Here is a 141,921-nt window from a genome sequence, read left to right as displayed (position 1 = left end):
CCCCCTGCTCAACCAGGTGACCGTATAGCATTTCACACAGTGACTGTCCAGTCTCTTCTTAAAGACCTCCAGTGTTGAAGCACCCACCACATCTGAAGACAAGCTAGTCCACTGGTTAATTCTTCTCACTTGATTAATTCTTCTCACTTGATTAATTCTTCTTAATTGTTAGGAAGCTTCTCCTTGATTCCAGTTTGCTTCTCTCCTTGATTAGTTTCTATCCATTGTTTCTCGTCCTGCCTTTTGGTGCCAAGCATCTGAATTTTGATTAAGTGACCATAGGGATGGTTGTCAAGTGTGAAAAACAATCACAAATCACTTTTTCAGTGCCATTGTGGGTTTTTCGCCCCGTTCCAACCGGTTTGGCGCACGCATGCGTACTAGTGTCTGTGCGATGCTCCAGCTGCTCCTGGAGGATCGCACAGGTGCTGTATGCGTCCTGCGCATGCATGGAAGCGCAGAACTCGTCAAAACCGGGTAAGGAGCGCGGGCACACGGGTGGGCCCTTTGACGTTCCCGGAAGTTACTTACTTCCGGGTTCGCCGACCAACCGGTTTGCAGGGACCGCCACGAACCGGTTGAAACCCACCTCTACATTGTAACCTCAAACAGTCACTAGACGAACTTGTAAGTTGAACGCTACCTATAAAAAGCATGATGAGGGTTAAGAGCTTGAGGCAAATGGTCAATTGTGTAACTTTTCTGCAGAGGTCATTATGCTCTGGACTTCTTTAACTTCCATCAGTGAACCTTGGGCGGGGAGAGGAGAGACCGTTTAGGTGTATGGGGCAATTTTGCTTTGCTCCCAATCTGGCCATTTGTGGAATTTGCCCTTAGCTGTTCTTTGGCTAATGGTCTTATAGCAGTTTTTGCCTCAGATTATTTGCTTCAGGAAGCCTCTTTTCAAAATAATTCCTCCAGCTGCCACCTTATCATAAGATTAGCTACTGATTTACTTTTTGCTTTTGTGCTTTTTGGCCATTTCCCAAATTGCTATTGCTGCAATTTTTGCAGCGTTCTTGCTAGCCTTTCTTTTGTCCTCCTTCTGCTATTTGGTGACGATCATGGCAGTATCTAAACATCAGGTGTTTGTGGTCCCCCGAACTTTTTATAGTCAGTGTTTCTCATTCTTGGTAACTTTAAGTCATGTGGACTTCGACTCCCGGAATTCCCCAGCCAGTATGCCTTAAAGTTGCCATGCTCCTCAATTTGGTAGCAACAACACTGATTTTTTGTGGCACAATATTCCTTTTTTCTTTTTTTTAATATATATTTTTTATTTATTTATTTATTTTCAAAACAAACATATATTGTAAAAAGTATATCTGCTGGTTACAAAAAGCTTTTGTGCATCTCTTCCACCGTCATCAAATATAATTCATATTAATTCAAATATCTTAACTCAAATATTTACTATATTGACATCATCATACCTCCACTTTTATTTGACTACAGTTATTTAAACATCCTTCATCCTTAAGTATACCAAGATTAAATCCATAACCACATGCTGGCATTTCATTTACTTATTTATAATATCCTCCATTAACATTAAGTCCTCATATCCTGTTTTAGCTAAACATCCATAATATTTAATACCAAAATTTTCTAATCCTCCATGTATATAATTTATTATCATTATCCTTTCTTTATTTAACTATATCCTATATCATAGCATTTTCCCCCATTAGTTAAAATTTAACTGTATATAGTTTTGTTTTTTATTATAATTATTATTGTTATTAATAATATTTATATATAGTCCAAAAATATTTCTAACCTTCCCTTTTCATATCCAATTATTACTTATCATAACAGCTCAACATTGTATATATTACTATCATTATCAATTTTTATTTAACTATACCTATTACCAATGGATTTAACTAAGTTTAGCTAATTTTGAATTATACTCTTCCATCTATCAACCTGTATCTCTCCAATAACAGAACAATCTTATATCTGCTGCCATTTGTGGATCCAATTCTCCGAACATCTTTTTGAACAAGTCCATACGAAGAAATCTTTGCACCTTCTTGTTTGTGGTATCTCTCATATAATGTTGACGCCCTCTTTTTGTTTCCTTTATCAGCTTGTCTTTAATTCTCAGCAGTGGTATCAAATGTTTTACAAATAGTATTTCATAGTCCATAAATTCTTTGATATTTTCTTCTCCTTCTATGCCCTGTCCTTTGAAGTAAATTTTCTCTCCATTTAACTCATCTTCAAATATTCCATTCTTTCCTCCCTCAGAAATAAACCAATTGTCACGAATATCAACAAGCTCAAGTTCTTTATCTCCGTTTTCCATTTCAATTTTTTGAATTTCCATCTTATTTTGTATTTGATCCTCACAATTTGTTGCCAAAAACACCAGATAATCCAATTTTCTCTGAATTCTGTCCTCTGTATCAAACACCCTCTTCAAAGCTGAAAGTATCGCTTGGAGAGACGCTTGAAGAGACGCCATGTTTATACGCAGTTGTATTTTTTCTTAAAAGCTCTGAAACATTCGCAAGTGAAAGCAGACTACAAAGGGAACAGCTGTACAATCTTATCAGATCTTAAGCCAGAACAGCCAAGCAATAAAAGTGTCAAGATGTAAACAGTCAAATTATAGTCAATTAGCTTACAGCCAGTTTACAGAGAGTCAGAAGAAATGTTGGAGTAATCTATCCATTTGAAAAGGTTTACTTAGAATCAATCCATGTGAATAACATTTAAAAAGTAAGAGAACCACTGTCCAAAACCATTAGAAAGATCAAAATCGCCGCTAAGTTCTTCTGTTCTTTAATTTAAATTAGTTTTAAAAAATTTTAGGCAGTCTGTTTTTCTTTAAACAATAAAAGTTTCTTATCAGTTAAAAAACTTTTCCTTCAAATTGCCCTGACTCTGTCATCCTTAAAAGACTGGAATTTTTACTGCCAGACGAAGACTTTAAACCTGCTTTTCTCGGAGATTTTGCAATATCCCCGAGATCAGCAAGATGTAATCTTCCTGTTCACCATCTCTTTGGGATGATTTATGTCCGTTAGAACCCCCCAGCAATAAAAGTATAGAGTACGATTTCAGAGCATGTCGTCTCGTCACGGCATCCAGACTCCGCCCCTCAATATTCCTTTCTTCTCATCCTCCAACCAGCTCCAAAAAAAAAGCTTCCTCTTCACAAAACAAATAGTTGGCATGATGTCTCCTGTGGCATACAAAACCAGAACATTTTTTAAAAAATGAACTTGGTCCTAGTCACCAAAATGTTCACTTGCCCCAACTTATACCATAAACAAAATGTATCGCCTGTCTCTTGTAAGTGTGGGAAGCCAGAGTCACTTAACAACCGTGCTACTAACTTAACAACGGCAGTGATTCACTTAACAACTGTGGCAAGAAAAGTTGTAAAATGGAGCAAAACTCACAACAAATGTCTCATAGAAACATACATTTTGGGCTCAATTGTGATCGTAAGTCGAGGATTACCTATATTGTCTTCACTTGTTGGAAACAGTCTGGAAAGTTCACAAATGGCAATCACATGACCCCGGGACAGTGCAGTTGTCAAAAATGCATGCCAGTTGCCAAGCGCCCAAATTTTATCACATGACCATGGGGATGCTTCCAGAGTTATGTGAAAACTGGTCAGAAGTCACGGCTGTAAATTCAAATGGTGACTGAACATATGGATGTAAGTCAAATACCATCTGTACTTGTGTGCCAAAGCCAAGATGTTGGATGTGACCATATGATATAAATCTTGATTTATATTCATTTATAATAGTTATATAGCTGTCTCTCTCTAATAAAAGTGACTCTGTTTCTCACTTAATTTAAAAATAATAAAATAGTCACAATTAAAAAATAATTATAAACAAGGCACACAAATAGCAAAGGATGATAACCGCAGTGAGAGAAACGCTCTAAGCATCACGTGCAACATGCGTAAAAAAGGAACAGTTTGCAGTTTCTATCTTGACTTTTTTTGGATGGATAACTTCTGCATTTTTTTAAAAAAAAGATAGAATTTTTCAATTCAATAAAGCGAGAAACAGCTAAAGAAAGAAAGGAAATAGAAAATAAGAAAAAAGAAGCACAGAAGGAAAAAAATAGAATTACCCTTCCTTTTATCTGGTAACTGCTGTCTTATTCTATATCCTTGACTGTGTGTGAATTCAGTCCTTTCTTCTGTCCATAAAAGGTTCAGATAAGTCTTTTAGCAGCTTTGCCATTTCTGCCATTTTAGTAGCTTTGTTAATTTTATAATCCAACTCTCTACTCTGAGTACTCTTATTCTTCCATCACCATCTTCACTTTTTATGAACACCCCAGCAGGTGCTCAATTTACAAGCATTCATTAGGGACTATTTGAAGTTGCAACAGCACTAAAAATAGTGGCATAAATTAGTAGTCCACAACCTTTCTGGCTTGGTGGCCCAGCTGGCTGGGGGGGGGGATGATTCTGTTTGAGTGGCAGGCGTGAGCGTGCCCAGCTCCATTTGTGTGATCAGAGCTTCAGGCATGAGTGCAAATGCCCACCCCTCACGCAAGTGGAGCTTTGTGTGTGTGAATTCAAGCGCCAACACTCAAGGGAGGGGAGCTCCATGCACGCATGTTGCATGTTCACTTGCTTACGCAGCCCCTTTCCTAACAGACTTCGGTATGGAGGACCCCTGTTATAACTGATCTCTGCACTTCCAACCATCGCAGCATCCCTAGTCATCTGATGAAAACCTGGGTGCGTTGCAAGTATTTACAATGGCTGTAACATCCCAGTGTCCTATGATACCTATTTGTGACCTCTCCAGCCAACTTCTGATAAGCAAAGTCACTTAATGACCATATGATTCACTTAACAGCTGCTGTGATTCACTTAAATGTAGCAAAAAAAATTGCAAACATGGGTGTGACTCATTTAACAACAGCCTTACTTAGCAGCAGAAATTCTAGTCTAGAAAAGAGTACTGCAAGAGTTCGTTTCTCACTCACAGATAGATCTCAAAAAACTGAGACAGGATTATAGCCGGTTAGTGTAGATCAGACTGGGAACAAATCGGTGGCAAACCACCTCCATGAAAACAATATGAACATATCCATAAAGTAAGGAGGAGGAAACCTCCTTCTTACTTTATCTTACCCAACTAGATTCCCCCCCCCCCATTTGCTAATCTAATTTCCATAAACTGGGGGTAGTTAACAATTTATGGACAAATTTAGTGTGGAATTAGTTTTTAAAAGTGTATTGCCGTTGCCTTGGTTATACATTGAAGAACACATTTTTTTTTCTTATTTTCAAATGTCCATCTTGGTGACAGAATTGTTGGCAGAAGTGCGCCTTAAAAAAAAACTGTGGGTTGGGTGATTCAGAACAATCTATATTCAGTTCCAGATTTTAGAGTTGTGAAGAACAATCTACATTCAGTTCCAGATTTTAGAGTTGTGAAAAGTGATGTGATATTTTCAATTCTGCAAACATCGGAGGTTGATTAGCCAATCAATAGACCTATGTTTATGAAATCACTCTTCAGGAGAATGTAGCTTGTCCTATTACTTTGGTTTTAGATTCTCGTTTGGAGTACAAGCATAACTTTCTTGGAATCAGCAAAAATGTCCCAAAGGTGCTTTTTCAAAAGGCAACTGGACCCTGTTTTCCTTGAAGATGTTTCACTTTTCATCGATGATGCTTCTTCAGTTCTGAAATCAGATCTTTGGGACAACCATGATCTGGATGACTGAGAATCTCCATAGACAATCAGCAAAAATAAACCAAATTTTGCCCTACATCCTGTGAGTTCAATTTCTAACATCTCTCCTTTGGTTTCTTCAGTCAAGTAGTATCAACTGTTAACTGTGTGAATATGGAGAGAATAATCCATTTCACATACGTTATGGCGGATACCATATCCATCAACATGTACAGAGGGGGACCTCATGCTGGTGAGAAAGAATGCTGTTGATGGGACCCAATACTGGGAAAATGTCATTTAGCTTTAATCTTACTTATTTTACATACTTTTAATGTTTTAATGTTATATATATATGTGTATGTGTGTGTTTATGTATGTGTATCTGTATGTGTATGTATATGTATATGTATATGTATGTATGCATGTATGTATATTTGTTTTCGTAGATTTTCACAGGTGTAGGTATGCTGGTCTTGTTGTATTCGGGTAATATTTACCCGAATACAACAATATTTTTTTATTTTTAATGTAGTAATTCCATCTTCAATTAAACAGTGTGTCGTGGGTACAAATATCTTTGTAAAATAATAATCAAATAATCCAGTGTTTACAGCAATGTTCATTACATTAACATTAATTCTGTAATAGTAAAATAATATTATTAAAAATAACAATCTTAATATTTGCTTCTTTTACCATATCTTCTTTATTTCACTAATCTTTTTCTTTCATTTTCCTGTTTCTAACTTCCGTTTTTATTATATAACCGTTGATAAAATAAGTCCCAGGTCAGGTGTGTGCTATATTTTTATGATCTATTTTATATATTTTTACTTGCTCAGCATTGAATGTTATATGTCTATAAATTGAAGATGCTTCTGACACAAATAAACAAAGATCAACTATCAAACATCTATATACCAGATGTGATATTCAGCAGGTTCTGACCAGTTCTGGAGAACCAGTAGTGGAAACTTTGAGTAGTTCAGAGAACCGGTAAATCCCATCTCTGACTGGCCCTGCCCCCATCTATTCTCTGCCTCCTGAGTCCCAGCTGATCGAGAGGGAATGGGAATTTTGCAGTAACCTTCCTCTGGAATGGGGAGGGAATGGAGATTTTACACTAGACTTCCCCTGCCATGCCCACCAAGCCACACTCAACAAGCCATACCATGCCTACCAAGCCATGCCCACAGAACCAGTAGTAAAAAAAAAATGAATCCCACCACTGCCATATACCATCATCAATAAACAGTAAATACTACAGGAATGAAAGAAAGATACACAGACCTAGAAAATTCTGCATTTCCACTCTGAATCTCAGTAGTATTGGTCACATAGTATCATTTGGCCTTGGGCACAAAAAGTAGAGTTGATGGCATTGCTCCAGATAAGGACAAAGGAATGGAGAAAAGAACAGTGAATACCAGCCCAAACTTTGTGATTAGTCAAAATATGAAACCTCAAACCACCTACCAATAAAGCTGGAGTTTCTCTGAAAATGCACTAGGTATGGGGTGTCCAAACTTGGGAACTTTGTGGACTTCAACTCCCAGAAATCCCCAGCTGGGGAATTCTGGGAATTGAAGTCCACAAGTCTTAAAGTTCCCAACTTTGGACATCCCTGCACTAAATCATCAGATGAATGAAAATATACAATTCTTGCTGTGAGATCAGTGAATGGGTGCAATGTCATTTCATCATCAATGATTGTAGGGAATGGAAATTGTTACATTCTAGGAGCTCTGGGGACACAGGGATAGGGGAAACACAACACAACATGGGAAGGAACTGAAACACAACAATCTTCGCCTTATCCACATTCAGTGTATTTGTGCTGACTTGTGAAACACCATGTCATATGTTTGTCATAATAGTTATAATCCCATGTCAATCATACCACATGATACTTGGGGCTTCTGACATGACTAAATATTGCATAGAACATATTATCAAAGCATAAATCTCATCAACTCCACTCACAAACTCACAGCTTTTCTGGGGTTTGATAATTTAGGTGTCTATACAGTCTAATCCATTGGGACGTGGTGGCTCAGTGGCTAAGACACTGAGCTTGTCAATCAGAAGGTCGGCAGTTCAGCAGTTCGAATCCCTAGTCCATGTAACAGAGTGAGCTCCTGTTACTTGTCCCAGCTTCTGCCAACCTAGCAGTTCAAAGGCATGTAAAAATGCAAGTAGAAAAATAGAACCACCTTTGGTGGGAAGGTAACAGAGTTCCATGTGCTTTCGGCATTTAGTCATGCCAGCCACATGACCATGGAGATGTCTTCGGACAGCATGACTAGCACATATGGGCGAGGGGAACCTTTACCTTACAGTCTAATCCAGCAAGATGACTGGAGATTTCAGGCAACTTAAGTCCACTCATGTTAAAATGGCTAAGGTTGAGAAACACTCATCTAAACCTAGAGGAATGGCCTACTCTCTGAAGATGATTCTCCCAATGGCAAACATTCTTGCATCTACATGGGGAAAAGGTGGAGGAACCTGAATGGCAATCCTTTGGTTTCTCACCTGAGCTTGCATATCTGCTACATCCACTACATCTATTCTTGTAACGTCTTGGATCATAGTTAAATCACATTCTTCAAAATGTATTTTCTTAATTTGACAAATAGGCAGCCTAGACGTATCTTTCTCTTAATTTCCTGTTCTGAGTTAGCAAACTTGCACAAGGACCCCAATTGCTATTGGACCACCAGAAATAAAATGAATCAGAATAGAGCTGGAAGAGACCTTGGAGGTCTTCTAGTCCAGCCCCCCCCCCCCTGCTCAAGCAGGAGATCCTACCATTCATGTTCTCTTGGCTCTTCTGTGTTGCTCGAACTCCATGTCCTGAAACCACCAGTAATAGTGGTCAGATGTGGTGTTGTTTGGTTGTGTTGGAAGAAATAGCCATCTAGGTTTCATTTCATTTTTCATTTTTCATTTTATTGAGATTTATAGGCCGCCCTTTTCCCTGAGGGGACTCAGGGCGGCTTACAATCAAAGGGAAGGGGGTGCACGATCAAAGACAAACAATATGTGAGCAAAAGAAAGAAAATAATAAAAACACAACTTGCATTCAACAGTCAACACTCGGGCGGGTAAATTGGGAACCTATCTCCAGACCTGATGGGAGAGCCAGGTCTTGAGGGCTGTGCGGAAGGTCTGGATGGTGGTGAGGGTGCGGATCTCAACGGGGAGGTCGTTCCACAGGGTCGGAGCTGCAACAGAAAAGGCTCTCCTCCGTGTAGTCGCCAGTCGACATTGACTGGCAGATGGAGTGCGGAGGAGGCCCAGTCTGTGCGATCTAATCGGTCGAAGGGAGGTGATCGGCAGAAGGCGGTCTCTCAAGTACCCAGATCCACTACCATGGAGTGCTTTAAAGGTGGTCATCAATACCCTGAAGCGCACCCGGAGATCAACAGGTAGCCAGTGCAGCTCGCGGAGGATGGGTGTAACGTGGGCGAACCGCGGTGCGCCCACTATCACTCGCACGGCTGCATTCTGGACTAACTGCAGTCGCCGGATGCACTTCAAGGGCAACCCCATGTAGAGCCCATTGCAGTATTCCAGCCTAGAGATCACAAGGGCTCGAGTGACTGTTGCGAGGGCCTCCCGGTTTAGGTAGGGCCGCAACTGACGGACCAGGCGAACCTGGGCAAATGCCCCCCTGGTCACAGCCGACAACTGGTGGTCAAACGTCAGCTGTGGGTCCAGGAGGACTCCTAAGTTGCGGACCCTATCTGAGGGGTATAAAATTTGACCCCCCAGCCTAAGTGTTGGAACATTGGCCAAATTCTTGGGAGGGAAACACAACAGCCACTCGGTCTTGTCCGGGTTGAGTACCAGTTTGTTAGCGCTCATCCAGTTCTTAACGGCCTCAAGGCCCTGGTTCATCACGTCCACCGCTTCATTGAGTTCAGTTCCAAGTGGGGGGAAAGACAATGGAAACACGGAAGCTGTTTGGAAAGATGGTTTAATGGTGGACAGGACGACATGGTTTGACATCCTGGGCAACTGAACACATGGGAGAGGAGGTGAGAGAGAGAGATTTATACCCCCTCTTAGGCTTTGAACTTGCTTCCTGTTCTTGTGAAAGAAGTGTGTTCTGATTGGTTGTCAGACTCCCATGGGGCCATGCAGGGATAACTTTGTAGGTTGTCTTGAACCCCAGGCTTGGTTGAATCTTACTGGATGATGTAATGAAGGGGCTTTAGCCAATTCCTATTACGGCTTAATGGCTTTGTCCTAGCAATAGCAATAGCAATAGCAGTTAGACTTATATACCCTTCATAGGGCTTTCAGCCCTCTCTAAGCGGTTTACAGAGTCAGCATATTGCCCCCAACAACAATCCGGGTCCTCATTTTATCCACCTCGGAAGGATGGAAGGCTGAGTCAACCTTGAGCCGGTGAGATTTGAACCGCTGAACTGCAGCTAACAGTCAGCTGAAGTGGCTGCAGTACTGCACTCTAACCACTGCGCCACCTCGGCTCTTGTCCTGGTTTGGATCTTGAGTGAGGGCTAATCCCATCACCCTGGAGCTGAAGGTCTTTGTCTTGTAGATAGGCTGGCACCAAAATATTTGCTGGGGCTAAGTTTTTGTGTCTCTTTAAGATTTCTATTTCTCTTTTAGGCAAAATATTCTGCCTTTGTAATATTTCCTAGAATATTTCATTCTTCTAGGAGAGGGGCGGGTGCTACCTTTCTTCAGTTGTCACCCAGGTTGTCTTCTGGGTTGGGCAAAGTTTATGATATAATGTCCCTTCTCTTTTGCAAAATGACAACTTAGGATCTGTTTCTTTGAAGGCTTGTCTTCTCCCCTCACTTTCCAACTTTCCACTCATCACTCCTCATCATGCCTCTGGCAGCAGGAAACAAGTTTTGAATGGCAAATTCAGGAAAAATAGACATTTGGTACATAATACCTGTGCACTGCAGTCAAGCTAAGGTGTGCTGCAGAGGCTTCTCCTCAGGGTTGATATAGATAGACACATAAAAATGCAGCCCCTGCAGAAAACGCAGTTCATCAGCCTCCCTGTTGCCAGTGTTGTTTTGAGACCAATAACAATTAGAGGATTGATTATTGAATGAATTAAACAGAACGTTGTTTACTAAACCACTCAAGAGAATTCAGTCTGCAGGCAAGTAAGATGCTTTCATTACATGATTTCTCAATACCTCCCCACCTCCCCCATTCAATTTGGAGTCCAAAGACAATTGCCTTGAATTTGAAAACAGCAAGGAATGAACTAAACCCTGGCCTGGATCTTCTAGTGACCAGTGGCTGTTGTTAAGGTCCAGAAAATGAGAATCAGAATAGAGCTGGAAGGGACTTTAGAGATCTTCTAGTCCAGCCCACTGCTCAAACAGGAGACCCATTTCAGACAAGTGGCTTTCCTGTCTCTCCTTAAAAACCTCCAACCTCTGAAGGCAAGCTCTTCCACTGGTTAATGGTCCTCATTGTTAGGAAGTTTCTCCTCAATTCCAATGCTTCTCTGGAATGCATAAATTATCATTTTTAATATATCAAAGGGATGGGGCCAGAGACAAATTAAAGTAGGCTTCCTACTCCTTATACAAAGATGCAGCTTTTTGTTTGTAAAATCTGGAAACCCATTATTCGTACCCATTTCCCGTGTTCATGTCCATGTTTACAGCTATACCTGTTATCTCGTACAAGTTTGACTAAATAAGTAAGTAAGTGATGAAAGAAATGTCCTTCTGGCTTCAGCTCCAAGTGGGGGAAAAGACACTGCAGACATGGAGGCTGCTTGGAAAGATGGTTTATTGTTGGACAGGGCCACATGGCTTGAGCCCTGAACAGAAAAGGTGATCACATGCTTCAATGTTGGTGGAGAAGAAGAGAAGGGCTGAGGGAGGGGCTTGCTAGGCTTTTTATAACCTGTTCAGTCCCACCTCTCTCTTTCCTGTTCCTGTGTAAGAAATGTATTCTGATTGGTTGTCAGACTCCCATAGGGCTATGCAGGGGCTACTCTCTGGGCTGTGTTTTGAATCCAGGTTTAGTTGAGTTCTCAGATGCCATGTGGTCAGTTGAGTAAAGGGCCAATATTATAATGCATTTACTCCCATCCCCCCTGGGGCTGCAGTGGAGAAGTCTTTATTATGTAAAAGGGACTAGCTTGGCCTTCTTAATGGCCCATTAACAGTGGGGATGGGCAGGAAGCTACAGGCAACTATTCTGTCTTTTAAAACATGTTTCTTTCTTTTCACATCCAGAGAAATATTCTGCCTTTTCAATATTTCCTAGAATATTTCATTTTTCTGGGAGAGGGCTGGATGATAACTTCCCAAATAAGCAAGTAAATAAGTAAGTAAATAAGCAAGCCAGCAAGCTTTCAGCTTTCGGTGCCAGCTGGGAAGCAGAAGTACTACTAGCTCTCTTCCCTTGGTAGTCCAGAACTGGATTTTGTGCAGGCACATTTAAGGCTTTCAAAGCCCATTGGAGGGTTTAAGGGAAAGGAGCAACGGTCATCCCAGAAACCTATTGTGAGAATGAAAAGAATCAGATACGGCGGTTATATTTCAACCCCTTTGCAAATCAGCAAATCAACTTGCTCTTCTGCAATCGACTGCTGGTCGTGATTGCAACCCCCCCCCCCCGCCATCAGATAGCAAAATGCAATCAAGCGCCTGGGTGACGGCATCGGCAGCTCCCAACCTTCCCAGAAAACGGGAGGATTTCAAACGGGAGGAAAGGCGCACAAGACCAAAGGGGCCGGCTGAGTCACGAAGAGGAAAAACAGGTTGTCCCGAGCAGGAAAGGGGCGGGCCGAGGCGGGGAGAGTTTAAAGCCCCGCCAAACTGGCCTTGGCGGCCGAGATTTGGGAGCGCTTCGCCATGGGTGGTTGGCTTCTCCTCCTCATCGCGGGCAGCCTCTGGGCGAGCTCCTGCGGGGACAGTAAGAGGCCGACGTGCGGTTATCCGCCGCAACTTTGGTGCAGTTCCAAAGAGATCGCCCGAGCCTGCCAGGTAAGCCGGAGGGTTGGCTCCCGCTGCACGCCGATAACCTGTTTGCAAGGAGGCATGCCGGGCCGGCTTCGAACTGGATGCTTTGCAACCTCCTGCTGCAGAAGGCTGCTTGTTTCCCACCCTCCCCTCTCTTTCTCTGCTAGCCTCCTCTGAACGATCCCCGAAAAGTTGCAGCCCACGCCTCCCGAGAAACACCGGGGAAGGGCTTTGATTTTTCAGCAGGCTTGACTCTGATTTGTGGGGGATGATGAGAGAAAGCGCACGATCCAGGGTCGTCCAGTTGGCATTTGGGTGCCCGAGGGAGGACTGGAACCCAGATCTCTCTGTTCTGAGGCAGGACCTTTAAGGTGCTGGCTCTCCGCATGGTCAAAAAGAACAAGTCCATTCAAAAAAAAAAAAAAAAACCCTTCAAAGAAAGGAAGAACGCAAGCAGCTCAAACGGTCAAGATGGTAGAAAATGATCCCATTTGAAAAGATGGGACGTTTTATTATGGAGAGGGAGTGTCTCTTGGTGCTCTCTGAGCTTGGTTATTTTCTCCCCCCCCCTTTTTTTTAATTTAAAAAAAGTTTTTTATTAGATAAACATTAAAAAACATTGGGCCTAGTGCAACATTTCTGGCATAAACATTTCCATATAGTGTTTGGATCTTAACAATTACATTTTATATCCATTATATAAGTATGTGTAGTCAGTTAGATTACCTTCCCATTGGTCCTTTTGTTGATAGAATTACTAACCATACAAATACATATCCAATTTCTACCTATCACACATTCTTAAGCTTCATTATTTTCTTGCAGGCGTTTCATTCCCCAAACTAGGGAACGTCATCAGTGCACTCCTATATTTCTACCCTGAGCTACAAATATTCTCTTTTATTGGTATGGTTTATTTTCCAGCAGTAAATTAATAGTGAGATGTGGGCTAAAGATTGGTCTGTTTGCATGGTGTGTGTGCAGTATTGATTTTATTATGAATGCCAGAAAAAAGGGGGGAAGGAGGAGAAAAGAAAGAAGGAAGGAAGGAAGGCTGGCTGGCTGGCTGTGAAGTCAAGAAAAGGACATTTGAATTGGTTTTCAAAGAACTCATGCTGTCAATGAAGAATCACCAGACATTACTATGTTTCTCCTTCATTCATGAGTTTCCTGCCGAGGATGATCAGATGGAAGAAATGCATAACAGAAGGTCTGAAGACCCATGACATTCCCGGAAAGCGGGAAGATCTTCATAACTCTCTTACCCCACTCATAGGAGTTGGCCAGATATTTCTTTTAAAATACTTCCCGTAGAGTCCAACAAGGCAAAATTTTGACTAAGTTTCTTAAGCCCTTGCTGATGTTAAGTATCGCTTATTATCTAAGGAGGAGGGTGGATCTATAGCGCAATAATAACCTGCAAATCATTGGGTTTTCCCCCCTTCCTGCTCCTCCTTTAATGCCAGAGGACTTGGGTTTTTAATTCCTTCCAGCTAAGCAATGGGGAGGACAGGGAGTAGGCAGAAATTCCTGGAACCTTTGCATAAGGAATAGTGGGTGGAAACAGCAGGCTTGATCAGGAAATAAAAGGCAATCTATAGTACATATTTAAAAAATGGTCTCACAGAACTCGGCCTAAATTGTGTAGAAACCAGCATCCTCTCCAAAATTTAAAGCAAGGGTATCTAGCATCCTTGGCAACTTTAAAGCTTGTGGACTTTAATTCCCAGAATTCCCCGGCCACCCTCTTTCAAAACATCCCCTTTTGCTTACCTTACTCTCTAGAGATCTGGGCCTCATCTGGCTGTGATGAAAATTGTATTGTGATGCATCTGAATTGTATTCTGGTGCAAAGTGCAGAAAACAGGTGAGCAATAGTCAAAGACATGTTTAAAAGAAGTGAACAAAATACTGCAAAATCATACCAATTATGTACTGTTCCACCCTTATAAATTATCCTTCCTTTCACCATGTTCGTACACTAATACATATTTATCTATCATCTCTCTACCTACCTACCCATCTTCCTACCTCTCTCTCTTTCTTATAGTTTACTTCCATCATAAACTGCTGTTAATGCACTTAGTAACTAACCAACGTTCGGCTCCATATTTGCCATGCAGAATGTTGTGTGTGTGTGTGTGTGTGTGTGTGTGTGTGTGTGTGTGTGTGTGTGCGTGCACGTGTGCCATTTGAGTCAACATTGACTCCTGGAAACTACCTGGACTAGTCCCTGAAATTTTTTGGGCAAGAGTTCAGAAGTGGTTTAATTCAAGCTTCTTCACATTTTGGTACCTTTTGTCTAAATCTACAATCATATACTAAGTTCTCTGTCAGCTGGCTTACAATTGCACTACCTTTCTGTTTGAATAGGGAACAGTAATGGCCTTCCACTAATTACCAGGCATAGATGAAGTCCTAATGCCCAAAGTCAATGGGGAAAATTGGATTTACTTAACATTTTCATGATTCACTTACTGATTGCAGTGATTTGCATAACAAATGCAATAGAAAAGGTTGTGACATCTGGCATGATTCACTTAATGACCACATTGCTTAGTGAGGAAAGTTCCAATCCCAATTGTGGTCATAAGTTGAGGACTACCTGTACTGTCAGCCTGTTTTCCCCCGCAGTTAGAAAGTTGGGAGTCTGCTCCCAGTTCAAAAGCTCCCTTGCAAACAAAGGGAGCTCCCTTTGCAGCTAGGTTGCAATCTAAGAGACTTTGCCCAGCCTCCTTTGGCCCAGCCCATTTTATTAGGGAAAATTCCCGACAGAAAACCCCACGGTTGGTAAAATGAATCAGCCCTGTTTTTGGCAAAGCCTCACACTTTCACTTCTCTTTACAAAGAAAGGAGGAAATGGCTGAATTCTTGGGAGGGGGTGTGAATCAAAGCATTTGAGCTTTTTTTGTTTTTATTGTCACCTTCCTTGGTACAATCGTTCATAATTATCATGTTTCCCTGAAAATAAGACAGGGTCTTATTTTCTTTTGATCCCCGAAATAAGCACTTGGCCTTATTTTCCTGGAGGTCTTATTATTTTTGAAATGCAGGAAGCGGCGAGCGTGGTCACCTCATGCAATATTTTCGGGGAGGGCTTATTTTAGCGCATGCGCTCAAAAGCCCATTTGGGCTTATTATCTGGGGAGGTCTTATTTTGGGGGAAACAGGGTAGATCTGTGTATTGTATAACAATCAGGCTGTGTTCATAACAGTTCATACTGGTTGTGGAAGGAATTTTTTTCCTGGTTGTGGAAGGAATTTTTTTCCTGAAAGAAACATCCTAAGTTTTAAAACTGGGAAGTAGCCTGGGGATACATCGTTATTTATTTAGTGTATGGCATCTATGGAGGTCATGCAATCACTGATAGAATAGAATAGAACAGAATAGAATAGAATTCTTTATTGGCCAAGTGTGATTGGACACACAAGGAATTTGTCATTGGTGCATATGCTCTCATTGTGCATAAAGAAAAATAAAATAGAATACATTCATCAAGAATCATAAGATACAACACTTAGTGATAGTCATAGGTTACTAATAAGCAATCAAATCATACTAGGAAACAAATAAGAATCATAAGATATCATACTAGGAAACAAATAAGAATCATAAGGTACAACACTTAGTGATAGTCATAGGTTACTAATAAGCAATCAAATCATACTAGAAAACAAATAAAACAATATAAATTGAAAGATACAAGCAACATGATTATAGTCATTAGTGGGAAGAGATAGGTACTAGGAAGGATGAGAAGAATAATAGTAATACAGTCTTAGTAAATAATTTGACAGTGTTGTGGGAATAAGTTGTTTAGCAGAGTGATGGCATTCGGGGGGGGAAATGTTCTTGTGTGTAGTTGTGGTGTGCAGTGCCCTATAGCGTCGTTTTGAGGGCAGAAGTTGAAACATTTTATGTCCAGGATGTGAGGGGTCTGTAGATATTTTCAGAGTCCCCTTTTTGACTCGTGCATTATACAGGTCCACAATGGAAGGCAGGTTGGTAGCAATTGTTTTTTCTGCAGTTCTAATTATCCATTGAAGTCAGTGTCTGTCTTGTTTGGTTACAGAGCCATACCAGACTGTTCTGACCCCCCTCGTTCCACACCAAAGCACACTCTGAGCCAAAGATAAGTTATGGCATTTAATTAACAGACAGACAGGTCCTTGGCAGCAAACCGGCACAGACAAGCTTGGGCAGCAATAAACACAGATAAGGCTTGGCAGCAATCCAGCCTGCCAAGCTCACAGTAATGTCCTCCGACATTCAATCATGCGTTGACTTCTGCAAAGAGGGGTGTGTGCACAAGTAGTCTTTTTATAGTCTGGAGAGGAGCCTAATGACCATCAGCTGAGTGCAATTACCTCCTGTAACTGCGCAACTGTTCCTTACGCTTAGTACCTCTTCGATGCCGGGCATCCAGGAACAACTCACTGCTGGACTCAGGCTCACTCTCCCTTGTCTCCTCCTCACTGGTCCAAGGCTCAGGTGCCTCCTGGTGGCTAACCAGTCTCTCTGCGCCCTCCTCGGAGTCGGAACCCTGTCCAGGGTCCTCCAGAGCCGACTCATAGTGCCCCTCGCTGTCGGAGTCTGGTGGCAACGGCTCCTGCTGGGCCACAACACCAGACTATATAATACAACTAGATATATAACCAGATATACATCTTTCCTCTTGTCTGTTAATTTCACATGGCTCCACACTTGAGGGCTGGCCCAAAGGCGTGGGAAAGGAGGAGCAGGGACACCAGCTCTGACAAGGGAATATTTGTAGCTCAGGGATGAATGTTGGAGTCCTTGGTGCTTTCTGAGCTTGGTGGTTTCATCAGACGTTTCATTACCCTATTCAGTAACATTAATCTTCTAGCACTGAAGATCTTACCTAGTTAGATAATGAAACACCCGAAAAGGAAACAATCAGCTCAGAGAGCACCAAAAACTCCATGAGATGGACAAGGTCCTGAAGCCAGACCTTCCCCTTTGTGGCTGCAGAGGTCTTAGCGATGGATGAAGTCCGTGCTGACTGGAGACAGGCTGAAAGCTGTAGGATGAGGGTGGAGATTCGTTCTCCAAGCTTGTGGGTTGGTTTCTGAAGGTCTTGTTACCAGCCTTGGTAACATCTTCAGCAGAATTTAGGGGGATGCTAATGTCAGTGTTCTTCTGCTTATCGGGGCTTTGTGTGGTCAGTAGGTCTTGTGATAGGGAGGTCACATGAGGTGAGGGTCATGTCAGGTGAGGGACCCACCCCAGTCACAAGACCTTCATCTGATGTGACCTCGTCATCATAAGACCTACTGACCACGTGAAGCCCTTAGAAGAATACCGACACTGACATCTCTCTAAATTCCATTGAAGATGTTACCCAGCCTGGTAGCAAAATGTACAGAAACCTCTGCGGCAGGGCTTGCCTCCAGGAGGCTTGTTCCCTCTCCCCCTGCTTGCCTGGCAAAGGTCCTCACTGAGTGACTCCGGTCTCACTCAGTGGCCAGGGCAGCATGCCGCCCCAGGGCGCTTGTGGCAGTCCAGTCTTTGCAGGAGGAGGCTGTGCGCGGTACAGGGAGGCAAAATTCGTCGGGTCCAAATATTTTTTCCTTTTAATTCCTTGCGATTTGCTGGAGATCCAGAATGGGGAACCTTCCAGTGAGTGGATTGAGTCGATAACTGGGTAGTACCTGGTGGCCAGGGGCGTGTCCCAAAGAGCTTATCTGACTCAGTCCAATCAATGAGAGGACAAGGTCAACCCAGTCTGGATACTCCTCCCCACTCACTATGGAGAACAACCCACAACCTCGGAGAAAGAGGTTACCACCCCCATGACAGAATTATCCAGATGCTGGTTTTTCTTTCTTTCCAACCATTTAAAGTTCTTTTGAATGAACCAGCAGAACATATACAGTATTAGCCCATGGTGGCAAATCTATGGCACGCGTGCCAGAAGTGGCACACAGAGCCGTCTCTCCGGGCACGCAAGCCATCACTTGTTGCTTTTCCAGGTTCCAGCAAGCCGGCCAGTTGGTCTTCACGTGTACATGCGCATCGGCCACCTGGTGTTGCGGTTTCTGGCAAGCATGCACTTGTGAAGACCAGCTGGGCGGTGTGCATGCATGTGCCAGAAACCAGAAGATCATCTTTCCAGCACACGTAAGCGCACCGGGCGGCTGCTCTTCCTCTTTCTGGCATGCGCAGCACCAGCTGGTGTTCATGTGTACATGTGCACCAAAAAAAGGAACACCAGGTAGCCGGTGCGCATGTGCGTGCACTCCCATTTCAGCTCTCAGTGCCGAAAAGGTTCGCCAACGCTGGTATAAGCTATGGAAAATAAGTATTTTCTTTGGCCCTATCCAAGGAAGACAACTACCTTTTTAATGTGCTGGCATACCAGGCAGTCAGACCCCGAACACCCCGTCTTGATGCGGACTTTCCTTTCTTGCAGGTGGAGAAGCATTGCACCAGTTTGATCTCCAACACCCCGAAAGCCGACCCTGTCTCTGTCAGCCTCTACTATGAATCCCTCTGTCCTGGTTGCCGTCAGTTTCTTGTGCTGATGCTCTTTCCCACTTGGTTGATGCTAAACGATATCATGAACGTCACTTTGGTCCCCTACGGGAATACAGAGGTAGGAGAATATCCCCGGGTGTAGCAGAATGACTGAAGATGTTATGGAGACGAGTCCTTGCCCAGATTTCTCATCCACTCCGTTTATCATCTTACAGGAGAAGAAAGAGGCTACAAAATGGCACTTTGAATGCCAGCATGGCGAAGAGGAATGCTTGGGGAACACGATAGAGGTTTGTGCTTATAGAGTAACTGATAAAATGAGAATAGTTGAGGGTGAGATGTGGGAATGACCTGTTGGAGCAGATCAACCTTGCCCAGGTTGCAACTTGGAAATGTCTTCCTGCATCTACACCAGGGGTGTCAAATTCAAGGCTCGTGGGTCGTATCCGGCCCACGATGTGGTTAGATTCAGCCTGTGGGGGCCGTCTTTGCATTTCCTCAATGTGAAAAGGAAAGATTGGGCCAGTGTACCCAATACGAAGAAAGATCACGCCAACGTAACTTCGGCCCGGTCTACAAATGCGAAGGGGAAACATGCCAGCAGTTTGGGGAGTGACGTCAAGCTGGCCATGTCCATTAAGTTGGCCATGCCCACCCAGTTGGCCATGCCCGGCCAGCCCTTCCCAAGGTCCACTACAGTCCTGATGTGGCCCTCAATGAAATCGAGTTTGACACCCCTGATCTACACAGCAGCATGCTTTAGAGCACAAACTTGCAAGCTGAAGCTGCGTGTGATGTGTCAAGGCCCCACTCTTCCCTCAGCAAGGGAGGACAAAGGCCCATTTCAGGAGTGGATTTCAGGGTCAATAGCAATAGCAATAGCAGTTAGACTTATATACTGCTTCATAGGGCTTTCAGCCCTCTCTAAGCGGTTTACAGAGTCAGCATATCACCCCCACAGTTTGGGTCCTCATTTCACCCACCTCGGAAGGATGGAAGGCTGAATCAACCCTGAGCCGGTGAGATTTGAACCGCCGAACTGCAGATAGCAGTCAGCTGAAGTGGCTGCAGTACAGCACTCTAACAACTGCGCCACCTCGGCTCTATGAAATGGACACCTTAATTATCTGCCAAGCTTCAGCAGCCATTTTGCATGTTAAACCTCTGCTTGTAGAAACTCACAAAAGATAGGAAAAGAGCCCATATTTCTCCCCCAAGACTACATAGGTACCCCTCGACTTGCGACCACGATTGAACCCCAAATTTCTGCTGCTAAGCGAGGCATTTAGTAAGTGAATTTTGCCCCGTTTTATGACTTTTCTTGCCACAGTTGTTAAGGGAATCACTGCCGTTATTGAGTAAACACGGTTGTTAAGTGAATTGACTTTGTCAGAAGGTCGCAAAAGAGGATCATGTGGCCCTGGGACACTCCAACTGTCATAAATATGAGTCATTTGCCATGACTATGGGGATGCTGCAATGGTCATAAGTGCTGAACAGGGGCTTGGACTTTCACTTGGGTGGGGACAACCTGGAAGTTTTTAGATTCGGGTTTTCCCAGATGTGCCAGTATGACATCTCTAATAAAATGTAACTTTGAGGAAACTCAAGGCTTCTTTCGTTGGGGGTGTTACTAGGAAAGCTGACAGATTACCTTGATGTAGATGTAGGTTTGTAAGCTTGATCTTCTGACCTTATTGTGTGGACAGCCTTGTCCTAACCCTTGTGCTCTGTCTTCCCCAGGCTTGCATCAGCCACCTGTACCCGCTGCTCGATTTTGGGCTCATCTTCTGCATGGAGTCAAGTGTAGATGTCATCGCCAGCTTGCCACTGGTATGCCACGGGCCCTCCTGCAATTCTGATCTGATGGGGGATAACAGGGAGACCTCGGAGGGAGGGATGGTAGAACTAAGGTTGAACACTCGGTTTTTAACTTGGCCAAGGGACTGTGCCATGCCAGGGCATTCATTTTACTCATGAGGATGGCCATCGCCTGCTTAAAAGGACCAACACCAGGAATGCTCACTTCTATAAAGAGAATAAATCAAATTAAAGAGAATAAATAAAAGATGAATACAACTGAGAAAGCTGGGGAAAAAAATCCTAGCAAGCAGGGTGTCTGCACTGTATGTGTGAACTCCACTAGGTAGACCAGTCCAGAAAACCAATTCCTCTGGAAGACCAATACTAGTTTTATTTAGATCATCTATCATAATATGCGAACCTTCTACCTCCCTCTTTTTATACTCCGGTGAATCCGGGAGATAACTGCCTGAGCCTCTTCCAAATATCATCTCATTGATCGGGACCTAAAAATGTTTCATCTCCTTTAACCCAGGAAATACATAAAATGCCTTGCATATTTCTGTCGCGATCATCTTCCTTACTTTCTACAGCAAACTCATTGTCACATGGGTGTCATATGACATATCATGATTCCCCCCCCCTTTGGTAAACTGGGTGTGGGCGTGGCCAGCCTGTGACAGTGGGCAGTTTGACAGCCCTGTTCTACAGTATGGTCAAATAATTTTAGATGGTAGTCTCTGATAGTAAAATTGAATTTACCAGGTTACAACTTCTTTGGGAGCTATATTTCGTCCCATTTCCACTATCAAGAAAAGTTTCCCTTCTTCTCTCCGACTGTTTCAGTTCTGCTAATAATCATTTTAATTGAACTTTAATTTGCTTAATGATGGTAATTGGGAACGGAATTTTTGTTGCTAAGGGATGGAGTTATACAGTGTGATGTCATGTGACCATGCACTTAGCAATGGCAGTCCCAACAGACCCTGGTTAAAGTTGTTAAGTGAATCACTGTGTGGTGTTAAGCAAGCACCTCCCCTGATTCTGACTTCCGATTTCCCGCTGGCTTCCCCATTGATTTTGCTTGGGGGAAGCCGTCAAGAAAGGTTGCAGATTGCAATCGCATGGCCATGGGATGTTGCGATAACTGGGACAAATGGTTGCTGAAGACATGATCATTAACCGAGAACTACCTGAAATATGTTAGATGCCATAAGTCAATGGTCCCAACCTTTCTGGCTCCATGGATTGGCAGCAGCAGGGGGGATGGTTTTATGTGTGCCACCAAATTCCGTGCATGCACAAATGGAGCTTTGTGTGCTCACCTGTGGCTTAGCGGTCCGGTTTCCAATAAACCGTGGACTCTAGCGGACCATGGACTAGGGGTTGGGGACCCCTGCGATAAGTGACCAGCGGATTGAAAGCAAACTCTACATTGCACAAATGTAGTAATAATACATAATTTATTGTTAAATTTTTATGCTTGTATAGTATTTGTATTCCATTTTTTTTGCTCATTTCTATAAGGTGGATGGGTCAGAGAGAGAGAGAGAGCCCAAATAATATATCAGCTTCTACAGCAACAGGATTTACAAAGGCAGTCAAATCCACCTTCGTCTTTTAGTGGTGGTGATGAGAGGATCAGGGATCAATGAAACAGGTTTAATAAAATTGCTCGTTCTGGTTTCAAAGTAATAAGGATTGCTCATTCTGTTTCTGCAGTGCCTGAAATTGTATGCTCCTAATGCCTCCCTAGCAGAAATCAATGCATGTGTGAACGGAGACCTAGGTAACAAGCTTATGCACAGGAATGCTGAACTCACCAGGGCTCTGAAACCACCTCATGAGTATGTGCCATGGATTCTCATCAATGGGGTAAGTGTTAATCAGGGATGGTACTGTGTTTTCCCAAAAATAAGACCAGGTCTTATTTTCTTTCGAACCCCAAAATGAGCATATTTTCAGGGAGGTCTTATTATTTTTGAGGTGCAAGAGGCGGCGAGCATGGTCACCTCATGGCTGTTGCTGTGTTGCAATATTTTCGGGGGAGGGCTTACTTTAGCGCATGCGCTCAAAAGCCCAGGGAGGTCTTATTTTCGGGAAAACAGGGCATTCACTTACCTTCCCTACCAGTTCACAAATGTGAGCACATCCATGCATGGACTCAGCCTTCCACGCATGTGCTTTGGCTTTAAAAAGGGGTCTAAATGGGATGCCATAGAGCCAGGGTGGGTGGGCAGTGCCACCCACGATTTCCACCACCGGTTCGGGTGAACTGTCCCAAACTAGTAGAATACCACCTTTGGTGTTATTGGAGGCAGGAGATAATGTTCCCCTCTCATGTCTTCTTGTATTATCTTAGAAGAGAATAATTGTAGCCCAGGGTTGACCTCTGGCATCCTGGGTGCTCTCTGAGCTTGGTGCTGCAATAGTGATGTTACCTAGCTTGATCATGAAACATCTGCCAGAAAGCTCAGAGAACACCAAGGACCCCGCCGTGTCAATCTTCTAGAAACCCCAGATATATCAAGCCTTGCAAAGAAGATGCTGCTAAACCATGATGTAAAAAAAGATGTTCTTCCAACATTTTCTTCTTCTTTTTAAGACCTTGTAATCTCTTGTTTGGGTTGGATTGTGGGGTGACTGAATGCTGTTTACTGGATGGATGCTCTTCCTGCAAATCAATAGCGCACTTTTAATTACATAGTTCAGATAGTCCTGTTAGGAATATAATCTAACGGTTGGGTTGGCAATATATAAACCATGTAACAATGCTATATCTGTGTTTTTTTAAATCATACTGTAAAATGTGATTGGTTGCTGTTTTCCTCAATCGGCCATAAGAGGGAGCCAGAACGACTGTTAGCTCTCTGTTTGTTAGATGCTGGGCTGATCTGATCTGAGTGTTTTGGAAGCTGGCTGTTAGAAAGTGCCGTGAGCTATTTAAGTTTTGCAACTGCTAGCAAACGTTGAGTACTCAACTGATTATATGATACTGGACTATGTTATTTGGATTATCCCTTAACTGAAATACATTAATGACTGACTGTCTTATCTGTGTATGACTTGATGGACTCTGATACCTCTATTTCCACGAAAGTAAAAGCCTACTTGAACTGCAGTGTCTCTGTATGCTGGTTTGTGTGTTCTCCAACAACACTTCCACAATGCTTCTCTGAATGCACTCGCTCTCCCAACGGGGAGATTACCTAACAATCCTCGACTTATGACTACAATTGAGACCGGAACTTTCATCGCTAATACAATGTGGTTGTATAAGTAAGTTGTCATAGGACTGTGCCCCATTGTACAATCTTTTTTTGCCGTGGTTGTTCAGTGAATCATCCACTCATTAAGTAAACCTGGCTTTCTCTGTTGACTTTGCCTTTTGGAAGTCCCCGGGAAAGCCACAAATGGTGATTGTGTGACATTACGATGCTGCTCTGTCATAAACATATGCTGGTTGTCCAGCTCACGATCATGGATCCACGAGGACAGTGTACCAGTTGTAAGTGCAGGACTTGTCCTAAGTCACTTTTTTCAGTAGTTATCACTTTGGACAGTTGCAAGTTGCTAAATGAAGGGTTATAAAAAGAGGACTATCTACTTAGCAATAGCAATAGCACTTATATACCTCTCCATAGTTCTTTATAGACCTCTCTGAGAAGTTTACAGAGACAGCATATTGCCCCAAACAATCTGGGTCCTCATCTTATCAACCTCGGAAGGCTGAGTCAACCTTGAGCCTGTCAGGATCGAACTCCCGGCAATGAGCAGAGTCAGCCTGCAATTCTGCATTTTAACCACTGCGTCACCATGGCTCTTTTTAGACCAGTGGTATCAAACTAGATTTGAGGGCCAGATCAGCATTGTAGTTCTCCTCCCTGGGAAAACCAGTGGGGCTGGGCATGGTGGGACGGACGTCTTCTGTCTCCTCCACCCACACGTGCCCCACCATGCCCCGTTTTGTCTGCCAGAGGCACCACTTTGCTATTTCCAGATTTAAGCACTCTGTGGGCCACATCCAGCTCGTGGGCCTTGAGTTTGACACCCCTGCTTTAAACCTTTGAGGCCGATACTTAGATTTTTCTGCTTCCTTAACTTTCCCCTTTGAGATGGAAAGTTGGGCCTTCAGTTTGCTCCTGAACGTTGAGCTGATTGTGATAAGAGGGCCCTGATTCGCGCTGCCCCTTCTTAACAGATTTTCCCTTCTACCTTCTTCCTTTTTTGCTTCAGTGTTGAGTTGTAACATCCGGAAGCATTCAGCATTCCTTGATTGTTATTTGGTTAAAGGGGTGAAATACTACATTAATATGAAAGCAGAAAGGATTACCTTTTTTTCCTTTACTGTGCTAAGAGAATAATGTTCAAAGTTCTAAACTTCCCACTCAAATTCAAAGTGTCTCAAGATCGAAACGGGTTGATGTGACAATATTGGGTCCCATCTTGTTGGTGTTATTTTGATCATTTCCAAATAGTTGCCAGGTTAAAAATACCCTTTATGCTCAAAATTGGACTCCTTTGAGCTTGGAGCGTGCTATGAATGACTGTTTTGAGCATTTGAACGCAATTCTTAAACATTTTGCACAGGGATAATACAGGTGGTCCTGGACTTATAGCAGTTCATTTAGTGACCATTCATAGTTACAGTGGCACTGAACAAAAGTGACTTATGAATGTTTCTCACACTTGCAACCATTGGCGCATCTCTACAGTCCTGTGAACAAAATGTGGACACTTGACAACTAGTTCATATTTATGACGGTTGCAGTGTCCGTCATACACTGGGGTCATGTGATCAACTTTTTGCAATCTTGTGACAAGCAAAGTCAGGTTCACTTAACAACTGGGTTACTAACTTAACAGCAGGGGTGGGATTCAGCCGGTTCGTGCCAGTTCAGGTGAAACGGTAGTTCCGGCGATCATTTGGCCCCACCCACCCGCGCCTGCTCTATTCCATCCTATACGTCCTTTGTTTGAAGCCCAGCTGATTGGCGTGGCAGAGCGGTTTTACTCACTGGTGTCTGCAGGAAAAGGTAAGGTTTAGTGCTGATTTCAAAGGCAAAAGCGCAAAAGGAAGCGAACCGGTTGTTGCACCGATTGAATCCTACCCCTGCTTAACATCCTCAGAGATTCACTTAACACCTATGGCAAGAAAGGTCGTAAAAAGGGGCAGAACTTACTTAACAAATGGTTTGCTTAGCAACATACATTTTGGGATCAGTTGTGATCATACCTCAAAGATTCCCTGTATTCACATCTCTTGATGAAATCTAGTTGCAGAGTAGCCAGACTCCCTGGTGTACTGCCATGGTGAAAATGTCTCCCTCCGCTTTGTTTGTTTTCCTCAGGAGCACTCTGAACAACTTCAAACTCAGGCGCAAGAGTCTCTCTTCAACTTGGTTTGCAGCTTGTATAAGGCAAGTATCGCTTTCTTCCGAGGACTATTCCTGGTTGCTTCCCCACTCATCTTGAATGGATAAAAAGAAATTGGGGGAGATGTTCAATTATGAGTTATTCTGGCTTTGCTTATATCGCACTGAGTTAGCATCATATTATTATTTACTAAATAAAAAAAATGAATGTATTAATTTAAATTTATTGGCTGCCAGACTCCAGTAGGCTCTGGGTGGCATAGTAAACTAGGGAAAATATAGAACAATCAAAAATATTCAGTCAAACAGAGAGCCCGTACTAAAATTCAGCCATTTGTCTGAAATGGAATAGGCTCTCCTACTTGAGCAGAGAGTAGGACTAGTTACCCATAGCGATAACACTAAGACTTATATACCGCTTTAGAGTGCTTTGGGGCCCTTTCTAAGTGGTTTTACAGAGACAGCCTATTGCCCCCCAATAATCTGGGTCCTCATTTTACTCACCTCGGAAGGATGGAAGGCAGAGTCAACCTTGAGCCTGGTGAGATTCGATCTGCCAAATTGCAGGCAGCCGGCAATCAGCAGAAGCAGCCTGCAGTACTGCACTCTAACCACTGTGCTATCGTGGCTCAGATCAGGGTTCCCCAACCTTTCCAGCTTTGCGGACCGGCGGAGGGGGGAGGGAGAGGGAATGGTTACATGTGAGCAGTGGGCGAGTGCATGCACAAGCACAGGCCTTATTTGCGTGAGTGGCGGGCTTGCATAATGGAGCTGTGTGTGTGCGTCATGTGCTCACCCCCCACTTCTGTGGCCCAGTTCCGAACGGGCCAATGCCTGGTAGTGGGCTGGGGGTTAGGCACCCTTAGACTACATGACCTCCAAGGTCCCTTCCAATTCTTATTCTATTCTAAAATAATCTAGTAGAAAGCCAAAACCACAACTATTTTAGTTTTTGAACAAATACTAAATGTATGAAACCTGTGTTCTTCTTTTGCCTGTTTCTTTACCAGAAGAAGAAATGCCATAATCCCAAATGATAAAGAATCGGTCCAACCCTTGGTGTATTTTATTTATGTGATATGGCCGAAAGTCACTCTTCTCCTGGGTGATATGGAAATCTAAAGATCTACTAGATCTAAACCCAGAATGTATTTGGTCTATTTATTTAATACTAGTATTAAATGGGCAAACAAATGCATTCAGGGTTTAGATCTAACACTGTCTTTTAACTTGGGAGATACATTTTTTTTTAATCCGCACCAATAAAATTTGTAAGAAGTATTCCAATATGTTGGGTTTTGTCCTTTGCTTCTGTTTACGGTGTTATTAAGTCTTTTGGAGGAAAGAAATTACCTTAATACAGTGTGCAGTGAGACAAAAATGGGAGATCCCTAGTCTCATAAGCTAGATTTGCGTTAACACGGTAAATTAGGTTAAAATGAAGTTGGGCAGCTGGGTTTGAGCCTATTGCAAAAACAGGTTTCTAAACATGCTGTGTAAAATACATGCTTTGGTTAACGAGCTCATGGATAAATAAGTCTTCTATAATGGAAAATGGGGTAGCAAGTGGAGTAGCAAGAAAGAACTTGTTGCTACTCGTTGAAGTCCTTCATGACCTGCTGAGATCCTGAGCTGAAATGCTGCAACCTTTTTGTGATAGATCCCTCTTATGATGTCCAACTTCTTTGCGCTTCCAGAAGTTAAATTACAGCAGAAATTTGTCCAGAGCAGTAAATCGAGTGACAGGAAAAAAAAAATCTGAGTTAAAAAAAGAACATGCACATTACACAGATCCAATAACTAAGTGCTGTGATAACTAAGAGCCTGTATTATGTCGTTGAGATCATCCTTCTTCCTCCTTATAGCTCTGGTTTTTACCTACTTTTGTGTTTGCAGGGAGATCTGCCACCTGCCTGCCAGAGACCAAAGGAACCTTCGTTTCTTCCTTTTTCCCCAAATCACACTTCCTTGAGGAAGTCCGCACCCAACTTGTTCGAGGGAGAGGAGACAGTTTATCAGTCTGCCCAAGGAAAAGCAAAAGAAACCTTTTAGGATTTTAATCCTACATCTATCAAATTTCCCTGCTACAAGGTGGAGCTTGGATCTGGAATATAGTGACGTCAAGGAACTCTTTCAAGGAGGCAGAAGAAGAAAAATCAGGGCCAGATGTTTTGGGAAGAAGAGTGGCATCTTGGTTTTCTTGGTGCTATAAGAATAAACCTCTGGAAAGGTAGTTTCTGTCACTCTTCAGCAAGAATTACCTATTTTAACCTCATAAAAGTTGCTGATTTTACCCTCATTCCTACTTCCTATTGATTGTACCCCTCCCCCAAATAGAAATGTTGTCTTTAGAAAAAAATAATAATGTCTTCTTACCAACATCCAGTCCTGTTGGTGATCTGAGATGCGGGAAGCTCCATTGTAACCTGGAGAAGTGGGAGCAACGTCTTCCTAAGGACCAACCTTGACATCAGCTCTGTTAATATTCCCGAAGAGTCTGTTTTGCTAAATAAAGGTGCATCAAGACAGCCAATATAATGTGGTTTTCTTTCCACGTGGGAGCACAACATTATTTGGTAGCTGGTCTCTATTCCTGCCTTTGTAATGCAGCTGGCGAGTGGTGGTCTTATGACAGAGTGAGTTAAGGAGCAATGGTTGAAACATCTGGTTGTGGGAAAAACATCCTTCAGATGCTGTCCCTGAAGCAGGTTAGGCAGAGGTGGTATTCAGCTGGTTCGTATCGGTTCAGACGACCCGGTAGCGGAGATTTTGAGTAATTCGAAGAACCGGCAAATGCCACCTCTGGCTGGCCCCGCCCTCCCGTCCCTGCCTTTCCCTGTCCTATATTCTCTTGTTTTTTAGTCTAGCTGATTCGCGCGGCAGAGCGGATTGCCACACCTCAACAGAGCTAAAAAGCAGCTCAGCTAATCCGTGCCGACACCAAGGGCAGTCTTTGAGCGTTGCACGTGCAAAGCACGCTCTCATAGAACTGTTAGGAAAAGATTTGGAATCCCACCACTTAGGCTAGGGATGGGGGAGAAGGCGGGTTTCAACAAAAGGTTGGAATGACAGATTTAGCCATCTGTTGAAACCCGATCTGCAAAGTGGGTGGAAGGTTTTCTATTTTGCCCATTCCTTCTGTGGATAAAACCTCAGATGATCACTCTTATGTGGTCTCTTGTTCCATTGCTGTCTTCTATTTGTCTTTTCCAATGATTGTCACCTCTCTTGTGTGGATACATGCAATTGCAATGCATGGGCTATTCAATTTAATACGGCATTACAGATAGTCCTAAAACTTATGACAACAATTGAGCCCAACGCTTTCCTGCCTCTCTCGCACTAATGTGCAGGCTACCATTCTTGGACTCAATGGTCTTTTTCGCTTGATTGTTTTTCACCCTTGTCAATCACTCACATTCACCCATCTGTCTCTTGTTGTTGTTCTCTCATTCACTCACTTTCACTTATTTTGCCCAAAAACAACTGGTGGGAGTCAGGTGACAGATTGAGATGGGAAAATAGTATGCATGAGACACTTTATAAGACCCCAATCTAATGTTTTGCATGGAATCCCTAGGCTCATATAAATAAAGCCCGCTACGTATGTTTTGCTGCACACTCAAATTCCTGATGCCTAATCAAGCCTGCTGCCCAGGTGAGAATGTTCATGGAAGGAAATCGCAAACAAGTGGAGGGGTTGTGTTGCATTGTCAGATTATTTTATCTCTATATATAAAAGCGAAATACCACTTATACATCGTCATGAAATCTCCAGAACCGTAAAGCCTACAAACTTGAAATTTGGCACATATGTTCCTCTTGGCTTCTAGGTGCTCACTAAGAAAGGATTTTTCGAAATCACCATCAGATCATTAGTATTTCTTATATTATTATTAACACGCTCTGATGTTAAGGAGTTATGTAGACATTCTACTCCCTCTCCCCACCTGAAAAGAACTCTGTTCCAACTGCCACTTGGATGTGGGTGTGGCAGTGCATGACTCATCTGGCCTGCGGGTTGGGAGTTTAGACATTCTACTCCCCCTCCCCACCTAAAAAATGCTCTGGTGCTAAGGAGTTAGACCTAGGGAAAGAAGAGGATAAGAGGAGAAGCCTCTGTGGGGCAAGCCTGAGGGGAGAAGGGAGGATCAATGGGGCCAGCCTGAGGGAGAGAAGGGGATAAGATAGGAGAGGCTTCTGTGGGGCAAGCCTGAGGGAGAGAAGAGGACAATTGTAACTACTCATTAATTTTCAAGCTGTAAGTGTCGATTTATCAAGCCCAATTACATAGTTTTGTAGCGGAGCACAGGTATCTAGACCAGGGGTAGTCAACCTTTTTATACCTACCGCCCACTTTTGTATCTGTTAGTAGTAAAATTTTCTAACCGCCCACCGGTTCCACAGTAATAGTGATTTATAAAGTAGGGAAGTAACTTTACTTCATAAAATTTATAAAGCACAGTTACATCAAACCCCTACCGCCCACCATGAAAGCTGGAACGCCCACTAGTGGGCAGTAAGGGACCAGGTTGACTACCACTGATCTAGACTTATTCGCCGCTTCATAGTGCTTTACAACCATCTAAACAGTTTATCATAGTGTTAGCATATTGCACCCAACAATCTGAGTCCTCATTTTACCCACCTCAGTCTGAATGAACTTTGGGCTGAGAACCTTGAGCTGGAAGCCGGCAGTTAGTAGAATTAGCCTGCAGTACTGCATTCTAACCACTGCACCACCATGGCTCTTTTAGTAGCATCTACAGGGGATGGGAATAAAAAAAACAATGTCACAAGTCTCATCCCTTTTAGATTTGCACTTTCCCATTTCATGTGCACCCTGAAGGGGCAATCCTTGCAGGCAGTGCTACAACGCTGCTTTTGTTATGTTGCATCCACATCCCGCAGATGCCCCTGAGTGGTGCAGGGGTGGGTTGCTACCAGAATTACTGCCAGTTTGGCGCACAGTTTTTTTTGTTGCTGTTCGAACCCCTAGCACCGCATAGCAGAGTAAGCTCCCGTTACTTGTCCCAGCTTCTGCCAACCTAGCAGTTTGAAAACATGTAAAAATGCAAGCAGAAAAACAGGGGCCACCTTTGGTGAGAAGGTAACAGCGTTCCATGCACCTTCAGCCACAGAGAGGTCTTTAGACAGCGCTGGCTCTTCGGCTTTGAAACGGAGATGAGCACCGCCACCTAGAGTCGGGAACAACTAGCACATACGTATGTGCGAGGAGAACCTTTACCTTTACCTCAGCTTCTAGATTTTGTGCTTGAGACAGAAAAAAAAATGAAACTCTGATTTTGGGATTTGCTGATTACATACGTTTATTGTTATAGAAATGGCTAGTTTATACTAGGAATGCAAAGATAAAAAGTTGAGGCTGCGATGTTATTAACCTTCATTCGACTGCGCTGAAAATAATTGGAAGTGAATGGGTTTTTTCCCTGCTTTTCCCTTTACCCCACACAGTTCTCTTCCACTTCCCTCCCCACTTTCCCACAATCTTTATTTGCACTTGTATTTTATGTTTTGATAAATTTAACAAAATTACATATATTAAAAAAATGAGTAGAAAAGCCTTCCTTTCAATTTGCCTTATGCAATTCCTTTTGCTACCAGAAAGAGGCAGTCACGGAACGCTTTCAGAAATAAATCTCGATTTCTGAAGCATTGAGAAGTTATGCAGGAGAAAAGGTGAAGGGGCCGGAGAGACTCTGGAAAGAGTGCAGAGAAGAACAAGCTGCAGGAAGATCATTAGGGGATGGGGGCTAAAACATATGAAGAACAGCCGCATGAACTGGGCATGGCTAGTCTAGTGAAGAGAAGGCCTGGAGTTGATATGATAGCCATCTTCCAACATCTAACGGGCTGCCACAAAGAAGAGATAGGTGAACCTATTCTCCAAAACACCTGAAGACAGGACAAGAAGCAATGGATGGAAACTAATCAAGGAGAGAAGCAATCTAGAAATTATGAGAAATGTCATACCATTGTTCATTAATCAGTGGACCTGCTTTGCTTTCAGGAATCATGGATGCTCCAACACTATACGTTTTTGAGAAGAGATTGGACAGCCATTAGAAGACCTCCAAGGTCCCTTCCAACTCTGATATTCTAAATTCTATTGCCTATCTCACTTGCACTTTACAAAATGCTAAAAATCATTCTATTTCAAGGGGTTTTGAGGGCCCGTATATGTGCCTTGAAAGAGACACGATGGCTCAGTGGTTAAGATGCTGAGCTTGTCGATCAAAAAGTTGGCAGTTCGACGGTTCAAATCCCTGTGTCACTGTGTAACGGAGTGAGTTCCCATTATTTGTCCCAGCTTCTGCCAATCTAGCAGTTTGAAAGAATGTAAAAATGCAAGTAGAAAATAGGGACCACCTTTTGTGGGAAGGTAACAGTGTTCCGTGCGCCTTTGGTGTTTAGTCATGCCGGCCACATGACCCCGGAGACATCTTCGGACAGTGCTGGCTCTTTGACTTTGAAACGGAGATGAGCACCACCCCCAACTAGCACATATGAAAAATAGAAAACAAAGAAAAAAGTATAAAGTGGCTTCTGATATTCTTCACAACAGTTATAACTATACAATATTATATATATATATGTTATATTTATGCTGATAAATAAATAAAGGGAGACTAGTATAGATCTATTTCAAGCTATTTAGCTCTCATCAGCTAGCCACACCCTTGTTGGGAATCGAACCTGTGCTCTATTGCCTCTTAGGCAGATGTGTTAACATTGAGCTACAGAGCTCGATTCCTTATCAGCCAGCCAGGGTGAGAGGTATATATTTAAAGTCACAACCCCTGGTATGCCCAAATATGGGAGGAAGGTCACACTTCCACTCTCTGTCTTCGGCTCGTCACAAGAGAGTGTGACGTCACATATGTGTGTGTGTGTGTGTGTGTGTGTATGTATATGTATGTATGTATGTATATGTGTGTGTGTGTGTATGTATGTATGTATGTGTATGTATGTATGTATGTATGTATATATATGTATGTATATGTATGTATGTATGTATGTATGTATGTATGTATGTATGTATGCATGCATTTAGTGTCATAACCCCTGGTATGCCCCAATTATGGGAGGAAGCTAACTCCTTCCATTCTCTGTCCATCGGCTCGTCACAAGAGACCATCACAACAGAAACCCAATATTTTTACTGTTGCCTTTGTTACTACACAAATACTATATATATAGGAGAAATATATATATATATATATATATATATATATATATATATATATATATATATATATATATATATATATATATATATATATATATATATATATATATATATATATATATACTTAAAGTCACAAATATATACTTAAAGTTATTTATCAGCACAAATAAAAACATATATATATATATATATATATATATATATCAGCACAAATATAACATATATATATATACATACATACATACATACATACACATACACATACACATACATACATACACACACACGCACATATACATACACGTATACACACAGACACAGAAACAAATATATATTTCACCTTTCTCTAAAGTTACATTTTATTACTCTGCTTTGTACAAATGATCCTATTTAATCATCAAAACCGTAAATCACAAGTTCTGTTTTCATTTTTCTGCAAAAAGTCTATAAGTGGCTTTTAGCCAGCAAGAAATGTAGACAATATCTTTTCTCAACTCAAAGAAATCAGCATATCCATTTCACCAAAATTTGTCAACTTCACCAACTATTCCTCCATTGTGGATAATGTCAAACCTTTCCATCTCTGTGCAACATGTGTGTGTGTGTGTGTGTGTGTGTGTAAGATGTGCGTTCCTTGAGGTCATATTGTGTGCTGTGACACAATTATTGACACAATTGACACCTAATACAATTATGACACATTATGAAATCCACATTGAGTGGCAAAAAAATGGTATAACATGAAATCAATCAAAGCCAACCATAAACTTCTAGATCAGTATGTCTCAACCTTGGTAACTTGAAGATGTCTGGACTTCAGCTCCCAGAATTCCCCAGCCAATGCTGGCTGGGGAATTCTGGGAGTTGAAGTCCAGACATCTTCAAGTTGCCAAGGTTGAGACACACTGTTCTAGATTCTTCTTGAAGAATCTAATCGCAAACGACCCCAGGCTTGAATAGATTCATATGAAAAACTCAAACTGCTAATCACACTCACCAACACGCAAACCAGAAGCAGGTTGTCTGCAGGAGGTGGACAGCATCAAAAAGATCAAGATCAATATAGAACTGAAATGGAACTAGGAGGTCTTCTAGTCCAATGATGGCCAACCTTTTTGCTATCATGTACCAAAAGCGGGGGGAGCGCGGGGGTTCATAACGTGCCCACACCCATAATTCTACGGTTTGCCCGTAGGGCTGTTTTTCTCCCTCCGGAGGTTTCAGGGAAGCCTCCTGTAGCCTCCGGAGGGAGAAAAATGGCCCAATGTGCAAACCGTTCAAGTCTGTTCCCGAACTTTCGGTTTCCGTGTTGGGTTGTTTTTCGCCCCCCCGGAGGCTTCAGGGAAACCTCGGGAGGACGAAAAACATCCGTAAATGAAGGCTGAAATCAGCTGGCCAGCGCGCACATGCGTGCTGGAGCTGACAGGGCAACGCCTCACGTGCCCTAAGAAATGGCTCTGCGTGGCACGCCTGCCATAGGTTTGCCATCACCAACCGCTGTCTAGGGCAGGAATCCTCAGACCTTCCCAGATGAATGGCCCATCCAACTTCTGCTTGAAATCTTCCAGGGATCTTGCACCCATGACTTCAGGAGGCTGGCTGTTCCACTGTTTAATAATCTTCACCGTCAGAAAATTCCCTCCTATGTTGAGTTTGGATTCCTCTCTGTAAATTTCCCATTCATTGTTTTCATCTTATGCTTGGGAGTCCTGGAGAATAAATCGTTCTCCCCTGGGATAGTCCTTCATGTTTTAGAAGGCGGTCTCATATCTCTCCTTGGGCTTCTTCTCTTTAGGCTAAACACCAAGTTCTTTCAACTAGCCTTCATAGGATTTAACTTCCAAGCCCCTCATCATCTTGGTTGCTCTTCTCTGCCCTCTTTCTAGTTCCTCAGCATTCTGTGTTTATTGTAGCAGCCAGAACTGGACATAGAACTCCAGGAGTGGCCTGACCAGTGAAGTAGAGAGCGATACAATCACTTTCCGTGATCTTGACATTATATCCCGGTGGATGCAGCCCATAGATTGCATGAGGGTTTTGGGGGGGGGACAGCTTCCAAAGTGACATCACATTTCACAATTGAAGTCCTACCTCTTTCATCAAGTGGAGATCTGGGGGAAAAAAGTTGAGCTGCTTTAATGAATGTAAGAGAAGTGCTTGTAGTGGTTTGATGTAGTGGTAAATGAGAGGCGGTGAGTCCTCTTCCCTTAGGCCCGTGATGGAGAACCTATGGAACTCGGGCCAGAGTGGCATAAAGAGTCCTTTCTGTGGGCAGGTGCACCATCCCAGCTGCTCTTCCAGGTTCCGTCGCACACATGCACCAGTTCTGGATCCCGTAGCAACCGGGCGTCCTCATCAGGCATGCATGCTGTGTGATCATGCACATGCCACTATCCAACAACACTCAAACAACACTCAACTGCTCAGCAGAGATTGTGCAGGTGTCACACGCTGTGCACGCATGCACAATTGGCCTGTTTGCATCAAAAAGCAGTAAGGAATGCGGGCAGGCGGGTGGGCCAAACAAGCCACCATTCCGGTATGGTGGCCACTGCTCCCAACTACCACCAGTACGCCCATACCGGACCGGACCACCCAGAACTCACCACTGGAATGCACGCAGCCAGCTGCACTCTTGCAGGTTCTGGAATGTGCATGCACACTGAACTAGCTGGCCGGCGCGCCTGCGCACATTGGAATTCAAAAGAGAGTAGCTGACTAGTGCTCATTAGATGTAGATGTAGATAAATTTATTTATAGGCCGCCCTTTTCCCTGAGGGGACTCAGGGCGGCTTACAACGTATAGGGAAGGGAGTACACACAATGACATATAAAGACAGTACGTAATTAAAAATAGAAGCAACATTCATTCATCATTCGGGAGGGGACGGATTATAATCTTTAACCCCAGGCCTGACGGGATAGCCAGATCTTGAGGGCTGTGCGGAAGGTCTGGAGGGTGGTGAGGGTACGAATCTCCACGGGGAGATCGTTCCAAAGGGTCGGAGCTAGTACTGAAAAGGCTCTCCTCCGCGTAGTTGCCAGTCGACACTGACTGGCGGATGGGACTCAGAGGAGGCCTAATCTGTGTGATCTAATAGGTCGCAAGGAGGTAATTGGCAGGAGGCGGTCTCTCAAGTACCCAGATCCACTACCATGGAAGGCTTTGTGGGTGGTAAGTAGCACCTTGAAGCGCACCCGGAGATCAACAGGTAGCCAGCACAGCTCGCGGAGGATAGGTGTTATGTGGGCTAACCGAGGTGCACCCACAATCACTCGCGCGGCCGCATTCTGTACTAGCTGAAGTCGCCGGATGCTCTTCAAGGGCAGCCCCATGTAGAGCACGTTGCAGTATTCTCACCGGACCAGCTGGTGGCACGCAAGTGTGGGACAAAACCCAGAAGAGCAGCTGGCCGCCGCGGGCTTGTGCACCGGCCAGCTGCTTTCTTCTGGGTTCCTGCACTTCCAGTTCACATGTGCTCGAGTTTCAGCACTCGGTGCCAAAAAGGTTAGGCATCACTGCCTTAACCAGAAAACCAACTGGGTGACCTTGGGCCAGCCACTCTCTCTCAGCCCTCGGAAAGAGATAACGGCAAATCTCTTTTAAAATCTTGCCTAGAAAATGGCAGAGGGTACCCCAGGCAGTTACCAGGAGTCAGAAACAAATTCAAGAGCACACTGACATCAAAGAATTATTGTCCACCTCAGATATTGACCCTATGGGACTATGTAGCATCCCCTAACTTCATGCAACTCCATTCTGGCCCCTGCTTTGCTTCCCTCTGCCACAGCAGTACTAAAGGTCTCTCCTCATCGTATGCCTGGGAACTAAACTCTCAGCAAAGCTTACCCTTCACACTAACTCCCAATTCTGCATTTTTAAACTAATGGAAGCTTATTGGATTACCTCTGCCTCCTTCCTTCCTAAGAGTAAATGCCACTTTTTTTTTTTTAAAGAGATCTGGAAACTTACTCTAAAAATGGTAAACATACCACCGGCTGAGTCGCCAGCGCCAGCCCATTAATGAGCCAGCTCAGCGGCAAAAGATCGAATGGCCCTGGTGAGCATTAGTGCAATGAACCAATTAAAGGCATTTCGAGTCATTATGTGAACATTTCTGCTCCATTCACATAAATAATTTTCAGGTTGTTTATTCTGCCACATGTAAATATATTCTCCCTCTTACCACCCACCTCTTCTTTTTCATCGTATATTTAAAATGCAATTGTAAAACTATTCCAGAAATATGCTTGGTTTACTGTTTCAGCATTTCCTCTTCAAAATTAATGCTCAGGGCATGTTACTTAACAGATTCCTGCTTTTGCTGTGCTTGAATTCTTAGGGAGGAATGAAAGTAGAAGTTCCTTGATTTTACAGGGACACTTCTAATTAACCTCAATATAAAAACCTATAGATCAAGTTTATCCCCTTAAAAAGTGACTCGGAAAGGTCAGATTGTTATCTAATTAGCTTTATTAATTAACATACTTTTGCCAAAGGGAATAAAAAAATCTAATTAAAGACAAACAATACTGGTAGAAACTATGCCTCCTCTGATAAAAGTTTGTACATTTTAGGGAACGAACCTTTAAAAGCAAACAGTCCAAAAATGACACTTTTAAAGTAATAAAAGGTAAAGGTTCCCCTCACACATAGGTGCTAGTCATTTCCAACTCTAGGGGGCGGTGCTCATCTCCGTTTCAAAGCCAAAGAGCCAGCGCTTTCTGAAGACGTCTCTGTGGTCATGTGGCTGGCATGGATTCGACTGTTGTGACTGTTGTCTACTTTTATTATTTGTATTTTGTCTTTTATGTTCCCCCCTTTTTTCCCCTTTGAATTGTTCGCCGCCCTGAGTCCTCCCGGAGAAGGGCGGCATACAAATAATAAAATACCAATACCAATACCAATACCAATGACTAAATGCTGAAGGCACACAGAATTCTGTTACTTTCCCACCAAAGGTGGTTCTCATTTTTCTACCTGCATTTTTACATGCTTTCGAACTGCTAGGTTGGCAGAAGCTGGGACAAGTAATGGGAGCTCACTCCGTTATGCAGTGCTAGGGATTCGAACCTCCCAGTTGCCGACCTTTCTGATCAACAAGCTCAGCATCTTAACCACTGAGCCACCGTGTCCCTGTTTTAAAGTAATAGGTTAGCACAGTACTAAGGAATACTACAGTGTGCAAATTATTATGGTTTGTGAACTACGGTTAGTTTCTTCTTAGGGTAGGTTTGGATCTTACACTATGCTAGAAACAAACAATACTCTGGCTTAACATACACATGAACATGTTGCATTTATTTTGCTGCCTGGTTTTGTTTTTCTTAAAAACCACTTCCTAATATTGTTTCTTGCTCAACTGAAGTTTGGCTCTTCCAAAGCATTGCACAGACCTAAAATAAATCCGGGTTCCTTTTTAAATTGTTTTGTGTCTTAGGAAAAGGTCAGCTACAAAGTCTGTGATTAAGGACCTCGGTTTCCCAAGTCAATCCTACTACTTCCCATTCACTGCACTTACAAATAACGTGTTAGAATTCCCATTGGAATCAGTGGGAACAACAACAGAGAAACTTAATTAAAGGAAACAAGAGCTGCACTGAGGTCATAGTCAAGCAGGGAGGGATTAACAAATGTATAATCCGTTGCCATAAAATGAATAAATCTTTCCCCAGATGAGGCAACATTTCTATCAATACTAACTTGGCAAATTGAAAATAAATCCAGATAAAACGTAAGAATTTTGGGCAGCTGAAAATAAGGATTCGGTCTTTTTTCCAATTCTCCTGGTCCTTTCAATAGCTTTAAATGTCATAAAGCTCTTCTGAGAATTTTTCTGAGCAGGATATCTATCCTTTGAACAATTCCTGACCATGGTTGGTCGATTCCTTCTAGAACAGTGTTTCTCAACCTTGGCAACTTGAAGATGCCCGGACTTCAACTCCCAGAATTCCCCAGCCAGCGTTCGCTGGCTGGGGAATTCTGGGAGTTGAAGTCCGGACATCTTCAAGTTGCCAAGGTTGAGAAACACCGTGACCCGTCAAAAGCGCGAACGTCATAAGCGCGCCGACAACACCGCGGCGCTAAGACCACGATTTCAAAAGCGCGCCGACAACAGCGTGCCGACAACAGCGCGCCGACAACAGCGCGCCGACAGAAGCACGATTTCATTTAAGGTAAGATTTACAGTTAGGTTTAGGGTTAGGTTTAGGGTTAGGTTTAGGGTTAGGTTTAGGGTTAGGTTTAGGGTTAGGTTGAGGGTTAGGTTGAGGGTTAGGTTGAGGGTTAGGTTGAGGGTTAGGTTGAGGGTTACGTTACAGCGCGCTTCTGTCAGCGCGCTTCTGTTGGCGCGCTTTTGTTGGCGCGCTTTAGGGCTAATTAGTCGCTAATTCATCGTGCGGTTTTGTCACCGCGCTTAAGACACCGCGGTTTAGTCAGGCGCGCTTTTGTTGTGCGCGCATTTGTGGTGGAACCGAGAAACACTGTTCTAGAACAATGTTTCTCAACATTATCGACTTCAACTGCCTACCATACTAACTAGAGAATTTGCAGTTTGCTAGCTAGGCAGTTGGGAACAGTGGCTAAGACACTGAGCTTGTTGATCAGAAAGGTCAGCAGTTCAGTGGTTCGAATCCTAGCGCCGCGTAACAGAGAGAGCTCCCATTACTTGTCCCAGCTTCTGCCAACCTAGCAGTTCGAAAGCATGTAAAAAATGCAAGTAGTAAAATAGGGACCACCTTTGGTGGGAAGGTAACAGCGTTCCGTGCGCCTTTGGTGTTTAGTCATGCTGGCCACAAGACATGACAAAGTCTTTGGATAGTGCTGGCTCTTCGGCTTTGAAATGGAGATTAGCACCGTCCCCTAGAGTCAGGAACGACTAGCACATATGTGCAAAGAGAACTTTTACCTTTACGTTAGCCAGCCAGTTGAAGTTCACACATCTTCAAGTTGCCAAGGTTGAAAAACACTGTTCCAGAAGACGGTGATGAGAAAAGTTAAAAAAGTAAAAGAATTAAAAAGAACTGATTGTTTTTACTGATTGCTTTTAGTATTTCCTCTTTCTTTTTATTTTCTTTTGGTAAAAGCATGTGCATTTAGTTTAGGTAATGATAAAAGCAATAGCACTTAGACTTATATACCACTTCACACTGCTTTACAGCTCTCTCTAAGTGGTTTACAGAGCATATTGCCCTCAACAGTCTGGGTCCTCATTTTACTGACTTACGAAGGATGGAAGGCTAAATCAACCTTGAGCCGGTGGAAATCGAACTACTAAGCTGCTGGCAGCCGGCGGTCAGCAGAAGTAGCCTGCAGTACTGCATTCTAACCACTGCACCACCATAAACTACGGTGACCACAATATAAATCATACTACGCTGAGTTTTGCAGTGTTTTATAATGATTTCTCAAGGTGACACTAGGATATTATATTTATTTGTTATGTGATCAATAAAATAATTCTGAAGGTAATGAAACTACCCTGTTTCCCCGAAAATAAGACCCCTCCGGATAATAAGCCCAATCGGGATTTTGAGCGCATGCACTAAAATAAGCCCTTCCTTGAAAATATTGCAACACAACAGCAGCCATGAGGTGACCACGCTCGCTGCCTCCTGTACCTCAAAAATAATAAGACCTCCCCGAAAATAAGGCCAAGCGCTTATTTCAGGGGTCAAAAGAAAATAAGACTTATTTTTGGGGAAACACGATATAAAAGCCCTATTTACAGGTATTTTATTCTCCAGCCACTATGTCTTTTCTTCTTTTATGTAGCAGTATATTTTATTCTTTTATAAGTTTTAAAATACAGCTAATCCTTAACTTACAAGCGCCAGAATTTCTGTTGCTAATAGCAATAGCAATAGCAATAGCAGTAGACTTATATACCGCTTCATAGGGCTTTCAGCCCTCTCTAAGCGGTTTACAGAGAGTCAGCATATTGCCCCCAACAATCTGGGTCCTCATTTTACCCACCTCGGAAGGATGGAAGGCTGAGTCAACCCTGAGCCGGTGGGATTTGAACCGCTGAACTGCTGATCTAGCAGTAGCCTGCAGTGCTGCATTTAACCACTGCGCCACCTTGGCTCTAAACGAGGCGCTTAAGTGTATCATGGGGTTGATAAGTGAATCTGACTTCCCTTGTTAACTTTGCTTATTGGAAACCGGCTGGAAATGTTACAAATGTTGATCACCTGATCCAGGGATAGTGCAACCGTCATAAATACAGGCCAGTTGCACCATTTGTCCGAATTTTGATCACGTGACCTCGGGGGATGCTGCAATGCTCCTAAGTGTGAAAATTGGTCATAAGTCACTTTTTTTCAATGCTGTTGTTGTAACTTCAAACAGATGTCGTTGTAACTTTACTCACCGAACAAATGGTGGCAAGTTGAGGCTAATTGCATTTGCTTTTTTAAAAAAATCGCTTGCAAAATGGCAGAGACCTTTTCTGCATGTGACAGTTATTCCTCTTAAGAAAAAAAAAATCTCTGTTAAACTGGATAATTTAGCACAGCTCTGGTCAAAATGAAAGCAAATTGCACAGTTCTATAGGCAGCCTTGTCTCATTAGGACAGTGTTTCTCAACCTTGGCAACTTGAAGATGTCCGGACTTCAACTCCCAGAATTCCCCAGCCAGCATTCGCTGGCTGGGGAATTCTGGGAGTTAAAGTCCGGACATCTTCAAGTCGCCAAGGTTGAGAAACACTGCATTAGGATATTTGTAAGATTCAGCCGACCCCCAAGCTCTCGGGGGAATTTGGCAACTGTCAGGTCTGTGAAGCCTACAAACTGTACAAATTCGGTGTGACGAGGCACATTCTACCCAATTTCCTTCAAGGTCTCAGGTCAGCCTTCCAACCCCCCCAGCTCCACCTTCCACAGCTGCATTTACTAGCTGCTAATTAAGTGTTTCCATTCTTTTGTAGCCCAACCAGCTGAATTAATCAGCTTTGCCTGCTCAAAGCCAACTTCCTGAATAGAGTAACTATTCCACTGCGTTGCCACTCTTGATTTTAAAGCAAGATCGTTTTACCAAGGAGTGCATTCTCTCCACTGCTTGTGAGGGTTCCACCACAAAACCGCGGACGACAAAATCGCGGTCGACGAAAGCGCGTATGTGACGTCATCACAGTGCGACGAAAAAGATCGAAAAATGTAAAAATAAAGCGAAAACCTTACCCTAACCCCCCCAAACCTAACCCTAAACCTAACCCTTAACTTAACCCTAAACCTAACCCTAAACCTAACCCTTAACCTAACGAAAAACCTAACGCTAACCCTTAACCTAACGCTAAACGTAACGCTACCGCTCTAAACCTAACCCTAACCCTTAACCTAACCCTTACCTTTATGTGAATCGGCTTGCTGTAATTTAATTTTTATTTCAATTTTTCGATCTTTTTCGTCGCGCTGTGATGACATTACATACGCGCTTTCGTCGACCGCGCTTTTGTGGAACGCGGTTTTGACGGGTCACGGCTTGTGAGATCCAATGAATCAGTCTCCATTTACTTCCGAGATTTGTATCTGGTTTAGGATTGAATAGAATAGAATAACAGAGTTGGAAGCGACCTTGGAGATCTTTTATACATGTGATGGCGAACCTATGGCATGCATGCCATAAGTGGCACACAGAGCCATATTTGCTGGCACGCCAGCCGTCAGCTCCGCTCTGCACACTTCTGGAGGGCCGGGGTAGGCCGTTTTCACCCTCTCCCCTCCCCAGGCTTCAGGGAAGCCTCCGGAGGCTGGGGAGATCGAAAAATGGTCCCACTGGCCCAACCGAGGTGGCACAGTAGTTAAATGCAGCACTGCAGGCCACTTCAGCTGACTGCAGTTCTGCAGTTCGGCTGTTCAAATCTCACCGGCTCAAGGTTGACTCAGCCTTCCATCCTTCCATCCTTCCAAGGTGGGTAAAATGAGGACCCGGTTTGTTGGGGGCGATATGCTGACTCTGTAAACCGCTTAGAGAGGGCTGAAAGCCCTATGAAGCGTTATATAAGTCTAACTGCTATTGCTATTGCTAACCGGAAGTTTGGGAACGAACTTCCAGTTGGCCCTTTGGACCAGTTTTCACCCTCCCCAGCCTCCGGAGGCTTTCCTGAAGCCTGGGGAGGGCAAAAAACAGCCCCAACAGGCCAGCCAGAAGTTCAGAAATAATCCATTTCCGGCTTCCAGAGGGCCTCCCAGAGCCCATGGGAGGCCGTTTTCACCCTTCCCAGGCTTCAGGAAAGCCTCCGGAGCCTGGGGAGGGGTTGTGCATGCATGCGCGGGGGAGAAGTTGTGCGTGCATGCTGAGGTGGGCAGGGGAGGATGGTATTGGTATGTGTGCGCACAATTTTGGCATACCATAATAAAAAGGTTCACCATCACTTTTCTAGTCCAACCCTCTTATACCTATACCATTTCAGACAAATGGCTATCCAATCTCTTTTTAAAACTTCCAGTTGTTGGAGCATTTACAACTTCTAGAGGCAGATTGTTCCACTGATTAATTGTTCTGTCAGGAAATTTCTCCTTAGTTCTAGGTTGCTTCTCGGTTTCCATCCGTTGCTTCTTGTCCGTCAGGTGCTTTGGAGTGTAGCTTGACTCCCTCTTCTTTGTGTCAGCCCCTGAGATATTAGAACACTGCTATCATGTCTCCCCTGGTCCTTCTTTTCGTAAGACAAGACATACCTAGTTCCAGCAACCATTCTTTATATGTTTTAGCCTCCAGTCTCCTAATCATCTTTGTTGCTCTTCTCTGCACTCTTTCTAGAGTCTCAACATCTTTTTTTACATCGTGGTGACCAAAACTGAATGCAGTGTTCCAGGTGTGTCTTTACTAAGGCGTTATAAAGTGGTATTAACACTTCAAATTATCAACACAGCCTAGAACTGTGTTGGTTTTTTTGGCAGCAGCTGCACATTGCTGGTTCATATTTAAATGATTGTTCAGTTCCTGTTTGATATATCTAAAGCAGGGCTGTCCCATCTTGACAACTTTAAAACCTGTGAACTTCAACTCCCAGAGTTCCCCAACCAGTCAAACTGGATGGGGAATTCTGAGAGTTGAAGTCTACAAGTCTTAAAATCGTCAAGGTTGGACACCTTTGATCTACAACCAGTTTTCATGTAATGGTTAAGGCACTGGACTAGGAATTGGAAGATGATGAGTTCTAGTTCCACTTTAGGCAGGAAGCCACCTGGGTGACCTTGGTCCAGCCACTCTGCGTCAGCTCCAGGAAGGAGACAATGGCAAATCACTTCCCCAAAAAACCTTCTACAAAGCTGTAGGGATGAAGCCAAGCAATTGCTAGGAATTAACACTGACTTGAAGAGTCAAAAATCTAGCTCCGGGGGAGAAAATAAATGATCGGTCAGCCACAAGGGCCAGCCCCAGAGACATTCATGAGGACAGCAGTGGTAAAATTTAGGATGGTAGCCATCATCATTCATTTGAAATTCCCCGGGTTTTTTACAAGCATTGGGTTACATACTGACAGCCAGTATGGTAGGTTCCACCAAGGTCCTCCGATCTGGCGGGAAAATACTTAAAGCCGATTGGCCGAGCTGTTTGACAGATCCCTATAAAAGGGCTTGCTGTCAAATGGAGCGGGGCTGGATTGTACATAGTTATTCCAATAAAGAGTTGTTGTTTGTCACTGAACTTTGAGTCTGCCTCATCCATTCATTCGATCTAACACATTTACATTGCATGTAAACTTTTGCAATCTGCAAACACAAAACATTTCATACTGGTGTAAAAACCAAGCACACATTTAATGTTGCAGAAATTACTATTGATTCAAAAATTCAAAAAGGGTGGGCTTCAAAAATTTTAGCAATGGGTTCTCTGCCTGGTGACTGGGTGGATGTGGGCGTGGCCATGGTGGGCGTGGCCTAGACAGCCTCTTGCACTATGGGGGGGAGGCGTTTTTGCCCTCCCCAGACTCCGGAGACTTTCCTTGAGCCTCTGGGAGCACAAAAACGGCCTTCCCTGGCCTCTGGAGGCCCTCCGGAGGCTGGAAACAAGCCTGTTTTTGGCCTTCCAGAACTTCTGGGAGGCCCGTTTTTCGCCCTCCCCAAGCCTCCGCACAGGCCATGTACTTACCTGGCATCCCAAATGGGCCACGTAGGGACTCCTGGGATGGGTGGGGCAGGTTGGGATTCGTGTGTTCTCCGAACTCAGCAAATTCTTAGCTAGAGGTTCTCCCAAACCTCTGTGAACACGCAGCAGCCCACCCCTGATTCCGGGCCCATATTTCATTTCATCAGTGCCAACTGTTCTTAGGATCTAGGATCTTAGGCTTTAGTCTATGAAAATCAGAGGAGAGCCATCTAAAAATGGAATAAGACCAGATCGTTTCAAAATCAGTACTCTAGCCCAAGGCATCTCTCTGAAAAATCATGTTTTTCAGCTGAACTTCCAGCCAATTTGCAGAAAAGGGATAACCAAGAAAATAATGTCAAGTTCAGAACAGAGAAACCTACTTACTGTCACAATAAAATGTTCTTTATAGACCACTTTTTTCCTGTGTCATCAAGAAACCACTAAGCCAAAAAAGGCCAATTCAGCCCCAACATGTGAAGATTATGAATGCAAAGAAAATTGAAAAATAAAAGAGAAAGCTAAAAAAGAGAACAGTGGGGAAGGCATTGAATCCTATTGGTGCATGAAAAAAAAATACTTTGAAATTAGTCATTCAAATAGAAGTAAAATTTTAAAAAGTAGATTAAAAATGAAAGAAAGTAGCCGAGGTGGCGCAGTGGTTAGGGTGCAGTACTGCAGGCCACTTCAGCTGACTGTTATCTGCAGTTCAGGGGTTCTAATCTCACCGGCTCAAGGTTGACTCAGCCTTCCATCCTTCCGAGGTGGGTAAAATGAGGACCCGGATTGTTGTTGGGGGCGATATGCTGACTCTGTAAACCGCTTAGAGAGGGCTGAAATCCCTATGAAGCGGTATATAAGTCTAACTGCTATTGCTATTGCTAAAGAAAGGAAAAAAGAGGAGGAACTGGCGAGCTAATTAGAATAATTTACCAGCCCCCATATGTTTGGTTTAATTTTTTTTATAAATAGCTTGCAAAATACAAAAATATAACAGTAACAGATCATCATACAACTAAATTAAAATATACAAAGTATGAAGAATATTTAAAAAATTCTACATGTCTTTAAAATTAGACATAATAAACCAACAAAAAGAATGCCAACAAAATAGCATGAAACCCCCACAAGCAACATTTTTTTAAAAAAATGAAAGTTCTAAAGGAATGAAAAGTATTTTTAAAATGCTTGTGGGGCAGGGATGACTATAAAAAGGAATCCCTTAATATCATATTGAGAGAAAGGTTACTATTTCTCTGTGTATTCATACAGCTAAATGGAGTGGATAAATATTTATTTCTTTTACCAAGTAAAACAAATAGGGCTATAGTAATTACAGAGGAATATGGAGATGGAGAAGACACTGGCAAAGATTTGTGGACTGAAGCAAAAAATTTTCTAAAAGTAGAACTTCACTTTACAGGTAATCCTTAATTTATGACCTCAATAGGGGGTCAGAATTTCTGTTGCTAATCAAGGCAGTTGTTAAGTGAGACACGCCTTTAAAACTTTGCTTACCATTGTTGTTAAGCAAAGCACTCCAGTTGTTAAGCAAATCAAACGCCTGGTAAGTGAATCCAATCACCCCATTTTGCTTTTCTGAAACCATCTGGGAAAGTCACAAATTACGTTCATGTGACCCCCAGGACACTGTAATAGTCGTAAATATGGTTTATTTATTTGTGTTTGTTTACCAAATTTAGAAATTGCCCATCCCCGTTGCAAAGGCACAGTCTTTATTTTTAACAAATAAGATATTAAAAACATAAAAAATGGATTATAAAAATTTAAAGCAGAGGCAAGGATTCTTACCATTTGAAAGAAACGTTAATGGAAAGATTAAGTTAATGAAAAATTTGAAAGGTCATAAATTTATGCCAATTGCCGAGCGTTAAAATATTGATCACATGACTGGGGGGCAAGCTGTGACCGTTGTAAGTGCAAGGGCCAGGTGTAAATCCATTTTTTCAGCACTGATGCAACTTCAGTCACTAAACAAATGATTTTAAGCAGAGGACTAAAAGTCACCATATTTTTCGCACTATAAGACACACCAGAGTATAAGACGCACCAGAGTATAAGACGCACCATGATTTTGAAGAGGTAAATTAAAAAAAAAGTTTTTGCACTCTGCAGGCCTCCCAAACACTTTGCACGGTTCATTTTTTGCACAAAAAAAGTGGGGGGAGCATGCAGAGGCTTTGGGAGGCTTGTAGAGTGCTCCTGCAGGCTGTGGTTTTTTGCCCTCCCCAGCCCCCAGGACCACTTTGCAAGCCTCCCAATCCCTCTGAACGTCCATTTTTACAAAGGGGGCAGGGTTTTGGGAGGCCAAAAATGCTGTATTCAGTGTATAAGATGCACCCAGATTTTCGCCCTCTTTTTGAGGGGAAAAAAAGTGTGTCTTATACTCTTCTACTTAAAATACGGTATAACTTTTCCCCCTGTCTTTACCCATTTTGAAGTTGAAGTGCCCTCCCTATTACTGACCTGGCAGCACATTATAGTGGTGTGATATTTGCCTCCCTGTAACTGAGCGATCTCCTGCCTTGTTTTCAAGTCATGGCGTCCACCTAGCTTGAAGGGAAAGGTTTGACAAAGGCAAACATAAGAAGCATGCCCTTGGATGACATCCAAAACTCCTTTAATATCAATTCAGTTAAGGATGGATTAAGTTTGTGTAACTCATTAGCTGGGGCTGAGCTGAAGGCAAATTCATGGGGACATCTTCCTTACCCCCCCACCCCCAAAATCCTATTAGGACATGTTATCATTGAAAGACATGAAAGACCAGGTTAGAGACAGATTGTCATGGAGAATATTTCCTTCTTGTATGTGGGTTGGTAAGAGTTGACAATTTGATGGCATATTTTTAAAAAAAGCAATTAATCACATGGGGTCAGTAGTGGGTTCCTACCGGTTCGGACCAGTTCGGCCAAACTGGTAGTGGTTTGGCGGCCTGGATCGCTGGAACCGGCAGTGACCCAGGCCTGCCATGCTCCTGAACCAGTTCTCTGGGTGGCACCATAGGCACCGCCATCTTGTTTTTAAGTTGTGTGCATGCGCAGAGCAATTTTAATTACACCGCACATCAAGCACGCGCAGAGTGCACACATGAGCAAACCAGCAGTAGTGCCTGCCGGAACCCACCCCTGCATGGAGGGTCCTTGGTGCTCTCTAAGCTTGGTTGTTTTCTTCCAGACATTTCATTACCCAGTTAGGTAATGTCATTCATGCTAGTTGGGTAATGAAACATTTGGAAGGAAACAACTAAGCATGGACAGCACTGAGAACCCCAGTTAAACCCTGAGCTACAAATATTCTCCTTTAATAGTATCAGATCAGGGTGTCAGCCATCCCAGTTAGATCAGACAGAAAACACAACTAGATGAGCCAATTCTACTTTATTGTAAGGCTACATTAACAGAATCTGCAAATTTTAAAAGTGTAAAACTCCCAATGACTTCTTTACAGCCTGAAAAGTTAGGAAAGTCCCTTCTGAGCCCTTTCCTCTCATGGCACGACAAAACCGCGCTCGACTAAGCCGCGCCTGATTAAACCGCGTCGCTGACGTCATCAACAGGGCGACAACAGCCAGCGCGGAGAAAGAAGGGCGCTTTAAATAGCGCTTTGAAAGCAAGCCGATTCAACTTAAGGTAAGGGTTAGGTTTAGGGTTAGGTTAAGGGTTAGGATTAGGTTTAGGGTTAGGTTAAGGGTTAGGTTTAGGGTTAGGTTTAGGGTTAGGTTAAGGGTTAGGTTTAGGGTTAGGTTTAGGATTAGGTTTAGGGGGGTTAGGTTTAGGTTTAGGGGTTAATTTTAGGTTTAGCGTTTACAGCATGCTTCTGTCTCCGTGCTGTTGTCGCGCTGTTGATGACGTCAGCTACGCGGTTTCGTCGAGCGCGGTTTAGTCGAACACGGTTTTGTGGTGGAACCCTTTCCTCTGTCCATTATGCAGCGATGGGCTCTGCCCTCTCTTATCTAACTTGTCCCTTAGGTAGTAACTCTTTGTCCCATTTCCTATCAAATCTTTCTTACATACCAATGCATAGGGCCGTGATGGTGAACCTACGGCACTGGTGCCAGAAGGGGCACACAGAACCATCTCTCCGGGGACGCTAGACGTTTCCCGTTGCTCTTCTGGGTTCCAGCATGCCCATGTGCACCAGCCAGCTGGTTCCTCACGCATGCGGGAACGCCATAAACTGGAATAGAGCTCCCTGGCATGCATGCACATGCAGGGAAGCTGAGCTTCTGGTTTCTGGCACTCCCCCACATGCGCACGCATGCTCCCATTTCTGCACTCGGTGCCAAAAAGGTTAATCAACACTGGCATAGGGCATCTTTGTCTGGCAACTTAATAGACTACTGTACAACTACATAATTGTAGAGGACTTTGGAAATTAGAGTGAGAACCACACGTTCCCATCTTCTGAATTAAATTCACACCTTCTAATGGAAAGGTGGATCGTTTCCCATCCTCTACAAGGTATTTTTCACTAGAAAGCCAAAAAAGGGAGTTATTTTTAATTTGAAAAGACTCAAGTATGCATTTAATTGCTGCCCTGATTGGAGTAAATAGGTTGGGCATCATCATGGAGGTCCACCAGAAAGGTTCTCCTGGATGTCCTACTTACAGAATTAGAAATTAATTGTACCTAAAAGAAAAAAGAAAACCCCTAGCCACATCAGTGCAGCTAACTGTATGTAAAGGAAAAAGATTTTGAAAAACAGCACAATCAGAATTTGGGGGAGGGGGGAGACAAAGGAAAGACAATGAGTTCTGTACTCTCCCACCCTTTCAAAGAAATTATTTCTATTTCATTAAGCAGAAGAATTGTGGTTTTGTCCGATCAGGGAGTCTGTTGTCTGTTGTCAGCAGAATTAGACACAAAGGCATATTTCATGCCATGCCTAAGAAAGTTACAGAATTTACCAAAACAAGATAATATTTTATTCATTGTTGGAACCTTTGCTTTCCCCAGGATCTGAAACAGGGACAAGTTTTTCACTGGAACTATCTGATATTTGGGGATCTCTTCTTGGAAAATCTCTGATGGTGGCCACTTGAATGGTTTTCTGGCCCCCAATTAAAAGGCCATTTGTTTATATAGAACTTCAAGCAAGTTTAAAATTTCTTGTACCATGGACTACTGAAGCCCTTTGGTGGTTTACAATAAAAATATAAAACCAAAGTCAAAGGTGCTATAATTAATCACCAAGAGTTAAAAGGAGTGCTTTCAGTCTTTTAAAGCTGCTGAAAAACAGATCCATCTCTTTAGTGAGGACATCTCAGGAAATTGACAGAGCTCAGCAAATTGATGGTAACGAACAGGAAGCGAACATCTTCCAATTATTTCAGTTAGATGTGGGAGAGCAGAGGTACCAGTGAAGACGCTGTTCTCTCAAATAACCTGGATCCAAGCAGCAAATGGTTTTATGGGCACAAACATTTTTCTTGGAAACAAATTAACGGACAGAGGGCAATTTCAAGGCAGCGTTTTCAGGAACGTTTCATACCATAGTCATAGTGGAGTCACAGAATTCAGCTGCTCCTGTCTCTTCTGCTCTGGAGGTGGCTTTTTTTAAAAAGGTTTTTATTAGGTAAACATTGAAAACGTTTACGAAATGTCGTTTGTGACATTTCTGGCATAGTCATTTCCATAGAGTTTTTTGGTCTTACAGCAATAACAGTTTATATCCGTTAAGTAGGCATGTATAGTCAGTCAAATTACCTCCACATTAATCCCTTTCATTATATAGTTACTATCAGTACATATGCATATCCAATTCTTACCTATCGTACAATATTAATATCATATTTTTCCAGTTCTTAACTTATCTGTGTTTTTCTGTCCTGGTCTTTTTCCCCTCGTTTGTAACCATCGGTACCATTTGTCCCAGATTTCGTGGTATTCCATCTCACCCTTGTCTTTGAACTGTAGAGTCAGCCTATCCATTTTTGCACACTTGAGTATTTTCTTTATTATTTCTTGTTCCGGGGGAATCTCTTTGTTTTTCCAGTTTTGTGCAAAGTCCAGTCTTGTTGCCATTAAAATATGCAACATTAAATATAATCCACCTTTGCTATGTTTTTCTTTTGTGATCCCTAGTAGAAATAGTTCTGGCCTCAACTTTGTCCCATCTCTTCACTAGAACCTCCAGTGTTTTAAAGAAGAGATTGGGCAACCTTGGGGATTGGAGCCCAGGAGCAACGGACAGCCTTTCTGGTTTGAAGACTCATGGAGGGGGGAAGGGAGATTGCAGGTCCTGATTTATAGCAGAAGAAGCAGGCAGGTGTTCGAAGCACAAACATCTGTCATCTGTCAGAAATGGTGTACGGTTTCCTGATTGGGCAGGGGGGGTTGGACTAGATGACCTACAAGGTCCCTTCCAACTCTGTTATTCTATCTTTTATCCAGTTAGGAAGGGAATATTCAAGGTAGCACAGTTGACTTAGATGTAACCAGGATGAAGTTTAGAATACATTGAGATCTCTGCTCAATGAAAGTATGAAAGAGATCGTTGTGGTGCCTTAAGAGACTCACAATTTATTTATTTATTTATTTATCTATCTATCTATCTATCTATCTATCTATCTATCTATCTATCTATCTATCTATCTATCTATTTATTTATTTGTCTTGTATGCCGCCCACTCCCGGAGGACTCCGGGCGGCTCACAAAAGACAAGGGAAAGGGGGGAACGAGACAAAGACAACATATTAAAAACAAAACCAACATTCACAATTTCTGTGGAGGTAGATGCTTCTCAGCTCCCCCCAGCCTGCTGGAACAGCCAGGACTTGGTGGCTTTGCGGAAGGCCGGGAAGGTAGTAAGGATCCGGATCTCAACAGGGAGCTCGTTCCAATGTATGATAGCAATAAGAAATACAGTATATTCATTGTTAAGGGGCCTATGTTATTTTTACAAAAAAAATAGTTTAATAAGCCTACTCTTTTGGAAACTTTTAATCCGATGGTGTTGCAGAGCTAAATTTTATTGCCCCACCTCAAGTGTTGGGTCATTTAGCAAGTGCAAGTTTTGAAAAAAGCCTTTTGCTTCAAGGACAAAAATGACTTTATTATCTTTATGTGAATCTTATTATGCTTATTCTGTTCCTGGAGCAGGGAGAGGTGAGCCCATCATGTTTACATAGGAACATCAAAGAACTTTTAATGAATGTTAAAGAGTACAAATAACAGAAAAACAAACTCTGGAGTCAATGAAGTTTTTGGAAGCCATGTCGGAAGTTAGCACCCACCCCTCTCCTAGAAAAATGAAATATTTTAGGAAATGTTAAAAAGACAGAATATTATAGTTCCCTGGATAAGAAAAGAAGAAACATGTTTTAAAGACAAAGCATCTCCCTGCAGCTTCACCCCCGCCCCCACCTTTGACAATGGGCCATTAAGGCCTGAACCAATCTATTCTACCTACTTCGGGCAGAGTCATAATAGGAATCCCAAAGCCTTTTCATACATCATCACCCAGCATGGGACTCAAAAGACAGATAGCCTACAAAGTTAACTAAGATCCGCACCCCCAATCAGAGTGCCTTTCTTGCACAGGAATGGGAAGCTCTGGGCAGGGCCCAGAGAAGGGATAAAACCAGGGCATTCTCAGCATCTCTTCCCTTTTTTTACTTCAAGATCTTCAAGGCATGTGATCCCCTTTCCCCCCAGGATCTCAAGCCATGTGGTCCAAGGGTGGGATGTTGCTGGCATTACTGCCGTTTCGGTGCACGTGCATTGATTGGAAAGATGGCTTAATGATGAACCAGTATCACCAAGCACATGGTTCTTTGGTGCAGCTGACCCCATGCAGTTGAGATTGGAGGTTATGTATACCTTCTCTTGGGCTTTGAACTTGAGCTTCCTGTTCCTGTGCAAGAACATATATTCTGTTGGCTGTGGTCAGACTCCCATGGAGCCATGTACAAATCCTAGGAGTTTGTCTGAGCTAAGCATGGTTGAAGTTTGGCTGATGCAATGAAGGGGCTTGTTGGGCAATTCCTATTATGGCTGAAGGCTAACCCTACCTTTGTTCAGAGTTAGATCTTGCTGCAGGAAGTAATGGATCACAAAACCTGCATTTCTAAAGCTGTCCCAGCTCAGTATCTGCTTGGCGGGATGGGGGTGGGGCATGGAGCTGAGGCTCCGAGTTTCTGTCTCCCTTAACATTTTTATTTCTCTTTTAGGGAAATATTTTATTCTTTTTTTTTAATATTTCTCAAAATATTTCATTCCTCTAGAAGAGGGGTAGATGCTAACATTCTACACTAGAGTAATCAAAGCAATGAGGAACGCTTTTGCTCCTACTGTACGTCCCATGTTGTGGCAAGGAAGAACTGGTAATTCAGCTTCCTATACAAAACAGCAATATTCTCAGCTGAGTTGTTCTCACCTTGACAACTTTAAGACCTGTGGACTTCCACTCCCAGAATTCCTCAGCCAACCATGTGAATTCTGGGAGTTGAAGTTCACAAGTTTTAAAGTTATCAAAGGTTGGACGGACCCCCGTGCTAAAAAAAATAATCCAAAAAGAAAAGAACAGAGATAGTTTGTGGTATCGTGGACAGTGTGAGAGAATACCATACCAGCCTGGGCAGGAATTGAGAAGGTGCCCCCTGGGAAATGTAAAGTTGAATAGAGGAAAGTTCTTTGACTTAACTTTCCATCTTTGCATGAAGCTAATTTATATACTCGCAGTTGCCAGGGATCAAGGACGAAAGATGCCTCCCCTCCACATGCTGAAGAGCATCATGCCAGGTATGAATGGGTCAAAGTAACACCCTCTGAAGATTTAAGATGCATTAGGCTGGAAACAACAGTTTTAAACAGTTTTGAACAAGTAAGGTCCTAATACTACTCAATAAAACCTTAGTAAGACCACACTATAAAAAAAGATGTTGAGACTCTAGAAAAAGTGCAGAGAAGAGAAACCAAGATGATTAGGGGACTTGAGGTTTAAACATACAATGAACGGCTGCTGGAACTAGGCATGGCTAGTCTAGTGAAGAGAAGGACCAGGGGAGACATGATAGCAGTCTTCCAGTATTTGAGGGGCTGCCACAAAGAAGAAGGAGTCAAACTATTTTCCAAAGCACCTGAAGGACAGACAAGGAATAATGAATGGAAACTGATTAAGGAGAGATTCAACCTAGAAATAAGGAGAAATTTTCTGACAAAGAGAACCAATGGAACAGCTTGCCTTCAGAAGTTGTGGGAGCTTCATCACTGGAGGCTTTCAAAAAGAGACTGGACTGCCATCTGTCGGAAATGGTGTAGAGTCTGCTTGGAGTGGGGGGGTTGAACTAGATGGCCTACAAGGTTCCTTCCAACTCTGTTAATCTGTGTCTGTATCTGAACTCAAGATGGCAAACATAGAGATAGGGTGAATTTGCAATGGACTTGGAGTGGCAAGAGGATGGTCTATTCCTGCATTTGGGAATGGCTAGTACTGTCCTAGTCAAGATGGAAGTATGGATCTGCCCACTGGGATACAAGTAGTCCTTGGCTTATGACCACAGTTAGGACCAGAATTTCTTTTGCTAAGCAAGGCAGTTGTTAAGTGAGTTGCACCCAATAATAAGACTTTACTGTCCTGATTGTTAAGAATATCACTGCAGGTAAGTGTATCACTTGGTCATTAAACAAATGTGACTTCCCTCATTGGTTTTCCTTGTTGGGAAGGTCACACATGCCAATCACATTATCAGGGGATGCTGCAACCTTCCTAAAATTCATGCTGGTTGCTGCTAAGAACCTGAATTCTACTAATGTGATCATAGGAATGCTGCAATGATCATAAGTGTGAGGACTGGTTGTAAGTCACTTTTTCAGTGTTTTATACATTCGAACAGTTCCTAAACAAACAATTGTAAGTTGAGGACCTATCAGCAAGAATTAATTAAAGGCCACCTTTGATTTTCAGCTCACAAGGAAGAGAAGAAGGTTATCTGGAAGCAGGAGCTAGCAGGAGCCTGCTGGTTTACTGATCAAGTAACAGATGATCTTACTTTAGACATTATAACTTAAATTCCACAGAGCAGTGCTTCTCAACCTTGGTTCACCTGAAGACGCGTGGACTTCAACTCCCAGAATTCCCCAGCCAGCTCTGCTGAAGTCCACGCGTTTTCAGGTGACCACGGTTGAGAAACACTGCCATAAAGAGATCTGTGTGTACCTGTGCAAACAGAACAACAGAGTTGGAAGGGACTTTGGAGGTCTTCTAGTCCAATCCCCTACTCAAGCAGGAGACCCTATACTATTTCAGAAAAATGCCTGTGGAGTCTCTTCTTAAAAGCCTCCAGCGATAGGGCACCCACAACTTCTGAAGGCAAGCTGTTCCACTGGTTAATTGTGACATGCCCAATTCCTGCAACCGTTCTTCATATGTTTTAGCCTCCAGTCCTAATCATCTTGGTTGCTCTTCAACCATCTAGTTGGACTTAACTCCTAGAAACATGGACAAAATGCCCTTCATCTAGACTTGTCAGTGAAAATATTTACAGACCCCTCGCATCCTGGACATAAATTGTTTCAACTCCTACCCTCAAAACGACACTACAGAGCACTGCACACCAAGACAACTAGACACAAGAAGAGTTTTTTCCCGAATGCCAACACTGTGCTAAACAAATAATTCCCTCACCACTGTCAAACTATTCACTAAGGCTGCATTACTATTAGTCTTCTCATCGTTCCTATCACCCACCTCCTCCCACTTATGATTGCAGGACTGTAACTTTGTTGCTTGTATCCTTACGATTTATATTGATATTGTTTCGTGATTGCTTATTTGTACCCTAAGATTATCATTAAGTGTTGTACCTCACAATTCTTGACGAATGTACAGTATCTTGTCTTTTTATGTATACTGAGAGCATATGCACCAAAGACAAATTCCTTGCATGTCCAATCACACTTGGCCAATAAAGAATTGTATTGTATTGTGTTGTATTGTGTTGTATTGTGTTGTATTGTGTTGTATTGTGTTGTATTGTGTTGTATTGTGTTGTATTGTGTTGTGTTGTGTTGTATTGTGTTGTGTTGTATTGTGTTGTATTGTGTTGTATTGTGTTCTATTGTATTCTATTGTATTGTATTCTATGGTATTCTATTCTATGGTATTCTATTGTATTGTATTGTATTGTATTGTATTGTATTGTATTGTATTGTATTCTATTCTATTCTATTCTATTCTATTCTATTCTATTCTATTCTATTCTATTCTAATAATTGACCACTCTGTCAAGGATATTTTAGCTAGCTAACTCAATAGATACACATAGAAAAAGTTGGGTCTCACAACTGAATTTGGGTCCTTGTATTTGTATCAAAGAAAGAAAGAGGTTAGTTTCCTTCTTGATGGACCTTTATGGAAGACCTGGGCCAAGATTAAGGCCACCAAGGAATGCAATGTTCAAGAAACCCATTGCATTCTGGGAAGGGTCTCCACAGCAAACCTTTAGCCCTGAGCAGAGGGTGGGGTGCTTGCTGTAAGCCTCCAGGGACCATGGGTGGAACAGAAAGCCATTTCCGTTCACATTTCAGGTTTTCTCTGGGTGTTTTAATTTACTGGGGTGTAGTTTGTGATTCTATATGAGAGCCATATGCTTCCCTTTCTTCTTTATTGCTGGGTGGGTAAAGTTACACACCAAACATCAGGCCATGCCTGTGAGGTCACCTCCGTAAGGCCAGAACCCAGAGCTGTTAGGGAGCTCATCATGCGTTTTAAACATATACAAGTCCAGAAAGAACTAATATTCTCTCGGAAAGGGGTGGGAGTCCCTATGGGCCCATCAGTTTCTTTTTCCCCTTTTCCTTTCAAAGTTTATTTTGTGGAATCTGTGAAAATATGAACTCAACCCTGAAAGAGGTAACCCCGCTTGCGTCATAGCGGTTCAGAATGGCAAGGCCCGTGAAGGCTGATTTTGAGATTGCCTCACTAAAGCAGAATGCAAATTAGCCCTGCGGCTTGCCTCTATTCCTACCCCATACAAGGTTCAGCTATTAGCCCATAAAGTGTGCAAATTGAATCCAGGCCTTTGCATTTTTTGGGGGTGGGGGGAGAGAGATTCTGAGGATCTTTCCAAATTTGGCCTATTGCCATTTGGGAGAAGGGTGAATTACTCGTTTGGTACTTTCCCCAGTGAGCAATACAAAAAAAAAAAAAAAAAAGGTTTCTTCTCCTTCCATTCTTATGGGGCAAGCCTGTAATCAGTATAAGCTGGATGAGGGTAGATCAGATGGGAAGAGACATGATTTAATTTGCTTTTACATGCAATCTTATCTGGGCATCAGAAAGGGGGATGTCACGAAGGCCAGCAGTTATGAACAGTTATGAACCAAGGCGATTCCCATTTTTATAAACGTCATGCAAAAATGATGATCGCTTTTTGTACTCTTCCTCTGTGAATGTCCCTAAAACTTACTTTAATTTTCATAACTTTAGCCCAGGGGTGTCCAAACTTGGGAACTTTAAGACTTGTAGACTTCAACTCCCAGAATTCATTTCATTTCATATTTCATTTAAATATAAGGAGAAACTTCTTGACAATGAGATCTAGTCAGACAGAGGAACAGTAGTTTATCTATGGAGGTTGTGGGTTCTTCATCTTGGGAGCTATCTGAGAAGATGGATAATCTTCTGACTTGGTGGTTTCGGTGATTTTCTTGCATGTGCCAGAGGACTGGATTAGATCAATTCTTTTCAAACTTGGCAGCTTTAAGATGTGTGGACTTCAACTCCCAGAATTTCCCAGCCAGCATGTTTGGTTTGAAAAATATTGGATTAAATGAACCTCTTGGCCTTCTATGGTTAATGATTCTGTGATCCTCCAGATAATTTCCTCAGCTGGACTGAAGAAAGGTGCTAAGGAAGGAAACAATCTTTCTTTCTTCCTTTCTTCCTTCCTTTCTTTCTCTCTCTCTCTCTCTCTCTCTCTCTCTCTCTCTCTCTCTCTCTCTCTCTCTCTCTCTCTCTCTCTTTCTTTCTTTCTTTCTTTCTTTCTTTCTTTCTTTCTTTCTTGGGGCTGCCTGAGTGCTGCCTATCACCACCAATACATCAATGCTGTGTTTCCCACAAAACAAGGCAGGGTCTTATTTTCTTTTGACCCCTGAAATAAGCGCTTGGCTTTATTTTCGGGGAGGGCTTATTATTTCTGAGGTGCAGGAGGCGGTGAGCATGGTCACCTCATGGCTGCTTCTGTGTTGCAATATTTTCTGGGAGGGTTTATTTTCAGGGGAGGACTTATTTTAGAGCATGCACTCAAAAGCCCGGTTGGGCTTATTATCCAAGGAGGTCTTATTTTCGGGGAAACAGGGTAGTTGTTCAGTGCCGGTTTTGTTGCTTTTCCCTACCTAATTCAAGTTAAGAGTAGCCAAGAAGTGTACTATTGGAGTGTACTGTTTAGAGTAGGGGAAAAAAAACTTTGTCTAAGAGCGCACACTGTTGCCAAAAACTTGGCAATCATTGAAGGTGTTGAAACATAGCTCTAGAGAATGATAGTGCCCTCTCTTTTAATTAAGCCCTGAAAAAAAAAAGATAAAACAAGGGGGAAAACAGCAGGAATTTCCTCTGGCTTACATGTGAACCATTTTTTTTTCATGATCTGGATGAAATGCACTTGATTAACCCTAGAGGGCAAAGGCATCAAAACTTCCAAATTGTGCAGCGGAAACAGGATCCATTCCAATGTTATGCTTCCTTTTACAGAATAGAATAACAGAGGTGGAAGGAACCTTGGAGGTCTTGTAGTCTACCTCCCTGATCAGGCAGGAAACTCCATATCATTTCAGGCAAATGGGTGTCCAATCTCCTCTTAAAAACTTCCAGTCTTGGAGCATTCACAACTTCTGAAGGCAAGTTGTTCCACTGATTAATGGAGTAGATTGTCCAACTCTGTTTTCTATGGGAAGATCTTTGTTGTCTATGAGAGCTTCTGCTAAATTTCTTTCTTTTTTGGCTACGTTTTGTGATTACAGAGGTATGCGGCATGATTCCCATCATCCCCTGACGTTCTGCCTCATCTTTTCTTTTAGATGCTTTTAATAACAGACACTAAATAGAAGCGTTGGCGTGCTGCAGAACAAAACTCCAGGTTCTAGCATTTTTTTAAAAAAAGTATTTATAAGAATATTTCTGATACCCTCTAAATGTCCTTAGAAAATAAAGAGGATGGGTGGGGAGGTAAATGTTGCAGTCTTGTGGTAATTTTGGAAAAATGACTATATGGTATGTCCAGCAGAAAAAATAAGACTGATTGAGAAAATATTGTGCAGGGTGGCTGTTAGGGGGAGGTGGGGGAGGGGGAGGGGAAATCCTCTGGTAAATGGTTTTTTTTTGAGTGTCCATAATATACATAATAGCCAGCTTGTGAACAGAGAAGCCATTTTGGCAAGTGTCCACAACGTTCCTAGAGTTCTAGAAGTGCCTACAAGAGCTAAAATGTGGCTTGACTGATTTACCGTATTTTTCGGAGTATAAGACACACCTTTTTCCCTCAAAAAAAGAGGCTGAAAATCTAGGTGTGTCTTATTCACTGAATACAGCATTTTTGGCCTCTCTTGCAGAGCCTTTAGCAGGCTTATAGAGTGCTCCTGGGGGCTGGGGAGGGCAGAAATGAGTGAAAAATGGGCTATGCATGCCCTTTTTTCACAAAAAATGGCCCCGTTTACATGAAAAAAGGGACATTTTTTGCTCATTTTTTGTCCCCACACACCCAGGAGCACGCTACAAGCCTCCTAAAGGCTATGTATGCCCCTTTTTTGGGGAAAAAAACAGGCCCATTTTCATGAAAAATAGACTGTTTTGAGGAGGTCTGCAGAGTGCAAAAACTTTTTTTCAAGTTTCATCAAAATCTTGGTGCGTCTTATACTCAGGTGCGTCTTATACTCCGAAAAATATGGTAACTTAGATTTTTATCATATTTTTCAGACTATAACACGCACCAGTGTATAAGATGCACCAAGATTTCAAAGAGGTAAGTAAGAAAAAAGATTTTTGTCCTCCCCACCCCCCGGGAGCACTCTGCAGGCTTCAGCAGGACTGGGGAAAGGCAAAAAGGCCCCCATTTTTGCGAAAAACAGAGGCGTTTTTGCCTTTCCCCAGCTCTGCTGAAGCCTGCAGAGTGCTGCTGGGGGCTGGGGGAAGGCAAAAATGCCTTAGTTTTTGCGAAAAATGGCCAGTTTTTTGCCAAAACAGGGGTATTTTTGCTTTCCCACAGCCCTGCTGAAGCCTGCAGAGTGCTACTGGGGATGGGGGAAGGCAAAAATGCCTCTGTTTTTGCAAAAAATGATCCGTTTTTTGCAAAAATGGGATGCAGGGGCGAGGCTTCAGGAGGCCAAAAGTGGCTGTATTCCGTGTATGAGATATATCAAAATTTCCAAGCTCTTTTTTTGGGGGGGGGAGGTGTGTCTTATACTCTGAAAAATACGTTATTTTATTTTATGTATTATTTGTATCCCATTTTTATTATTTTTACATAGAACTAAGTGGCGGTAAATATATTCAACACATCTTCCTCTTCCTTTTTCCCCCACAACAAAAACCCTGTGAGGTGAGTCTGGCTAAGAGAAGGTGACTGACCCTAAGTCACCCCGTTGGCTTTCACGTCTAAGTAGGACTAGAAGTCACAGTCTCCCATTTACTAGCCTGGTGCCTTAACCACTAAAACCAAACTGGCTCTATCTGCGCAGGATGGAACAATTGCCCTTTAGCCTATCATCAATAGTTGTAAGCAGCCTCAGAAGGATGGAAAATGGCCTTTGGTGCACTTTGTGCACAAGGAATCCTCGACGTACAATTGCACAATTGAGCTCAAAATGTCCATTGCTGTAAGACACTTGTTAAGTGAGTTTTGCCCCATTTTACAACCTTTCTTGCCATAGTTGTTAAGTAAAACATTGCAGTTATTAAGTTAGTGTGGGAAGAAATATCTATCTGGTTCAGTTCCAAGCCAGGAGAAAGACACTGGAAACATGGTAGCTGATTGGAAATATGGTTTAATGATGAACAGAACCACCAAGCACATGGTTCTGGGTATTTATGCCTTCTCTTGGGCTTTGCACTTGAACTTCCTGTTTCTGTGCAATAACATGTATTTTATTGGCTGTTGTCAGATTCCCATGGGGCCATGTACAAATCCTAGGAGTTTGTCTGAGCTAAGTTTGGTTGAGGTTTCTGAAGGTAATGCAGTAAAGGGGCGTTGGGCAATTCCTACTGTGGCTGAGGGCTAATCCTACCTTTGTTGGATCTTGGGTGAGAGTATTTGCTTATGAATAGTGCTATCTATCTCTTTGTCTCTTAAGTGCTGACATCTGCTCAGGGCTCTTAAGAAAGGTGGGGGTTATTAAGAGTGAATCTGCTTCCTGCCTCTTAAAAAACATGTTTCTCCATTTCTCATTTAGGGAAATATAGTGTTCTGCCTTTTTTTTAATATTTCTCAAAATAATAAGTCTAAAATATTTTTTTTTAAAATTCTGCCTCTGCTTATCAGCAACCATCAGTATTCATCTGGCTAGCGTCCTTGCAGCAAACAGCAAACACCCTGGTCAGCTTCAGCACATTATCGCAACCTGATTTAGCACAAGCAGCTGATTGGTGGTTGGGTCGGCCTCCCAGAATACCCCCAATCAGCTGTTCTAGGCTGCGGTGATCACCACAGCCCATGGCTGCCATCACGTGTTGCGTTTTTGGTCTCCATATGTTGCATTTTCACCCTCCAGATGTCCCGTTTTAGACCCATTCCAGGCTGTGGGGATCACCACAGCCGCCGATTGCCGCTTCTGCGTGTCAACATGTCGTGTTTTTGGCCTCTGCATGCCACGTTTTTGGTCTCCGTGCATTGCATTTTCAGCTGGTTTGCGCCAATCCCCACCACCTGGAATTGGCCAAAAACACAACACACGAAGGCCAAAAACGGAGCGTGCAGAGGCCAAAAACATGACACACAGAGGTGGCGATCAGCGGCAATGTGCTGTGATGATCCCCATAGCCTGGAATGGATCTTAAGTGCAGAGGCCAAAAACGCAACTCATGGAGGCTGAAAACAGCCGAAGGGTGGGGGCTGGTGAGTGGGGCTTCAGCAACATTCGGTGTATAAGACGCACCACAATTTTTACTCACTTTTAGCGGGGGAGTGCATTTTATACTCAGAAAAATGTTGTAGGTCCCTACAAATCAGTAATCAAAAATCAGCTTCTCAACTTAGCCAAACACTGTGGTTCTGGATAGCTTAGTAGTACCTAGCCAACCTTAGTTGACTTCAAAAATTCAGTTAGTAATTGGAGGGGACACCATCAGGTAATCCCATAGCTCAGGGGTGGGTTGCTGCCGGTGTTACTGCCGGTTCGCAACTGGTGTGCAATATGCACGAGCAGGCACAGCCACTATAATCCAAAATGGTGGTGGGCAAGCGGCAGCAAGGAAACTGGTTTGGGAGCGTGGCAGGCCTGGGTCTCTGCTGGTTCTGTGACCCAGACCTGAATTCTACTACCGGTTTGGCTGAACCGGGCCGAACCGGCGGCAACCCACCTCTGCCATTGCTGTAGGCTAAGTGAATAGTTGGCCAAAAAAAGAGAGAAAAAGTGGACCTAGAAAAAGATAATGGCAAATCAGTTCACAACACTGCTGTAGAAAAATCTGTGTGGAAGGAAGTCATTAGAAGTCAAACTCAATTTGAAGGAGAATTCATTTTTAATTAGTTATTAGAAAGAATATTAGAAAGAATAATTCAATCATGAATACAGAATGACTTTTTGTACATGCATTCCAAGATGGTAGGCAGGATTATTATTTAATTTTTTTTGTTTTTATATACAGTCACTCACACAATAATGCAAATGACCGAATCTCAGATGTTATCCCAAGACTGGAAGATAGGGATGAATGGTTAGCTGGCAATATTTAATATCCAGAAATCATAACAGCCTCTCCAAACATGGGCCAGGCACTCCATTCCCAGAACGGTTTTCAAGTTGTGCTCATTTCTGGTTTGCACAATCTCAGTGAAGAAGAACAAACTATCGCATTACAACCTCCCACAGAGGAAGGGATTATGTGCGAGTATTGTCCACTTCCCTACCCCTATGGAGAGAAAGCGAAGCCTACGCACTTGCAGTCTATCAGGTGACGCTACTCATTCACTCTTCTCCCTTACTCACAACCACCTCCTGTGTACTCCAGTCTACGGACTGCGCATTCCTGCTGCTGCTAATTGCTCAGTCTTCCACTCATGTCTCCTTTTGATCCCCACAGTTGGGTCTCTAAGCAAGCCACCCAACGGGGTACCCAGAATTCTATGTTGTACACAGCAGTGGGATTCACTTACCTTCCCTACCTGTTTGCAAATGTGAGTGTGCGTGTGTTTGCGAATGCGCATCACCTTCTGCGCATGCTCACGCATTACATTGGGCGTGGGTGGACGGAGCCTCCCGCAGCTGCCGCTACAGGTTCGCCCGAACCGGAGGGAACTGGCTGAATACCACCTCTGATTGTGCAGGAAGAATATTCCTGTGAGGCATACAGAACAGGAACAACTTGTTCCTGTGAATAGGCCAACAGTTTCTTTATTGTTGATCACCTATATTACAAGAATCTTGTCAGACTGGCTAATTCTTCCCTTGGGAAGAAGTTGATAAAGCTTCACTAGTGTGCTCTATGATGTTTCCGCCCATGCAGAAATGCTATGTTGCCACATCTCTTTATTTCTCCCTGTCCTCTAGCTGGTGATTCCACGAGATGATGATGATGATGATGATATCCCTTCAGTCATCTCCGACTCTTGACGATTCAATGGGCCATCTCTCTCCCCATCTTCCGATCTTGCACTACTTTTTAAAGAGTTTTTCTACAATCTGGCTAGGGTTCAGCTTTGATGGGGTCCAGCCACTGTGTTTTTTGGTTTCCTTTTGCCACTAACTCTTCCAAACATAATTGTCTTTTTTCCAGTGAATATCCAAAGTGAGATGTAGTTTGTGATTTTGCCTTCTAGTGATAAGTCTGATATTACGTATCCCAGCACTTGCTTGTTAGTCACCTTTACTGTCCAAGGAGATATAACAGAGTTGGAAAGAACCTTGGAGGTCTTCTAGTCGAACCCCCCTGCTCAGGCAGGAAACCCTATATAACTTCAGACAAATGGTTCTCCAACCTCTTCTTAAAAACTTCCAGGGTCAGAACATTCACAACTTCTGAAGGCAAGCTTTATTTTCAACAGTGAAAATAAATAAGATTCGGACTCCCATCTCCCGGAATTCCCGAGTCAGCCAACTTATGCTGACTGGGGAATTCTGGGAGTTGGAGTCCACGCATCTTAAAAGCTACTCAGCTCGGGAAACGCTGCTTATAGAAGCGGAGCTCAGCTCTTTCAGACGCCGGAATCGAGCGAGGCGGGCGCGGGGAAGATGCTTCCGAGGCCCTCTGAGCAAACTTTTCTCTTTCGGGCACAACCGAGCCCAGCGCCCTCCTTCCTGCCTTGGTGCATCAGTCAACCCGTGCAGCTGCCAGCAAACACCGGCCCGAGTCCGGAGTGGCGATCCTCGGCCGCCCCTTCTCTGCCCGCTCCGCTCCCCCTCATCCCAAGCCAAGGAAAGCCGAGGGGCGCGGGGCGGTCGGAGGAGGTGCCGGGGGCGGGGCGGGGGAGGTATTAGGCAGGGCCCCCGGATCGAGGCGGGGCTGCGGAAGAAGCAAGGCACCGGCGGAGCTGCGGGGCCGGGACAGCCAGAGCCGGAGGCTGAGCTAGTGGCTGGGATCTCGCTCTGCTGCTACTGTGGGGAAGAAGCCCGGCGCTGCTCGGACGGGGCGGCTGCTGGCTGCCGAGCTCGGCATCCTTCCCGCTCCATCTTCTGCTCCGGCCGTCCCGAGGGAACAAAGGGCGCCCGGACCCAGCGCGCCATGCCCGGCGGCCGCCTCTGCTGGATTCTTCTGCTCCTGCCCTTGTGCAGCTTCGGCGAGATCGGCGCCCCGAGCCCGCCCAGGCAGTGAGTAGCTACGCGCAGCCCTCGGGATGCCGTTCCCCGAACAAAGCGCACCCAGCAACGGCTCCGTATTCCGCCTCTCTCCTTCTCTTTCCTTTTCAAGCCGAGCCTCCCGCGCCAGGAAGAGTCTTTCTGAGTAGGGCTCTGCTTGCCGGGGTGGTCGCAAGGCATACGCAGAGAGCACCTTGACCGCCTTCCTTTCTGGCAATCTCCGGGCTGCAAAAGACACAGGGACATCCGAAGAGGAAGGCTATAATTTGTGCAATCGCGCGCGTTCACACGCACATGTTTTTAGCGAGCAGATTTTACGCATCTGGGCCGGTCCTATGAGAGATGAGTTGTGGTCCATACAAAGTTGCACGCTGTTTGCGTTGATTCAAAAACGCGTCTTTGCTGTCCTTAACAGTAGGGCTTATCAGTTTAACAAATGTTAAAAGCTGTGTTCCCAGGCTTAGATTTGGGATGGGTTTGATTGTTCGTTTCCAACCAAACAATCCGATTGGGCGGGGGTCTAATTCAGGGATTGGATTGAGAACAATTAATCTGGCTTAATTCTGCCCTTGCCATCTGATGTGGTAGCATCGAAAAGCAAGCAAGGGGAGAGGGGTGGGTTTTGACATCCCACTTCTGGCCTGAATTGTGTAGAATTTGAAAAGTGCTTGTTGTGGTAGGTCACCTAATTCTGTGAGGTTCTCCAGGCTGCCTTCCTTGTTTCCAAATGATCTGCTAACAGAAGCCTGGATATGTACCTAAACTCAGTTCAGAGGAACATTCATTGGCTAGCTAGCTTAAACTTAACAGTAACAGAGTTGGAAGGGACCTTGGAAGTCATCTAGTCCAACCCCCTGCTCACGCAGGAGACCTGTACTAAGGAAGGAGAGAGACATTTCTGGGAGAGGATGCAGAAAGTATGACTTGTGAAACGCCAGATTTCTTTGGTAACTAGCAAGTACTTTTGTTTTTCTGAGATAAATTATGCAAAAATCATTGCCTATGATAAATTATGCAGAAATCATTGCATGCTATTCCCCACTCACCCACCACCTTTCATTACCCTACAATCAAGTTTGTCGCACCAGGTTACTTGGTTGTAACTCCTTCCCAAATGTTAAGTATTAAACAGCCTCTGACACTTCCTTTGTGAGGAGCACATGACATTTTGCTTCTAAGCTGAGTGTATAAGCTTTAAATTCTGAGACCCTCTTTGTACATTATGTTTGTTCCCGGCAACACATCTATTCCCCCACAAGCTGGGGCGCTGGTGAATATTGCCTAATTCTCAAACCAGTTCCCAAAGCAAGGTTAATAAACTTTATGCTTTGTTTTAGGATGTAGCGAAGGCACACCAAGCTGGTAACGATGCAAAGTTAGGTTCTCGAGGTGCCTTTAGCAATTCCTTCTCAGTGACTAAATGCTTCAGCCTGTACGGATTCCAAAGGCAATACCTTTCCTTTTAAGATCTGTCAAAACAGTTAGCAAGTCAGATGCTGTCCTAGGGTTTGTGACTGCATTTCTGTGCAATGTACATTCTTGGTGTGACTCTTTCTAAGCCCTAAGCCAAAAAAAAAAAAAAAGTCAGAAATGCTCGATTTACAAAAAGATGGAACAGTGATGATGTATATTTTTTAAGTGCGGTGACTTTTAGGAGCAGAACAATGCCATTTGCAAGACAATGACAACATATTGGAAGAAGAATTTTAAACGACATGTGTTCCCCATATGGGATCATCGCCCACAGTGGATGTGGCCACTCACAGCTGTTTGCCTAATAGAAGCAGATGTATATTTTTTTTATTCCTCTCTCCATCCCACCCCCTCCTGATACAGAAAACATGGCCAAAGATTTACAATTAGAAAATGAAATATGTATTTTTAGCCTGGTAATATGAGGAAAACATGCTATATCCTACCCTCCCTGGTTCTTAGCATGCCCAACACAATCTGCATGATGCACACCCAGGAGATCTGAACTTTTGCAGTTGTAATGGGATCTCCATGGCAATGCATCCTGCTGAGGAAGAAACACAAGAGTTGGAATTTGAAAAAAGACAGGGTTGGGAGCTATAAAATAGCATGACCCTCAACCCCTGGGGTGCCTATTAATCTCCAGTTAGAGAGACCCAAGGGCTGGGCCAAAACGAAACAACTAGTTAAATATATATTTTAAAGCGTGTGACATGAAGAGCTGTCTTCCGTGAAGGGTCTTCAGAGAGCGGTAGAAGCGGGTGAGGGAAGCTGATGGATATCATGATGTCACACGGAGGGCATAAATAATTCTGCAAGAACCTGAGAATATGGTTCAGCCTTTTGTGAAGCTCTAAAGTATGAGTAGTTAATACACACTATCTTAGCCTTGTAACAGAAGATAGAGAACGCTTCTGGCCTTATGCCAGAAGAATGAAACAATAGACCAAAACTTGATAAGTATGACCATGGCCAGGAGAGCCAACAGGACAATTTAAATAGCAACAGGGGACCTTTAAGATTCCTCCCATAAACACAGAATTATTTTTTACTCGAGGGGGGGGGAATGAGATCAAGGGGGATGCGAGACTTCTTGAGCAATAGCAATAGCAATAGCAGTAGACTTATATACCGCTTCATAGGCCTTTCAGGCCTCTCTAAGCGGTTTACAGAGAGTCAGCATATTGCCCCCAACAATCTGGGTCCTCATTTTACCCACCTCGGAAGGATGGAAGGCTGAGTCAACCCTGAGCCGGTGGGATTTGAACCGCTGACCTGCTGATCTAGCAGTAGCCTGCAGTGCTGCATTTAACCACTGCGCCACCTTGGCTCTAAATCCATTCAGGATTCCTTCATCTTTTAATGCAATCACAAACTTCTCAAATTCCAGCCTTCCAGGATGGATAAATAAATAAATAAATCAGATTTTTTTAAAATCAAATTTATTTTAATAAAATGCTTTTGGAGTAAAAAATCTATCTAAAGATAGTTTCCTATTTAAGATATGTGAATAATTTAGTTTATTCAGCATGAAATGGAGCTTAGTTATGTAGCATGAGGAGGCTATATATTCTGCAATATTGGGACTCTTGGTGAGTCAACCAAGGAAGTCAACAGCAGGTCAGAGGAAGAGCTGCTGCGGGGCAGAGATGACGGTTGCTCTTTAAAAATTATGATTTAAATCGAGTTGATTTAAATCAAGCCTTTTTACTAGTGATTTAAATCATGGTTTAAATCAACTTGATTTAAATCTAATCCATCCGGCAGCCTCCCTCATGAAATATGTTTCAGAGTCCCTATCTATTACCTAATAGTCTTTAGAAGTTCTCTTTAACGGACCTTTTGTAAGTATGGTACTCTGTGTGTCTTTGTGTGTGTGTTTGAGAGGAAGGGAGAAAAATTAAGAAAAGCAGTCATGTCCGTTTTTGAGAGCATCGATCAGGTTTTATCGTTTCTTGCCTTTCCTCCCCAATAGCAAATGAGAAATGTTAGTACTGCCTCGCATCTGTGTTACTGTACAAAATCCTTGGGATAATGGATGGTTATTACAGCCTCTGCTTCCTTTTCACCAAACTTTCTTTTTCCAGATCCCTTGGGTGGAATAATCCTGAAGTCTGTACAATAGTTTCCAAGATAAGCACAACTTTTCATTGCCGTGAAATCTCTCTCTTTTTTTTTTCATCCCTCTCTTCTTTTGCGCATCCCTACAGATGGGAGGAGCAGTTTTACAAAATACACACGATGTTCTTGTGTTGACTTTTGATTTTTTCCCCCTTTTTCCAGGGGCTACTTGATTGCGGTTCCTTCTGTTTTCCGATCTGGTGTGGAAGAATCTATTAGTGTGACTATTTTTAATCCAGTAAGGGAGACAACGGTCCAGATCCAACTCGTTGTCAAAGGAGAGATGGTGGCTCATGCCCATGGAGCAATTCTAGGTAGGCTGCCATTCATGTATACAGTACATAATTGAATGATGCTGTATTTTCCTGAAAACAAGACCTATCCCAAAAATAAGCCCTACCTTGATTTTTACACGTATCCTTCAGGAAAGGCCTCTGGTGGCAAAACGGGGCTTGGGGGGTGTGCTGTACATGTCAATCCAGAGCCTCGTGAAGACCTCTGACAGTAAAACAGAGGGCAGGGCGCTGCGTGCATCAATCTGGAGCCTGCTTCTTGGCTGCAGAGGCCTTTCCTGAAGGCCTCTGCTGGCGAAAGGTCAGCTGGGGGTGCCGTGTGTAAGTGGCAGCAAACGGTTGCAGAAGAAGTGGGCTGGCAGTAGCCACATGAGCTCCTGCTAGGCAGGGCTGTCAGTGCCGCCATTGCGAGATAAGACAGTGGAAGACATTTCCCCAAAAGAAGACCTAAAGCCTCTTTTGGAGGCCAAAAAACAAACAAACACACACACACACAACCCCAAGTCCAGGTTTTATTTTCAGGGAAACATGATAGTAGACTAGAGCAAAGCTATTTGGATCCATCAAGGAAAAACAGTTTTGTGGACTACTATATTGCAATGTTTCTTAACCATGGATCCTTGAAGATGGGTGGACTTCAACTCCCAGAATTCCCCAGCCAACTTTGCTGGTTGGAGAATTCTGGGAGTTGAAGTCCACGTATTGTCAGGGGCCAAGGCTAAGAAACACTGCTTTATTGGATATCTGATACCCAATTTGTTGTGTTCATAACCCAATTCATCCTTTGCCTGAATGCTTCTGTTGTGTACTGCAAGTCCATCACTATAATAACAACAACAGCAGCAGCAGCACAATACTAATGATACAAGCTCAGTATTTCATTTAGTGATACAAATATGTATCACCTAGATTTAAGTGTGAGTTTTCCTGATTGTAAAGGACTAGAGTTTTAGATGTTTTTATAGCTATTTGTACCATTTTGTCAGTTCTATATTTCTTCTAATGTCCTTAATGCAAAATTAGAAGTAGATAGCAATAGTCAGAAAGTCAAATATTAGCAATGTCAGTTCATAAAGAAGTGTGACTTTACCACTTTACTATGGTTGTCAACAAAAGTCTAAACTAAGCATTGCGGAAAATGAGTAAATTATTTTGCAAAAAAACAATAAGCAAAAAAAAAATGTGCTTATTTCCCCCCCAGAAATAAATACTACTGTTCTTCATGGGACTTACTTTCAGAAAAGCAGGCATGGGATTATAGCCTGAAAAGCTAAACTCTATTCCCAGATATGTCTCCCTCTCTTAATTCCTTTTTAAAAGAATTTGCTATAATTTATTTTCTATAAGGATGCTTGTGGTCCCGAAATCAGTCTTCCAGTTCTGGGAAAGAAGATGCCATTAAAATTTAAATATTTTTGCGACTCATACAGTAATTCAAAAAGTAGAGATTACAAACAAATCTTCTACGATTATGCAGGCCAACATTCCTGAAATTAAAACCGGAAAGCCATGGAGCATCTTTCTTTGGCAGCTTGTATGTCAATTATTTAAAAATACCCTTGAAATGTATCATTCCAAAGTGAATCATGTACTTTATAAGTAATTCCATTATCTAAGTGTCGTATGCCAGCAGAAGTTTTCACAACAGTATGAGAACTGAAGAAGCTTTAAAATTGTAGCTCATTCATCCAAAAGGCTTTGTTGATAGCAGCTGTTTTTCGTTGTCATCTTTGCCACAAACAGCTGCTTTTGACTCTTGTTGTGTCCCACAAAAGGTGCTTGCATGTCCTTTCCTCTTCCAGCTATTGCAAATGTAGCATTTATGGACAAGTTTAAAGCTGCAACAGAAGTCTTTGGGGTTTGACATTTATGTTAAGTTTAGTTTACTTTATTGTCATTGCACATGGTACAACGAAATTAAATGCCGTCTTCATTGTACATTACAATTATAAAAATGAAAGCACTAACATACATCCTTTACATTCGATATAATTGAAATTGAAAACCCAATATTGCATTATACTGTAGAATTCAATATGGATTGAATTTTGATTTAATATGTTATTGGGAGTTTAGCTCAAGAATATCACCCTGATCCCTATCTCCGGAGTGGATTGCTTTGTACATGGCTGAGCCCTCACCCTGTCCTTCTGGTATTCCTAGTTGAGAGATGATGCTCATGCCAAGGATAACCATGGACCTTGGGTTTTTTTGTTTTTTTTTTGCCAAGGCTTGTTGATTATCTTGCAGCTGAACTGGCAATTATAGCCAGAACAAACACATTTATATTTTTGCTGAATATCTGTGCTAGGTTTGTTACCCATTTGTATTAAAATAGGAAAATAGTCAAAATATTTATCTTTATGGGACTTCAGTGGGAGAAAAATAATGATTCCTCACCCCTTTTCCTTTATCTTGCAGGTAAAGGAACAATCAAGCTTAAGGTGAGTTCTTATAACTTAGTTGGAACTATCAGGTACTTACAATTGAACAGAAGCTTGTGGAATTGAATGGCTACTTTTCGCTTTTAGGATACAAGAGATAAAATTGGCTGCCCTTGTGCCCTGAAAAGAAATCGTCCTTTGTCGTTTAAACCATCAGTTTCACAGGACATCTTTTGGATGGTTCCCACATTTCTCCCCCTTCCAGGCTTTTGTGCTTCGTTTTAGCTCTCTTTGAATATTGCTTGCTCGAGTGAAGTGTGTGCCAGTCCCATTATTTTTTTGCTGCTCAAGGAATGGGTTTACTCTGAACTTGGTCTGGAACCTTGGCAACAGTGACTGCAGCATTTCTTCAGGGTGGCTGCGACTAAGACCACACATTCCTTGGCAGCATCTCTGAATGCGAGTTCTTTCAAAGCAGCACATACCAACTCCTTCAGCCATTGCCAAGAGGTCAGATGGTGGACCTATCATTGACCATCTCAGCTCTGGTCCAGTCTCACCCTAGCCTCCGCGGTGAAATGCTGCTGCTGTTTGCAGTTGTAGCAGAATTTGCGGTTGCTGGAAAACCTTGAAAATGGCTATTGATCTGCTTCTGATAGGTGGACTAAGCTGCTCTGTTTTGCTTAAACAGACAGTCCACTTCTGGGTCCCACAGAAGCCAAATCTGAACTGAATGCCCTGCTCTGAATATGTTAGCAACCCTCTTCCTGCATTAGGCCATGTTTATATACTGCATTTGCTTTGCTTGTTGGAGTTAGAATCTTGCAAAGTAGATTATGTTGGCTGTCTAATTTAGTATGGGATCTGAACTTATATAGTTGTTGACAGATCTTAACTGCTGGTCAGATTGCACTCTTAGAATTGTATTCATTTCTATATAAATAACTGGGCTAGCATTTGGAAAGAAACAGCATCTACAATCTAATGGGTGTGTATTATTATTATTTTATTGCTTTCTTTCTGCTTTATAAATGAAGTATTTTTACGAGAACAGATTTCTACCCACTCAAATAAAGTATACATTCATTCCAAGAATGTTATCCATTTACTCATGCGTGATATTGCTGAGAAAAGCTCATTACTCTTTCTTGTAATTCGGTTTATTCAACCATTTCTGCATCTTCTCTGAGCCATTGATCTTCAGGTATTTTGGAGCATACCTCCCATGTTTCTTATTCCTAGGAACTCCAGTCCAAATTATCGAAGAGTGACAGATTGGAGAAAGCTTCTCTGAAACTTGACAAGCCAAATGTTTCATTTATGATATATTTTGAAAACCTGTAACAAACTAGGATTACCATCTAGCTCTATGAGTATAGGTAACCTTTAAAGCACCATTTCCAAAAAATCGTGTTAGACATATGGCAAGAATCTTCCTCTTTTGCAGAGAAAGAAGATGCTAGAAAAGGGATACTGTGTGGTCCTGTCCACTTTGGATTCTAGTCTTTGCTTGCTTTAGGTTCTTCATCCAGCCTTAAACCACCAAAAGACATTTCTTGAGGAACAGAGTTCTCCCTTCCTGATCTGAAGTAATGACATAGAGTTGTATCCACAGATAGAAAACCAAGAAGGTCCCCAAATTCAGCATTTCTCTGTCTTGGAAAAACGAAGGGAAAGGCAAGAAAACAAAATGTGTTGCCTATAATGAGAAAACAGAAAGAACATGGAAAGAATATGGTGGAGTGAAAGTTTGGAAAAGCAGTGGTGGAGAAATTAAGAAGCAAGAGGTCTGGGTTGACTGTGAAAATGCTTTGTCAAATCATCTTGGAGTTTGCGTTCCTATTGATCTGAATGAATGTTTCTCTAAACCTTAGCAAACGTAAGACCGCTGGAATTATCTTCTATAATTCCCTAGCTAATCATGCTGGCTGGGGAATTCTGGGAATTGAAGTCCATTTTAAGTTGCCATGGTTGAGGAACACTGATCTAAGCTGTTAAAAAGGACAGGGAACTTATTCAGTGTAACGTTTTTAGGATCTCTGCTAGAATTAGTTCTGCCCAAGACTAATAGTCATAAATCCAAGTTCCATCCTGGATTTGTCTCCTAGGTTCCCTCAGGACTTCGGGGCCAGGCTCAGGTAAAAGTGTGGGGCAACCATCACTTGGCTGAGGAGGGCTACATCTTCCACAACTATACTACCGTGACTATTGATAGCAAAGGCGCTTCAGTCTTCATTCAGACAGATAAGTCGGTGTACAGGCCAAAGCAGAAAGGTGAGAGCATTGCACGGGAGCATTGATTGAGTCAGCAGGAGCCTGATGTTTTGTGCTGGGGTGATTTTGATTCTCCCTGATTATGTTTTTCTTTTCTTTTTTAGTGCTGATCAATCTGTTTACCGTGAACCCAGATTTGCAACCAATCAACGAGAAGGTAAGGATTTCCTTAAGCTTGGGAGTTAAGAATCCGTATTTCATAGATGTAGGCTAGATCAGTGCATCTGGTTGGAGAATTCTAGGAGTTGACTGGACAATTCTGGGAATTGAAGTCTGCATATCTTATGAGATTGAGAAACACTGGTCTAGATTCATTTCATTTGAGAAGGATCTTGGCTGACAGCCAGTGGGGAAAATCAGTCTTTACTTAAGACTTGAGAGACTGCTCTTGAAGTAGAGAATAATACAGGTAGACCTCAGGTAACAATTACCCTATTTAGTGACCATTTGAAGTTACGATGGTGCTGAAAAAGTAACTTTGTGACCCATCCTTGCATTTATGACTATAACAGCATCTCCGCCATCATTCAATCAACATTGGGTTGCTTTGCAACCATGGCGTATTTACAGTGGTTGTAGTGTCCCATGCTTCACAACTGGCTTCTAAGAATAGAATAGAACAGAACAGAATAGAATCATTTATTGGCCAAGAGTGATTAGACACACAAGGAATTTGTCTTTGGTGCATGTGCTCTCAGTGTACATAAAAAGAAAAGATAGCAATAGCAGTAGACTTATATACCGCTTCATAGGCCTTTCAGGCCTCTCTAAGCGGTTTACAGAGAGTCAGCATATTGCCCCCAACAATCTGGGTCCTCATTTTACCCACCTCGGAAGGATGGAAGGCTGAGTCAACCCTGAGCCGGTGAGATTTGAACCGCTGACCTGCTGATCTAGCAGTAGCCTGCAGTGCTGCATTTAACCACTGAGCCACCTCAGTGGTTAAAAGATACATTCATCAAGAATCATAAGGTTCAGCGCTTAATGATAGTCACAAATAAGCAATCAAATCATACTAGAAAACAATCAATATAAATCATAAGGATACAAGCAACAAAGTTACAGTCATAAGTGGGAGGAGATGGCTGATAGGAACGATGAGAAGATTAATAGTAATAGTAATGCAGACTTTGTAAATAGTTTGACAGTATTGAGGGAAATATTTGTTTAGCAGAGTGATGGCGTTTGGGGAAAAACTGTTCGTATGTTTATAGTCAGTGCTAAAACCTAAAATTGAGGGCATGCAGTCTTGCTTAACAACCTGCAGTGATTTGCTTAACAACTGCAGCTGAAGTGATGATATAAATACATCAGAGTCATGAAATGTGTCACTTAAGGAATTGTGTCACTTAGCAATGGAGTTGCTGTCTCTAGTTTTGCTTGTTAAAGAGGGAGTCTCATGTGTGTGCCAGATAAAATAAAACAATTTATTTAGGAAAGACATGTTGGCTCTTTCCCATAAGAAAGATATTTTTTTTCTAATTTTGGAAAATGAAAGGAAAGAATCCAAGGAATTGAGGTGACCTCTATAAAGAGGAGAGATATTTTTGTGTGTGAGCACCTTACTTATGGAATTATTTCATCAGAACGGCTTGACTGGTGCCTACATTAGCTTCATTGCATTGCTTTGCATTGCATTGCATTTCAATAAATTAAACAAACAAACAAATTTCCATGCCAGGTGAAGACTTCTTCATTTTCCCAGCTTTTTTATCCTGGTTCTAATTGTACTTTAATAATGCATAGATTTTGAGTTACCTATTTGCAGCTGCCTAGTTTATGTAGTGTTTTTATTTTACATTTTGCTGTGTATCCTTTTACTTAAATTGTATTTTTTGGCAGCATTTTAGTAGGAACTGTCCATATAGCTTTGGCTGTTGAATAGTTTTTAAAAACCAAAATAATTAAATAAGCTCGCGTTTAGTGCCACAGTGCCTAGTGGAATAAAGCTATTTAATTCTCTCTTTGTTTTCTTTCAGATTGAAGCTTATGTGCTGGTGAGTATCTCTCAAGACCCAAACTATTAGAGTATTTTCTTCAGGGGTGTCGACAGAGGCATTGATAAAATCAAGACGGAAGGACACCCCCCCTTCCCCCTTTTTAAAGTATTGTATGTGCAATGCCCATAAAAAAGGGATGAGATCTTGATCACAAAATGCCATGTTGACTTTTTTGACCTTTATGGGTGCCCTGATTTCTGCCCTCTACACACAGACACACGCACGATACTTTCAAAATTCTATAAAAGTTGTGCTTGAGGAATTAATTTTCCCGCTAAAAAGTTAATGAACACAACGACCCAATTACCTTCACTATCATTTTCAAGGAATTGCTTGGCACAGGCCTGTGATGGTGAAACGTTTGGGCTCGGCGTGTCAGAAACTTGGAAAATGCCTAATTTGATTCTGCTAACATGGGATCCCCTGAACTTAAGAGAAACAATTCTCTATCTTCTCCCCCACCCCCACCCCCACCTTATCTAAGCTACCCTGAGCAGCGACAGTTGGCAGCAGCGTTGAGATTTGGCCTGAAGTAGATCATGGAGGCCTGGTCATTTACTTCAGCCCTAGCCTCACCAACTGCCATTCAAAAAGGCCACCTCACACCATTCCACGAAGTGTGCGGTTTACCGTTGGATAGTGTTCTCTTTCTGTTGAGAGGCCCCTACGGCCTACCTGAGGCTGCTCCAGGTCCCATGAGGACTTTGTCTCTAAAGTAGCTTGGAGAAGGCTTTTCCGTGGCCTCTGTAGCCTCTGAAAATTGAATGAAAGCATGCCCCATTCTCATGTGATTTTTTCCAGAGAGTCCAGAGTCCTCACAAGAGCACTTGCTCTCTCTCTCTCACACACAACTTCCAGAACATCCAGAGGCTGCACAAGAACAGACCTCATTCTTACGTAGCCTCCACATCTCCAATTCTTACGTTGCCTTCACAACACAAAATCACCAGACTATGGGCATGCTTTCAAGGATAGTTTAATGTTCTGAACTGCTCAGAGTCACCTTGTGGCAAGATGGGTGGCAAGCAAATTTAATAAATAAGTAAAATAGTTGTTGTTGGGTGCCTTCAGAAGTTGTGGATGTTCGATCAGTGGAGGTTTTTAAGAAGAGACTGGACAGCCATTTGTCTGAAATGCTGTAGGGTCTCCTGCTTGAGGCAGGGGTTTGACTAGAAGATCTCGGAGGTCCCTTCCAACTATGTTGTTATGTTATTCTGCTGCCATGTCACCAAAACATTGTCATAGGTTCACCTTCACTTCATTCAGTTAAAGAAAGAAACATGGCATATCTGATGAGTTTCTGTTTATATATAATAAGATATTAGAGTCAAGTAAATATAAACCTGGTTTGCATGTTAACATTGTGTGCCAAAATTTCCTTAATTATAATTCATCTAAAAAAGTGTTAGTTGTCTCTATTCATCTATGCTGTGCCATGGCTTATAAATGTTAGTGACTGGGCCCACTTAGCCCACTAAGCAAAAATTGTGATGTATTTTTATTATTTATTTATTATTACCGTGTTTCCCTGAAAATAAGGCAGGGTCTTATTTTCTTTTGACTCCCGAAATAAGCGCTTGGCCTTATTTTCGGGGAGGTCTTATTATTTTTGAAGTGCAGGAGGCAGCGAGCGTGGTCACTTCATGGCTGCTGCTGTGTTACAATATTTTTGGGAAGGCTTATTTTCAGGAGAGGGCTTATTGTAGCGCATGCGCTCAAAAGTCCAATTGGGCTTATTATATGGGAGGTCTTATTTTTGGGCAAAGGGTAGACTTTGATGCCACCAATCTCATTGAGCCAATGTGTGAAATTATACATATTCCGGTTCTGGGGAATTGTTTTTACATTTTCAAATGGTGTAGTAAAAAGATATTTAGATATTGGTAACAAAGACCAATATAAGAAATGCATCTCTTTTCATAGGATCCCCGAGGGTCTCGGATGGTAGAATGGAAAAACCTCAAGCCAATTTGTTGTGGTGAGTTTTAGACTGTCACAACTGAGCATCCCACTGCCCAGAGCTTCAAAGAGAAAGGGTGAGAGGCAAATTGATTAAAGAAATAAGGATGAATCCTTTGGCTCTTCTATTTTCTGGTTGTGATCCCTTAAGGAAATTGGGCCACCAATGTAGCTCATCTCCTCTGATCTTCCTTTTCTTTGGCAGGCATCCTGAACATGAGCTTCCCTTTGTCTGATCAACCAGTGTTCGGAGAATGGTTTATATTTGTAGAAATGCAAGAATACACATATAACAAATCATTTGAAGTTCAAAAATATGGTGAGTGAATAGCAGAGCTGCTAGAACTTGTTTTAAAAACACACTATTTTTGAGATGTCATAATCATGTTTGAATGAGTCCAGAGATTAGGTGTTTCAGTGGAGTAGGATCAAAACCATCAAAAAGGCAGCTGGGGCCATGCAGTTGAAGCCCCCCGTATAGATGTTCCTATATAAACAGTTTCTGAAAAAAGTTGTTGAGTTGGTGGTGCTCAGATTACTATTATTGCACTTACTATGGTTGTCAGTAATATGTATATTCATTCATATTCAGACTTAGTATGGTGGACAAATAAGGAATAATTAAAGCCATCCAAACAATTAAAAAGTTAAATGGCTACTCAAATCTTTGTTGAAAAGTCAAATGATTATTCCAGATCTGGACACCCTAAATATTAATGGACATCACCATCCTGACCTGTGATGGCAATGTACATCATCAGTTATTCTTATTAATATTCTTATTAATATCTTTATTACTTAGATTCTGCTTAGGCGGGAAACCCTCTTCTTAAAAACTTCCAGTGTTGGAGCATTCACAACTTCTGGAGAAAGTTGTTCCACTAATTAATTGTTCTAACTGTTAGGAAATTTCTCCCTGGTTCCAAGTTGCTTCTCTCCTACCCATTTGATATCCTCTAGACTTTTATAAACTTCCATGTTAGAAAGGCTTGCTTTGGAAATCAACAGTTTTGGAAAAGTGCTACAAATAACCTCAGGAAGGTGTACCAGATTTTAAAATCCATTTATTTTTTGCATAAACCATTAGTAATATCTGATTGCTTTTTATTAGTTGTGTAAACTTGTCTCGATATCTAGTTATTCCATTCCATTCTATGCTTCTTTTATCGTTTCCAAATGGAGATTATAACATCCACTTTCCTCTGTATTTTTTTCCATATCTTTTCCAACCTTATTTCGTTCAAAAGTCTATTTCTGAAACTAATTTAGCTCCTCAGTGTGCAGCCTTGCACACTTGAAATAGCTTAGAATCTGAAATCAGAATTTCAGAACCCCAGACAATAGGAGAACCATTTAAACCTTGCTTTTTAAGAAAGGCCTAAAAGGGGATTTATGATGATTTAGAACCTTAATGTAAGCTTGAATCTTCTGTCTCAGTGGCCTTGTTTTTATAGTAACTTTTGTTACGTTTTATTTTGTACCATATAAGATTTTAGAATTTCAATCCTTCAATATTTTAAAAGAACATGTGCATATCTTTTGAAGTAGCTCTGCTGAATTGAAACAGCTAATAAAGGAAGGAAAGAAGGAAAGAGGGAAGGGAAAGGAAAGGAGGAAATTCTTTCAGTCACACCAACATGTAAATATGCCATACTATATGAAGTGTCATGAATTGTCCAAGCCCTGCTTGAGGAACATGAGGAGTGCAAACTTAGTATCAGAATTATTATAAATAAATAATTTCAGCAAGCTGGAAATACAGGTAGTCCTCAACTTACAGCCACTATTGAGCCCAAAATTTCTGTTGTTAAATGAGACATATGTTAAGAGATCTTTGCCTCATTTTATGACATTTCTTGCCACAATTGTTACACGAATCATTGCAGTTGATGAGTTAGTAACCTGGTTTTTAAGTGAATCTGGCATCCCCATTGACTTTGCTTGTCAGAAGGTTGCAAAAGGTAATCACATGACCTTGGGACACAGCAGTGATCATAAAAAGGAACCAGTTACCGAGCATCTGAATTTTGATCACATAGTCATGAGGATGCTGCAAAGGTTGTAACTGTGGAAAATGGTCATTTGTCACATTTTTCAGTGTTGTACCTTTGAATGCTCAGTAAATGAACTGTTGTAAGTTGAGGACTACCTGTTATATCCTGAACACTTCATCCCCTTACTAAAATTAAAATCAGTCAGGAAATGAAGGATCTTTCAAAGTAACACATTTTATTAAAATGCAGAAGCTTTCATGAATTACACCTTGCTTTCTTTGTTCCATAGAGTGGCTACTACATTCATTCTGATTGTTGGCTCATGTTGATTAATGCGACTCTCCTCCCACACTGTTTATTACTGAATGAAGGCTCATTTTTCATGAGTGACCAGTTGTTTAGTCCAAGACCTTTTCAGGTTATGTTTGGTGGATTTCACAAGAACTTGATTGGAGGGAGAGAAAGTTCGCTTACACACAGCCAATTTCCCATCATTAGAGCTTTGCCTTTTGATTGGGTGTTCTGGGAACTTTTTCTTTATTTAAATTTTTAATCAAATATTTAAATTTAATTCAGTCTTGAAATCTGAAGAAGCTTGAAGGTCCGTGGTCTAGAAGTGTTTTCAAACTTCGCAACTTTAAGATGTGTATTTCAGCTCCCAGAATTCTCCAACCAGCATGGGGAGCTCACATACATATACTTTAAAGTTGCCAAGTTTGAAAAACACCAGCCTAATGTATCAGTCAAAACAGGGAGAATACTTCCATTAGGCTGAGCACTTTATTTCACATCATTTGAAGCTTTTTGAGGGAAAAAATAGTTGTATTTAACATCATTTTAAAAAGTAAACCAGCACACCATTTGAAATTATTCCATGGGAATTTGGCAGCAATAAGCCTCCTAAACATATGACGTTTTCAGTCTTACTTCCCCCACCAAAATAAAAAATCAAATTGTTACGCCAACTGAAAAAAATCAGGCTTGATCCATTTTTGGGTGGGAGGGCAAGGCATTGTAATTAGCTGCTATGAAAAATAAGTGATCCAGCCAGAAGTTATAAACAGTTGAAAAAAAAGTTACCCTTTAGCTGGATTACTGTCATGTTACAGCTCAATTATTTCTTGTAGTTGTGAAACATGTTAAAAACAAGACAATTCAAAAAGATTAAAACAGGAATGGAAGAGTTGGACTTTGTGAATAGAGGATTCCTTTAATGTGTGATTCCTTTAATGAACCATTACATTTTGTGGATTTTTTTTAATGAATCATTTTTGGAATTCTATTTCCAGCTATGCTATGGGATAGTATCAAACTGGATTACCCAAATAGATAGCTGATTGCTAGGGATATATTTAGTTTACTGTGTAGACACTGGTTAGGTTTTCCCCTTTGGGGGGTAAGATGTCCAGAAGTTCCATGTCTATTATAGATCTCTTTATATTATAGATCTCTTATGGATCTCTCCACTCTTTTTTCAGTCCTCATTACACATTTCTCAGTTCAACTGCTTTCTTACTTTTAGGTTAAGATTTCCTGATAGCCTTACTCATGTCACTTCTTATCACAATCAGATTTCCACATTGTTCTTGCTCACTTTTCCCTCCTCTTTTTAGTTTTACCCAGGTTTGAGCTGCGTATTGATCCACCACGATATATTCGGGACTTTGGGTTTTGTGAAAAGGGAACCGTCCACGCCAGGTAGGAACGATCGGTTCCTTCTGCTCACTTGAGTAGCTTCCTGCTGTTTTTGTTGACATCCCTGTGATTCTTCTGAACTGTATAGTTTGAACAGGTTTTTGTGGAATGGGCGATCATGGATAATCATTGTGTCACTGAACTTGAGATAGAGAACTTTCAAGAGCCCTCTTCCCACAGACGCAATGTGTTGGGGTCACGTGGGCTGTACTGAAGCCAGCAACAGTTGTAGGTAATGACAGAAATAAGTTAGAGCAGCCCTTTTCTGACACATTCTTGTTTCTACCCTTAGGATTTTTTTCTGGGTGTCCTTCTCAGCATTGGATGGACTGCCTTTAATCTTTTATTTCTTCTTCTAACAGTACTGCTGAGTTTGATTCAAAGGGTGGCATGGAACAAATGTTGTTTGCTGTCAAAACTCAACTGCTAGGCAAATTGGGTACACGATTCCCAGTTGTGGCTCCCTTTAATTTCTGCAAGGAGGGTTGGGGAGCTTTGCTCTGAATGCGAAGGTTTTCAGCCTTTTCTGGGCACCTTTAATGAAAAGGTATCTTGGCAACAGGCCTGGAGACTTTCTGGAGGAACATAGCAAGGTACAGGAGTTGGCTAAAATCAGTGACTCAGAGTATCTGACATGGTCTTAGAAAGCTTTGCATGCATGCAATTAAGCTTGGAAATAAAATAGCTAAAAATAATAATTGTTGAGCTTCTGTTCCAGGTACACATTTGGGAAGCCAGTGACAGGGAAGCTGACCATCAACATGACAGTAAATGGAGTGGGGTACTACAGACACGAATCAGGGCATCCTGTCCTTAAAACCACTGAAGTGAGTAAGGGGATTACGGTAAATAACAAGGGGGGGGGTACATTTTGGTGACTGCGAAATAATATTTAACAGTTTTAAAGAATATTACAACTCCAGTGGATCACATGGTTATATAACATGGGTGAAGCCAGGCCACATCCATGGATTAGACCAGTGGTAGTCAACCTGGTCCCTACCGCCCACTAGTGGGTGTTCCAGCCTTCATGGTGGGCGGTAGGGGTTTTGTCCGATACTGAAGCACTTTCCTTTTTTAAAATTTAATTGACTTTTTAAAAAAAAAATCATAGCATTATTTAAAAATTTTCATTAGGTTTTCATAAAATCACCATTACTGTGGAACAGTAGAGCAGCGCATATTCATTTCAGAAATGTGTTTCTAAGAGCTAAACTACTGGTCTCTGCAATGCTACCCTACTTCTGGTTCTCTTCACCACTGGGAATTCTGGGATGTCCACGAGGAGGGGTGAAAAATTCAAGATGGCAGATGCTCCATTTTAAAATGGGTTGGGGTTTCAATTATGAGGTCACAGGCGCTTCTTGACTTTCTGGACACTCCCCACCTTTCACAGATGTCCTTCCTAGCATCTATTATTCACACCTCAATTGCTAGTTTATTCATCAACATGCTTATTTAAAGTGAAATAAACTATGGTTTTTCTGGCATTAGTGTTCAGTTGGGATTTAGTTTAAGTTATCCAGAGATAAGGACAACTGAGCCAAATGCCAGAACCTAAGTACATTTGTTCTTGACCCTGGCAGCATTTTCACTGTCCTCCAAAGAAAATAGGAGGTCTTGGTTTCCCTGATTTGAGTTGTTGGCATCTGGAAGAAATGATGCCCCTTCTATTCGCTGTAGTTACTGTATTTTTTGGAGTATAAGACACACTGGAGTATAAGACGTACCAAGATTTTGAATGGGCAAATTAAAAAAAAAGTTTTTGCACTCTGCAGACCTCCCCAAAAAGGCCCGTTTTTCACAAAAATGGGCCTGGTTTTTTTTTCCGAAGGGCATGAATAGCCTTTAGAAGCCTTATAGAGTGCTCCTGGGGATTGGGGAGGGGGGCAAAATTGAGCAAACAACTGCCCATTTTTTTGCTCATTTCTGCCTTCCCCAGCCCCCAAGGAGCACTTTGGAAGTCTTCTAAAGGCTATGCCTTCACCATTTTGGTGAAGGGGCAGGGTTTCAGGAGGCCAAAAATGCTGTATTCATTGTATAAATGCACCCAGACTTTCAGCCTCTTTTTTGAGGCGAAAAAGGTGCGTCTTATACTCCAAAAAATACAGTATATTTCCCCTGCCACTACCACAAGCACATATAGCCTCTTTAATTGTTTACTTTTTCATATTATTTCCTGGCAGATTGATGGTTCTGCGGATTTTGACATATGTGTAAAAGACATGATGCCTTCAGACATCCCTGAGCATTTCAGAGGCACTGTGAACATTTGGGCCACAGTAACAAGCACCGATGGGAGCAGGCAGGTCACCTTCGATGACTCTACCCCTGTCCAGAAGCAGCTTATTGACATAAAATATTCTAGAGATACCCGGAAGCAGTTCAAATCTGGTTTGCCATATAAGGGGAAGGTGAGTAGGATATTGCAACGGGAAGATTGTAGCATCATAGAGTAGACTTTTCATTAAGAGGACAGAGGAAGTACTGGTTTAGGGACATAAGACTACCTGGTTTTGGTTAAAAGAATGGAATATTCTGATGCAAGATGACAAATTGTTGCTCGCTCTAGGATCATTCTCTCTTCCTGATTATAACTGACTATGTTCCATCAAGTTGGTATTGACTTTTACTGACCACAGATTGACCTTCAACATGATTTGTGCCCAGATTGTCCCTTAAGGGGTCCCAATGGCGCATCCATCACCACTGTGGTTCACAACTTCTTCCTCTCTTTCCTTTCACCCTTCTCAGCATTTGTGGATTTCTCAAGGGAACCTTCCTACTTGCCACATTCTAGAGGTGCCCTATTAAATATTTACTGAGGACGCATCCTCACAACGGAGCCTTTATTTGTCACTAGACCACTAAAGAAGTAGGCTGAAATTGGGCCAAGTATGAATTTTGTGTTTTCCATCCTATGCTGGTAGAAAAGTGGTCTTCAAACTTTCTGGCTTTGAGGACCAGTGTGGGGGAGAGATAGTTCCATGTGAGCGTCAGGTGAGCACGCGCGCGCGCGCTCGCACACACACACACACACACAGCTAATTTGAGCAAGCGGCAAGCATATACGCCTGCTGCTCACACAAATGGAGCTGTGTGCATGCACTTGGTAATCTGCTGCAGGTGCAAGTGGAACTGCGCGCGCATACATGCTCCTCCCCTCCCCCCTCTTTCATGGCCTGGTTCTGAATGGGCTGCAGCCCAGTAGTGGGCCACAACCCGGGGATTGGGAATCCCTGCAGTAAAAGATCTTCTACGAAGGTTTTGTAGCTCATGTAGAAGAGGAGCCTCAGAGACTAGAGACTTGTTGGGCCCCAGTTGGCTACCACAGGACCATTTCCTGACAACCAGGCTTTTCCATGGCCAGCAGGAATGGATACCTCATCTGCACAGCCTGTTCTTCCTCCTCCTCTTCTTTTTATATTATGGGAATACTGTCTCTTGGAAAACCCAAATGCAGGTCTTCCATGAGGTTGATATTGCCGGTGGGAAAAAGCAAATTATGAACTCCATAGGATTTGTCTAGCAGCCCCATCACTTTTCATTATGCACAAGTGTGCTACCCTGATTCCCCCCTCCTGACCCAATCTCTTGAGTTTTCAAGATAACCTAGGAGATGTTACCCATTGTCCTTGCAGGCAAGGTGGGATGGGGACTGATGCCTCTTGATTCACGTGATGTTGAAGAAGGAGGCTTGCAGTCCTCCTCTACAACTGGACTTAAAGCAGCAAGCTGGACAATGGTTCCAGGGGATTAAAATTGCTTAACCTCTAGGGCTTAACAGAGAGCAACCCGCACTATAATTCACTAGACCTTTGGCCACCTTTCCCCCGCCAGCTTTGTGAATGCCCTGAGGGGATGGACATTCCTGTCCTGAATGTGTTAGGAACTGCAATGGCTTACCATCCCTTCCACATGCTCAGGCCAGTTATTTCCCCATGTCTGCCTTTTTAGCAGCAGCCCACTCTATGTTTGATGGCTTATTTTCCTGCTAGTAGATGATACTGTCTAGAGGAGGAAGGTCAGCAGGGATTCTTCCCATCTCTACCTATGTTAACTTGTCTCCTGATTCTTCAGGTTGAAGTCACTTATCCTGATGGGAGTCCAGCGGATGGAGTGACTGTCCGGGTAAAAGCGGAACTCACTCCAAAGGACAACATTTACACAAGCGAGTTAGTGTCCAGAAGCGGTGTGGTGGAATTTGAAATCCCCTCCATCCCCCCTGCTGTCCAGTACGTCTGGCTGGAGGTGGGTGAAAGCCCTTGATAGGATTAGTGGGCTGGAATTGCCATTAATCTCATCAAAGGCACACTTTGTCAATGGGGCCAATGGGTTGAGAACATGGGGGCAACTTTCTTTAAGAACATTAATTGGGGGATTTCTTAATCCTTAAGCCTCTTAATTTCCTTGTGAATGTGTGATTTCTGGGGGGATTTTTGAACTGAATGGGAATGGGAAGGAACCCACAGAACACGGGGGAAGCTACAGTGAAAGGAGGGTGTCTGCTCTGTATTCAGGGGTGGTATCTTCAGATAAATGGAGAATGGGATAAATGGTAAGAAAGTGTGTTTTCTACCTGAGTTCCAGGGAACCACGATCTGTGAACAGAAGCAACATCAGATCACATTAAGCTCTTTTCCATAGTTGGGTTCAAAATGGGGACAAATGTTCAAAATGATCAGATGGATTAATACTTTTCATTCCAGGCAGGAAAACAAAATCTGTTCAAAGAAGCATTTGATTATTTTGAGGCTCTCCAAAGATTCCCGCTTATTGAAATCATATTCTGTCCATTAATTAGACAGAAAATAATGGAGAAAAAAGGATATTGATCTAGGGTGCAGAGAGGAAGAGAAAGAAATTATAGAAATCTTTCCTATTGTTTTCACTGGGTATCAGTCTCAGTCCAGATCTGGCAAGGTTGCCTCCTGTTCTGTTAACCACAGCGCAGAGTCGAATCTAGGGGAAGATTAGATCGGCCTGGTCAAACTCTGCAAGTTGTGTTGGGAGTTCAGAAGTTGCCCTTGAAAGTAACTTTCTACTTTCCACCTTTCTCAAGACCAAAGTCACAGCCCTTGATGGGAAGCCTGTTGGAGATCAGTATCTACCCAACTACCTATCGATCAGCAGCTGGTATTCACCTAGCAAGTGCCACGTCCAGCTTCAGATGCCAGACAGGCCTTTTCTGGTAAGATGCAAGGCAACTGTCGGCATCTTGTTTTCAGAGTTTTCAAGATGCATCTGATGGGTTGCTCTGAGTCTTTGCCTGCTGTTCTCAGTCCAGTACACTTGGAATGACTAATATCCCTGTTGAGGAAGCTGGGCTGCAGCCAACATGCCTGCTTTGGCTGGGTGTTCCACTTTGGCTGGCTTTCGGAATTGATCTTGCTCCAGGGAAACACTCAATAGCCAGAATTCCTTGGCTGCCTTTTCTTAACAATGAGACTGCTCTGTATCTTCGCATCCTGAGCTGTGCTCTGTTTTGCTTTCCCCTGAGTATGGAGTGGATTTGGAAGATATGCCAGGTTCCAAAAGACCTAAGGAAAATGTGGTCTATTGTTTCAGAAGGCATTTCCGTCAGCAGTGATGCTGGAATTCAGTCTTTGTTCCATACCACCCTTTGAATCAAAGCCCCCTTCCTCAAATCCATGTCCTCCAGATATGTCAAACTACACCACCCATCATAGCAATAACACTTAGACTTATATACCACTTCACAGTTCTTTACAGCCTCTCTTAAGAGGTTTAGTCAGCTTATTGCCCCCAACAATCTGGGTCCTCATTTTACCCACCTTGGAAGGATGGAAGGCTGAGTCAACCTTGAGCTGGTCAGGCCAACCAGATCAGCTTTTCTTTCAGAAAAGTCACTTGGGTAGGAAGGGGAAGAGGGTGTTAGCAAACCTTTATATGGCTGCAGTTGCCCCCTTTCTCTTTCCAGGTGGGAGAGGAGGCATGTGTTGCTGTGAAGTCCACTTGCCCGTGTAATTTCACACTCCACTACGAAGTTGTATCACGGGGGAACATTGTTCTTTCAGGACTGCTGCCTCGAAACAAGACTCGGGAGGGGAACAAAAGAACCGCCACCGGTGCATCTTCTGGTAAGAACGTCTACGTTACTTAACTTCTCAGCCATGACTGTGTGTTTGAGGCAGGGTTATAAAGGGGTAGCTTTCTGCCTTGAGTGGCCAGTCAGTAGCTCCTCTGGGTGGAATGAACAATCAGCTCATCCTGCCTCCTGAAAACTCATGGTTTTAATCAATATATGTGTATTTTCCACCCTATTTCTTGTTTAGATTTTACCAGCTCTTCTGCTCCAGAACTGAATACCTGCATGACTTCTGTCTGTTTCTCAGTCACTCCAAACATGGCTCCCCTGGGCCGTCTTCTTGCATACTACGTGCGGGAGAATGGAGAAGGGGTTGCAGATAATCTGCAGTTTGCCGTCAAGCCTTTCTTTGAGAATCAGGTATCCAGTATAGAATGGCTAGTCGTGCACCTGGGTTGTTTGGCAAAGGATCCTGGGTGATGGTGGTTCTTCCCTTTCTTCTCTTCCTCCTCCTCTTAATGTTCAATGCCAGGTTTCGGTGGCATTTTCAGCAAATGAGACCAGACCGGGTGACTCCGTATCTGTTACAGTGCGAGCTGCAAAAGGAAGTTGTGTTTGTTTGGCCACAGTGGACAAAAGCATTTACCTCTTCAAGCCGGGCTTCCAGCTGACAGCTGATCAGGTGAACAGCATCCTCTTGGGAGTGGGAATGCTTTGGTACTATCAAACTACTGAGTCCAAGAGGGAAGTGAGGACATTTTAGAAAGAATGTAAACATAACTCCAGTATTGTTGTTGTTGTTAGTCATGAAGTTGTGTCCGATGCATCGTGACCCCATTCACAACATTCCTCCAGGCTTCCTGTACTCTACCATCCCCCGGAGTCCATTTAAGCTCACGCCGACTGCTTCAGTGACTCCATCCAGCCACCTTATTCTCTGTTGTCCCTTTTGCCCCCAGTCGTTCCCAACATTAGGCTATTTTCCAGTGAATCCTTCCTTCTCATTAGGTGGCCAGAGTATTTGAGCTCCAGTATAAGGGTGGGCAAACATAGGATAGCCTGAAGCCTTACTTCAATTTTTTGGAGGATCTAAGGCCATAGTAGCTTGGACATATCATTTCATCTGGGCAGGAGTGATAATTGTTTTCCTAGATATTTTAGGAGCATTTGGAAAGCTTTTTATAAGCATTAAGAAGTTGGCAGGAAACTGTTATTTCAGTTCTCAGATTGGGTCAGAAGCTGCTTATAGGGAGCAGAAAAGGGCTTCAAGTTGCCCATAGCTTTAATAGATTGGACCAAGGTAAATAAATGTTTTCTTATGCAGGCAGCCAATGCCTCTCTGAAAGCTACAGTACAAGCAAAATCATGGATAGACACGCACCATTATTCCTTACAAAACCATATTCGTTGCTTTAAAATTATGATCATTGCCGCCTTTTATGCCAGTGTAGATTAATTACCTGTTGTGTGAAGAAACATTTGTTATGATCTCTTTTAAAACTCTGATTACTTAAGATACACTGAAAGACTGTACCATACATACTATAATTTGAAGACCTTGCAGTTATTTTTCACACATCAGAGTTGGATTTTGTTGATCACTTCTGGAAAGCAGAACCTTTCAGTATTCCAGCAAGATACTTATTAGTCCCTGACATGCTCATGGACAAATCTTATGTTAACTCATTGTGCAGATCTTCCAGGAACTTGCAGATTATGATGTATCTGATGCTTTTGGAACTTCAAAAGAAGAAGGGCACTTCTGGTGGCCAGGCTCAACACTACACAAGCGTCGGCGTCGTTCTTCTATCTTTCCCTGGCACTGGGACGTTGCCAAAGATGCCCGCTGTGCATTCACGGTGAGGTCTTCCTTTCTTGCATAAGTGTGGCATCTGCGTGGGGCCTTTTGTGGTAGTTGTAAAATTGCCAGCAGACAGAGAGCATAGTCAAAGCAGGACAACTTAACAGATAACAGATTCAATCCACTTTAGCACACTGCATGGAGCAAACTCAATCTTGTCTTGCTTTTCCTACCATAGGAACTCACCAATCTATAACAATCCCTTTCTCTGGAATTACCATTTTTTAATTCAGTGACATTTAATGGGTGATGATGCAGACGTTATATAATAAATTGCATATCATATTTTTGCACCATCATAAATGATGCAAAAATAAATTTTTTCACACCCACACTGTACTAATCTGGAGTAACAAATTTACAAAATGTCACATTAAGAGCTTACATGACTTTAATTAAATATTCACTGTTTGGGAGCTTATTGTTTATCTGTTGATCTTGGCTGTATGATTTGTGATTAATTATCCCCTTAATTGTTTAACTTAAATTGCTCAAGCATTACTTTCTCTTTCCAAGAAAAGGAGCTTTCTTTTCTGGTTTTCTCCCATTCTTTTGTCTGTTTTCAATAGAGGGTGTTATTTAGCAAATAAAAAGAATGAAACATCTAATTAAAGTTGTTTCTCAACATTTCTGTTACTCTTAAACATAAATTAACACTGCATAGTTTTGGAAGGCTCTCTAAGGGAAATTACAATAATGGGAAATTCAGCACTAACTTAGCATAGAATAAGAGGTAAACAATTCAGTACTTCTTAACTTCTTATTATGGTGAGTGAACTATAGAAGGTTCTCAGGCAGAACACTGGATGGTGTAGTGCTATAAGGAATGCTATTTTAATCAGTGTAATTATGAGGAAACAATTCTCAGTACTAAAGAATTCTAGGGTAGAAATAACATCTTGCCTGCACTGGATCTTGCAACCTTAAAGAAACAGAAATATTCCAATTATAGGGAATATTTATATAACAGAAAAATGTTGCCTTTTAGGTGGTTAGGGTAGGTTTTTCAATAAACGATATCTTTGGGCCAGGTCTCATATAGTAATTAGTGCTAGGGAGTTCCTGATACTCTGGCAGGAAGCACAGTGGAGTTAAAATAGTGCAAAGAAAATAGAATCAGTTAGATTTCATATGAGAATTTGACAACCTTAGAAAAGAGCTGGAGCCTTTTTGAAGAACATTGCTGATACATTCAGGTGTGTTTTTTTTGAGGGGCAGGGATAGGGCACCCAGAACTCGGCAACCATTCTTTGCATCGGTTGCTAGTTCTTTTCATGCTTAGAAGCCATTCCACAGGCTGTATCCTTCCACAATTGAAAACTCAAATATGTTCCGAAAATGCCTCCAGTCAAGTTCCATCAACTTTGTATCCTTATTATGGAGAAACTTTCCCCTCCCCTGTTCTGAGAATTCTGAATTTGTGGCTGTTGGGAAGGCTTTCCTTTGGTGAGGAAGGAGGTGGCGTGAGAGGTTAATTTCTCAGTACATCTTGTGCTCAGATTCTTTGAGAAGGAGGCCTTGGCATTCAGAGCAAAATGCTGCTCTCCGCTTTCTCTAAACAGGCCACTTTCCCCAAAGAGGTTCTGTCAACTGAGATAGCATAGGTGAAAATGTTATTGGCTCCTACGTGCTTGGCAGAAGGGACACAGCCTCTTCTGTTCCCAGTGTGAAATGATTTCATTTTGATCAGGGGAAAAGAGAAAAACGACTATTAACAAACAAGTCAGATCTTTTTAAACAAGGTGGGGGAGGGAGAGAGAGAGAAATAGAGAGAGAATTTTTAGTCAAAAATAAACTGGCGGCCTTTGAGAGAGCCATAGGAGAAGCATTCCTTCTAAAGAAGGAAGACTGGCTTGTCTGCTTTTGGAGGAAAAAGAAAACCGATTCCCCAGTAAGGATGAGTTTTTCTATTCTCTTCCTTTTAGTAACCAGTTTTTACCCAAGGAAGTATTCAAAGGAAGTGAATTCCTATCAGACAAAAATATTGGCTGGGGTAAAAATGTTGTATATCAGAACTGCAAATGTCAGGATGATTGCTAGATAGAATTGTGTTAGTAAGATGTCTCCCTGCTTCCATCTAATGATTACCAGGATTTTTGCAGACCAAGTATGCCACTCTTAGAGAAGTACATCTCCTAACCAAACCTAACTCATAACCAAAATAGGATAATATCTCAGGGTGGTTTGGAGATTTCTTTTCAGGCTCAGAATTAATACAAAAATCCCTAATGAAAAGAAGACCTATTTAATGTTTGGGAAGCTACTATATCATAAATTATATGCTATTGGTGGGGAGGGCAGCATTTTTCTGTTGGCAACTCAGGATACGTAGCTTGGCCTGAAATGCCATTTGTAATCTGGTTTAAGGAATGCAGTCTCAGCTGAGGAGGGTCTGCAGTCTGTCCAGAAGAAGGAAAATTTCCCACTTGTCTCCTGGAAATGGAGGAGATTCTCACAATCCATTTTATTTTATTTTTGCTTGCCATTCCCTGGAAATTCCACTTAGACAATCTGAAAACTCTGAAGCCAATTTTTCTCAAAGCACCTGATCTCTCTGGGGAAGAGCAGATGGGGAGATCACTGCAGTGTCTAAATATTTGCCCCGTAACGGCCATTTGTGCTGGCCAGTTTGACACAATTTCCCTGTGTTTTAATGATCTTTCCTTCCATGGATATTTGGAGGTGCGGGGTTGGGGAATTGCTCTTTAATGGGACAGACTGAATCAGTTTTTAACAGACATGGCCTTTTTGTTGTTGTTTCCTGTTGCCTAGGAAACCGGTTTGGTTGTAATGACTGATCTCGTCAGCTTAAACCATAGACAGCATAGCAGTCTGTATACCGAGGAGGTTGTGCCTGCCTTCCAACCTCACACCGGGATGTTGGTGGCTTCTACACCTTCCAAAGCTCAGCCCAGGTAGAACAAATGCTCCTTTTGTTGATCATCTGTTTGTCCCAAAGACGTGTTGTGCCGCCTTCCAACTTGGGGTTGTTGTGTGGAAGATGGCCTTGCTTGGCTCTGTGGAATAACGATTTAGGAGCCAGTTTGGCCTATCTGCTACTTGGATGAGCCAAAGTTGATTGCCAATGGGAAGTAACAAACAGCTACAATCCCAACGACGTAACCCAAGTGGCATTGTTGTTCTGGGCATGGTGGCAGACACCTGCTCTTTTGCTCAGCAGGCAGTAAGGGTTGATAAGAAGAGGCCAGATGGCACTCGTGATGGAATCAATGTGTATGCATGCATGTGTGGTAGCTGATAATGGAGCTCTGTTTTGGCCCCTTTGACTGGGAATGGAAATGTTTAATCACACAGCTTTGTGTTCCATGGGAGATCTGGAGGCGTTTGTTTCTTGCTTCCTGCCAACTGGTTGTGGGAGTCTGAGACTGGCATGAGAAGCAAGGAATGAGGTGCTTGCTAGGTTAGGGCTTCCTTTAGCTGGCCTCTCCTGGGAAGGCACCTCCATTTATTCTAATAAATTGTTCTTTGTTGGAAAGAATTCTCTATGCAATGATAAAAAGTCTCTACATCGTCAATAACATTGATAAATGAAGTAAAACAGAAACAATACATAGCATAGTATAGTGATATTATAAGAACAAACATAAAACAAACACTTAGAGTCAAAGCCACAGATGCCTGGTAGAAAAGGAAATATTACGAACTGGTGCCAGGAAGACATTAATACAGGTTTCTCTGGAAAGAACAATCCTATGTTAGGCCCATAACTCTTCTATATGGCCACTTGGCCAACTGGATTGGGAGGAATACTGTATGTATGTATGTATGTATGTATGTATGTATGTATGTATGTATGTATGTATGACTTTCTTGTTTTTTTCCTTGAAAACATTTCACTTCTCATCCAAGAAACTTCTCCAGTTCAGTCCTGAAATAAATCAATAAACTCCAGTTGTCTTTTGGAAGTGCACCTGTGGGACAACCATGACCTGGATATTTGAGAATCTCCATAGACATCTAGCCTCCAGATGCTGAGAAATTTAAATACTAGCATGAGTATGACAATTGATTGGTAAGCCCTGAAACTGATCAAGGGCCTAAATCAAATGATTGTATTGTCATGAGACGTAGGGTTTGATGGAGCTTCTGCTTTTGAAGGGGAATATTGCTCAGTTCTTTCAGCATGCACAAATCTATTGCCTTCCACAGAGCAGACAAGAAGAAAAGAACATTCTTCCCAGAGACTTGGCTCTGGCAGTGCTTCAATGTCAGGTAATTTCTCCTCAATGTGGAGCCATTTTCTATCGTCTGTAGGGACCTGTCCTGTCTTGTGAATGAGGCACAATTTTGTTTTTCTGTCTGTGAGGAACATAGCAATAGCACATACTTATATACCACTTCACAGTGCTTTATAGCCTTCCCTAAGCAGTTTGCAGAGTCAGCATATTGCCCCTAAAAATCTGGGTCCTCATTTTACCGACCTTGGAAGGATGGAAGGCTGAATCAACCTTCAGCTGGTCAGGATCGAACTCGTGGAGTTGAGCAGAGTCAGCATGCAGTACCGCATTCTAACTACTGCGCCACCACCATGGAGATATTGAGATTTGTTAGATGAGAAAAAAAATAGGAAAGATTCCTTTGGACTGGGAATAAGGGTTAGAAATATAAATGTGCCTCTTTATATTTAAAGTAATGCATGATGGAGAGGAATTAAAAACATATAATAATTGTACAAATCTGTTGATAATGTCAAAGGCTTGTAATCTAAAAACATGGGTGATGACGAATAGCTTGATGAAACCAATAGGAAGATGCTGTAAAATTAGTAAATACTAGTTTCCATAGAGTTTCCATAGAGTGTCACAGGGAATATTATTTCTTTTATTATTTTGATATTTGTAGGTATAGAATATCTCTTCCAAGGACTTTATGGCTGCTCTACCAAGTATTAATCTGTGGTATATTTCTTGACTGCGTGTTCCTTTACTGATCCTAAAAAGTAGAAGCTATTCACTATCTCTATGTTCATTTAATTTATAAGACTAGTTGTTCAACTGGTTGTGTATAATGTGGACTTCCTTGAATTTAATTTTAGTCTCATTTTTACACCGTGCTCCTACTTTTATTACTAAATCTTTTGTATTTTTAGCATCAGAGCAGTGTCATCAGCATAACACAGTGATATTTTTTCCCTCCTGTTTTAAAACATTTCTCATCTTTTTCCAATTCAGTTTCCATTCATATATATTTAGCATACATATTGAATACATCAAAGGAACGCATACAGCCTTGTTGCCCTCTTTACCATTTTGGAGTCGATCAGCTTCACTATGTTTGGCCCATACTGTGGCATGATCTATATATAAGTTTCACATGAGGGTAATGAGATATTCTAGGATTCCCATTTTTGTGAGCACATTTCCACAGCTGGACATGATTGAAAGAGAAAGCAAAAAGCTTCTATGGGTATCAGAGATTGCCTCTTAGAAAGTCTTGGGCCTTGTTAGAGGAGCCAAATAGCTGTGTCTATGTTTGCATTCAGACGCCTGCTTTGGCAGAGAATGAATGCCATGTGGTATGCAAAAATTCTTGTTACTGGTTAAAATCCTAGTTGAGAGAATAGTGCCATGGCTAATGGTTTCATTAAGTGGTTTGGAGTGCAACTAGAAACTACTTTTATCTGACAAGGATCTGTCTTTGCCAAATCATCTTCGTGGGAAAGTATAGCCAATTTTCTTCCTCTCTATCCTCTTTTTGTTGTCATGTGATCAATAGAGGTCATTCTTTTGTAATTTAAGCCTTTTTTTTTAATTCACTGACTTACATTTAAAGCATAGTAAGACAAGGAACAGCACAGCAGATATAATGATACACATCTAATGTTCATTTTCTTTACCTGGGGAATATTCTGATGATTCCTTCAGCTAGCAAAGATAATTCTACGTCTAAAAATCACCTGGAAGGATCTTGATTTGGTTAGTACACTGCAACTTTTTTTAAACCTTTCTTCTATCTATAAAAGGGACACGGTTGACTCAGTAGCTAAGACGCTAAGCTTGTCAGTTAGAAGGGTCGGCAGTTTGGCAATTCGAATCCCTAGTGCCGCGTAATGGAGTGAGCTCCCGTTACTTGTCCCAGCTTCTGCCAACCTAGCAGTTCGAAAGTATGTAAAAATGCAAGTAGGAAAATAGGAACCACCTTTGGTGGGAAGGTAACAGCGTTCTGTGTGCCTTCGGCATTTAGTCATGGTGGCAACATGACTACGGAGATGTCTTCAGACAGCGCTGGCTCTTTGGCTTTGAAACGGAGACGAGCACCGCCCCCTAGAGTTGGGAACAACTAGCACATATGTGGGAGGGGAACCTTTACCTTTACCTATCTATTAAAATTCTTTTGTCTTTGCAGGACTGCTGGCAGTCATATTGTTGTTGCCGTTTTGCAAATAACTATCTGGTGCTACATGGATACTGGCTTTTCATTTAGCACTTATCTTGCTCTTAAATGCTTGCCAGATTTGGAAATCTACTACCATAGAAAAAGACATTAATTTGTTAGAAGTACACCTTGCATACACAAGACCCCAGGTTTAACATATTTTAAAGGATCTAATTTTTTTCTGACATCATGGGTCAGAGTGGATGATAAACCATGATTTGGTAGCTAAGATACCATAGCTTGAGCTGTGGTAACGCAGTGGTTAGAATGCAGTACTGCAAGCTACTTCTGCTAACTCCCGGCTGACTGCAATTTGGCAGTTTGAATCTCACCAGGTTCAAGGTTGATTCTGCCTTCCATCCTTCCAAGGTGGATAAAACAAGGATCCAGATTGTTGGGGGCAATAAGATGACTCTGTAAACCGCTTAGAGAGTCTGTAAAGCACTACAAAGTGATATATAAGTCTAAATGCTATTGCTATTACACATTGTATGAAGCCTTTAACCATGGTTTATAAATTATAGTGACTGGGTTCATGCAAGACTGCGATGTAGTATTTATAGATGTTGGAGAAGGACTCAGAAAACCTGATTCAAGAACATGTTCAACTATAGAACCTCATTGGTTGACTGGAGCAATCACTGAGCCTCACCAGACAAGGAAACATTCTAGTTAAATGCTGGGATTCTCCTTTGCATGATGTGATATTCACAGCAAGTTATAGCTTGCTTGTTGTAAAAAGGAAAGGAAACTTGGTATCCAGATAATCCTGAATATGGGTAGATGACAAGCATCTTTTTCTATCTGCCATTGCTATCTTTGAAAAAAAGGAGAAAACATCATTTTCCCTTGGCTATGATTTTGGGATGGACCTGGAACAAATGAACAGGGGAAGAGAGTGAAAGGATAAATAAGGAGAGTGCAAGATACAAAAAGTCTCCCATGTATGGCTGCTGCCAAAGTATAGAATGTTGCCTGGATATGGGAAATTTGCAGAGAATATCCTGCACACCACAATTGACTCTGCAAGGAATATATGCAGGCTTGCATATGTGTAGAAGTCGCACCATGACTCCTAGTGGAGCCTTGTGGTGGCAATGTGGCAGTGGTGGGATTCAAGTAATTTAACAACCGGTTCTCTGCCCTAATAATTTCGTCCAAAAACCAGTTCACCAAACTGCTCAGAAAGTTAACAACCGGTTCTCCCGAAATGGTGTGAACTGGCTGAATCCCACCACTGCAATGTGGCTAAAGGAGAGTTGGGACAATGTAACAACAAGCTGTCCACACATGACTTGCAGATTCCCTCGTTGTTTCATGCAGCATAGGAAGCGGCACATGTGGACAACATCCTGTGCTAGATCTGTTTGAAATACTTTATTTTTCAAAGTATAAGACGCACCTTTCCCCCCCCCCCCAAAACAGAAGGGGAAAATCTGGGTGCGTCTTGTATACTGAATACAGCATTTTTGGTCTACCAAAACCCCACCCCCTTTGCAAAAATGGATGTGCAGAGGGTTTGAGAGGCTTGCAAAGTGCTTCTGGGGGCTGGGGAGGGCAAAAATGAGCAAAATATGGGCTATTTTTGCTCGTTTCCCTCCCCCCTCGGCCCGCAGAAGCACTCTACAAGCCTCCCAAAGCCTCTGCATGCCCCCCTTTTTTGCAAAAAAGTACCTTTTTTGCTCGCCCACCCCCCCCAGTCCCTAGGAGCACTCTACAAGCCTCCCAAAGCTCTGCATGTGCTTTTTTTTTTTTGAAAACATGAGGCGTGCAGAGGGTTTGGGAGGCCTGCAGAGTGCAAAAACTTTTTTTTTTATTTACCTCTTCAAAAATCATGGTGTGTCTTATACTCTGGTATGTCTTATAGTCGGAAAAATACGGTACATAGAGAGAAAGGTTAAATGGAGCGTGGCACGACAAAACCGCGGTCCACTAAAGCGCGCCCGATTAAAGCGCGTCGCTGACATCATCAGCAGCGCGACAACAGCGACCGCGGAGAAAAAAGGACGCTTTAAAAAGCGCTTTGAAAGCAAGCCGATTCACGTTAAGGTAAGGGTTAGGGTTAGGGTTAGGTTAAGGGTTAGGTTTAGGGTTAGGTTAAGCATTAGGGTTAGGTTTAGGGTTAGGTTAAGGGTTAGCGTTAGGTTAAGGGTTAGGTTTAGGGTTAGGTTTAGGGTTAGGGTTAGGGTTAGGGTTAGGTTTCAGGGGGTTAGGTTTAGGTTTAGGGGTTAATTTTAGCTTTAGCGCTCACAGCGTGCTTTTTTCGTCGCGCTGTGATGACGTCAGGTACACGGTTTCGTCGAGCGCGCTTTGGTCGACCGCGGTTTTGTGGTGGAACCAAACAGAGGGCACATTTGGCTTAATGTCAGATTTACACAGAGCTTACTATCTCCATCCAACTTTTCAGTAGGATAATGAAAGGAAAGGTGCCATGCTTATTGTGCTCAGAATATTTGATTCATTTCTTTTGAAAGCCTTTGATGTATCTTCCTCTGGTGCCGGTTCCCAATGACTCTTCTTTTCTCCTCCCTTTCCCATTTTTAAAAGCAGTGATGCTTCAGGAGAAGCCCAGCTACGCGTTGACGTTCCAGACTCCATCACCACATGGGTGATGGAGGCTGTTGGGCTCTCTGAGAGAGGGCTAGGCTTGGCGAGACAGACTGAACTCAAGACCTTCAAGCCGTTCTTCATTGAGTTCACCCTGCCGTACCACATAATCCGCGGGGAGCAGGCAAAGATTCCTCTGACAGTCCATAACTACTTACCAATGTGTTTGGAGGTGAGATTACTGATTGACTGATTTAAAAGACTTATAAACCTTCAGGCATCTTATATGCTAAACTCTGCCTGGATCACACCAACAATAATAAAAAAAACAATAAAAACCAGCATGTAAAAAAAACTCCAAATGCCTTCAACCAATAGTCCCCAGGACATAAACATCACAATCACTGGGCTCCAACCTCATCCTATCCCAGTGATTTGGGGGTGGTAGTGGTGTACCTGTTCCAGTGACGTGCGGTGAAGCTTCTGGCTGGTGAGGCAAAAAGAAAGAAAGCGCCCCCCCACCCACAGCAGGCTGGAGTGAGAGCCACGGTCTCCCAGCCAGCAGCCCCAGGAGGAAACGGCGAAGAGGGGTGGGGGTGCTCCAAGAAGCCCCCTCCCCTTTTGGCACTCCGCAAGGCCTGCCGGAGCTCTGGGAAAAAGCAGTGGGAGCGGAATGCTGTCATCTATTGCCGGAAAGTCCGGCGAGGGAAGCGGGGCTCGTGGAGACTCGCTCGCAGCCGGCTTCTCTGGAGCGGAGGGGGGGGCGATAGAAGCGGAGCGGATCCTTTTGCCGCTGCGATCTGCTCCGCTTCTATCGCGCCCCCCCACTCCGCTCCAGCCGGCTTCTCTGGAGCGGAGGAGGGGGCGATAGAAGCGGAGCGGATCCTCTTGCCGCTGCGATCTGCTCCGCTTCTATCGCCCCCCCCTCCGAGTTCTCTGGCCTCCTCCTATACTTAAACACTATGTACACTCCAAATCACTGTGAGTTGAAGTCTGGTAGCAACTAGCTTGCCTTAATTATTTTAGAAAAAATCTTTAAAATTCCTTCCTTTTCCTGAGGAGACTGGTGAGGCCTCGCCTCCCCTGCCTCTAGTGAGTGCACGTCCCTGACCTGTTCCTAAGGCCTTCTGGAAGATTAGAAGGGTTGAAGTCTACCAGAACTCATGGGTGGTGTTGCACAGGCAGGCACTGCTACTTGCCAGGCCCTGCCGGATAACATTCTTTAAGAGAAAGGACTGGAGCACAGCCACTCCATCTGACCTTATAGAATGGGCAGATATTCTCTGGAGAGACTGTCACACAGATAATCTGGCCCCATGCCAGCACCTTGAATTGTACCTGAAAGGAAACGGCCAGTGCTGCTCCCCCAGCAGTGGTACAACATGAACAAGCTAAGGGGTGCCGGAATCTGCACGCACCATTTTGTATTCTGGACCAGTTGTGATTTCATCATGGTCTTCAAGTCATCCCCATGTAGATTGCATAGCAGTAATTCAGTTGTGAAGTCGCCAAACGCTAAGTGACTGAGCTACGTTTCCCAGCCCAGGAATGTGTGCAAATGACCTTGAACCTCCCAAATTGTGTACCAGCTCTGCTAGGAAAAAGCTATTCCATCAAGAGAGGAGGGGGGGGAATCTAAACCTACTCCATCCAGAGTGTCACAGCTTCCAGGTGGCATCAACTTCCCAAATCAGGATGTAGATGTACTGTATAACTGGGCATCATTGACACACTGATGACACTGTACCCATTCTGCCAAATAATCTCGCCTAGTTGTTTAATGTAGAAGTTAAAGAGCGACCCAAGCCGCTTTACAAGAAGGACTTATGTTTCGACCTCTTTCCCTGTGACTAATACTGACCTCAACTGGTCATGGGGGAAGGAGGAGAACATTGCCCTCTGTCCCAATCCCCAAACCTGGCCCAGAAGGATACCATTGCTCAATATGTTTTTTATGTTTTCTGGGGAATCCATGCAGACAGCTATAAATCCATGATTGAGGAACTACAGTGGCTGTTTCCCATAATATCCTAAACCAAAGCAACCCATCCCGTTACATTACTATATGCCATAATAAGTGTTGCTTGGGTCAGACTCTGAATATATAGATAGTATCCAGTAAGTGAAGAACCTGCTAACTGTTAGATAGCTCAGATGTTAAAAAAAAACAAGAGTAAATCATTTTAAAAAACCAGAAAAATTTCAAATGACATATTTTAATAATACAATTTACCATTAGTAAGACAACCTTAAGAATAACACAGTGCACACAAGCCACTTTACTTAGAAGAAAAAATATATTACCAGGGATAGTAATTCAATCTTTTCTATCACTGACCTCTTCCCTACAATTCAAGGCACTAAAAGATAATCTTAGCTGGTGCTAAACTTATGTGATCTGCTATTACTACTCCAACATTCTTTAGTGTGTCCCTGATGACTAGCTGGACAGATCCATCGTAATCATTGTTCATTCCTTACAATCACACAGGTTTATGTGAAAATCTCAGTCGCCAAAGGCATCAAGTTTGTGGGACATCCTGGAAAACAACACTTGACAAGGAAAAAATGCGTAGCCCCTGGCAAAGCCAAGCCCACATCTATTGTGCTATCTTTTGGTGAACTGGGGCAGAACAACATTACAGGTAGCACATTTGGTATTCCTTTCAAAAAAATTAAAAGATGTTACAAATGGTTGCCTCCACTTGATGGATTTTGCCTATCTACAAAAGATATAGATTCTATATTATGGACTATCTTTAGACCCTACATCTATAGACATATAGACATCTATAGAATCTATATTCTCCATAGAGAAAACTCTAGACATTTTAAAATAAAAGGGAGAAACATCTTATCCACAATCTGCTTCAGGGAAAGAGTGTTACATTGGTCCTGAATGTAATCACTTTTTAGTACATTCTCAGCTGAAGGGATAGAAACCTTTTGTGCAAAAATCCACAACCTATTTTTGCCAATAGCATATCAAGAATTTTAGGTCCTCTCACAAATAACTGCCTTGCAGGAAACTGCCTGCAAAACCTCTTCACAGTGTTTTCTACCGTCTCGATGTCCCCTTTGTCATTGTTTTTTAAAAGATGAGCATCCTAGCCATGCATTGCACTATAACCCCCTGCCCATCAAGAAAAGCTGTGAGCCCATAGAAACATTTTGGAATGAATGCCATTTTGAAGGCAGGCATTGCATCTTGAAAAATAGCAGTTTCCTATTTATCTATTCATTTTGAACTAAATAATCTGGAAAAGGCAGAGAATACACCATCTGACAAAAATATCTGGCCACGTTAGATTCTGCTGAGTTCCAGTTGAGGACCAAGTTATTGAGAATTCATATTTCTTTGTGTTGTCTTTAGCAAAAGCCTTTGCTTATAGCGGAAGCAGCTGCTGCCAAGAGAACATTCAACTCACAAAGAATGGCAAACATTCTGAGGATGCCCACATAGACAAGAGGACTCCTGTTGGTGTCGACTATGTACGGAGGAGCGTTATTATTGAGGTAAGCAAGCAAATAGTCCTTTCAGAGAAATAATTTCAGCTGGGAAGATGGAGAAATGACCATTATATTCAAGGTGCAGAAGCTAGAAGAGATGCTAATGTTTTCTGAGTAGATGGATAGTAGGATGTAAGATTTGGGATTTAAAAATCAAGACCTACAGATCTCCACATGAGTGTGCCTGGCATGTTATAAAGAAGTTCTTCTACTAATGTTTCTTCTTTCTGAGGTGGGCTGGTATTCCTAGAGAAAGGAGAACTATTTCCAAAGGTTCCCCAATTGCAAAATTCTGCTTCCAAGAATATTTATATGAACTCAGTGTTTCTCTTAGGCATCAAACCAACTTTGTTAAACTGTAATCATCATTCATTTTTGTGTCATTGACCGATTTCTTAAAATCTTTATGTAGATACACTAGATTTGTATTTTTGCTTTACTTTGCTGTGGGTTGGGCATTCAGTAGATGAAATGTGAAGTTTTTCTTGAGATACTTTTGTTAAAGAGAAAGCCATTGAATTTTTGTGTAGGTCTCTGAAAAGAAATGCCATTTTTTTTTGCAGCCAGAGGGACTGAGCAGAGAATATACCTACAGTGTTTTCTTCTGTCCTAACGGTAAGAGAATTTCAGTAGCAGTTTCAGGAGCTGCATTTCAGCAACATTTCAGCCCCATTTTCTCTCCCTAGGCTCACTGTCAAGCACAGCTGGATGCATTTAACAATTATATCCTGACAACATTTCTCTTCCTTCCCCCCACTGTCCCATTGAGGAAGTAGCCTTTTATGCCTTTAGCTGTTCAAGTTAAATAATTATGTTATCCCTCTTATCCCAAGAAAACATTGTATGAATAAACTACAATGTCTCTCTAACAATCTCCCGATGGCAGTTAGAGACTGCTGTGAGTGCGCCCTCTCTTCCAGTCACTGAGTGTTGCTTTCTGCCATTTTGGCTTGAGTTGAAGGGAGACATCTGATGCCTCATAGGGATCTGCTTGGGTAATGTCTAATTAATGTCTAATTGTACTTTGCAAAGCACCATTTGTACATCATGCAGACCCTTACGTTCATGACTGAAGCACTCTTCTCAACATTCACTAGACTTCTTTTTCGTGTATAGGTGTTTAATGGTCAGATGATAGACCTGTGGAGAGAGTGGTAGCTAAGGAGGTCAAATTGTGAAAAGAGCCAGGTTCTGACAGCTAGGTACTGTGGATTCTTTTACACAAGTGAAAAGTGAGGGCAAAGGGAAGGTGAGATCACCTAAAATTCTTCGAAACCCCACAACCAGGCTTTCTACAAAAACGCTAAATCCATGTCTCAAAATAATTTGGATGACAAGACGAGTGGCACAGAAGTGGTCATGGAAGAAATCTTGACCTAACACCCCTTCTCTGGGTTATTTTGGGACATGTTTATGATCTTCCAGAAGACACTCCACTCTCGTTCAGAAATAGTGTGAGTAGCAGGTCACTGGCATAGATAGCGTTCACATAGGCAATGTTGCTTGGGCAGCATGGAAGTTAGCTAAAGCTTCTGCCTCAAGTAGTTATTTACAGTTACCCAAGCTACCCCTTACAAGCTATAAAGATAGTGGCTAGTGGTTGGTTTTCTCCCTTGTACATGATACTAGGTGAGAGGAAAAACCCAGCCTAGGGATTTTACCAGTTGCTATTTTTTAAATTGCCCCAGATTAAACTGTAAGGACAGTACAGTGGTACCTTGGTACACAACTGCTTTGAAAGTCATCAAATTTGGTGCTCAATGAATTTTGATGTGAAAATTTTGTCCTGGTTACTCATCATTTATTTTGCACTTAATGCACAACCTAGAACTTGTTGCTGTCAGCTACCTTGTGACTCACTACTTATTCCTTATGGGGAAATTTTGTTCGGTATTCATCATTTTTGGTATTCATCCCACCTCCTGGAACCAATTAACGATGAATACCGAGTACTGGTACCACTGAACCACTTCCCTCCAGCATCATTCTTGACACTGATGAAAGCTCAGTGGTTGGGACAGAACAACTGAAGGGATCTTAGGGTAACATGCACTCCAAAGGCTATAAAATAAGAAGCCAATGCTCCTTAAGAAATGTGATTCTAAAAATGCAGCCTTTTTGTTGACATGATCTCTGGCCACTATATCTTCTGTGTTCTCCGGGAAAACATTATTTAAAGGAGTTTCATTGCAATTAATCTCCAATTAAAACATATAGCTAGCTTACGTTCTTGCTGAGGGATGAGAAAGGATATACCCCAGGAAACCCTGACTTGAGCATATAGAATTTGGATTATTTGCTGTGGCCTTTTTGCTCTAAAACTATTTTACATAAGGGGAGATTAGTTTAAAAGAGGCCCATGAAGATGTGTCTTTGGAGGTGCATTGCTGTGAATGAGACTGAACACTGACAGTGTTTTTGGTTTATTTTTGACTAGAGAAAATTCACATTTCCACTCCTAATAAGTATGAGTACCAGTATGTGCAGAAACCTGCCCACATGATGCGCTTTGATGTTGCCATCAAGGCCCACAATAATGCCCACATCGCTTTGTCCTCTGCCCCCCATGACATGGCGGAGATGACTGAAATTGTCATTGGTGGGCACCAGAACTCCAAAACTTGGATCTCTACTAGCAAGATGGGTGAGCCGGTGGTCAGCACAGAGACAATAGGCATCCTTTCGTGGGACGAATTTCGAAGTTTTTGGATCACCTGGGCCCATGGAGTCATCCAGGTAGGTTTTTTCTTCTTCTTCTCATTATCTCTTTATTAATTGGGAAATGCTTTCGGTAGACCTCCTTAAGCAGCTCATGATAATATGCATCTCCTGCCTGGATGTTGGTGTGTTATTTTTCTCTGTGCAGGTGGGCCACGGCTCCTTCACTCTCAATGAGTCCATCATTGTGACTTGGTCCACCTCCAAGCAGCCGGAGGTGAAGTATATCGGCTTCTCCACAGGTTGGGGTTCTGCAGGCGAATTCAAAATCTGGAGGAAAGAGGAGACGGATGAGAATCACAACGAAGCATTCACACTGGGCGTTCCTCACAATGTGATTCCAGGCTCAGAGAGAGCTACTGCCTCTGTTATTGGTATGAACACTGGGAACAATTAAAGTCAGCTCTGTTGTGACAGACTCATGGCAGGAGTTCATACTGTGTCGGCATAACAGGAAGCTATCTGTATTGGAGCAAAGAAGGAATTATTCAATGCCTCAATTGGCATCTCTCAAGCAGAGCACAAAAATTAAATTCTTGTCTACTTATTTCCCTAGAACTAGATTCCGAGATGCATTTATTCTGGATTGGGTCACTTCATTTTTAGTTTTCTTTAATAACAATCGTGGCATTTTGGAATTTGTGGCTCATTCCACAATACATTCCAGTGCAGAAGATTGTTTGCAACTATGCACCCTAACTAGGTGAGGAGGCATCAGCCGGAACAGCTGATACATAATACAGTAATATGCTGTCTTGGAACACAGAGGCTCCATTTAGCTAGAATGACTAATGTATGTAAATATATCTAATCTTTTTATCAAAATAATCTAAGATTACACTGACCAGGGAAGAGAATCTTCCCTTCAGGGCCCTTCTTTGTTTCTGGGAAATGTAATGTGGCAAGCACTATTTGGTTACATGCCGTAGGATACTTTTGACATAAGTTAATTCAGTTTTAGTCTAGAATGTTTTCCACTTGTGGACTCTGCTCTGTTTTCTGCTCGCTCCCACCTGGGAGAATCAGAACAGACCTTAGCAGACAGGTTTTTCTGGCTGATACGATGCTTTTCTTTTGGTACCAGGAGATGTGATGGGACCAACGCTGAACAACCTGGATAACCTCCTTCAGTTGCCCTTTGGTTGCGGAGAGCAGAATATGATTCATTTTGCTCCCAACATCTTTGTCCTCAAGTATCTCCAGAAGACCAAACAACTTAGCCCCGAGGTAGAGAGCGAAGCCACCGATTACCTGGTGCAAGGTACTGACCCTTGAAAGGCTACAGGGATATTTTCTAAGAGGAGATTCAGGAAGCAATTGCTTCTGGCCCCAACATGCAAAAAGTTTCACTTCGGTAAATAAAGTTTGACCTATACGTTCAGTTTCTATGTACTGTTTTATGGGTTCTTTCCAGGATACCAGCGCCAACTGACCTACAAGAGGCAAGATGGTTCCTACAGTGCCTTTGGGGAAAGGGATTCCTCAGGGAGCATGTGGTATGTTGCAAATTATTGCATAGGAAGATAACATTATGTTTGTCCCACGGTGTTCAGAGTAGTTGCACGTGCGATATTGGTCCCGCCCTGCAGTTGATGCTGGCATGGAGTTCTGCAGCTAAACCAAAACATTTCTGGCTTAGTTGAAGTATAGAAGAAAATACTGAGATAACAGTTCTATGAGCCATGGTGGTGCAGTGGTTAGAATGCAGAGCTGACTGCAGTTCGGCAGTTCGATTCTCACCAGGTTCAAGGTTGACTCAGCCTTCCATCCTTCCGAGGTTGGTAAAACGAGGACCCAGATTGTTGGGGGCAATAGGCTGACTATGTCAACCACGTAGGGCTATAAGTCACTGTGAAGCGGTATATAAGTGCTATTGCTATTGCACAGGCACTAGGCCCACAGATTGGGTGCTTTCTCATTGGCAGGAAAGTTTGCCTCTGTTGCTCCTTTTCCATTCACATCATGTCCCTGCATTTCATTGTGCTTCTTTGGAATTGTTCTCTACTCTACCACATTCACCATGGGTTGTGGGTTTTTAAGTACAAAAACAAATGCAGCAAAACAGGGACAACGTTGATAGGGGAAGACCAGCCTGAAAGGCCCATTTTATAACTTTCTCATTAATAAGCTGGAAGAATGCTTGTCAACTCCCACAGAAAACGCAGTGAGGAGGATACGTATGGGGCAGAATGAAAATGTTCCTCAGGGTTGGGAGTGTGAAGTCAGTGGCTGGGTGGATACAACCTCACACAGTAGTAAGTAGCCAAGTATGGTGGCAATCATCCTCAGGCACTTTATGATCTTTGTATTTCCAGGCTAACAGCCTTTGTTCTGAAATCTTTTGCTCAATCCCGGGAATTCATTTTCATTGACCCCAAAGAACTTTTAGCCGCCAAGGATTGGATCATCCAGCATCAGAAGGAAGATGGCTCATTTCCAGCCATGGGCAGGATACTCAATAAGGACATCCAGGTACCATAAGGGATGGGTGCAGGGGTGGGTTTCTTGCCCGGTTCCAAACAGTTCGGTTGGAACGGGGCCAGCGTCGTTGTGCATGTGCGCAATGCGCGCGTGCACGCGCATGGCGCACACATGCATACTAGCATCTGTGCGATGCTCCAGCTGCTCCTGGAGGATCGCGCAGGCGCTGTATGCATCCTGCGCATGTGTGGAAGCGCAGAACTCATCAAAACCGGGTAAGGAGCGCGGGCGGGCGGGTGCACCCTTCGCCGTTCCCAGAAGTTACTTACTTCCGGGTTCACCGACCAACCGCTTCGCAGGGACCGCCGTGAACCGGTTGAAACCCACCCCTGGGTGGGTGGGTCTTTTCTTGCAAATGTTTGATTGACAAAACTAAGCCACATCATCAGTGGTAGTAAGGAATTGGGTTTGCTCTCTCAGCTTATATTCTAGGGGCTTTCCCTGTGCTGGTTTTAGAGGTTCTTTGGTTGGGCTGTTTACTGTTGACTTGTTTGGCAGGTCCTTGATAGGAGTGTTGTCTCCTTAATGGTTGGTCTGATGTTAATCTTGGAGTTAATCTATGCTCATCTGGGTGCTGATTGCTGGTGGGGAGGAGTTTTGGACTTTTTGTTCCCTTTTTTGGCTGGTTTATTGTTTCTTTTGCATAGTATTTACATAATATTTATATCTATGTGCCTATTGATGGTTAATTTTTCAGGAATTCCCTAGTGTTTTTGGTCTTGGCTCGCTCTAGGATGATCACAGTTTCCCATTTGAAACTATGGTTATGTCTGTTCATATCTTGTGAAATTAAACAGTTTTCATCCTGTCTTCTAACTGCTAGTTGGTATTCATGGACACATTCTGCCAGTTTTCTGTCTGTTTATCCTACGTAGTAACCATTACACTGAATGTTGTAGATGATTCCAGTTTTTTCTTCTGGGGTTACTGGGTCTTTTGCTTTTTGTAGGATCACAATATTTACAAAAAGCAGAAGGACTTCTAGAAGACAAAGAAACATACATCCCAGTAAACCCTAACACAATACAAAAACTAGACATCTGAATCAAGAGACTTCTCAGTGACCTCACTAAGAAAGGCCAAATTACCAAAGAGAAAGAGTGGTGGATGAGAAGCAGCAGACCCATCCTCCCACACGTCTACGGTTTTAAAATGTTTACTAGTTTCACCTGTTTGGTTGAAAAAGCCTCATGTTTCCTGCTATTGCTATATCAATCACACTTGCTATCTTGTCTAAGGATAGGTTTCATCTATTTTTCTAATTCTCAGCAATAGTGTCTTTCGGGATGAAAGTTCTAAGATTTCTCTTCAGTCTTTGATCCATAAATTAAATAATTTTTCCCAACTAGGGAATTGATACTTATTATACATTCTCTAGAAATATGGTCATTCCTAAAAAATTCCCATTCAGAGAGGCAAAGAGATGCTGTTCCAATAATTTCGTCATGCATTTTCTGTTCAGAATCTCTTATGAAATGTTGAAAATGTGAAAAGAGGCGATTGGATTCAAGTGCAGATCTTTTATTCATAAAAGTTTCTTAGTCTAATCCTTTTATTTCTTTTTATTCCAGGGTGGAATTCATGGGAAGATTTCTGTAACGGCATATGTAGTAGCAGCTTTGCTGGAAACAGGGGTGACTTCTGAGGTAAAAGATAAATGTGTCCAAGACATTCCACATTTTGCCCAGTATTTATGAATGGCAGCTGATCAGAGTCTAAAAACCAAAGAGCCAATAACCAAGCAACTTTCCTTAAGACTTAAAGAATGGGAGCTGGAACACACCCACTCAAGTTGACCTGAGTACATAGGTTAGAAACATGGAGACAGGTGGATTCTTAAATAACCAGGTCCTACGCCATGCAGAGCTTTATAGGTGATAACCAGCATCTTGAAATACCCTTGAAAGTCATCTGGCAACCAGTGCAGCATACTGATGATGGCTTACTGATGATACATGTAGAAGTCAAACAAAAGTATTGCCTTGCACCATGAGATGAGTAGCGTATAAATTTAATAAAAAAATAATAAACAAACAAAAATAAATAAAAGCAGAGACAGTTAAGCGCAATGGCATTCCCCAAATGAAGGATTATAGGCATGACCTCTCACCCCCTGTCAACATCAGCTAGAAACAATCATTGAAGAAGAAGGCAACACATTGCTCCCACCCCTAACCCCCAAAGTTGATCCAGAAGATTACCAGGGTCAAAGTATCAAAGATTGCTGCGAAGATCAAGCAGCATTAAGATGGATTCAACACCTGAATCCTGGCTTCTCAATAGTTCATTGACAAACATGACTGTAGCTGTGTCTGCATTGAATCCCAAACTAAAACCCAACCAAAATGGGTTTAGGCAAACTACTTCCTTCAGAGTTCTTTGGCGCTGAAGCCCAACCACCCACTGCACCTCCTTTCCCCAAAAATGGAGGTTGAAGACTAGAAAACACTTTCCTGGATGGTTTGTCCTAGTGATGTTCTCTTAGGAAGCAGGCCTTCTGTGGAATGTTTGCTCTCTGCCAACCAGGTTAAAATAGCAGGTTTATTTCAAAACAGGAGGAAGCCAGAGAATCCTAGGCTGCATTAACAGAGGGATAGAATCAAGATCACATGAAATATTAAAACCACTTTATAATGCCTTGGCAAGACCACACTTGGAATATTGCATCCAGTTTTGGTCACCATGATATAAAAAAGTGTTGAGATTCTAGAAAGAGTGCAGAGAAGAGCAACAAAGATTATTAGGGGACTGGAGGCTAAAACAATTGAGTATGTCTAATTGAATAAAAAGAAGGACTCGGAGTAACATGATAAGCAGTGTTCAAATACCTCAGAGGCTGCCACAAAGAAGAGGGGGTCACCCTATACTCCAAAGCACCTGAGGGTAGGACAAGAAGCAATGAATGGAAACTAATCAAGGAGAAAAGCAACCTAGAACTAAGGACAAATTTCCTGACAGAACAATTAATCAGTGGAATTAGTTGCCTCCAAAAGTCATGGGTGCTCCAACACCACGTTTTAAAGAAGAGATTGGACAACCATTTGTCTGGAGTGTTATTGAGTTTCCTGCTTGAACGGGGGATTGGACTAGAAGACCTCCAAAGTCCCTTCCAACTCTGTTGTTATTCAGAAGAAGCCGAGAACCTCACCACATGCTGAGTTTTTGCTCTGTGCTTGCACCAACACAAATTTTATTTTCCTGCTTGGCTGTGCTGGGATGCAAATAGAATTGCTACAAGGAAAGTTTTGCAGTATGCTTGGTAGTGCCACTTCCAAGGAACTGAGAGGAACTATCGCTTCACTGGAAGGAACTCCCTTATAGGAGATAAGGCCACTGAAACTACACACTATATTTTCTGCTTGTTTTTTAAATTTAGCATCGGTGTGGCTTGATAGCTCCCTTTTGCAGCAATCACTCAAACCGTTTAAAAATCAAAGAACAGAGAATATGAAGTAATGACATGGATTGGATGGTAGATTTGGTGTGAATTGGATGCTGATTCTGCACTCTCTTCTTACTCAACTGGAGGGAGCATGGATGGATGCTGTGCTTGCTCTTATTCGGATGAGTTTGGCAGTAGTTACAGGGCAGTTTAGACCATCTATCAGGTTAGGCAGGGGATGAAAACTGTAGCAGAGCAGAAGTGCCTTGAGCTTAATACATTTCCAGAATTGAATTCCATGTTCTTAGAGAATTCCATGTTCTTAGAGGATGAACTTGCTAGGCAAAATTAACAAAGTCCTTTTGTTGTCTTTGGGATGTTTCTAGCCCCCCCCCCTGTGAGGAATACCCTTCTTTCATATCTCCATAGAGGTTTTAGAATCTGCCACCTGAGTTGTTGGGGGTGGGAGGGATAGGGCTGCCTGTTTTTTGGCTAACATAGCAATTCCATTGGGTCTGAGAGAAGAAGACCCACATTTCCTACTGATCATTCAAAGCTTTGATTAATGTGGCTGTTATAGCAAGTTGAACCTGCAACCATGACTCTCCTTCTTCCTTCTTGCTTAGGAAGAAAAAGAAGCTATTACCAAAGCACAGCACTTCTTAGAATCCAACCTGTACTCAGTAGAAGACCCTTACACCATTGTCTTGACTACCTATGCCCTCACACTCCTGCGCAGCCCTTCCGCATCAGCAGCTCTCCGGAAGATGAATGGCATAGCCATTACACAAGGTAAAGATACAACAGCGGTAACCTCTGTATTAGGGTACTTCCACTTTGGGCCCATTGTTGATGCATTTGGATTGGCATAGAGCCATGTGATTCCTTACCATTTGCATCACTGGGAGGTTGAGCCTGTTGCTATCCAGCTTAATTGTAACTCAGGCAGAAAGAAACTCATGGGGAAAATCTTATCTGGTTGATAGGGGTTAAAAGGAGCTGACGGGAATGAGATGCTTTCCCATTAGTGGGAATTCTTAGCTCAGGGGAAAGACATGAAGTAAAACCAGTGGGATCTTGTCTGTGTGTCAGTGTGATAATTGTCCAAAAGCAAAATGCAAAGTTTGGTGTGGGGAGAGAAGAGGGCCTATGGAAGATAAAAAGTCCTTGGAAAATTCTTAAGTGGTGCATCTAAAGGGAGAAGTGATTGGGTAGTGGGTTGGAATATTAGTGACTGCCCAGTTCTGTCCTTGTTCTGTCTGGGTTATGCAACCCTGGGTGGAGTGTATACTGCCTATGTATTTCCTGGTGCAAATGCTCACACACACAACATGAAAGGTGAGCAGGCAGACACATACATATGCGTACACAAAAGTGAGACTCAATATAATACCTCTTTACATAGAAGATAATGAAAATGCCTCCTATGGCCACTGTTGGTAAAATGGTTAGAAAACAGTGCTTTGCATGTTTTACTGATCTTGTGTTCTCTTCCTCCCCTTCCTCCGCTTTCCCTCTTCCTCTCTTCCTCTCTGCCCCCCTCTTTCAGATGGCTTCACACACTGGAATATAATGGGAACTCTTGCTTCTGGGGAAGACACATTCATGGGATTCAGTGATGGCCTCTCCCAATCAGGTAATTTATTATTTATTTTTATTTTATTGTAAAATTTATTGGCCATTGGCCATTGATCTTAAGGATAACCTTAACTTTGGCACTGCAGCCAGGAGTGAGAGGGGAAAACAGTAGTCCATCTAGAGCGCTGGTGTCAAACTTGATCACATCATGTGATGTATCGTGACGTATCACAACACTTTTTGCCTTTGCAGAGCTGGGATGGGCATGGTCTACAAGTGACATATCCAGCCCATGGGCTGCCAGTTTGATAGGCCTAATCTAGAGAATTATAGGAATCCTGATGAAGGGGTGGAGTTTTTTTTTTTTTTTTTTTTTTTTTTGCAATATGCTTATTCATTGACTGACCTTGTGACCATATCTCTGGCAGTCATGAATATTCTGACAAAGGTTCGTTCTCCAAGCTTGAGGGTTGGTTTTCAAACGTTTCATTATCAGGCTAAGTCTAAACTCTTCAGCAGAGTTTAGGGCAGTGATGGAGAACCTTTTCAGCACCGAGTGGCCAAACCAGAATGCACATGTGTGTACCGGAGCACCAGAAACCGAAAGACCAACTGGCCAATGTGCGCGTGCCTGTTTTTTGGCTGTTTTAGGCCATTTTTTTGGCTATTTTCAGGCAGTTTTTCAGGCTGGTTTTTAAACTATTTTCAGACCATTTTTTCCAGGCTGTTTTTGGCCGGTTTTGGGGCCATTTTCAGACCATTTTTGAGGCTGGTTTTGGTCATTTTTTGAGCCATTTTCAGGCTGTTTTGGGGGCATTTTAAGGGCCATTTTCCGGTGCTCCGGCACCCGTGAAGACTAGCTGACTGGCACGCATATGCGTGCCGGAAACCAGAAGAGCAATTGGCAGTGGCGCGTGTGCCCAGAAAGGGCTCTGCATGCCATAGGTTCACCATCATGGGTTATAGGGATCTCAACATTCTTCTGTTTATAAGGGCTTCAGGTGTGGGTGTGACATGTGAGGGTCTTGTGATAGGGAGGTTACATCAGGTCGGTGTTATTGGGAGGTGAACTGTTGGTGGGGAGGAGGAGTTGAGTGTGTTGGTTGAGGGTCGTTGCTGTCTCTGGTTGGAAGTTTTTTTCTCCCTACCATAACTGGCCTCAAAGATGGTGACTGGCCTATTCTTTGAGAAGAGGGGAGCCCACCTGTATTACTCCTGTGCTGCTGGATTGAAAAGCCATATGGGAAACCTGAGAGGAGACTGTGGCTGAGCCAAAAGAAGAGGATCTGCAAGGGGAGCTGTTTTCCCTGGCAGAAGTAGGGAATGCCAACAGCCCCTTCTGGCTACTGAGCGGTGAAATGCCCCCTTCTGCTCTCTCTCTTTCAGTCGTATCTGCTGAAGTTGAAATGACAGCCTATGCCCTGCTGACGTATACTGTGCTGGGAGATGTTGCATCTGCACTGCCTGTGGTCAAGTGGCTCTCTCAGCAGAGGAATGCTCTGGGTGGTTTCTCATCCACCCAGGTGAGTCTTCAGTGAGGCAGGTAGTTCTGCCTCTAACCAGAAAATGCTTTAGTGAGCCAAGAAGAAATGAGACATTCCAAGGTTCATTACCTACCTGACTTTCATTTCCTTAGAGACCAGAGAAGACTTCTTGGCATTTTTTGGTTATTTGTGTTCTTTTACGTAGGGATTAGAAAATGCGCTGCCTCCCCCATCATCTCTCCAGAAATATTGCTAGCAACCCAGAATCCTTATTTATTTTGCTTGAATCCTAAAATTCTCAAGAGTCCTAATTACATTAATCCTTTCTTTTCAAGATATTAAGTCTCCACTACTGATCTATAAGAAGAACACTGGGTTGTGGGTTTAGACTCATGCAATTGTTTTATTGGCTTAATTGAAATTCTGTTCTGCTGTACTTACAAAAAGATCAAGCATAAATTTTACATTGTATCTAATGAGCAGCACTTTTGTGTACAACTACTTGCTCTGTTTTTCCTGTTTGAGAAGGACTATAAGTTAGTATCTCTTTTATAGGTGCGGCCAGGTTTCTATAGAAAAGCTGTATTATGTCTTTTGTAGCTTGTACAGTGAAGAGTATTGTGATACTTAAGGACTAACAAATATTGGTCTAGAAAGCCATGGTAATATCCCATGTGTGTGCAGTCTTCATCTTTGGCATCTACCCAGACTTCCATTTCAACATGAATTATTTTTTTTACATGTAGAAAACTGGCTTGATGGAGAATCTAGCGTTGCTTTTGCCATTATTTTTATTTGCAGAAATACTTCTGGGCCCAGCATGAGTCTGACAGAAAACAGAAAACAAATATCCTAGACATCTGTAGTCAATACTTTGTTTGGAAAGTATCTTTACTTCCCAGAAATAAACAAAACCAAACATCCGCTGGGATGGTCAAGAACGTGGCCTAATATGGCGCAATTCCCACCAGTTTGTCTTTGGAGAAATGACTTGCAATCATCTGTCTTCAGAGCAATGATGCCTGCTTTCAAATTGCCAAATATGCCTATTAGCTGAAAAATATTGCCTACACTGGCATAAACCAGTGGGGAACTTTTGATCTTCATGATGGCTAACACATTCAGTGGGGTAACTCAGTTTGTGATACTTTTGAAAAAGGAGGCCAAAGCCAGGCTCCTCAGGAACATTGTTCAATTTCTGAGCAAAAGGGAATTCTGGGAGTTGAAATCCACACATCTTAAATTTCCCACGTTTGAAAGCATAAGATAAATACCTGCTTCTGTGTAGCAGATAGGAGGATGGAGTGGTAAAGAGAGTAGAATGCAAAGGAGCTTGCATGTGACATTAATTTGGGATTTTTAGCTATTTTTTTTTTGTCTCTCTCCCATTTTTCTGAACGACAGGATACTTGTGTGGCCCTCCAAGCTCTGGCGGAATATGCTATCCTGTCTTACATTGGGGGTGTCAACCTCACCATTTCACTGGCCTCTACCAACCTGGACTACCAAGAGACCTTTGAGTTAAACAAAGCCAACAAAAAGCTCCTTCAGACTGCTGTGGTAAAAAGACCTCACCCTTTTTGTTTCATTCCCGGAATCCTGTACGTATGCTTGTTTACATTCAAATTAAACCCTATTTTCTCTACAGATCCCCTCCATTCCCACAGGGTTATTTGTGAGTGCCAAGGGGGAAGGCTGCTGCCTCCTGCAGGTGAGAAACCTTAGATGTTAGTCCCATTCCTGAGCAACAAGCCCGTTTTCACCCTGCTGTTCATTTTTCTTTCTTTCATTCTTCCTTCCTTCCTTCCTTCCTTCCTTCCTTCCTTCCTTCCTTCCTTCCTCCCTTCCTTCCTTCCTCTTTCTTTTTTTTACTTTCTTCTCCCAATCTTTCTTTCTCTTCCTTCCTTTTTTCTTTTCCTTTCTTTTTCCTCCCTTCCTCCTTCTTTCTTTCTTTCTTTCTTTCTTTCTTTCTTTCTTTCTTTCTTTCTTTCTTTCTTTCTTTCTTTCTTTCTTCATATTTCTTAACCGCCCATCTCCCTATTATACACAGGGTGGTGTATAATAACATCAATGAAATTATGCATTAAAATCAGAATAATTTAGGATTATTATTTTTTTAAATTATAAAAACATTGTAAATATTTAACAAAATAATAAAGTATTTATACTTCTTGACTGCCTGTTTCTCATGGGAAGATGCAGATGCAGTGCTTTCTCCTTATATTGGCCAGATTGATGTCTCCTACAATATCCCGGATCCTGTGGCTAAGCCAGCTTTCCAGCTCCTGGTGAACCTGCAAGAGCCCAAGCTGAAGAGGCACCGTCGAGCCTCACGCCTACCTAAGCTTGTCTCTGCAGAGGAAAATCGTTCAGGGGCCGCCCGTCGGGACCGGGTTCTGGGCGATGATGACGATCCTGCCTCCGATCAGGACCATCAGGAGTACAAAGTGATGGTGGAGGTGTGCATGAGGTGAGACTCACCAAGTCAGTAGTCCTGTGTGTAGCCTCCACTGATGGCCCCAAACTTCAGCCTCATAAGGGAGAAGAACAGTTATTACATTCTGCTTTTGAGAGCAAAGAAGTCAAATGAAAAGACAGACTTTGTTTCATGCTCATCTATTTGTGTCTATAATTCAAATTGACTTAGAGTTTAAAACCCGAATTGATCAGAAAATAGGATATTATTGTCCTGATTTGGATCTGCCCCTAGCACAGTCTTTAAAAAGAACAACTTGTCTTTGTAGATCATCCTTTACTTGGCTTGTAAATTAAGCCATTTTCTGGATTTGCACAACACATAAAACCATAAACAATTAGATGGGTTGGGCTTGGACAGTATATCAGGCCAGAACTCAACCAACCAACTCAAGGCTAAACTAACAAACTAAGCATGTAGCATGAATACAGTTACTAGATCTGCCCTGCTTCACAATATGGTCTGAATTGGTTGGCCTTGAAGGGGGAGTCCAGAAAAGCTTTAGCAAAGGAAGGAGGAGGGAAGGTAAGTTACTTCTCCCATCCTTCTAAGAGTGGGGATATCCCTGTTCAGTTATCTGCTTCCAGTGAGATCAACCTGGCTTCCTTTATTCTTCAAAGAATGTAAATGTTTATGAACTAGACTGTCCATCCCCTTTTTCCATTAATGCTGCTAATAGTTTTAAGGAGATTTAGGAAGCAGCCATTTGGCCCCATTCCCTCAATTCTGGCTGTGGGTATTTGAGCCTCTTCTTGCTGGAAACATTTCATCTTTAGTTCTGAATGGGGTTGCATTATCCCATTTGGGTCTGGTGCCCAATCTGGGGTTCTTCTGGACTTATAGCTCCTACTTAAAAACAACAAATGGCAGCTGTGTCCAGGGAAGCCTTCATACAAGTTCATCTCGTGCACCAGTTGCTCTCCTTCCTGGGCCTGGAGATCTTTCTTCCATTCAGTCATACCTTGATCACTTCATGAAAGGATTCTTGCAAGAACTATCTTGAAAACCATTCAGAAGCTGTAGTTGATCCAGAATACAGCAGCATGAGCAGTCATGGGCAGTCTGTTCCATGCCAACACGCCTGCTCTGTGAGTTGCACTGGTTACCAGTTGGCTTCTGAGGCTGGTGGCCACCTTTAACATCCTGCATGGCATGGGACCTACTTATTGAGATATAGTCAGTCTCCCATAGTTGCTACCTATCTGGTAAGATCTGGCCGAGTTGGCTTCCTCCTGGTCCCCTCAATTAAATAATGTCATCTGCCGAATTTTGTTGTTGCAGTCCTTGTCCTCTGGATTAGCATCTCCGTAGAGATACACTGTACACGACACGCACATACATACACACTGTCATCCAAATAGTTGGAAGAACTTGATTCAGTCATTTGTTAATTATTTTTCTTTTCCCTTTCCTTCTGGTTTGTTGTCCTGAGAAGGTGGCTTCACTCTGGCTCCTCCAACATGGCAGTTCTGGAGGTACCTTTGTTCTCAGGTTTCCGAGCCGACATCGAAAGCCTAGAAAAGGTGATTCTTGTGGTCCTTTCTACCAATCTTCTATTTTTGTCTTTTAAAGCCTAGGGATATTCCACAGTATCATGCCCTTTTAGAGTTCTCTACAAGGTTAAAGAATGTCAGTTGGTCTTACCTGAACTGCATGTCTAGAAGCTGGCATGGGAGCAGTCACCTGTGGGTATTGTCACGGCCCATTTGCCCGGAGACTGAGGTAATTTTGAGGCCACTCCCTCTACTTCCTCCTCGTGACTCCTCAGATTAACCGACGGTACAGTCCAAGAAGAGCCTGGGAAGGAAGGGAACAGGAAAACACAAAACAACAACTCCCTCCCCCAGGCCTGACTGACCTACAACTAATCTCCCTCAGGCCCCCGTGCACAGGCGCGCACAGAACGGGCGGGTAGTGACTGCTCCCACGCCAGCTTCTAGACATGCAGTTCAGGTAAGACCAACTGACAGTCTCAGAAGCGGAATGTGGGAGGCGTCACCTGTGGGACATACCAAAACTAGATGTCTGTGGTAGGGAATTATTGGGCCTGAGCCCCTCGAGTGTCCAGCACTCTCTGAAGAACCCTCCTACCAAATGATGCCTACGCAGAGGCATAGGCATCCAGCCGGTAATATCTAATGAAGGGAGAAGGCAAGGCCCAAGTGGCCGCCCTGCAGATGTCCTCAATGGACGCCTGGGTAGCCCAGGCCGCAGAGGTTGCTGCACTCCTGGTGGACTGCACAGTTACACCCTCTGGAACCGGGATCCCCCGTGCCTCATAGGCGTTAGTGATGGCTAGCCTAATCCACTGATTAGATGGCAGGCGATACCTTTGCCCTCCTGGTAGAAGCCTGGAAGGAGATGAAAAGCGCCTCTGACTTTCTGAAGGCAGCTGTGCGTTTGAAGTATATACGCAGTGCCCTACGTACATCCAGGCGATGCCACGACCTTTCCCTTTCTCTGGAAGGTGCCAGACAGAGGTCCAGGAGCACCACCTCCTGAGCCCTATGGAAGGGGGCATTGACCTTGGGAAGGAAAGCAGGGTTGAGTCTGAGAACCATCCTGTTGTTGTGGAAGGTGCACAAATCTGCCCTGGCAGATAAGGCATTGATCTCAGACACCCGCCTAGCTGAGGTGATGGCAACCAGGAACGCCACCTTAAGTGTAAGGAGCTGGAAAGTTACCTCCCTCAGAGGCTCGAAGGACATCTCTGTAAACGCCTGGAGCACTGTGGGAAGGTTCCAGGTGGGAAACCAATGGATCAATGGGAGCCGAAGATTAGCCGCCCCTCTGAGGAACCTCTTTATGACCGGGTGCTGGGAACCCACCTCCCCAATGATCGTGGCCAAGACTGAGACCTGCCTTCTGAGGGCACTGGGAGCCAGACCTTTTTCTAACCCATCCTGGAGAAACTCCAGTACCTGCAGCGCTGATGCCGAGGTCGGATCTACCTGGGCCGACCTGCACCATGTTACAAAGGAACTCGAGGTTGCATCGTAAATGCGTGTGGTGGACTTCCTTCTGGAAGCCTCAATGGCCCTGATCACCCTGGCTAAGAACTGTGCCTCCCTCAGCTGTTCCCGCTCAAGCGCCAAGCGGTTAATTGGAGCCACTCCAGATCCGGGTGATCCAGACTCCCCTGGCGCAGAGCTACCTCCTCCCTGGGAATCCTCCAATGAGGCAAAACCTACAGACCCACTAGGTCCGCAAACCAGGGACCCCGGGGCCAGTGGGGCGCTATCAGGATCACTTCTGCCCTCTTTATCACTAGCTTCCTCAAAACCCCAGGAAGGAGAGAAAGGGGAGGGAAGGCATAAAGGAGGCCTGACGGCCATCTGCAACAAAGGGCATTGACGTTCACCGCTCCTCGGGCTGGGAACCAGGAGATGAACTTCAGAACCTGGGCGTTTGATGTGGTGGTGAAGAGATCCACTGTTGGCTGACTGAATCTTTGGCAAATCTGCTTGAAGATGCACCGTCCACCGTCTCCCTGCTGAGCCAGTCTGCCTGTCGGTTGTCCACCCCGGAGATGTGTTCCGCCTGAATCGACAAGAGATTCCTCTCCGCCCAGTTGACCAGTTGAACTGCCTTGTCGCGAAGCGCCAAGGAGTGCGTGCCCCCTTGCTTGTTCACATGAGCTTTGGCCGCCACGTTGTCCATCAGGACCAGGAGATGTTGACCAGCCACCGCCTCCTTGAAGTCTTGCAGCGCCAAATGAATCACCCCAAGCTCTAGCCAATTGATGTACTTCCGTAGATCCGTGGGCGTCCACCTTCCCTGAGCTATCTGAGACTAAAGGTCTGCCCCCCCAGCCGAACAGGCTCGCGTCTGTAGACAGAGTCAACCTATCTGGTTCCCTGAAGAGGGAGCCCTTGGACAGTGCTGGGGACATCCACCAACAGAAGGAGAGAAATACCTGGGGTGGCACTAAGACCTTGAAGAAGGCGTCGCTCATCTCATCTCTGGTGCAGTAGCAGGAACCACTGTAGCTCTCTGGCATGGGGGTGAGCCCAAGGCACTATCCCGATGCAGAAGATGAATTTGCCCAGGAGCCTGGAGAGAAGGACTACTGGAACAGAATGTGTCTTGCGGATCTCCCGGATCAACTCCAAAATACTGTCCCTACGCTCCTGTGACAAAAACACCTCACAAGCCACCGAGTCAATGATGGTTCCCAAATGTTGGAGCTTAGTGGTAGGGGTGAGATGACTCTTCTCGAGATTGATCGAGAACCCTAGGGTCTGGAGGGTGGCAATAGTGAGAGCCAGGTCCCTCTCAGCTAGGTCTGCCCTAGTGGCCAGTACAAGGATGCCCTCTAAATAGCAATGTAACCGGATTCGGAAGGACCGGAGATGACCTGCAGCTACAGCTAACACCTTGGTGAAGGTCCTAGGAGCAGATGCCAACCCAAAGGGAAGGACCCTGTATTGGTAATGCACCTTTCCATATGCACACCTAAGGAATTTATGGTGGTCCGGTGCAATCATGATGTGGAGGTACGCTAAGAAATCACCCTGTCTGATACCTTCTAAGATGGACTTGAGGGAAGCCATTTTAAATTTCCGGTAGACCAGTCTGGAGTTCAACAATTTAAGGTCTAAGATTGCCCTACACCCCCCTGCACTTTTAGGAACTATGAACAGATTGGAATAAAACCCTAAACCCTTCTCCTCTTCTGGGACCAACTCCACTGCCATGATGTCTAGCAAATGCCGAATGGCCTTGCGCATAAGGGAACACTTAGCTGGATTCTTGGAGGAAGGGAAAAGACGGAACCTAGTCGGTAGATGGGAACGAAACTCTAACTGTAAACTAAACTCAACCATCTGAAGAACCCATGCATCAGTGGCGATGTGATTCCAGCGATCCGCAAACAAGGTAAGGCGACTGCCGATCAGGTGATCCAATCCCGAATCACTTGTTCCTGCAGTAGGGATGGCCACACACCCCTCGAAAGCGACGCTTACTGGGTTGTTGGTACCTGTACCTGTCCCTAGAAAAATTCCTATCCCCCTGTCTGGGGTATCTGGGAGCAGAATACCTCGGCTGTTGGAAGTCCTGCTCAGGGGGTCGATAGGAGGACCTCCTGGGGTAGGGCGCAGGGCGTTGGTCAGAGCGCTTAGTCATGGAAGGGAAGACCTTGCGCTTGTTCTTGTCCTCGATAAGGATAGGGTCAAGGGAAGCTCCGAACAGTTGTCTAAGAGCCAAGGTGGCGCAGTGGTTAAATGCAGCACTGCAGGCTACTGCTAGATCAGCAGGTCAGCGGTTCAAATCTCACCGGCTCAGGGTTGACTCAGCCTTCCATCCTTCCGAGGTGGGTAAAATGAGGACCCAGATTGTTGGGGGCAATATGCTGACTCTCTGTAAACCGCTTAGAGAGGCCTGAAAGGCCTATGAAGCGGTATATAAGTCTACTGCTATTGCTATTGTCTCCTGTGTACTCCGCCCCCGCCAAATGCCACTTTGCCCGGGACTCTGCTTGCCAATTGTGCAGCCAGAGGAGGCGCACCGAAGAAGATAGAGCCCTGGAAGAATACTGGACCACATCCAGTGAAGCGTTAGCTGAAAACTGGGTGGCCGCCATCAACTTCTTGATGTCTTGCAATAGTCGCACGTCCGAAGTGTGGGTTCGATCACGAAGCTGTTCCAGCCAAAGGAGAGTGGACCTGTTGAAAAACGAAGCAACAGCAGCCACCCTCATCGCCCATGTTACTGCCTGAAAGGTCTTCCACAGAACCAGCTCCGCCTTCTTATTCTCTGCCTACAGACAGTTGGAAATATCATCAGTCACCACTGCAGAGGCGGAGGCCAGGACAGCCACTGGGACATCTATATCTGGAACCTCCAGTGCTTGGGCAAAGGTTGCGTTAAGATTGTAAAACCTGCAATCATTACTGCCTGGAGTGGGAAACGTGCCCGGCTTAGCACACTGAGATTTGAGCACCTCCATAAATAAATCAGGGGTAGGAATCTCTTCCTTTTCTATGTGTGGCTTATAAAAGGGCCCCTTCTTGGTCCCCCCACTGGAGGTGGAGGCAGTAGCTATTTGAAAAGGGGCTGGGGTGCTGTCAGATCTGTAGTAGCCCTGGCCTTGCGAAGCAGGGAACCAAACAAGGCGGGAGGAAACAAGCCAGCAAATAGCAGGGGCCTCTGGAACCTGGGAATCTTCGTCCTCAGCGAAGGCCACGTCCTTCTGCCCCTCTTCTTCCAATCCCGACCCCTCACTAGCCATGGAAGGGGAATCCAATCTGCACTCTCTAGCTGCAGAAGATTGGGGTTGGCCTGATGACCTCGTGGGGTGCCATGAGAATATATTCGTCTAGAGGCTTCAAATTGATGCTGCATGCCTGATGAGATGCCCTGAACAATGGCACAGGCAATCACATTCTGAAAACCTTCAGAAAGCTCTGGATAAGCCGGCGAAAGGCTAGGGGGCTTAGCAGATTGAGGAGCCAAGCATGGCCTGGAGGAAACAGCTGCCCTGCGGCCAAAGGAGTCTCCCCGGTGTCCTGAAGACTGGGCAGGAGACAGAGGGAGGAATAGGGGGCTAGCCTCCCTCGCAGAGCCACATGGGGAACCAGGAGAACCCAGTTGGACCTCTGGCAAAGGTAAAGGCTGGAGAGGAGAGCGTGACCTGGATGGGGAAGGGCTGATTTCCTCCCTTATCCTTCTACCAGCTGCCCTGGTGATGCGGGGCTCCTTGCTAGGCTCTCTCCTTCTAACAGATTTAGAGATGGCCTTCCTTGTGGTAGACCTCCCCCTTGTCCCCTCGCCTGGACCTGAATCCCCTATGGGCAGCCCCCTCCCGCTCCTCGTGGCATCTGCCACCGCTTTACTCACAGTTGTTGCCTTCCCACCTCCTCTCATGCTGCCAACCGGCCTGGGCTTCTACACACTGTCCGGAGCTCCTTCAGACCGGCGCCATCCACAACCATGCCGCCGATCCGCGGCCCAAAGAGGCTGGCCCACCACTGAAACAAAGCGACCCTCCCCGGATTACCGGCGGAGCACAGAACCGAAGGATCCTTCCCAGCGGTGTTCCTGGGCGCTTGTGGCGGCTGCAGACAAGCGCGCCAATCTCCGTGTCCCACCACGTGCATCCCAAGTCGAATTGCAAGCCGACTCTGACTGAGCCACTCCCTCAGAAGCCTCCTGAGTGCTCCGCAGTCCTCCCCAATGGAACCAGGGGTTGCACGGACAGTGCGCTCCGGCGCATGGCCTGGAGCCTCCCCTTTAACCAACCAGCGGCTTGTGGTCTCCCCAGTAACGCAGCAAGCCCAGCTTGTGCAGAGAAAAAGGCTTAAACAACACAGAGATGCAAAGAAGAGAAGTGGAAGAAATTATAAGTGGGAAAAAAGCTAAAGACAAATTTAAAGTAGCCAAAAGAACCTCGAAACCAATGGAGTCAGAAATAGTACTCCTTCTGGGCCGAAGACTGAGATTAATCTGGGGAGTCACGAGGAGGAAGTAGAGCGAGTGGCCTCAAAATTACCTCAGTCTCCGGGCAAATGGGCCATAATAATACCCACAGGTGACTCCTCCTCCTCACCCCGCTTCTGAGACTAGATTTATATATTTAATAGATTTAAATGTATATATTTAATAGATTTAAATTTATATATTTAATAGATTCCTACAACATTGTCAAATAATTTACTGTATTACTATTATTCTTCTCTTCCTTCCTAGTATCTATCTTTTCCCACTTATGACTATAACCATGTTGCTTGTATCTTTCAATTTATATTGTTTTATTTTTTTACTAGTACAATTTGATAGCTTATTAGTAACCTTAGTACTAAGTGTTCTAACTTTTTATTCTTGATGATTGTATTTTATTCTCCTTATGTATATTGAGAGCATATGCACCAAAGACAAATTCCTGTGTGTCCACTCACACTTGATCAATAAAAAATTCTATTCTGCTCTGCTCTGCTCTGCTCTGCTCTGCTCTGCTCTGCTCTGCTCTGCTCTGCTCTGCTCTACTCTACTCTACTCTACTCTACTCTACTGTATTCTAGATTTGATTAAACTTGAGTTCCTTCCAAATGAAGGATTTGGGTTCCACTTTAACAAAAACAAAGCTGGAAAGGATGTTGATAAACACAAAATGGGGAGGCAGATGAAGTCGGACAGAAAGATCTTTTCCCTTCAGTGGAATTAGATAAGAGGTAGCCCATCTGAGGTTCCAGGGCTGTGTGGTGTAGTACTGGAGAGCCTCATAAATTGTTAATTTTTAATGGGCAGAAAAGAAAAACATAATTGGAAGATTATGGTTTTATACTAGTTAGAGTGCATTTTAATTAAATATAAATGAGTTGAAATTAGACTTTGTTCTTGTCCTGGCCACACCCACTGCCTTCTGGGGCACAGCTTCCAATATGTCATAGTAGGCCAATGTGATCCGCACTCTAGAAAAAGTTGAACATCTCTAAATAGGAGCCTCAGATAAATTCATTGTGTGATTTGCTCCTTTCTACTTTATCCAATAAAACAATTAAAATAAATAGTTCTGGATGACCATACACCACTTTGGTGGCTTGATGGATGAAACCTGCTCTCCTTGTGCATGCAAGCACTTGCTCTTTGTTGGTTCTTATCTCATTTTTTGCCACATGTTTTTTTTCCATTCCTTTTTTTAAAAAATAAAAAAAATACTTCATTCAAAAATATATATAACAGTTTCAAAAATGTGCAGTTCTAATTTTGCGAGTTTGCTTGCTATGTCCAGTTTCAATCTGGTGGACGGGGATGATGAAACCAATGTTTTTATCTTTCAGAAATATGACTATTTGTTGGGAATTGTCTTGGGTCCAATTAACATACTTGGCAAAAGGAATCCAAATCCTTTTAGATTAAATCATTTATTCATCCGTTATATTGGACTTTCTAAGGCTACTGTTCAGATTGTTTTGATTTTAAATTCTTCAAAGCAATATCTCACTGCACTGTTTATTTTAGTCAAATAAGATGGATAATACAGTACAGCCTGGGCAAAATACCTGTAATTCTTGGGATATATGTGATCTTTAGTTGAATCTTGTACAGCCTTGAGCCAGATTTCAAACTTTCATCCAACAGATTATTTCATACCTTTGTTGAAAACTCCCTCTCCTTTCTGGAGAGGCAACTTGGGGATGGGGCAGATAGCGAGACCAGAGAGTCAAAGAGCAAAATTGGATATTTCAAAGACAAAGGGCTGAAGTTATCTACATTTTCCTGGGGCCCCACTTCCTGCTTTCTTCCTTGTGGTATCCAATAAATTATTCCTGAGAAAACATGACCCCTCATGAAGACAGCAAGATGTGAAGTCCATTCAGAAATGAGTGTGTGTAACAGGGGTGTCCGCAGGGAAGGGGTAAAAAGAAAACCTCAAAATGGCAGCGACCATCATGTATTCAAAGGCTTTTTAAGTGCAAGGCAGTGCTTTGATACCAGGCGTGTAGCCACCATTTTGACTTTCCTGACCTGCTTGCGGGCACCCTGATGTTTCATGTTCTTTAGAGAAATGAGGGAGATTTAAATGAACATGGGGGATGCAAATGTTAAGCCAAGCCCTGTGCTTTCTTTCCAGCTACTCACAAACAAACAAATTGGTCTGAAGAGATACGAGGTGGATGGCAGGAAGGTCCTTTTCTATTTTGATGAGGTAAGACTCCATTTATCACAGGCCTCACAAAACGTGCTCTCGTTGATCCTCTCCTGCTCATCTGAAGCCAGCATTAAGCTACAAATCTCTCCTTTACCCATGAATGGAAAAAAAGAAGAGGAGGATGGTTCTATTTGTTAAGAGCTGAGATGTTAATGATTCTTGATCCATTCTTTTGCTCTCCCTTCCCTTGGCTTCGTGTGAGTGTACAAAGACCCAAGGAGTCTTAGAATTTGAGAACTGGACTGTCAGGGATATGCCGGATTTAGTCCCTGGTGATTCTTTGCTTATTGATAACTTAAAGAACCCCTTACCCACCTCGTGATAAATACTGGAACAATGGCTTCTTCCTGACCAAACGCAAGAACCCATTTGCTAACAAAATCTAAAGTACCTCTTTCACCCTTTTTCTTGAGCCGCTTTCTGAATTAGAAATGTTCTTGGGATCAATACTTCCCTCTAATGCTTTCCCTTAAATGGTGCTGCTGTTGGGGGGGGGGGCAGGGAGCTCCCCAACCCTCTTGACTCAAGACCTCACAGAGTTAAATCACACCTGCAGATTCCAAGCCAGTGTATGACCTGTGTCAAGTTTATGGCCTTTCGGGAATACATTATGGGGAAGACGGCTCCTTTACCTATCAAGGTGTATGACTACTATGAGCCAGGTGGGTATGTGCCTCCGCAGCTATGCCTTGAGCCCTGGGTAGCCAACCCGATCCTGACAATCTGCCTTTCCTCCCTCCTGCTCTGCAGCTTTTGAAGCCACCCGTTTCTACAATGTCAGCGAATCCAGTCCTCTGTCCCGCGAGCTCTGCGATGGTCCCATGTGCAACGAGGTGGAGAGCATGGCCAGCCACTGGGTTGGTAAGTCCTGCAGCTAATGAGAAAGAAAGAGGATGGCTACACGTCATTCTTTTTCCTTCTCCATGCTATCCTTCTTTCTTTTCGTCCCTTCCGACAACACAAGATGAGTTTGGGTAGCTTCGTCCCACACCAGTCTGGGAATCTGTCCCCAGGAGTGTGAAGCGGCTTCAAGGCAGCAAATACAGGTAGTCCTCAAACTTACGACCACAGTTGAGCCCAAAATTTCTGTTGCTAAGTGAAAAAAATTGTTAAGTGAGTTTTGTCCCATTTTGCGACTTTCCTGGCCACATTTGTTAAGTGAATCACTGTGAATCGTTCAATTAGAACCACGGTTGTTAAGTGAATCTGCTTTCCCCATTGACTTTGCTTGTCAGAAAGTCACAAACGGGGATCACTTAATCCCAGGACACTGCAACCGTCACAAATGTCAGTCACCTGATGCAAATCACCTGACCATGGGAATGCTGCAACAGTCACAAATGAGAAGAATAGTCGTCAGTCACTTTTTCAGTGCAGTTGTAACTTCAAACGATCACTAAGTGAACTGTTGAAAGTCGAGGACTACCTGTAATGCGCTGCGGGAGCTCATGGTACTTATTCTGCCTTTTACACCGGAAACGGTAGAAGCCTCTGAGAGATTTGCAATCCTCCCAGTGCACCTCTAACCCCTCCCGGCTGTTTCTGCAGGTTTTGTACACACCGGTCCTTGCAACAGCGTCTTTGGTTGTTTAGAGGATGGCTATTTTGAGCAGTGCCTGTGTTCCCGTGACTGTGGCTATGACGGGGAGCTGGTGTGTGGCTCAGATGGCCTCATCTATCAGAACCACTGCCAGATGGAGGTGGCCGCTTGCAGAAACAACACCCAGATCGAGCAAGTCCTCATGGCACAATGTGTGGTGGGTAAGTTCTGCGTGGCCACCCAAAAACTGGGCAAGAACATGGAAGAAACTGTGGTTGTGCAGAAGCCCCCTGAGAGGCATTGCCACAGTCTTCCTTTTGCTTCTTCTCTGCAGCTAAGAGCCCTCCAGAAGAGAAAGAAAAGCACGTTCACAGCCTCACATTTCCTGACAGGAAACAGCAGACACCAACAGGTACGGAGATTAGCGCCAAGTGTTTCCCTTTATGCAACGGGGTTCTCTAGCCCTGGCTTTTTTCCCCGCAATTGTCCCATCCTTTCCCGATTTGTTGTGGTTAGCAAGTACTTCCCAGGAGGGAGGGATTGCTCCAGAGCAGGGGTCTCCAACCTTGGCAACTTTAAGACTTGTGGACTTCAACTCCTAGAATTCCTCAGCAAAGAATAGGGCAAAGCTGGCTGAGGAATTCTGGGAGTTGAAGTCTACAAGTCTTAAAGTCGCTAAGGTTGGGAACCCCTGCTCCAGAGTATCCTTTCTCTGTTCCTTACTTCAAAAGTGAATTAAAAGTCGTTCTGCCCATCCTTGAATCTGCAGGAAACTGTAGCGGCATGAATATATTTGGCACAATTGCTATTCCCTCTCCTGACTCTATTGCAGTGGTGGGTTGCAGGCGGTACGCCCAGGTACGGGCGTACCGATGCCTGCCCGGAGCACTGGGTATCGTTCCATTCCGGTGCTCCGGAGGGCCCACCTGCCCGCCCAAGCTCCTTACCTGTATTTGAGCTCTTTGGGGCTCACAGAGTACACGGCGGCTGCACAATGCTCTGCCAAGCAGTTGGAATGCCATGGAGGTTCACGGAGGCATCGCAAGAGATTCATGTAGTTGACACCGGGCCCCGTTGCAACCGTACGAGAAAAGATGGCTGCAGGCCTGACACTGTACAAGGCGTTGGAACAAGGGCGGGGGGAGGCCTTACTTTGACACCAGTTTGGGTACAGATGCTGAGCTTACTTTATTCTTGGGCTGCGGCCAGATGAAGTCAACCTCAGGAGCCAAGAAGGAAGTCAACCTCTGTGATCAAGAAATGTTTGTGTTTTTATGAGTAATAAGCAAGTGAGAAAACTCAATCCATCTTTAGATTACTGTGGTTTAACGGTGTTTCTTAATGATGCAAAGAAATCGAGGACTGACTGGAATTAGAAACTGCTGCTGTCCCCGAACTTAATCTACTTTTCCCCCATTTTCTTAAACCTTTTTTTAATCTACCTCACAGATGAAAGTCCCTCCCTTCAGTTGGACTTCTCCTACTACTCCTATGAATATGAGGCAGACCCTTACACTTCTGAAGGAGACGCTTTTGAACTGACAACAGCAAGCGGCACAGAGGCGCAAGATAATGGCAGATACCCGGGAGCTGCTGTGAACACTGGGAAGTGAATGGTGAGAGGTTCAATGGGGCCTTGTGGGTAGGGGGCCCCGGTAGTTCTCCGCTCTGTCTCTACCTCACAGTTTTCTCTTTTTCCTCCTTTCATGTTTCCTTTTTTTTCTGTAGAAAACTCCTTCCTTTCAGTCTAGCAGAGCCAACTCCACAAGGGATCCAGGCCATTTTATTGTTCTGTGTCTTGCTGACAAAGGAAGATGGAGCTCCGTCTTGCCCTTCCCATGGCTCTCACAGTAGCCTCCTTGCCGCTTTCCCACTTGTGTTGCACAAGCTACAAAGGGCAAGCTGGAATCCAGACCCTCTTTTTGGAGTTGCTCATCCCCAGTGGGCCTGCATCATTCGAATTGACTCTTGTCTTCCAACCCACTCTGCCCTAGTTGTGAGTGGAGAAAGGATGGCACCGTTGATCTCTATGACCCGGGCGGCCCCATTGCAACCAAAGCACAAGAGTTCCAGGTCATTTGTTTAGTGCATCATATTACTTGCACCCCTCTGTCACTCCACCCCACCCACCACCCCCTTAGCCTGGAGGGAGGATGAAGAGCTTGGACAGAACAAGTTTCCTCTGTTCAAAGGTTGGTGTTGGTGGGATAGGAATTGGCTTTCTGGTCTCACCTTATCTTCCCTTCCCGATTATCCTTCCTCCACTGTATGGAAAGAAAAGCATGCGTCCACCTCATATTTTCCAGAGCACTGGAGCTGATCCACTTCTACCTTCTTCCCCCTCTAAACTTCTCAACCATGGATGGTAAACGTGTAGCTTTCCAGATGTTGCTCATTACAAACTCTGCACTCCCGGCCAACTTGGCTAGAGCTGATGAATTCTAAGATTTGTAGTTTGCAAACATCTGCGGCTACAGCTTCCCCTCCTGTTTTACATCGTCCATGAGTGATGGCAAAATAAGCTATTTATAAATTTGAAGGAGGTCAGAGAATATTTTCTAAGGGAATGGAAGTTCGAGAACTACTACTGCCAGCCCCGGTTCTTCTGCAATGCAGATATGCCAGCCTTGATGAACCGTTTTCAAAAATATAAGCTGTACCCAATATTTATTGTAAAACAAACATTTTTATTTACCCCAAATGATCATCAAATAGAACCAGGTTGACGTGGTGACCCCAATCTTGACATATTTTTTTATCTCTGCTCATTGGGCTTATCTGCTCTTGCCCACTGTACATCTAGGCAGATACCTGTTTGTTCATTCCAAGTGCTCAGTAGAAGAGCCTGTTCCCCACTTGCTTAGGCATTGCAGGGGTACAATTTGCTTTTATGGTTCGGCACAATCCTTTAGTGAATTGGAGCATCCAGGGGGTGGGTGGGATGGGAGAAGAAGTTTGATTTAGATACTGATAAAATATTTTATTAAAAATCGATTTTTAAAACAGTTGTGACTCCTTCTGGTTTCTTCCTGAGGTAATAATTTACCTCAGGGATCTGAGGTAATAATTTACCTCAGGGATCTGAGGTAAATCCAGGAACAGAAAGCATAAGATTAATGAAGACTCAATCAGCAACAAACTTATTTTTGGAAGTTTTCTTTGAATCCATTTATTATTACTTGGACTTTCCCAAATCCATACAGTTAATTCACAAAATAAAGAGAAGAACTATCTGCTCCACAAGACTTCAGAATTAATGAGGAACATAATTAGGCTTCTTGGACGTTGGAAGGGAGCTGAGATTGGGCAGGTTTTATCCAGCTATATTGTTTTAAGAACTCCAAGAACATATTGACCGTTATTTGCTTCCTCAAAGAAAAAATCTTGGTAAGAAAGACCATGAAAAGTCCCTGCAGGCCTCCTTTCTGCTTTCCTTTCCTTCAAAGTACCATGAAGACAATCTCTCCTTCACCCAGGACACTGGAAGTGATGGAAGTTCTTTGAGGGCAGCGTTTCTTTTGAGGTCTTCATGGACACAGCAGAATCCTTCCGGTGACCAAAGAGTCCCCTCTTCACATTTAACCTGAATTCTTCCGAAACATAATAGTAAATGAAGGGGTCAACGCAGCTATTGCAGGTGCTCAAGGCTAGGCTGCCCATGTAGGCCACATAGACCGTCCCGTCCCTCCGGAAGCAGGAGTGGGAATGGTGAAGGAGTAACAGGATATGGCTTGGGCTATAAAAGGCCACGACTGAGATAAGCATGAGGGCTGTCAGCTTGGCAGCCAAAGCATACTTTTCACCGCTGCCCAACAAGACCCGGAGTGTAACCCCACAGCTGAACACCATGATGAGGAGAGGAGTTAGGAAGCCACAGGCAATGAGGATGATGAAGTAATAGTAGTAACGATGCTCTTCCTCTTCCCATGGCTGGACGTCGTGGCATAGAGTCTGCTCCGTCTTATAGAGTGGGAAGGACTGGCGGGAGACAGTCAGAGGCAGGGTGAAGAGGACAGCCACCACCCAAACTACAGCACAGGTGCCCATGGCAAAGGCATTGCTGCGGAAGGAACGGGCGAAGAACGGGTGGGCTACAGCAAGGTAGCGGTCCATGCTGATGCAGGCAAGCAAAATAATGGAGCAGTACATGTTCCCATAGAAGGCCATGGTGGTAAAGCGACACATGGCCTCCCCAAAGGGCCAGTGGTTGCCCAAGAAGTAGTAAGAGATCTTCAGGGGAAGCAGCAGGCATAATAAGAGATCGGCAGTTGCTAAATTGATCAGGAAAATGGTGGAGGGCAGTTTCTCCACCCGTGTGGTGAGCACCCAGAGGGCCAGAGCATTGGCAGGGAGTCCAATGAGGAAGATGAGTGTGTAAAAAGATGGGAGGACTACGACGGTGAGCGTGCCATTGAGTAAACCATGCGAATCTTTCGAGATTCTCAGGAAAGTAGTGTTGTTCTCAGTGATTGTCTCTCCTGGGATGCTGCGAGGGCACAGGCCATTCTGTGGCTCTCCTTGAGACTCATCGGTTCCATTTACACTATAATCTAACAATAGAAGGAATCCAGTCAGTGATTCTAATTATGAGTCCCCAGTCCACCTCCAGCCTTCATTCCCATCTACTTTAAAAAAGCAAGTCCCTTGTAGGTGTACCTCCCTTCTCCCCTCCCCCTCTTTTTGGGGACTCTCTGAGCCTTTCTTTCGGTTTCTGATTCCTGAGATTGCATGGACTTCCGGTTTTCTTGGCAAGAGTGCCTGCTTCCCAGGGCTGAGAGAGAAGGTCACTGAGTTAGCAGTCTCCTGGTTTCTAATCTCGTGTCTTTAACCACTACACCAAACTGTCTCTCTCCTCTCCTTTGAATCGTGGAATCGACTGGAAAGATCTGGCAATCGCTGTGCAGCACCCCTGAGAGCAATCTAGATCCTGCTTAACCTACTGTATGAAGTGTTCGGATTGCTACTGTCCACTTGTTTATACTACTAGGATGTTTCTTGTATTATTCAGCTGACATCTGCTTGTTTGGCAGTCCTTCAAATGTTTGAAGATTGTTATTGCATTGCTTTAATTTGTTTTTCCGACCTAAAATATGCAGCTTTTCATAAGGTTTCCTTCCCTTCCTGACTACGGGGCCAATCATATTCTAGATAGCCATTAAAATGTGGCATTATTCCAGGAGCATTTTTTAAAACAATCGTGTCACATTGCTGGCTCATATTCAGTTTTTTTTTACCAATTTAAGGGGTCAATTCTTTTCATACAAAACTAGGACTTATTTCTCCATCTTATCTGTATTCTTTCTTGTACTTAAGACTTCCTACTTGCATTTGTTTTCATCCTGCTGATTTTGACTGCAAATTATCCACCCTTTGTTTTTCTACACAACATTTGGCTGACCATCCTAGCTTCAGGAAATTTGCAGAAGTAATGTATAATAATGTTGAATGCCATAGAACTAACAACAGTGTCTTGATACTCTGTATGCAAGATCTCTCTCATTGGATCCATTAAAGCAACAGGAAATGGCTCTTCAACTAGCTGTTTATATTTCATTAACCAACTGTGTTTTGTATATCAGAGCTAGGGAAGAAGCTCATGCCATCAAAATAAGCTTGCAAATAACTCAAGGGAAGCAAGTATTTTCCTCTTCTAAACTTTCCTTTGGATTGTGGCTCTTGACTGCAATCATTCTGACAATTTCTTTTCTAAGGGATGCTTTTAACTTTTTTTCTCCAGCCTCCAAAGGAAGTAGGAGGAATAGCTAAGGATGTGATGACATCAACACAGCATGCAAAATATTGGCTTGCTTTCACATTTTAGAGAGTTACAGCGTCTTAGCAAGCAATTTTTTTTTCCCCAGGGTGATACTTAAAAAATATTGTGTCACAATCCTGGAAGGCTTTGGTGGCTGCAAATCTGGAACTGTCTGCCCCACTGTCAAAGGGGCAGGAAATCTCTGCCCCATTTGATATTCCTGAGCTACAAGTAGCTACACAGCTGCAAGATTTATAAGACCTTAGGCTATTAAACAAGGATTTCTAGGTTTTTCAAGCCATAGAATGGGTTGGGTTTCTTTTTAAACCCTCCTTTGGAAGCCCTCATGAGAAAGTAAAGATCTAGTGATAGGAAATATGCTTTGTTTGAGTGGGAAAAACTTTTGTTCTTAGCATTTCAATGGAACTTTATAGAGATCTCACAGAATCCTAGGATTCTGGACTTCAAAAAGTCCTATAAACAATGCAATTCCTTGAGGAGGTTAAATAAAAATGCCTGGCCATCTACTTTGCCCTTGAGGCATCCTAAAGAGAGCTGTGGCACAACTGGACGTTATCTTTAACTGTGAAAGGGTCCTTAATGAAAAATTTAAAACCCTGAAACAGAGTCAAATCCCCACAACCATCACCCCGGACCCCTTGGTTCCTCGGGCCAGTCGGTCCTGCTCCAAAGGTTCTGTCTTTGCCCTTCAGGCTCTTGCAAGCTAAATGGGGTTGGGGAGATTTGGCTTCTTACCATCATAATCAGCAACTCCTGCAGTCGACACCTTCCAGCAGCACACAAGCAGCAGTGGCAAGAAGTATCCCCTGGTCCCAGTGTCGCCCAGTGACATCCTGTGAGTTGTCAGCAAGAGTGTTTCACTGTGCGGTGAGGAGTCAGGCAACATCCCATTTCCTGCCTTGACAGCTCTTAAGTTCAGAAAACATCATGTTCCTCCTACCCGCCTCTTCTGGGAGTGGTTGGATGGTGGGGGCTCCTTTTACAGCAAGCCATGCCTGGGAGAAAGTACGTGTCTCAGTGACACAATCCTTCCCCTGACAGAAGTTAAAAGAGAGAAGGGAAGACCCAAACCAGGATTGGTCTGGTCTGTCTCAAGGGACTGCTCCATAACAAAAGGGACCCATTGGATCTAACTCATTTAGCCATAAAAGCATAAAGCAGAGGTGTCCAAATGTGGCCCCTTGAAGAGTGGTGGACTTCAATCCCCAGAATTCCCCAGCCAGCACAAGCTATAAATATGAGCAAGTTGCTGGCTGGGGGAATTCTGGGAGTTGAAGTCCACCACAATCTTTTAAGTGGCCAAGTTTGGACACCTCTGGCATAAAGTGACCATCTGGCCTGGCTAGCAGTCCAGGAAAGCCATTTATTTTCCCAGAGATTCTTCTCTGTTATCTGTAGATGCCGTCACTCTGCCCCCTTTCTCATCAAGGCTTCAGGTCTGTGGAACCTCAAAATAAATATAGAGGACCAGGTAGGACTTTGAGTTGTCCGAACCAAAACTGAGTCATTGCTGAAAAAGGAGTGGGCTTCTTAATCTTTGAAATTGGGCTTCCCACCAACCTGACCTTTTGCCTTCCGCAACCTTCCTGCTGTTTACTCAAGGTCACTCAAGATGTCTTTGACATACACAAACATTCGGATGGCTGCTGCAATATCCTCTGCTTCTCCTGATAACTGTCAGGAAATAACGTCATGGTGGGGCGAATGAGAAGGAAGAGGGCGGAACAGGATATCCCTGTGCAGATAAGGCCCGCCTCAGCTCCATCCATCTGCAAATAGCACAGCTACGAGAACATGTCCGAGGGGGAGGAGAGAAGCCTGATGTGAGCGTGGAACTTCCCGCTTGTGGAATTAGAACATAGCATAACAGGGTTGGAAGGGACCTAATCTAGTCCAACTCCCCATTAAAGCAGGAGACCCCCATAGCCTTCCAGACAAACAGTGTCTTCTTGTCTCCAGTGTCTTCTTCAAAACCTCCAGTGTCAGAGCCCACACAACTTCTGGAGCCCACACAATACAATACAATAGCAGAGTTGGAAGGGACCTTGGAGGTTTTCTAGTCCAACCCCCTGCCTAGGCAGGAAACCCTATACCGTTTTAGACACAACCTCTGGAAGCAAACCGTTTCATTGATTAAATGTTCTGTCAGGAAACTTCTCATTAGTTCTAAGTTGGATCTCTAATGATCTTCCACCCATTACTTCTTGTCCTGCCCTCAGGACTTCACAAAGAGGGAGTCAAGTTACTCTTCGAAGCATCTGCCCCTCATGTACTTTGAAGAATAAGTTGACTCTCTTTGTGGCAGCCCCTAATGTACAGGAGTCAAGCTCGCTGCATCACATTGATGTCACGTGACATATTGCAATGTGGGGTTTTTTGCCTTTGTGGAGCTGGGGTGGGTGGAGCCTGTGCGTGTGCCGTGGGCTGCCAGTTTGACACCCCTGCCTTAAACTATAGGAAGACTTCTAACGTATCATCCCTAGTTCTTCATTAGACTAGGCACACCTAGTTCCCTCAGTCATTTGTCATATGGTTTAGCCTCCAGACCTCTTATCATCTTTATTGCTCTCTGCATTCTTTCTAAGGTGCCAATATCTTTTTTGTATTGTGGTGACCAGAATTGGATGCAATATTCCAAATATGGCCTTACCAGGGCAGCATGAAGCGGTACTATCACTTCATGTCATCTTGAAAATATCCCTTTGTTGATTCAACCCAGGACCACATTAGCCTTTTTGGGAGGTGCCGAGGTCTAACATATTGCCTCTGGGCAAGCACCATTGCAGCGGTGCTAGATTCCCCAAAGAAAGAGAAATAACAAGGAGTACAGCTGCGTTAAAAATAGCCAACATCTTATGACACTTCACTGAGATCTTAAGATTTGACTCCTGAGATTTTTGCAATTTAATTTTGGTAGTCAATGGCATTGGTTTAGGGCAGGGGTCGGCAAACATAAACAGCCACAAAGGTCCTAACCGGAAGCCCCCTGTTCAATTCTGGACCTGACCGGAAGTTCAGTTCCCCCACCATAGAGTTTCCTCCTAGTGTGGCATACTTTTTCCTCTACCTGTCATAACCGAAAGCCCTATCAATTGTGGAGACAACGGGAAAACCCTCCCTTTGCCATAAGGTCTTCTCCTGGCGCACTGTGCTTTCCCCCCCCCCCCGAAGCTCCTCTCAAAATTGTGGTGCTGACTGGTGACGGAGCCGCAGCAGAGGGAGGAAAGAACCACATGCGGCTCCAGAGCTGCAGTTTGCTGACCCCTGGCTTAGGGGCACCCTAGTACCAAGAAGCTACAGATATTTACATATATTACATACCAATTGTAATACTCCCTTTTGAGTTAAGCAGAGTTTAGTACGAGCCAATGAAATTAAAGGTCTGAGAGATAAAAAATAAAAGGACATGAAACTAGCCTACATCAACACTATTCAGCATTTTTCTCCTTTTCTTTTTCTTTCCTTGCCAACCATCCTTTTTTCATCGCATTGATAGCACTGCTTTATTCATAGTCTTTTGCTTTTTAAATTTCTTAACTCTGCATTTTTAGGAACTCATCAACAGTATCCAGGCCACAACTTTCTCAATCTTCTCTTTAGCCTCTTCACTTTGTCTTTATTATTTTCAACGGAATTTAATGTTTCTCCTGGTATACCCATCTTTCACTTGCATTGAGATGGGGAGCAATACACTTGCCTGCATAACCATTATTGCTTCATTCAATATTTATTCCTTACAACACATTAACCACCACTAGATTTTGTACATATGAAACCATCCCCACCCATTTCCTCATCTTTTGTAAACACCCTACCAAAAGAGACAAATTCACACACTTAGACTTAATCTAACTTTATTGTCACTTTGCATGTACACTAATCGGCATACATTCAAATGTAGCTTTGTTGCATACAGCTCTCAAAGGGTTACCACCTCCAATATACCGTACACTACGTAGACATGGCAAAATAAATAATTACAAAGTTATTCATACATCTACTGGATTTGCTTTCCCATTGCTTGCAATTATTCTCTGTCAAACCCAACAATGTCTATCTTCAGTACATTTTCACATCCACATTTCTTGTTACACTACACTTTCTAAAAATTTGTTCCTTCAGTTCTTCTGCTTTGACTATCCCAATAAAAGAAAATATATACAATACAATACAATACAATAGCAGAGTTGGAAGGGACTTTGGAGGTCTTCTAGTCCAAAGCCCTGCCTAGGCAGGAACCCCTACACCACTTCAGACAAATGGTTATCCAACATCTTCTTAAAGACTTGCAAGGTTGGGGCATTCACAATTTCTGGAGGCAAGTTGTTCCACTGATTAATTGTTCTAACTGTTAGGAAATTTCTCCTCAGTTCTAAGTTGCTTCTCTCCTTGATTAGTTTCCAACCATTGCTTCTTGTTCTACCCTCAGGTGCCTTGGAGAATAGCTTGACTCCCTCTTCTTTGTGGCAGCCCCTAAGATATTGTAACACTGCTATCATGTCTCCCCTGGTCCTTCTTTTCATTAAACTAGACATACCCAGTTCCTGCAACCGTTCTTCATATGTTTTTGCCTCCAGTCTCCTAATCATCTTTGTTGCTCTTCTCTGCACTCTTTCTAGAGTCTCCACATCTTTTTTACATCATGGCAACCCAAACTGAATGCAGTATTCCAAGTGTGGCCTTACCAAGGCATTATAAAGTGGTATTAACACTTCACGTGATCTTGATTCTCTCCCTTTGTTTATGAAGCCTAGAACTGTGTTGGCTTTTTTGGCAGTTGCTGCACACTGCTGGCTCATATTTAAATGGTTGTCCAGTAGGACTCCAAGATCCCTCTCACAGTTACTATTATTGAGCAAGGTACCATCTATAATGTACCTGTGCATTTCGTTTTTCTTGCCTAAATGTAGAACCTTACTCTTTTCACCATTGAATTTCATTTTATTAGATAGTGCTCAATGTTCAAGTTTGTCAAGATCCTTCTGTATCTTTAGCCTATCTTCTGGAGTGTTGGCTATTCCTGCCAGCTTGGTGTCATCTGCAAATTTGATGAGTTCCCCATTTATTCCCTCATCCAAATCATTGATGAAGATGTTGAAGAATACTGGGCTTAAAACAGAGCCTTGGGGTACTCCACTGCATACTTCCCTCCATGTAGATGCAGTTCCATTGAGGACTACATGTTGAGTGCAGTTGGTCAGCCAGTTACAAATCCATCTGGTGGTGATGCTGTCTAACCCACATTCTTCTACTTTATCCAGTAGTAGGTTATGGTCTACTTTATCAAATAAAGTCCAAGTAAACTATATTGATGGCATTCCTCTGGTCCACTAATTTTGTCACTTTGTCAAAGAATGCAATAAGATTAGTCTGACATCAATCCTGGTCTAGGATCGATATGGCCTGGTTGACACCAGAAATTGGGGACTTGATTAAGCAAGCAGCAATTGAGGTTAATACCTGGGCCGATCATAATCCACTCTTATTGGTGTGGAAAGGAGTAAGCAGGGGAGGAAGAGAAGGTGGATGATGAATACAGAGATAGTGAAAGAACAAGAATTTCAGCAAATGTTTAAAAGGGAAATGAGGTGTTTTTTTTGAAGAAAATAGGAAGGGAGTAGCTCCACAAATACTTTGGGATACGGCCAAGGCTTATATGAGAGGCCTAGCTATTAAATATACAACAGGCACACAGAGGAAAAAATTAGAAGAGAGGGCAAAATGGGTAGCTAAATTGGAGGTGGTAGAAAAAGCCTTGCAACAGGACCCACTAGATGATAGGAAAAAAGAAGAAATGGCTAGAATTAAGCACGGGATCTCTCTTCTAGACCAGGAGGATGTTGCTCGGAAACTTAGGGGGATTAAGCAAAACTTTTTTGAGAATGCTAACAAACCGGGTCGTTGGCTCTCTTATAGACTTCGGAAAGAAAGAGAGAGCAGACGTATAGCTCAACTGCAGAATAGTAAAGGGGAATTAGTAGAAACCAAGGGGGAGAAACAGGAAATTATCCAAGGTTTTTTTCAGCAATTATATAGTAGGGAAGAAATTTCTGAGGACCAAATTGAGGAATTTTTAGACAATGCAAATCTACCCAAGATCTCAAATGAAGTAAAAGGGGTACTGAACCAAAAGATAACAATAGATGAATTAGAAAAGGCAGTTAAAAAAATGGAAAACAACAAAACTCCTGGCATGGATGGTTTGCCAGTTGAAATCTATAAATCTTTTTTGGAAATCTTAGGACAAGAGATGATAGTAATATTTAATGCTGTCTTGATGGATTCTATCGCACCGAAATCATATAGGCTGAGGCCTATATAACCCTTTTGCCTAAAGCTGGAGCTGACCGTACCCAAATTAAAAACTATAGGCCCATTTCACTTTTGAATGTGGATTATAAAATCTTTGCAGCTATACTGGCAGATAGACTTAAATTCTTCCTTAATAAATTTATACACCCTGATCAGAACGGCTTCCTGCCGGCAAGGCATTTGAAAGATAATGTTAGAATTATTTTGGATGCCTTAGAATATTATGAAGCTCGGCCGGATAAACAAGTGGCCTTTATGTTTCTTGACGCACAAAAGGCTTTTGATCGGGTAAATTGGAAGTTTATGTTGTCACAATTAGAAAATATGAAGTTTGGAGAAAACTTCTTAAATGCAATTTGGGCAATTTATGTACGACAAACCGCGACATTATTGGTAAATGGAGAAGAGGCGGGTGATATTGAGATTGGTAAAGGCACAAGACAAGGATGCCCGTTATCCCCCCTACTGTTTATCCTCACATTAGAACCCCTTCTTAGAATAGTGAGGAGTGATAAACAAATTAAAGGGTTACGAGCTAAAGCTCAGGAATTTAAGGTCCAGGCTTTCGCCGATGACCTTGTTTTTATCCTGGAGGATCCTATGGCTTCTGGGATACAACTTTTACGTAAAATAGAGGAGTATGGCAGGATAGCGGGGCTACGTATAAACAAAGAGAAAACAAAACTGTTAATTAAGAATATGACTCTGAACCAGAAAAGGGAAGTACAAAGCCTGTTAGGGATTAACATGGCCCATAAAATACAATACTTGGGAATTTGGCTCACGGAGAGATGTTCCTCTATCAAGGTAGATAACTATATGAAATTGCTACAGCAGGTATCTAAAGATATGACTAATTGGAGTGGTAAACAACTGTCTTTGATGGGCAGGATTGCGACAGTTAAGACATATGTATTGCCAAAATTTTTGTTTCTGTTTCAAACGGCACCAACTAAATTGGACAATTTTTTTAAAAAATCTTTGGAGACAATAGTGGCTCGATTTATATGGCAAGGCAAGAAAGCACGAATTAAAGCCCAAATATTGCAAAAACGTAGAGAACTGGGAGGCTTTGGAGTACCTAACTGGGAAGCATATTATAATGCAGCAATTATGACATGGGTGAAGGATTGGGTGATGTTGAGTAGAAGGCGCCTATTGGCTATAGAGGGACACGATCTCCCTCAGGGATGGCATGCCTCCCTCTGGCAAGAAAGAGACACCCCCCCATAGGTACTTCATGGGACATTATATTCGGAAGATTTTGATGGGGGTCTGGGAAAAGATGAGGAAAAAATACTATCTTAGGGTTCTGTGCTGGTTGGCACCGTTAGAGGCCTTAACGCATCCCAGTGTATTTAATTGGACAAGAAACATAACATATAAAGACATCATGACAGAAGATGGCAACATGAAAACAAAGATGGAATTAGAGCAGCAGGGCAGGAATCTGGAATGGTGGGAATATTTATAGGTTAGAAACAGGTTTAAAAGTGATAAGGTACAGTTTGGGATCTACCCAAACCCTCAGGGGCTAGATAAGATTTTGTTTGGCGGAGACAAGAAAATGTTATCGAAGATTTATCAATTTTTGACCTGCCAAGATGCTAATGAAGAGATGGATAAAAGCCTTCTAATAGCATGGGAGAGAAACTTTGGCTATGAGATTGAAATGGGCAAATGGTGGGATCTATGGAGTAAGACCATTAAACTTACAATATCTGCAGCATTCAAAGAAAACATATACAAGATGGTTTATAGGTGGCACTTCCCCCCAACGAGGTTAGCCAAAATGTTTCCTGGGTTATCTCCACTGTGTTGGAAATGTGGAAGAAAGGATGGCACATTCTACCATATTTGGTGGTCCTGTACTGAGGCCACGAAATACTGGAGAAGGATTAAAAAATGGCTAAAAGAGGTTACCGGGGCAAGCATGGAATGGAGACCCGAGAACCTTCTGCTAAGCATTAAACCAGAAAACATGAGCAATTCAATATGGCATTTGAGCCTACATATAATTGTGGCCGCAAGAATAACTTATGCACAATTTTGGAAATCCACTACCATACCGTCGGAAGATGCTATAATTAAAAAGATCTATGAATGTGCAGAAATGGACAGAATGATGGGTTGGCTGAGGGACAAAGGAGAAATGGAACATTACCTTAGCTGGAACTTATGGTATATGTGGGTGACAAGGAGAACAGCAGGGACTTAAAACGGGGAAAGTTAAAAGCGAACATGGGTATTGTAATAGATCCCTGAATTTTGTAATGAGAAGATGTGGCTTAGAGACCTAACAATGAGGGGGGAAAAAAAGTTGGGCTGTGAATGACTGTCACTGTGGGGGGGGAGGGGAGGGGGGT

At 43.1% G+C, this 141,921-nt stretch overlaps 3 protein-coding genes across 3 annotated transcripts; 2 read left to right on the top strand and 1 right to left on the bottom strand.

Moving 5' to 3' along the window:
- The first annotated feature begins 12,498 nt into the window (after positions 1–12,498).
- On the top strand, positions 12,499–28,854 carry IFI30 (IFI30 lysosomal thiol reductase). Its single transcript, XM_087701780.1, has 7 exons — positions 12,499–12,673; positions 19,084–19,266; positions 19,364–19,438; positions 20,892–20,981; positions 22,674–22,826; positions 26,303–26,371; positions 28,223–28,854. Exons 1-7 carry the CDS (start codon positions 12,542–12,544, stop codon positions 28,376–28,378), a joined length of 858 nt encoding a protein of 285 aa, XP_087557906.1. The 5' UTR covers positions 12,499–12,541; the 3' UTR covers positions 28,379–28,854.
- A 36,560-nt stretch (positions 28,855–65,414) lies between these two features.
- On the top strand, positions 65,415–130,393 carry CPAMD8 (C3 and PZP like alpha-2-macroglobulin domain containing 8). The gene is made up of 43 exons (XM_087701768.1): positions 65,415–65,612; positions 69,357–69,508; positions 71,909–71,931; positions 73,980–74,145; positions 74,250–74,302; positions 76,125–76,142; positions 78,069–78,123; positions 78,310–78,423; positions 81,712–81,796; positions 82,512–82,620; positions 83,980–84,207; positions 85,874–86,044; positions 86,856–86,984; positions 87,735–87,894; positions 88,090–88,262; positions 88,375–88,524; positions 89,537–89,701; positions 92,476–92,618; positions 93,874–93,936; positions 98,650–98,878; positions 101,138–101,291; positions 102,020–102,162; positions 102,720–102,771; positions 104,594–104,892; positions 105,023–105,248; positions 105,959–106,135; positions 106,289–106,370; positions 107,190–107,346; positions 108,927–109,001; positions 111,364–111,529; positions 112,287–112,373; positions 113,702–113,838; positions 115,204–115,359; positions 115,448–115,510; positions 116,031–116,269; positions 117,711–117,798; positions 125,850–125,924; positions 126,484–126,589; positions 126,678–126,788; positions 127,476–127,688; positions 127,802–127,879; positions 128,917–129,083; positions 129,196–130,393. The coding sequence occupies exons 1-42, from the start codon at positions 65,527–65,529 to the stop codon at positions 129,078–129,080; spliced, it is 5,520 nt and encodes a 1,839-aa protein (XP_087557894.1). The 5' UTR covers positions 65,415–65,526; the 3' UTR covers positions 129,081–129,083; positions 129,196–130,393.
- Positions 130,394–130,587: 194 nt separating this feature from the next.
- F2RL3 (F2R like thrombin or trypsin receptor 3) lies at positions 130,588–134,164 on the bottom strand. Its single transcript, XM_014067569.2, has 2 exons — positions 133,979–134,164; positions 130,588–132,017 (listed from the first exon to the last, which is right to left on the bottom strand). The coding sequence occupies exons 1-2, from the start codon at positions 134,127–134,129 to the stop codon at positions 130,936–130,938; spliced, it is 1,233 nt and encodes a 410-aa protein (XP_013923044.2). The 5' UTR covers positions 134,130–134,164; the 3' UTR covers positions 130,588–130,935.
- Between the last annotated feature and the right edge of the window lie 7,757 nt (positions 134,165–141,921).

Source organism: Thamnophis sirtalis, unplaced genomic scaffold (assembly GCF_051295495.1).
Source record: "Thamnophis sirtalis isolate CommonGarterSnake01/CBP01778 unplaced genomic scaffold, rThaSir2_p1.2 scaffold_1, whole genome shotgun sequence".
Classification (NCBI taxonomy): Eukaryota; Metazoa; Chordata; class Lepidosauria; order Squamata; family Natricidae; genus Thamnophis; species Thamnophis sirtalis.
The sequence above is the reverse complement of the archived record's forward strand: the minus strand, read 5'-3'. Positions and strand labels throughout refer to the sequence as shown.

Bases quoted from the DNA above. Each gene is read 5' to 3' on its own strand.
- CPAMD8 (XM_087701768.1), top strand. From the start codon at position 65,527: ATGCCCGGCGGCCGCCTCTGCTGGATTCTTCTGCTCCTGCCCTTGTGC. The intron at 78,124-78,309 runs GTGAGTTTTAGA...TTTCTTTGGCAG, and splicing joins CCTCAAGCCAATTTGTTGTG to GCATCCTGAACATGAGCTTC. The intron at 78,424-81,711 runs GTGAGTGAATAG...TCCTCTTTTTAG, and splicing joins ATTTGAAGTTCAAAAATATG to TTTTACCCAGGTTTGAGCTG.
- F2RL3 (XM_014067569.2), bottom strand. From the start codon at position 134,129: ATGTTGCCTGACTCCTCACCGCACAGTGAAACACTCTTGCTGACAACT. The intron at 132,018-133,978 runs GTAAGAAGCCAA...TTCTATTGTTAG, and splicing joins AGGAGTTGCTGATTATGATG to ATTATAGTGTAAATGGAACC.
- IFI30 (XM_087701780.1), top strand. From the start codon at position 12,542: ATGGGTGGTTGGCTTCTCCTCCTCATCGCGGGCAGCCTCTGGGCGAGC. The intron at 20,982-22,673 runs GTATGCCACGGG...CTGTTTCTGCAG, and splicing joins TCATCGCCAGCTTGCCACTG to TGCCTGAAATTGTATGCTCC. The intron at 26,372-28,222 runs GCAAGTATCGCT...TTGTGTTTGCAG, and splicing joins TGGTTTGCAGCTTGTATAAG to GGAGATCTGCCACCTGCCTG.